This window comes from Gopherus flavomarginatus, chromosome 6 (assembly GCF_025201925.1).
Source record: "Gopherus flavomarginatus isolate rGopFla2 chromosome 6, rGopFla2.mat.asm, whole genome shotgun sequence".
NCBI lineage: Eukaryota > Metazoa > Chordata > Testudines > Testudinidae > Gopherus > Gopherus flavomarginatus.
The window spans coordinates 105,657,391-105,801,569 of NC_066622.1; the positions used below are offsets into that span (position 1 = coordinate 105,657,391).

At 42.7% G+C, this 144,179-nt stretch overlaps 3 protein-coding genes across 7 annotated transcripts; all 3 read right to left on the bottom strand.

The window, feature by feature from the left end:
* Window positions 1-1,255: 1,255 nt before the first annotated feature.
* SLC16A12 (solute carrier family 16 member 12) lies at window positions 1,256-70,518 on the bottom strand. 3 transcript variants are annotated; one of them, XM_050959502.1, is made up of 8 exons: window positions 70,489-70,518; window positions 70,090-70,178; window positions 20,987-21,207; window positions 16,245-16,348; window positions 13,691-13,834; window positions 10,770-11,361; window positions 8,124-8,383; window positions 1,256-2,789 (listed from the first exon to the last, which is right to left on the bottom strand). In XM_050959502.1, the coding sequence occupies exons 3-8, from the start codon at window positions 21,094-21,096 to the stop codon at window positions 2,527-2,529; spliced, it is 1,473 nt and encodes a 490-aa protein (XP_050815459.1). In that variant the 5' UTR covers window positions 21,097-21,207; window positions 70,090-70,178; window positions 70,489-70,518; the 3' UTR covers window positions 1,256-2,526. The 3 variants fall into 3 exon arrangements, with proteins under 3 accessions (XP_050815459.1, XP_050815460.1, XP_050815461.1); XM_050959503.1 differs by lacking the exons at window positions 70,090-70,178; window positions 70,489-70,518 and adding an exon at window positions 53,644-53,727; XM_050959504.1 differs by lacking the exons at window positions 70,090-70,178; window positions 70,489-70,518 and adding an exon at window positions 51,898-51,986.
* A 12,369-nt stretch (window positions 70,519-82,887) lies between these two features.
* Window positions 82,888-119,527, bottom strand: PANK1 (pantothenate kinase 1). Of its 2 annotated transcripts, XM_050959598.1 has the most exons (7): window positions 119,193-119,527; window positions 103,813-104,165; window positions 94,138-94,391; window positions 90,029-90,205; window positions 89,276-89,399; window positions 84,958-85,083; window positions 82,888-84,298 (listed from the first exon to the last, which is right to left on the bottom strand). In XM_050959598.1, the coding sequence occupies exons 1-7, from the start codon at window positions 119,245-119,247 to the stop codon at window positions 84,239-84,241; spliced, it is 1,149 nt and encodes a 382-aa protein (XP_050815555.1). In that variant the 5' UTR covers window positions 119,248-119,527; the 3' UTR covers window positions 82,888-84,238. The 2 variants fall into 2 exon arrangements, with proteins under 2 accessions (XP_050815555.1, XP_050815556.1); XM_050959599.1 differs by lacking the exon at window positions 119,193-119,527 and having other exon boundaries at window positions 103,770-103,826.
* Window positions 119,528-124,897: 5,370 nt separating this feature from the next.
* On the bottom strand, window positions 124,898-143,863 carry LOC127054087 (C-factor-like). 2 transcript variants are annotated; one of them, XM_050959787.1, is made up of 3 exons: window positions 143,148-143,863; window positions 139,234-139,411; window positions 124,898-129,275 (listed from the first exon to the last, which is right to left on the bottom strand). In XM_050959787.1, exons 1-3 carry the CDS (start codon window positions 143,472-143,474, stop codon window positions 128,989-128,991), a joined length of 792 nt encoding a protein of 263 aa, XP_050815744.1. In that variant the 5' UTR covers window positions 143,475-143,863; the 3' UTR covers window positions 124,898-128,988. The 2 variants fall into 2 exon arrangements, 1 of the variants encoding a protein (XP_050815744.1); XR_007775160.1 differs by lacking the exon at window positions 124,898-129,275 and having other exon boundaries at window positions 139,327-139,411; window positions 142,473-143,230.
* Window positions 143,864-144,179: the final 316 nt, after the last annotated feature.

Sequence of the window (144,179 nt, forward strand, 5' to 3'; positions counted from 1 at the left end):
TACTGTGATCACTGTCACTTTCCCTTCTCACATTTACAGAGAACTAGGAAATCATGAGCAACTACTGAATACATTGTAGAGACAAAGAAAAATACTAGTTCAGTGTTAATGAAAATTCTTTGAACTCTAATCAATTTGAGAACAAACAGAACACAACCTTATACAGTATCAAAACATAGAAACCACCTTCATTTCAGAGTTCAGATGTCACCTGTCTGTTACATTTTGGAACAGCATTTTGGAAATGTAAAAGAGTGACATTATTTAATAGGTTTCAGAGTGGTAGCCGTGTTAGTTTGTATCAGCAAAAAGAACGAGGAGTACTTGTGGCACTTTAGAGACTAACAAATTTATTTGAGCATAAGCTTTCTTGGGCTAAAACCCACTTCATGGGATGCATGCAGTGAAAAATACAGTAGGAAGATATATATATACAGAGGACATGAAAAAATGGTTGTTGCCATACTAACTATAATGAGAATAATCAGTTAAAGTGAGCCATTATCAGCAGGAGAAAAAAAAACTTTTGTAGTGATAATCAGGATGGCCCATTTCCAACAGTTGACAAGAAGGTGTGAGCAACAGTAGATGAAAAAAATTAGCATGGGAAAACAGTTTTTACTTTGTGTAACGACCCATCTACTCCCAGTCTTTATTCAAGCCTAATTTAATGGTGTCAAGTTAGCAAATTAATTCCAATTCTGCAGTTTCTCATTGGAGTCTGCTTTTAAAGTTTTTTTGTTGGAGTATTGCGACTTTGAGGTCTGTAATCGAGTGGTCAGGGAGACAGAAGTGTTCTCCGACTGGTTTGAATGTTATAATTCTTGACGTCTGACTTGTGTCTATTTATTCTTTTGTGCAGAGACTGTCTGGTTTGGCCAATGTACATGGCAGAGGGGCATATATCACATTGGTAGATGTGCAGGTGAATAAGCCTCTGATAGTGTGGCTGATGTCACATCTACCAATGTGATATATGCCATCATGTGCCAGCAATGCCCCTCTGCACTGGGAGTAGATGAGTCATTACACAAAGTAAAAACTACTTCCCCATGCTAATTTTCCCCTACTGTTACTCACACCTTCTTGTCAGCTGTTGCAAATGGGCCATCCTGATTATCACTACAAAAGTTTTTCTCCTGCTGATAATAGCTCACCTTAACTGATTACTCTCGTTATAGTTAGTATGGTAACACCCATTGTTTCATGTCCTCTGTGTATATATATCTTCCTACTGTATTTCCCACTGCATGCATTCAATGAAGTTGGTTTTAGCCCACAAAAGCTTATGCTCAAATACATTTGTTAGTCTCTAAGATGCCACAAATACTCCTCGTTCTTTTATTATTTAATAGATGAATGTATCAGTAATGTACCTCACAAGCTACATTTACTCCATAGCTTTTCTGAAGCACCCAACTGTATTGTTTTTTTCCCAACACAATAAGTCTGAATCAGCAGTAAATTTCAGCAGTTGTCTGCTGGCCCAAACAAGCCAAAAATAACTAGGGCCAGATCCTCATCTGTTGTAAATCAAGGATTCACATTCACTGAGGATCTGGCCCCTGGAGTTCTAGAGAAGAGAAGGACCTCTCTGGGTTTGGGTCTGGTTTGGATTTCAGGCAATGAGAATTTGCTTTGGCTCCTTTACATTTCAGTATGCCTGGTCCCATGCATAAAAACCCTGGAGGACAAACCAAACACACTGGGCTCTAGAGGCCAGCTGGGATGGCAGTCACAGGCTCCCTTCACATCTGTTCACAAAAGGGATCAGCAACAGGGGATAATACTTGAACTGGAACTCTACCCCCTAGAAATCCAGTTTCCAGGGACCTTTGAAGTGGGAAAGGGCAAATATCTTGTAGCAAGTTTGGGAACAGAGCTGCAAGAATCGTATTTCTCATAAAGCTGCATTCTAGTTATGTGCAAAATTTAGGTACACTGTAAAATTAAAGCTGCTTCAGAGATACTTTGAAATAATGTTCTATATGTTCTAAAACACAACTCTCCTGCAGAATTCCTTAACAATGGCATTGACATTTGTAACAATGATTTTCAAACATTTGGCAAAGACCAATGAGTTTGGAACATTTTTTTGCTGGTCAGTCCACTGATAAACAAAACGGAGTGCAACATTGAAAAGCTTATTTCATTAGCTCTGTTTTTAAAACAGTTTCAACTTAAGTTCTATTGTTCAGTTTTGCTTTGTGATGGTCATGTGAATAACCTCTGATTATGATCAATTACCTTAGTAGATTCATCCTATTATCTCTGGAGCCAGCATTACTGACTCAGAAAATATCCTGCACACGTTAACTGAAGAACTTTCCTCATTTGCATCTAACTTTGCTTTAGAGCTGTATAAATCACAGTTGATATCCTACTAAAATATGAGAGAAAAATCTAGTTGAAAGATGCCTTGTTTCTTTCATTGTATTGGGAAAATATATCTTCAAGGGTGTAGCATGTGCAGTCACATCTCTCTTAGCCATGGCTGTGCTGCATACCAAAGCTTGATGTCACTTGTCATCTGTTGCTGTAGCTATTTGCCTCAGTGGCCAATATTTTTACATCCTTTTGGTCTAAATCTCCAGACACAGAATAAGCTGCTCTTCCATTTGTCCAGTTCTGCTGTTTTGTGTCAGTATCTCTGGTAAGTGACCTTAGCTGTGTCCTTTTGATTTTCTTTGCTAGTCTAGCAAAGCACAATAATGTTGAACTGAATATCATAGAAAATCCACACAGAATGAATGATGCAGTGTAGCTGCTGGTTGTATCCACCAGCCAACCTATTGAAAAACAAATAATTTTTAAGGTATTTAGTAGTTTACAAACTCCTTGCATGGTACAGCATTCATAATGCAATTTATTACATACAACGGTGATTAAGAGACAGGCATATATAATAGCTGACACATCAGTTAAAATACATTTTGCCTCCAGGGAAAGAAAACAAATATCTTACATAATGATCTCACCATACTTAGCTCAAGTTTTTAGAAGCTTTTGTTCAGAACATAACCCCATCACAAAAGGGAACTGGAGTTTTCCCTACAATCCTATATAAACATCCTCTAAAAGCATTGATTTAGCTGACAGTCTGGAAATGTGCTCAGAGCCATCATGGAAGTAAATGCTATTCTGTGCATGAGTTCCCCACCCAGAAACTTTGTCTGGGCTTGTGTATCACTTGAAATGTTCCATTAATATTTTTGCTGTGACAAATCAAATTAAAAAGCATCAAAAGCAGAGGTGAATTTGAACCTGGAGTGAACAGCAAATACAAAATGAAAGACATATATACTGTACTATGGCTATTCAAGAAAGGCAATATGAATCGGTGATCTTCCCACATCACTCAAAATGGATATAAATCCTTTCTGTGAAATGATCAGGACATCATTGTCCTAATCCCTACTTCATTTTTCAAGCCAGAAATTTAAACTAAACTGGCAGGAGATATGGTGTTCAGATATCCCGGTGATGATGATGGCTACTGAAGAACCTGAATAGAATTGAATGGACTATTGCCAGCCCATACTAAAGAAATTCAACAGTAAACCCCACTGCCTAATCCATGCCACATTTCTGAAATGGACGGATAAAGCTCTCTGGACCCTAAAGTCTATAAAAGAACATCCTTTGATTAAAACTCAAGGGTTATTTAATTTCAAAGCAAAAGATACATTTTTGCACTTTTTATATTGCTGAACTACATGAAACAATTAAATAACAATGTGCTGCATTATTTCATTGTATGCCCCTGAATTTCCATTTGTTTTTAGTGTGCCAAATTCACTTCATCAAAATAGGGCTTAACTGGGACCCAAGTGGTGTGTAGGTCATGCATTGGCCCTGTGCTCAGGGCTCAAGTGGACTCAAATACTGTTTGTTTATTTTCCTCTCTCTTTTCCATTGTTTAGTGCTAAGGCCCACATGAATTTTACATAGAATTTAGAAAACAACTAAGCCACAGGGATCTTTTCCTCACCAACACAATGAAAACATCAGAGGGAGATTACTTTGATCAGTCACAAGGGAAGAACACATTGGGACTGTTCATAATATTTGAAAATGTTATAAAAATACACAAATTGAAAAGTAAAGCCATGCTAAGATGTTTGTTCTTAACTACCATGGGCGGTGCATATCATAGGCTAGGGAAGGTTATGCCTCCCCAGACAGCCCCGTGTGGCCCTGCCCATGCTCTGACCTGAGGCTCCCTTCTGCTTGCCGCTAGTTGGCCCTAGCCCAGGCAGGCTGATCCTCTTCCGGAAAGCCTGCTGTGGCTGTGGCTAGAGCAGCCAGCCTGTGGCCGGGACTTGGGGTGGCTGGAGCCATCCAGAGCAGGGGGACCCACAGCTCTGGGGCTGCACCACCCGGCGCTCCAGGGCAGGGGCCACACTGCTTGGCGCTTTGGGGCTGAGGCCACTTGTCGGTGCTTTGGGCAGGTGGGGAGCACACCGCCCGCCCGGCACTCCGGGGTTGGGGGCACTCAGGCTACCGGGGCAAGGAAGTGGGACCTCAGCTGGAAGGGGCGGGCTGGGCCGGGGTTAGCCTCCCTGAGCCCATGGCTCTCCCACCACCCATGTTAACTCTTCTGGCTTTGTTACCTCCTTACCAATATTGGAGAAGGACTTTTGTTTTTAATATGGGCCAGATGCTCTCCTCTGCTCCAAGTGTTTTCTTTTCTCACCAAAATTTGTCATGGGCGTCTGTGTGGCGGGAGGGTCCCAGAGCTTGGGCTGCAGCCTGAGTCTAAATATTTACATAGCAATTAAACAGTCCCTTGGTCTGCGCCCACATGCCCAAATCAGCTGGCATGGGCCAGCCCGCTGGTTTTAATTGCAGTGTAGAGGGCTATGTTGCCAGGGCTGAGGAGGGATGCACGCTGCATGGATGTCCTGACCTCCACAGGATTCATACCAGGATTGTCTGTGGCTCTTCATGCCATTTGAGTGAATGTGATCATGAAATGATAGATTACATGATTCTAAGGAAAAGAAGGAAGGAGAGCAGCAGAATAAAGACAATGGACTTCACAAAAGCAGACTTTAACAAACTCAGAGAACTGATAGGTAAGGTCCCATGGGAAAAAAATCTAAGCAGAAAAGGAGTTTAGGAAAGCTGACAGTTTCTCACAGAGTTAATATTAAAGGCACAACAGCTAACTATCTCAATGTGAAGGAAAGACAACAAGAGGCCAATATGGTTCTATCAGGAGCTCTTCAGTGACCTGAATATCAAATAGGTATCCTACTAAAAGTGGAAACAGACAACTTGCTAAGGAGGGATACGAAAGAATAGCACAAGCACGTAGGGACTAAATTAGGAAAGCTAAAGTACAAAATGAGTTACATCTAGTGAGGGACATAAGAGGCAATGGAAAGAGGCTCTATAAATATATTAGGAACAAGAAAAAGATGAATGAAAATATAGGTTCTCTACTTAATGGGGAAGGTGAGCTAATAATAGATGACTTCAAGAAGGCTGATACGTTTAATGCCTATTTTGCTTCAATCTTCACTAAAAAGGCAAACTGTGACCAGATACTTAACACAATAAATATTAACAAACAGGTGGAAGGAACACAAAGTAAAACAGGAAAATACCAGGTTAAAGAACATATAGATTTAGATTTGACTAAATGTAAATGAATACATCTAGGAACAAAGAATATAGGCCGTACTTACATGATGGGGGAGTCTATCCTGGGAAACTGTGACACTGAAAAAAAATTGGGGCTCATGGTAGATAATCAGCTGAACATGAACTCCCTGAGTGATGTTGTAACCAAAAGGACTAATGCAATCCTTGGGTGCAGAAACAAAGGAATCTCGAGGAGTAGTGAATAGGTTATTTTGCCTCTGTATTTGGCACTGGTGCAACCATAGCTTGAATATTGTGTCCAGTTCTGGTGTCCACAATTCAAGAAAGATATTGATACATTGGAGAGGGATCAGAGAAGAGCCATGAGAATGATTAACAGATTAGAACATTTGCTTTATAGAGACAGATTCAAGAAGCTCTATCTATTTAGCTTAACAAAGAGAAGGTTAAGGGTTGACTTGATTACAGTTTACAAGTACTTACACATGGAGACAAATATTTGATAATGGGTTCTTCAGTCCAAGAGAAAAAAAATATAACAGGATCAAATGGCTGGAAGTTGACATTAGACATATTCAGACAGGAAGTAATTTTTTAATGGTAAGAATAATTAATCACCGGAACAATGTATTAAGTGTTGTGGAAGTTGCTTCACCCCTGGCAATTTTTAAATCAAGATTGGATGTTTTTTCTAAAAGGTATGAAAATTCTAGGAATTATTTTTGGAAAATTCTATGGTTTGCATTATACAGGAGGTCAGTCTAGATAATTATAATGGTCTCTTCTGGCCTTGGAATCTATGAATCTAGATAAATTAGATATTTTCAAGTCAGCAGGGCCTGATGAAATTTATCCTAGAATACTTAAGGAACCATCTGAAACAATCTCAGAACCATTAGCAATTATCTTTGAGAACCCATGGAGGATGGGTGAGGTCACAAAAGATTGAAGAAGGGCAGATATAGTACCAATCTTTTAAAAAAGGAAACAAAGAGGACCTGAGGAATTATAGGTATCCAGAAAGACAACAGAACAAATTATGAAACAATTAATTTGCAAGTACCTAGATGATAACAGGATTACAAGGAATAGCCAACATGAATTTGTCAAGACTAAATCATGCCAAATCAACCTAATTTCCTTCTTTGACAAGGCTAATGGCCTAATGGATAAGGGGGCGAGCTGTAGGTGTGATATATGTTGATTTTAGCATGGCTTTTGACATAGTCCCCTATAACATTCTCATAAGCAAACTAGGGATATATGGTCTAGATTAAATTACTATAAAGTGGATGCAAAACTGGCTGAAAGACCATAATCAAAGAGTAGTTATAAATGGTTCTTGTCAAACTAGTGGGGTACTTGTCCTGTGTCCAATACTATTAAATATTTTCATAGACTAGAATTTGAAACTACTTTGACAAATTGGAGAATTGGTCTGATTTCAACAAGATTAAAGTAAAAAAAGACAAGTGCAAAATATTACACTTAAGAAGGAAAAATCAAAGGCACAGCTACAAAATAGGGAATAACTGGCTAGGCACTAATACTGCTAGAAAGGATCTGAGGGTTACAGTGGATGACAAATTGAATTAGAGTCAACAATGTTTTGCATTTGTGAAAGAGGCTAATATGATCCTGGGATGTGTTAACAGGAGTGTTGTATGTAAGACACAGGAGATAAATGTCCTGATCTATTCAGCACTGGGGTAAGCCCTCAGCTTGAATACTGTGTCCAGCCAGGTGCCACACTTTAAGAAAATGTGGAGAAATTGGAATTAGTCCAGGGGTGAGCAACAAAAATGATAAAAGTTTTTTAAAAACCAGACCAGCGAGGAAAGGTTAAAAAAGCTGGGCATGTTTAGTTTCGAGGGGGAATAAAAGACAGGGGGAGGTCCTGATACCAGTCCTCAAATATGTTAAGGGCCTTTATAAAGAGGACAGTGATCAATTGTACTCCATGTCCACTGAGCGTAGAACCAAAAGTCATGGGCTAAATCTGCAGCAAGGGAGATTTAGATTAGAGATTAGGAAAAAATTTCTAATTATATGGATAGTTAAGCATGGAAAAGGCTTCCAAGGGAGGTTGTAGAATACTCCCCATGACTGGTGGTTTTAAGAACAGGCTGGTCAAACACCTGTCAGGGATGATCTAGGTTTACATGGTTCTGCCTCAGCACAGGGGGCTGGACTAGATGACCTCAGGAGGTCCCTTCCAATCCTACAGTTCTATAATTTTAGGCTCCGTATTTTCACCCTTTAATGTGTTTTTCCACAAACGTGGATAATTTTGATGGCTGTAAGTTAGAGATGAGCAATGTTTACCAGAACTTGATTTTTCAATGACATTTTTCACCAGTGTTTGAAATTTCTATGAAACATATGGAACAAAATTTATGCACAAAATTACTTCTCACGTCTGACCAGCTCTAGATAAACAAATCATTCTACTTTCAGAAGGTAAATCCGGAGTAACAGTATAAAGAGTACAATATAGTCATCTGTGAACTGACCTGCAATGGGTGGACTCACTAGATAAGGGAGTGCATGAAGAAAATACACTATCCCTAGGGCTGATGATAAGGAAGCAGTTCCCACTACATCTGCTGTCACAACAGGGATCAGTGTAACGTAGGCTCCATCAAAATACCCAAAGGTAAGTGAGAATGGCACAAGCATAGGGAAACTTTGGAGAACAGGAAGGAAGAGACAACAGAGGCCATCCATTCCCACAGCAAAGAGGTAGCAAACATAGCGGTACTTCTTCAGACACCTGCAGATTTTAAAAAGAAGAAGGATAAGTCAATCACGTGCACTTCCTCTCTGTTTCTGTTCACTTCCAGACCTATTAGTTTACCACATGCAATTAACATAAGGTTGAGTCCTGGGATATTTTCTGTGTTAACCTGTTTCCTGTCTTTTCTATGCTGCACAGTTTTAATGTCTGGCTTACCACACAGCTTTCCAAGTGCAAAACCTAGCCAGTGAGGGCTCCAACACTGTGCTGGATTGACAAACCTGGGTCTCTATCTACCTGTAGAACACACAGTAGAGACAGCAGTGCAAGCTTCCCTACACTATGCATAAGCCTCAGTTTTCTTGGGGACCACCCTGGGTGGGGTGAGGGTAGTTCAACCTCCAGGCCCATTCAATCCTCGGTCTCTGTTTTAAAACTTTGTCTGAATAACATATACAGTAACTCCGCACTTAAAGTCATCCTGGTTAACATTGTTTCATTGTTATATTGCTGATCAGTTAGAGAACATGCTCGTTTAAAGTTGAGCAATGCTCCCTTTTAATGTTGTTTGGCAGCCGCCTGCTTTGTCCACTGGTTGCAAGAAGGGCAGCCTGTTGCAGCTAGCTGGTGGGGGCTTGGAACCAGGCTGGACTGGCAGCCCCCCTATCAGCTTCCCGCTCCCCTAAGTTCCCTGTTCAGCAGCCGCTCAGCAGGCTAGCAATTGCTGGCAGTCCACCTGTCCCTCCCCGCGCCACTGTCATGTGCAGCTCCTGCCCTCTGCCTTGGAGCTGCTCCCGGGAGCCTCCTGCTTGCTGTGCAGGGGAAGGGGGGCGTGCTAATGTCAGGGTGTCACACTTACCCCATCTCCATAGAGCAGGTGGGGACATGACAGGGCTCAGGACAGAGGGAGCTTGCTAGCAGAAGCTGCTGTCTCAGCTTGCTGATCCACTTAAAAAGGCAATGTACTTAGAGTGGGGTCAGAGTACTTAAAGGGGCAATGCACATCTCTCTCACACACCGGGTGTGTGTCTTTGTCTGCCATGCTGTCTCTCCTCTGTCCATTTGTGCTGTCTTGCAGAGTATGAGAGGCTACATTAACAACAATGTGTTAACCCTTGAGGACTCAGCCGAGTGCTAGTTCATCATTCAGCACTAAGGCATTCCCCTGGGAAATATTCCACTCTCTGACTCCACCACCTCAACCAAGCTTCACAATCAGATATGGAGACATACCTATCTCATAGAACTGGAAGGGACCCAGAAAAGTCATCAAGCCTCCTGCCTTCACAAAAGTACTGATTTTGCCCCAGATCCCTAAGTGGCCCCCTCAAGGACTGAACTCACAACCCTGGGTTTAGCAGGCCAGTGCTCAAACCACTGAGATATCCCTCCCTGTCATTGCTATGTACAGTATTAAATTGTTTGTTTAAAACTTATACTGTATACAGAATATAGTCTTTTGTCTGGTGAAAAAAATTTCCCTGGAACCTAACACCCACTTCCCCACATTTACATTAATTCTTATAGGGAAATTGGATTCGCTTTAACATCATTTTGCTTAAAGTCGCATTTTTCAGGAACATAACTACAACGTTAAGCAAGGAGTTACTGTACTCCTCTGTATTTATATCTAAGATCACTAAGACTGTTCCTAATATTTTGCAAAAATAAGACAAATGTCCTTATTCCCTCTTCTTACTTTTACTGGTGTAAATCAGGACTGATGCAATGGAGTTAAAAGTAGTGTAAGTGAGAGAAGAATCAAATCCACAATCCGCATTGACTCTAATATCCAGTGTACTGAATAAGTACGACGACTGAAAGAATAAGTATGATGACCTTTAGAATAACCTACTGCCACATTCACCTGATCTTCGCTACCAGTATTACAGACATTGCATAGAACAAAATGTCACGATGGAGTAAAGGTAGCAAAACACAGCTAAGCACTAAAACCTCAGGAAATGCAGAAGTTACGATCCACATACAACCTTAACTCTGCCCTTTTGTGTTTATGCATTACAATAGAGTGCCAGATCCTTCATCCTTTTTATGCCATGACAGCAGCACAAATGAGACAGAAAGGCAGAAGTAGTAGATCACATCCTCTACAGAGCTGGCACAGAGGGCAATGCTTAATATACACTGAACATTGAACTGCATTTACACTACAGACAACAGCAACTTTGGACAAATGTTACTCATTTCTAAAAATGAAAATTAAAAATATAAGTTAACTCAAAGATGAAAACTAAGGTAAAAAATGAGCATTTCTGAAAGTTGTATAAATACCATAAATTGAGCTGATCTACTGGAAAAATAACACAAGCCATTGTAATGTCCTCAAAATGGACGTTAGCAAGCATTCCACCTGGCTATTCCACATGCAAAGGCTTATAACTAGTTTGCGGTCTGTCGTTACCTTCTGTCTGTCAACCATCCAAAGGTGATATTACCAACGATATCGATGACACCAAGTATGGACATAAGGAAGGCAGCCTGCTGGTGACTCACACCAACACTCAAAGCATAAGGTACTAGGTAGACAAAAAGAGGGCTACAGCCGTATGCCATAAATAAAACAGACACTGCTAGCACCAGGAAGTCTGGCATCAGGAAGAAGCTGTATTCTTGCCAGGAGCAGCAGCACAGACATTCATGAGACCATGCTTTGAATAAAGGTGAACAGCTAGACAATTGCTTTAAGTCTTGCTTCTGTGCTTCTGAGACATACTCCTGCTCAAGAAACTCAGGAGGATGTTTATGGTCCTCCTTAAGAGTAATAGGCCTCATCAGGGCACCACAGACACAGAGATTTAAAACAAAACCGCCCAAGATGAGTAAGGCTCCACGCCAGGAAAATTGTTCAATCAAGAGTTGGACCACAGGGGCCAGAATGAAGGTACCAATTCCGCTTCCTGACATGGCTATTCCATAAGCCAGTGCTTTCTTTTTGTTGAAATATTTTCCCACCATTGCTATGGCTGGAGAATAACAAAGTGCAAATCCAAGTCCTAGGGAAAAAAGCAGAATGAAGGTTGTTTAATACTGAATACAAGTAACAGGAAACATTAAACTAACCAAGTCACCCACTCCCATCAGCACTAATAACGAAGAGGCCCTTTGTGGATTATCACATTTTGCAATTTAGTGAATATGGGATAAAAACATGAAGAAAAAAACAGGGATGCCAAGTCAAACAAATATAGTTGAACCTCACTAATCTGTACCAACGCAGTGGCTCAGTGAGGATTGATGAGCTTTGCATATGAACAGGTACTCAGGCTAGATAGGAAAACAGCATCACCAGCCAGTTATTAGTAGCCTGGCCCTGCACCCAGGCATCTCTGAGTGCCAGGGGATGGAGGGACCTCTCATTTAGATTGTGGTATCATTGCATCAGGTACATTGGTCCTACCATTGCTCGGTGTTACACTCAGCTACAAACCCAAATATCTATTTTCAGGGCAGATTTGTGTGTTTGCAGATCTCTGAAGGATGGCATAGGGAATTTCTCTCTACTGTAAAATGTCCTACAAGAAATTTTCTTTGACAAGATGAAGAAATTCTGCACTTCAACTGGCTGGAGTTCTGTGAAGTTTTAAATCTCCTGGGAAAGTCGTTATTCAAGGTGCTGAGACCACTTTCAGAACCGAGGTTAAAAAGACTCAGAACAAGATGCCATTCCTATTTAGTAGATTAATTAGATTCATCTGGGCAGAGAACAATTTCATGGATTTTGCTACAGAGCTTCAAGGACAGATGCACAAGAATCAGATGTTAGCATCAGTGCTGGCATTTCTGCAGGGATTTCTGAATCAGACACAGAAACTTATTCCAGGCTGGCATTTTGAAATAAATGGCACCCTCAGTTACACAGGTACCTCTCCCATTGCCTTTGGCAGAAAGCACAAGCCTGGGAGATTCTCAGGATGTAGCAGGCTATCAGTGTTGGCCTGAAACGCTTCATCCTGCTAACAGGTGCTGACTCTGCTGGGAGAGAGCTGAATGGATTAAATTGACACACTGAGACCAGCAGCTTGTTACCTCACCAAGAGAGGTCTTGGGTGCTTTGAGGCAGGACCTGTGGCTTTTGGGGGGAAGGTTTGAATGGAACTTTATGTTCCCTCATTGTTTATTTCTTTGTGAAGAAAGCCAAACCCCAGGAAGGGCAGTGAATTTTGACACAACAAAGCTAGTGTTGTTTTCAACTGCCCTCTAGATTACAGGTCAGCTCACTGCATCAGCACTACCAGCCTTTTACTATTAGTTCATTTCTTCCCTACTCACTCCCTGCAGACTAAATTCACTGCTTGTGAAATGGACTGTTTACAACTTAATGTACACTGCTTCACTTCCTCAATATTCATAACCGCTCTCATAAAGGAAGCCTCAGTGCCGTAGGAGGGTATGTGACATGGTGCTGTGGGTTACAAGGGACCTTTTTATTTGTTATGAACACATTGGACAAGGATTAACATTGTAATGCAGGAGCAACACACACTGTAACACGGAATTTTTTTTTTCTTAGCAAATAAGCTGTTGGCAGCACACAAAGTATAGTAATTCTACCAACTTGCTACTCAACGGCAGGGGACCAAGTACAAGGCTTATATCACCGTGGCTACCATGGCAGTATTAATGAGGCAGGAATTTCAGTATAACTATTGCAACCTCTCCCTTTCTTTAGTGTACAAGCAACTATACAAAAACAGGACAGACTGAGGGTATTCTTTTAACACTGGGGCTGAACTCAAAGGGAGGATGCATTAGGATAATGCATTCAACAGAAGATTTGTGCTTCTTAACTGAATGTAGAGCATGCAGAAATAAGCCATGCAATGGTGACTTAAGAAACTGATGCAATGACTCCCTCGTTAAGTTATTAATCATTTACCTTGATTTAAATAATTTTAAAAATCACCAATGCAAAGCTTTGTGTGTCCTAACCTATAATTTATATTACAACAAAACTCTGAAAGCATTACACCAAAAAGAACCCTGCCAGCCAATAACCTACCAACAAACAAACAAGCAAACTATCCTATTTCCCACCCTCTTATCATCTGAGAAGTTTACCCTCAGCAACACAACTGTTGAACAGATGACTTTTGCTGTGTGCTAGGCTGGTCACCAAAACTGGGGTTATTTCAGATCAGGAGCAAATACCAGAGGCTTGGAGCCCTCCCACATAATTCTCTGCAAGCTGGTCGTTCTTTCATAACAAGGGGGTTCCAGCTTGAAAGCCTCTGCTGACTGCAGCTGAGGCAGTGTCAGTGGGACAGTGGTGGGCCCTCTAATGTAAAGGTAATGGCTGGGGCAAACATTATGAATCCCTTCTACCTGTAAGCACGCCTAATGAAAAGTAGAGGTGTTCCAGGCTTGTGGCAAATGAACTCAGGATCAGTCCGGCAGATGCGAGCAGTCCTCCAAGCATGATGCCCACTTGACACGATAGATAGTTACTGATAAAACTTCCAAGTGGGGCTTCGAAAATAATGAATGCAGTTAGTGAATGAATGCAGTGTATACTCACCTGCACTTCACAACCAGAGTCAAGGCTTGGGAACAAAAATCAGCACCAAAGCCACACAAACAAGAGAAAAACACTGATCTGTTGCTGCAACCAATTGGAGTGACGTTTCAGATTCACATATATCATATCATGGCGTTTGTGACCTTCCCAAAAATCCTTTCAGAATGGCTGTTTTCTATTTTCCATAAAATCAGGTCAATGGCTATTTTAAAGCAGGAAATACCACCATAAGACAAAGCTGTTTTTCAGTTAATGAGGTCAAAGAAGGCAAAGCCAATGACAAGGTTTTTGTTCATTACCATATCATTACAGCAGCCATAAATCTGCTACCTCTGGAATTTGTACTGCTACTCTATGAAAAGATGGCCCTCTGCCTCATCACTGAAGAGCTTAGACCCTGTAAGTTGTAGAAATGATCTCTCTCTTCGTTAGGAATAGGCTGACCCAGCAATATTAAAAGTTAAAATCCCTGCACACACAAAGAGCAGTGTGGAGTGTCAAAGTCCAGTTTCACCCATGGGAACTACAAATCCTAGAAACCTTTGTGCTCTTTTCTCTGCCTATTTAAAATTCCCTTAGCATTTCAGGTGGAAAACTTTGTCCCCACATCTTCACCTATGAGATGTGGTGTAGCTGGTGCAGAGGTGTCTGGCTACATTTTAGACCCCAGTCCTGGAATGCAATTAATATGGGCAGACCACTCTACCTGCAATATGATGTGTGCAGGATCAGAACCTAAGTTTGCACAGTACTTTGCAGATCTTTAAATGATATCCTTGAGAAATTAAGTGTAACTCCAGAACAGAAAGAGTGTCCTAGGGCAGTGGTTTTCAAACTTGTTTTCTGGCGACCCAGTTGAAGGAAATTGTTGATGCCCGCGACCCACTGGAGCTGGAGATGAGGGGTTTGGAGTGCTGGAGGGGCTCAGAGCTAGGGCAGAGTGTTGGTGTGCAGGGGTGAGGGCTGCGGGATGGGGCTGGGAATGAGGGGTTCAGGCTGTGGGAGGGGGCTCTGGGCTGGAGTAGGGGGTTGGGGTGCGGGAGTGGGTCAGGGCTCTGGGCTGGGGGTGCAGGCTCTGGAGTGGGGCTGGGGATAAGGGGTTTGGGGTGCAGGAGAGGGCTCTGGATTTGGGTGGGCTCAGGGCTGGGGCAGGGGGTTGAGGTGCAGGAGGGGCTCTGGCCTGGGGGTGCAGCTCTGGGGTGGGGCCAGGGATGAGGGTTTTGGGGTGCAGGAGGAAGTTCCAGGTTTGGGAGGGCTCAGGGCTGGGGCGAGGGGTTGGGGTGTGGGAGGGGATCAGGGCTCTGGGCTGGGGCTGCAGGCAGGGATGAGTGGTTTGAGGTGTAGGAGGGGGCTCCAGGTTTGAGGAAGGGGCTGGGGTAGGGGATTGGAGCATGGGGTTGGGATGTAGGCTTACCTCCGGCAGCTCCCAGTCAGTGGTGCAGCCAGGGTGTAGAGGCAGACTTCCCGCCTGTCGTGGCACTGTGAACCACGCTGCGCCGCGGAAGCGGCCAGCCGCAGGTCTGGCTCCTAGTCGGAGCCATGCAAATGGCTCAGCACGGCTCTTGCCTGCAGGCACCGTCCCCTTCCCCCACAGCCCCCATTGGGAACCAGCCAATGGGAGTGTGGAGCTGGTGCTCGAGGTGGAGGCAGCACATGGAGTCCTGTGGCCCCCTCGCCTAAGAGCCAGACCTGCTGCTGGCTGCTTCTGAGGCCTAGCACGATGTCAGAACAGATAGGAACTAGCCTGCCTTAGCCAGATAGCACCACCAATGGGACTTTTAATGGCCTGGTCGGTGGTGCTGATCAGAGCTGCCGTGACCCAGTGCCTTCCATTCTACAATCACAGTTTGAAAACCATTGTCCTAGGGGATACTTCATAAAGAAAACACACAGGGCATTTGCTCTCAAAAAAATGTTCAGTGAAGGGATGTGATGGTTATGACTTGAACCAAAGGAACTAAGAAACACAAACAAGTCTGAAATGTAACTGCAATAAACTAAGTAAAACAAGTGCTAGTAGAATGCCTCTTAAACTGTGACCTTTCCCATAAGGTTTTTTTTTCACAAAAACAGTTCTTAACACACACAATCACTTGACAATAAAATGCTTTGTTTCTTTTCAGTATCAGACAACATGGTACAAAAAAGCCCCCTCCTTGCCAAACTGTGCTGTGGGATACAGCTTGGACATACTACACCCATTTGGTTACAAAGCTAGGATGTGTTGGACAAAAGTCATTAGCCAGCCTGAAACCAGAAATTTTCCACACTGGCTCTGATGACTTGTGAATATACTAATATCAGGTGTCCCACATATCTAAAGAACAAACCAATTTATTATTCAGAGAGTGCAATACCCACCACACAGCATTGTGGCACAGTCTGCAATGGAATGGATCCAAGCTGTTCGCGCATAATCCTGAGCAAAGTATGTCTGGAACTCCACAAAGAAAATTGAGATGCATCTAGGAAAGAAAACATGAATACTGATCTGTTAAATTCCAGGATAACGGGTATCTGGTTTGGGTCTGTTCCAAATCCTATGAAAGTCAATGCAAAGATTCCTATTGACTTCCAAGGGAAAGATATTGGGTCATTAAACATTTGCAAAATGGAGCCTGAAACGAGAGATTATCTGGATGCACAGGAAATAACAACAAATGAAAATGTGGCACATAGGATGGATAGTTCCTACAGTAATTCATGTGGCTGTCTTATATCTGTCTAATTGAATCAGAGAAGAACAAATGAGACAATGACAAATGAGTTACAGAATGGTTACCAAGTATGACCTTAGTAGCGGGATTAGACAGATGAGTTTAATCCAGCAAGGACAAGGAAGACATTTCTTTCCACAAGGAGAGCCAATCTTCAGAAGAGCAGACAATTATATTGCCCTCTTTTATTTTAGCCTCCCACAAACTATTATCCAACTCCTACATTGTTGTTTCTCTCTTTAAGGACTAATATATATTAGTCAGATGACTTCTGGGCCATCAGAAGTCACTTAAGGCACAAAGAAGGCCCTGCCATCCCTGTGTATCATGTTATTTTCCAGAGTGGCTGTCTTGTTGTGTTTCTATAACTTCATTTTTTCACTAGGCTAGGTTGTTGGCCTATCATTCATGTGATACTGTGATACTTCCCAGGGATACCCAGGGCCATGAGGAACTTCACTACCACCAGCCCTTAGCATGAGGAAGCCTTGTCTGTGTCTGCTCCCTGGCTGCACCAGCTACGGGCAACACAAAAACTCCCCTATGCAGGCCCTGCTCTCTCTACAAATTAGTGATAGACACATTCCAACCCCCAAGCCCTCCAAGCATCTCCCTGGAATGTTCAGCACCTGATCCACCAGATACTTGCAGTATTCACAGAATTGCTGCTTCCAAAGAAGCAAGACACCTCAGCTTACCAATTACATCTCAGATCAGTGCTCTATTTAACACACAGCACTTAGGTATGTTTATAGCGAAAACAGTAAATGTTTAATTAATAAACTATAGAGGTTCAAGTGATAACAAGGAGCAGTACTGAAAACAAATGGTTACATATAAATTAAAACCATAGCATGCATTCTAGAACTTAAGACTTATTTTCAAATCTTAGAGCAATACTTATCCAAAATCCTTCCAGTGTATTACAACCAGGCTTGGCTGTGATCGTCCATTCATCAGACAAGTCATGCTGGCAACTTGCCTCCTCAGTGAAAGATCCAGCATGTCTGTTTGCCTTCCCAGATAGATCAGAACAATTCATTGTCCATATTTATAAACAGGATACCACCTGCTGGTTGTTTCTTCCTGTATACAACTTTACTGTAGACTTTGCCATTTCTTAATCAGCATCTGGCTCAATATGCAAATTGGCCTCCGTTGAGACACACACAATACACAACGACCAGGAAGGGAGATAAGTGTCTGTTACCCCCTTCCTGAAAGGAAACCATCCAAGACATGTCACCTCCTGGTTATCTGCCTTAAGGATCTCATTTTCAGTATAGACATAACTCCTTAAATATTACCTGTGCATACATTTTGCAGTGATTATGATGGACCAGTGGGTTACTGGTTCTCAGTAAAGACTTCATATACCAACCTTTACTGAATTATTAGGCATATATTTGACCTGGCAATCCCTGTAAAACTCTTTGCACCCCTTGTGCTCTCAGTCAGTTGGCACCAAGACATTTCTCAAGGATAGGATGTTGGCCTGTCATTCTCCCCCGCAACCTGGAGGACCTAGGGACTCCTTTTTTGTCTGGCCCCTATTCTTTGACCTGTCCAGTTTGGGTGCCCCCACCAGAAGTTACAAATGCTGCCAGCATAGCTCTCAGGGTCACTGGAATGCAGAGGCCTTCCCATCGCTTCCCACCACATCGAGGATACTCTTCTCCTTCCCTGGGGACTGCATCTGAATGTGGTGGGAATGTTTGCATATGACCCTGAGAGCTCTGCCAGAGGGAGATTTAACTCCTGGCAAGGCCACCCAAGCAGGACAGGCCAATGGGTAGGGAGAGACCAGATGAAAAGTAGTCTACTGATCCTCCAGGCTGCAGGGGGTTGGGGGCGGTGGGAAGATGGGGTTGAGCAACCTATCCTTGCAAAAAAGTGAAGTTATAGAATCACAACAAGATAGCAACTCCGGCAAACAACATGATAGACAGGGATGGCAGAGCCTTCCCTATGCCCTAAGTGACTTCTGATAGCAGAATATGGATTCAAATTCATGTTTACAGAGACATATAGCTATACAGACCTACACACAAAATGCTATTCAGTTATATATAGGTTGGAACAAACTCACAGTAATGAAGGAATCCTGTGCCCATATGCCTGCAGACAGCAGCATACATGGTAACTGAACAAAGAATCCAAAATGCTGGCTGCTTTAACAGCACAGACTCTGAATGGCTCTTCATATACAGAGACTGGTTCTGAGACCAGCTCTCGCTTTTTGTGGCTGCAAATACTCATGGATGTATTGTGAACACAAAGACAGGAGGCAATCTGTTTAAAATCTGGCCAATAAGATAGAATGTTGAAGTACAAATAGTAAGCAAATCCCCCACACACACAAACCATCACCACACATACCCTGTCTATACTGATGCCAATTAATGTTAGACTTATTAGTATTATTTATTTAGGTACCTCCTACTGCAGATCAAATAACACAACCCCTTCTCTGGCAAGCTTATGAAGTATGGCATCAATAAGACTCATGTGCATAAAGTTAAGTTGTGTGCATGACGGTCTACAGGATTGGGCATAGGCTCTGACCCTGCAACGAGTTCAGTGTGGACAGAGCCAATGCCCCATAGATTCCATTAGCCCGAGTTGCAATAGAATAGATACAAAAATAACAAGGAGTCTGGTGGCACCTTAAAGACTAACAGATTTATTTGGGCAAAAGTTTTCATGAGTAAAAAACTCACTTCTTCAGGTGCATCTGAAGAAGTGAGGTTTTTACCCATGAAAGCTTATGCCCAAATAAATCTTTGTCTTTAAGGTTCCACTGGACTCCTTGTTATTTTTGCGGGTACAGAGTAACACAGCCACCCCCTGATACTTGAGAATATATACAGACATTCTTCTTCTTTCCTGAATCCACAACATCAAAGTGCAGAGTGTGTCTGCCATCTTTCCATATCACATGAATGAACAAAATTGACCTTTAGGATAAAATGCGTTCATGTACTACTAGGAGCATGTTACTAAAGCAAAACAATAAGAGTTTTGTTGGAATGAAAGCACCAGTAAGGATGAGAGGCACAGTGTAATTCTCAAATATAGTCTGGTAAAGTAGACCCTTTCATCAGGTCTTCTTGCTGTATCTATGTCTAATCTCAGATTCACCATGGAATTCCATGGCCTCCTTCACTGCTCATGTGGCATCATACCACTATTTAATGGTGTTTTTTGATACGTTAAAATAAAATATCAACACATCCAATATCTGATTGAGAAATAGGAATATTTCAAGTTTGCTAAATAAGCAAGGGATTGTTGGGTGGTCTTCCTGCTCTGTCCCCAATCAATCAACTGTCTCTCAGTTCAAAGTCAGATTTCAGACGCATCTGTTCTAGGAAATATAGCATCACTTAGATCAGTTCTATAATGCAAATCAATTTATTTCACATGAAAAAGAAAACAATATGGGGACACGCCTTTAGAAAAACTTGTAGTGTTAGTATGTAGTTCATGTAGTTGTAGTAATATGGTAGCACTAGATCAACATTTGCATGGTTATAGACAGTTGTTTATGAGACTTACCACACAATTCCTTCATCAAGTGTGGCAGCTTTATTTAAAAAGAAATACATTATGTAGGTAAGAAGAGTTGTAATTGTATCGTGTTGCCAGTTCAAATGAGACCCTTGTCTTCAATGCCCCACACATACTATGCTGCCTGTCTCTGATATCCCTCATACAGTTTACATGTTCATATCAACATAGACCATCCTCCCATGTATAGTAAAAATAAAACACAGCAACACTAGCAGAAGGAACCTTCTTGACCCCAAATGTATAGATGAGCTTTTCAGAGTACATTAGCCTATTTTCTCTCCTATTTTTGAGGAATACAGCAACAAATATTCCCTGCATAGTTAGGATACTTGAGGTATATATAGTGAAGGGTCATAGCTCTCATGCAGGATAGCACCTGAAATGCTTGTAGAGAGCAAAGAGATTACACTACAGGTCGATCGGATATACCCAAGAGTCAAACAAATCCACAGGAACTGGCCAAAACAAATCACAGGAAGGTCAAAGAGGGGGACAGGGCCTGGAAAGACCCTGACTGCCTTCTCTAGTCCACACTGAACAACTACAGCATGCAGTAACTCTGACAGTGCAGAATAGTAAGGGCGGTGATAGGACAGGGCATAACAGCTGTCATCAGGAACTAAGCAGGACTAATATTGGAAGAATCTTAATCTCTTAGCTGTCCCAGTCCCCATACAGATTTATGTTTCTTATTTTTCTCTTTAGAAAATAATAGTAAAGATTATCAAAGTATCTTTCTTATTTTTCTCTTTAGAAAATAATAGAAAAGAATAGAAAAGATTACAAAGTCAGCCTGACAAGAAGCTATTTTACCTTGTTACAGCCCTAGTGCAGATAGTAACGAGGAAACAGCCAACAACAATCATCCATCCCCAGCCTCCATCGGGAGGGGAGGCAAGCAGAACTTTCTTTGGTGCTGCCATAGCTGTGATAGTGATCCTTTTTTCTTCTTTCCAGAGTCACTGTAAGGACCGACTCCAGATGACGTGCAGAGCATGCATGGAATGTTACCTGGTGCAAGGATTATTTTCCATCTGAAACAGAAAAACAGCAAGGAGAGAATCAAACTAAATCACTCCTCACCCAATCCCTGTGAAACCACATTATCAACGGGTAAAATATAGCTGTTGTTTTATTGTATGTGATGATTTATTTCTAACTACAATGACTGTGTAACATGTGTTCTGTGCATTGTGAGAAGCAAATGACTTTGGGTCTGTCATAAACAGATAGCTAAGGGTTAATGTCTTTTTCACCTGGAAAGGAGTAACCTGAAACACCTGACCAGAGGACCAATCAGGAAACAAGACTTTTTCAAATCTGGGTGGAGGGAAGTTTTGGGTGTGAGTTCTTTGTTCTTTGTCTTGTGTCTGTCCCTCTCGGCTGTGGGAAGGATTTTTCTGTCTCCTGCTTTCTAATCTTCTGTTTCCAAGTTGTGAGTACAAAGATCATAAAACAATAGGGGTTATTGTTTTTTTTCTTTTGTATTTACATGTGTGTAGTTGCTGGAGTGTTTGGAATTGTATTCTTTTTGAATAAGGCTGTTTATTCATATTTCTTTTAAGCAATTGACCCTGCATTTGTCACCTTAATACAGAGAGACCATTTTTATGTATTTTTCTTTCTTTTTACATAAAGCTTTCTTTTTAAGACCTGTTGGAGTTTTTCTTTCGTGGGGAACTCCAGGGAATTGAGTCTGTGCTCACCAGGGAATTGGTGGGAGGAAGAAGTCAGGGGGAAATCTGTGTGTGTTAGATTTACTAGCCTGACTTTGCATTCCCTCTGGGTGAAGGAGGGGCTGGGTGGGGGGGAGCTTGGCTCTCTCTCGGTACTTCTGTTTTCCAGGACTGGAAACGGGGAGGGTGGAGTCTCTCTGTTTAGATTCACGGAGCTTGCTTCTGTATATCTCTCCAGGAAACCAGGGAGGGAACACCTGGAGGGGAGGAGGGGGAAGGGAAATGGTTTATTCCCCTTTGTTGTGAGACTCAAGGAATTTGGGTCTTGGGGTCCCCAGGGAAGGTTTTTGGGGGGACCAGAGTGCCCCAAAACACTCTAATTTTTTGGGTGGTGGCAGCTTTACCAGGTCCAAGCTGGTAACTAAGCTTGGAGGTTTTCATGCTAACCCCCATATTTTGGATGCTAAGGTCCAAATCTGGGAATATGTTATGACAGAGTCACATTCTGTTCTCATTTACTCAGCTGTAAATCAGGAGGAACTTCACTGATTTCAGTTTACATTGTATAATCAAGAATTTGGTCCTATATCTGAGAGATTTTCTATCTTTAATATTTGTTCCCGCAATTACACTCTAGAACATAATACTGCAAAATGCAGTGATCCACATGTACAGGCAAAATCCTCAACTGGTATATATCCCTGTAGCTCCTTTAACTTCAACACAGCTACACTGACTAACTCTAACTGATGCTCTGGCCTGATTTTAATTAAAGTTGTAAAATAGTTTTCCTTGTAATCAGCTGTTTTCACTCACACATACTTTACTGAAAAATTCACCTTTGGGACTGCACATTAAGGTGAATATCCCTGGAAGTCTGAAGTCTGATCTTTTTTGAACTACAGGTGAGTGAACTTCCCCCTTCCCCCTCCCTGCAAAATCTGTTGACTTCAGTTATGATTTTTCTGAGTAAGGAGAGAGGAGAAGCCTAAAGGGAGGAATTTTTACCCTTTCCCATGAAAACAGTCAACACAATGTCTGTGCACCACTTACATCCCAATTAAAACCTCAAAACAGGATGTAAATGCAATTTGAGTGGGGCTGGACCTCTGCACTAGACTGAATTCTACCCAAAGGGCTCAATCCTGTAACCAACTAAAATCATGTGAGTGGCCTTCTTAACAACTAAAGTTACTCAGGATTGGACCCATAGTGACCAGTTGCCATGGCTGTGATTCGGCTTTCATCAACCACTACAATACAAAGCAGGGCTGAGCGTTCTGAGGCTAAGCTCCACTTATGCTCAGTTTCCTGCACATGCAGCTTGGCTGTCTGGGCTGTTCCCCATTCCCAGGTTTGGGCAGGATGACTGCATGGTTTGGGTGATTACTGTTAAGGGCTAGTTGCTTTGTTGCAGGGTTGTTGGTTTTTTGTTTTGTTTTGTTTTGTTTTTTTCCTGAATGAAGTAAAGACTTCAAACAAACAAGCAAAGCGGTCTGGTATGTGTTTCAATTTTGCTTGGAGAGAAACCTAAAATAGCACAGCTATAGTGTAATATTGTAAATACTGAACATACAGCATTCATGCTGACAAGAATCACAGGCAGTCCCATGAAATGTTATCTGATAACATTTGGAGAAGGGCTTTGGGGCTCTTTAAAAGTACACAGTGATAAGCAACTCAGAGTAGCGATTAAATCTCTGACGAGATGCCTACTCAAATCACACAATTCCTCAGCCAGACACTGCACAGGGGCTTGACCCTGAAAGGCCCTGAGCACTATGGCCACAAACCCGAAAAGCACTACAGCACATGCTTAACATTAAGAACCTGAGCCATCCCACTGAAACTTGCACAATCCACCCTTATATGTCGTAGCATCTCAGTTTGTGCATTTTGAAAGAGAAAATTCTTTCCAAAGGCAGAAGCTTCAATCCACAGGGCAGAACTGGTGACCTGAGTTATATAATGAAGAGAAATATTTGGAATTGCAATAAGGAAACGTGTGCTTGTCTTCTGTTTCAGGCTGTTATTTTAACGCAAATGTGTTTTAGAAGGCATACTCCAAAAACTGTATCAAGGAATAAAACAATCCACAGAGCAGGCTAAATCTACATGTCACTGCCATGCAATGACACAAGTTAAACCAGGTCACTGACAAAATGTCTGCCCCAATTCTTGACGTAAAGGATACCAGAAAAACCAGTTATTTCTATGTTGTGATCCACTGGTTTTCTGTCACTCCCTTTACTTGAGGCTGAGGTACTGTATCATGTATGCATCTGAAAAAGTGGGTATTCACCCATGAAAGCTCATGCTCCAAAACGTCTGTTAGTCTATAAAGTGCCACAGGACTCTTTGCTGCTTTTACAGATCCAGACTAACACGGCTACCCCTCTGGTACTGTATCATGTGTGTTTTCTCTCTCTCTCTCTCTCACGTCTGATGAGGATAGCTGATATTTCTAAATGATTCAGAGCCATCAAGCTATGCACGTTGTCAGTCTATGGAAATGCATGTTTGTATACTATTACACCCTCCTCCCTCTGATTGTTTGTCACAACCACTGGTTTTTCACTTAAATCATATTGGAAATGGGCCGCGTCAACCTCCATGTTTGTATAGCACCTTGCACAATAGGCCTCTTGAGTGGCATCTTTGGGTGCTACCATAGCACAAAAAATAACAACACATATATTAAAATAAAATAGGGCTGTAAGTGGCTCCAATTCTGGTGAAAATTATATCCCCTGTAACTGGTCCGCTACCCTTCCCAATTCACAGTGGCTTTCAATCTCATTAATTTGTCAGGCCCCTTATCCCCAACATAAAAAATAACCCGTGTCAAACTGAACATCTGAAGTATCTGCAGTTTAGTTATATAGTAATGGTTATCTTTGCTCACAGAAATCTCACAAGAAGTCTCAGCCGTCATTGCAAGAGTTTTTATGAGCAGCCACAGGAATAGGTAGATCAGCCACAAAAGTTCCTATGGGAGTTTAAAATATACAAGCTAATACAAGTACAAGGTCACTCTTGCAGGAGTAGAGACCACAGGCCTTGTCATTTCGAATCTAGTTCAAGGTCTCAGCCCTTATCTTCAAAGCACTGAATGGTGTGGGCCCAGGATATCTAAAAGGTCAGCTGAAGCTCTGGGATGAAGACTATGGCCGACAGCTTTGCTTCTCTGAACTCTACAATAAGAGTAAAGCTCTTCTGTTCAGGAGACAGGTCTTTCTCCAGGACTGGTCCAAGACTGTGGGATGAACTCCCCCAGGCACTATGGACCATCACAAACCTTGCAACAGTCCAGTGCAAAGTGTGTTTCTTTGACCTACCTTCTCTAACTAAAACATATAGCAACATGTCTATACACTTTATTTTCAGAAGTTCTAAAAAAAGATGCTCCACTACATACACTTCTCCCCTGATGGGAGGATGAGAGAACAAATACGTGACAAATGTTAGTCAGGTTGTTTTATCCATTAACGGAAGGAGCTCAGACATTATGGCGATGAGCGCAGTATAGGAACCCATAAAGAATTACACACACATACAAAATATATAAAAGAAAAGAATATTAAGGTTGCCAAGTCAAGCTCTCAAAAGCAAGGAAACGCCAGAGCTAAGGTTGCCTGTGTGTCCTTAATTTGTCCCCATTGTGCATATGCATTATGATACAGTCTTTAATTACATAATCACAGGGTAAGACTCAGGAATCTTTCCTTCCATTCCAGACTCTGGAGGGGAGTGTGTTTTAGTGACTACAGACTTTTTGGTCCGTTTCCTCCAATCTTGACCCCTTCTGCCTCATCCCCTGTAACTGGTCCCTGACCCAGTCCTGTCTCTTTCACCACCCTTTGCTCCTTGTCACAGTCCCATTCTCTACTCCTCAATCTTCTCATCCCAGTGCCAGTCTCCTTGTCCAGCCAGTCTTTGTCTTCCCTTCCAGGTTCACTTCCAATCTTCCCCCTGACTCCCAGTTTCTCGACCTCCACACACCCAATCCCAGTCTCCTTGCCAAGGCAGTCCCAGTTCCTGCCTCCCAGCTCCTCATCTAATCCATCTCTGTCTTCCCCACATTGGCTTCCAGTCCCAGTCTCCCTCCCTGGGTTTATCCAACCTCAATCTCTTCCTTCCATCTCCTCACTGGCTACTTAACCTAGTAATTTTGCCTAGTCCAGGTTCTTCCCTCATACCTTGCTCCTTGTCAGATCTGTCTCCCCTCTACCACTGACCCCATTTCCCTCCAAGCATTCCTAGTCCAAGTCCCCTTGTCTGCCAGTTCCAGTCTTCCTTCTGCCACCCATCTCCTGGTACTTCATCCAATCTCAGTGTCATCCCCCCAGCCAACTGGTTTGCAATTCCCACCCCAGCCAAGGAGTCATTACAGATAAAGTCCCTCTGAGCTCCCATAACCCTGGGCTGTAGCATGTTCAGTCACTCTGTGGGGATGGCCACATGTGCAGTCTGGTCAGCACTAGCCTATGGGAGGATGGAGCATGCTCAGTGAGGATAGAATCTTTGTAGATTTTAGCTGTTAATATTGACGTTTTTATTGAGCATATGCAAACTGCAATTTTCAAAGGCTTATAACTTGACCAGATTTGGGAGGATTTTCCTGAGGTTGGCAATAGGCACATCCTTGACACACAGGCAATCCCCTGTCAAATTTCAAGTCTCTGTTCCAAAGCATGGAGGTACTAGAGCATTTCTGAAAAAGCCTCAAGAATTTTTTAGCATGGGCTAAATAATGTATATTTCCCTAGCTTCTTTCTCACAAACAGGTGGACCATTTTGGCTGAAAGTTTCAAAGAAAATTCAGTCTCAGATTGACGACTGGCATGGAAAAATTCAGCACAAATAGTTAAAGTTTTGTAAAGTTATGAGCAACTGGAAAGAGGGTCTTATAATGGGAAGTGTTGGAAAAGGCTCTATAACAGGCAGCGCTACCAGTCTTACCTATAACAAAATAGAATCACTTTCAGAAGAAAATGCTAAATTCCTCTCATTGACTTAGCTTTCCCCAGAAAATTCTTTCCATGGTATATCCAGTAAACTAATAAGTAACTTAAATTATGTCTGTGCTAGGTGTTTCTGCTCCTGTCCACTGCACATTTATTTTGGCACTATGGCAATTTGATTCTCTAGTTAGAAAATGTTATCTGTCGTTAAACAAATCCAGTTTTATTTTTCTAATGGTGCCATACAACTGAATTTCTTTGGGTTGCAGACTCTGCAAGCAAAGTCTTGAAAAGCACTAACAAGGCATGCAGTTGTGTGATCCCCTGTCCTTCCCGCCACCATTCCTACCCCTGTTTGTGCTCTGATCTATTGCATTTTAGCTTAATCTAGACACTAAGCTTTTCGGTGCAGGAAGTGTCTTCCTGGTGTTTTTACAGAATCTAGCATATGAACCTGATCCCAACTGGTCCCACTGGGGGCTGTGGTAATACAAATAATGCATACATCATGAGTCTTGCTCTCAGATTTGGATGAGAGGAGGAAGGGTTAAGGGAAGAGATCACTAGAGAGTTTGCACTTTGGAACCTTTCTTGGCTAATTTCCACTCAGGCATTAAAATGAATCTGCCTTATAATGAGTTCACATGAGGCTCCAGGAGGAAAAGGTAGCAGAAATTCTGCTGATGTATGAGAAAACTCTCAGCTTCCCTGTTTGTCCAGGAGTCACTGCTTACTGACTTGGTTCTCAAGTTAATATGTTAGCGTCTAATCTGGAAAATAAACAGCCTTTCAATTACTTTTACAGTTGTTTCAAGATCCCTGGATAGGAAACAACAGTTAGTAACAGCATCTTCCTCGCTGTATCTGCTCAGCCAACAGAAAGAAGAGGGCAAGTGTGCTCAAAGGACACTGTCTCAGTGTCTCACCTCATCATGAGATCCCTCTCCTAATGGTAGGAAGGCAACCAAATCCACTGCAACCTAGCAACTGGCCTCTGCACATCACATGAGCCACCAGCCTTTAAAAAATGGCACATAGTCAATGAGGCATTCACTGCATCTCTCCGTCCATCTGTCCTTCCACAGTAAAGATTTCATTTATTAAACAGTCCAATTCAGTGACACAGTGATATTGCAACAGCTTTTGTGTTTTAGAGGATATTAGTCTAAGTTATGGAAATTAGAGAGAGTCCCTTGTTTTTTCTTTTCTAGTCCATCTCTTCAATCTCCGGTGCAGAGTTTCTGGTTAATAATACTTCAGAAAATAGCTACTTCACCCATTGCAGATTTTGGATGATTCTCAAACTTTTAGGCTTCTCATTAGATATTTGATCCATGATGGAGAAACAGACATAGGGCTGGATTCTGCTCTCGCCCAGGGTAAAGCTGCAGGAACTCTATTAACTCTATTAAGCCCGCTTGGAAGTATAAAGGGAGCCTTAAAGTGGGACTAAATTAAGGCCCCTTTCCACTGCAAATACAGCATAAAAGGGCCTGTGTGTAATTGAGAATCAGGCCCAAGCAGTTAGTCCAGATTTACAGCAGTATAATGGCAGTTAGAATCTGGCCCAGAGTTTCTACATATGTCAAATAATACAGAAGGAAAGGTCATTTTCATGAGACACAGATGAATAACAAAGGGATTAGATAGTGTTTTGTCAGAAGAAAAATTCTGAGAAAAAGTTGTTTGTGTATATTTGTTATAGTTGTATAGTTGTGTGTGTATTTGATATTCACTTCACTATTTTAGCTGTAGTGTTTTTCTGTGATTGGTCAGATAAGGTACATATGACGACTGCAGCTGTGCCCTGAATGGCTGAGGGTACAAGTTCTGCTAGAATGAATGAATTTGCATGTGTGAATGTAAAATTTGTTTTCTGTGAATAGTAATGTACATAGATTTGAAATTCACTTCCTGGGAATGAATGTCCATGGAAAGTGTATACAAGCTGTATAAGCAAGGCTAATGAGAAATTAATTTATAAATTAGAGTGATTAATCACAGCTTTTTGTGTGTGTTCAATATTTACTCAGTTCTACTTGGTTTACTATTTTCCTAACAACTACTTTTTCCATTTTTCCACAGGATTTTCAAAGCAAGGCTCAGATTATGAGATTTAGTATAAATGGTTGGTATGCATATGTTATATTAATGCATTAACCTCTTGCTTGGATCCTTTCTGGCTTTCGTTCTCTCTCCTCTGAATATTGCATATTTTGTTAGTAATGGAAGAAGGGGAAGGGCAGAGAGGTGAAGAAGAGCAAAAGGTGGAACAAAAGGATGGAAATGGGAGAAAGAAGAAAGAAAATGGATGGTATAAAAGAAAAAATTAAAATATTTGATAACTGCTGTTGGAGCTAACTCATGTGACCTATAGGCAGGTTAAGTCTGCTTATGATTCCTGAATGTGCCTTGAAAGAGTTGTTTGCCCTAGAAAGGTTTTCACTGCTGCATACAGATGCATATAAACACATAGAGAAAGTAGCCTAAACCAAGCAGCACATCTGAAGGAAGATGAGATAGTACTCGTGATATGAAATAGCATGTTACCTTGCTGTGATCTGATTCTCTAAATTGGTAAATATTAAATATGGTATCAAGAATCTCCCTTCCCCACTCTCTGGTGTCCTTAGATGTTTACTATCCATTTTAGTTATTTGCTAAGTACACCTCTACCCCGATATAACACAACCTAATATAACACGAATTCGGATATGATGAGGTAAAGCGGTGCTTGGGGAGGATGGGGCTGCGCAGTCCGGTGGATCAAAGCAAGTTCGATATAACGCGGTTTCCCCTATAATGCAGTAAGATTTTTTGGCTCCCAGGGACAGCGTTATATCAAGATAAAGGTGTATAATTAAAGATGTTAGTGCACATAATAATCTGCAAACTTTCTTTTTAGGAGCCATTTTTAAGTAATAAGAGGGGAGAAGATGTTGAAGGGCACAGGAATGTAGTCAAATGAATTATTATGAAAGCGCACCAGTTCTGGCCTCTCTTATCATTTTACCATGACAATTACTTATCTCTAATGGCATTAAAATGAGAAGTTTGGTAGTCAGATAGATTTTAACTTGTTCTTTAATGCATGAGAAACAAATACCCTTTAATTCTGGGATTCAAAGGCATTTTTTATTCTAATATGTTTTCTCCAATTAAGAAATGAGATGTCCCATTTTTCAACCTTGATTAGCTATTTAACCAAAAAAGAACAGCTTGTTTGGATAAGTAGCCCCGAGTTCTATTATTATAACTTTGCCTTGTTTTTAATAAAACTCACCTGAAAATGTTAGTGCTGCTGCCCAAATGTCTCAGATTTCTTCTCCACTTAGAGATGTGTCTGTCTAATCTTTAGACAAAACCAGTTGTTTATGCTCTTCTGAGATAACATGTGGCGTTTACACATCCCTACACAGGTTGCCTAATTAACATTTGTCCCCTTGGATTACACTGAGTAAGGCACAGGGTTGTTCATTCAACTTTTAAGTGGGTCTTCCTAACTTCACTGCTTCCCTTATAGGTTTACAAAAGGTCATTAACAATTATCATTCCTTTAGTGAATTTTGCCTGTCAAAAAGATTTCAGCCAGATTATTAATTGTCACAACAGCGCTGAGATGGTACATATCTACTCTTGACCAGCTTACATTCCTTATCTCACTGTACCTTTGAGAAACATTTAGCCCTACATCACTCTTATCTTTATCAGACATTCATCCACAATACGATGCATTGCCTTGTTTCTAACTAGGTGGCATCCATCTGATTGGTAGAGAAGATTTAAATTGAAATGAGTGTGCTAGGCAATTTTATACTGCTATTAAGAAGTATTAAGAGTGAATCCAGGCACATGTCTATTTTTCTAAATTACAAATATGTTATATTTTGGATCATGCACAGGCCACACTGATATAGCCTGAGCTAGAGACATACCTTATTTATCTCAGTGCTCTCCAATTATGGGCCACATTCAGCTTTCAGTGCAGCCACTCAATCCTATGGATGACGACGATATGGCTCAACAATGGCCATAGCAGCTATTTGAGTAAAAAATACATTTTAAAAGATGGCAATGCCTGGTTTACGTGCATCAGGAGATTCAAAACTTTTAAAGACACCCCCAAAGGGCAAGGACTGTTATTGTACTGTGACCTGAATCCTGTTTTATTAATACAAACATAAATCTAAAGAAAAAAGTCATCTTAGGCCAAATCCTATCCTTCTCTTTTACAGTTTAATATCTAAACATGTGGTGATACTTCAGTTTTTCATTTTCTTGATTTCTCTAATTGTTCTGGGAATCATAAATTCACTCCGTTGGGTTGGGTTTTCATCAATTTCCCATTATGCCTTTAAACAGATGTGAACTTTTCAATTTAATTGCTTGCAGAAAAATAAAGAAAAAGCTTTTTGTAAAGCCTTACGCTCTTCCATCTTGCAGGAACACTACCATGAGAAAGAATTCTGCTGTACTACTGCAACAGGACACATGGGAATATGATGTTTTTCTCAAGGCATTTGATGATTAATGTGACTAAATTATTACTTTTTTTCCATTCACTCATGCAAATCAATTTCATCACTGAGATACCCTGACAATGATCCAAATGTTCTTCTTCCTTTGTTTTAGCTGGGGATGGTCTAGTAACAATGTGAACTGTAAAGGGAACATGACCTAGAAGAAGCTCATCTCGTCATTAATTCAAGGAAGATTTTTGGTGCCCAGGCAGCCCTAGCTGTGTGGGGAGTATAACATTATGTAGATTAAAAAGGAGTATGCTACATCATGTGGTCATATAGATAAGTTTATAAGAAAAGTACCCAGGCCACTAAAAAGCAGTGATACTGCCAGCTCTCTCAAGTCCCAGTCCTCAAGTGAGATCTACACAGGTGGACACTTTCTTCCACAATTGTAGGATCAGAGCCTTAGGGAAGTGCTGGCAATAGTTCTGCAGGTTTATGGGAGCTTTGTTACTCATGCCTAAAATACTCCTAAATAGTGGATACCAAGTAAGCAGTAGTCAGGGCTACAGGAAGTTGAGATGACGTGACCTAGTACTTTTAGAAAATGTATTTGTATTTTGAGTTTCTCTCATTTTTCATCTGATGCTTTTTCATCCCTTCTGTATGTGGAGTTGTTTTCATTCAAGTTATGAAAGGCTGAGTTGGGCAGTAATCTACTTGAGTTCTAGTAAAATGCAAAAATGCCCCTGTAAAGGAGTTAATTCACGGCAGGAGCACCTCCATGTGGCCAGGCGTAGCACAGCGGTTGTCCCCATATGGAGCTCCCTGATGAGGTTGCTCGCTCACTGCTGTGGTCTCTCTTCTTGCAATTTGGCCAAGTCATGCTTTAGTCCACCCCTTCTGAGGCAACAGAGTCCAACCACACTACAGTCAAATGACTTAACAGGTGTCTTCCATTGGTCTCTGGGCTCCATAATGTGGCCAATGACATTTATGAGTGAAGGCATCTCTATTATAGCAGTGCCGTTCTTGCTATTAGAGATCATATGTCTGTGTCACCTCTGCATTTAAGAGTCATTAAGGCCATAAAATATTGTTCTGAAACAATCTTTGAAATAAAAGGCATCAATGCAGGAAGAGCTGATTTTACAAAATGCTGAATGAAACTCTGTTTTCCCTAGGTAAATATGTTGTTTCACATCTCTTGTCCCTTTACAGACATTATTTTCGTTAGGAGGTCAGAATAAAGGGTGAGCATATACTTTGTTCAGAATAAAGTTTATCTATATATTAACAGGTGGAGGGTGCTGTTGTCTTTCCCTGAAGTGTCAAACAATAAGCCACAGGCCAACTTTTTTCATTTATAACCTTAAAATTCCCAGTATTTCAATAATTCTATATTTCTCAACAATACCAGTCTATACAGTATCTAATAAAAACCCTCAGCGGATGCTATCCCATCTATTCCTAACCTATCTGCCTATTGCAAATTATATTTTAAAAGTAATGCATAATTAAAGTTTGTTTTAAGAAATGTTCTCACTCTCCTGTAACTAAAATACTTTAAGAAACCAACCAACTATGCAGGTGACTAGTCAATAACAAATTATGCCATTCATATTCATTGCAAGTAAGATTTCAGGAAACACATGCTGTTAGGTACAAGAGAATACTCTGATGTGCTAGTCACTTTCAATCAATATAAAAAAAATAAAGTATTAAATACCCTATGACTAAGAAACATTGTAAGGAAGACACAGACAGGCAAACAGTGTATTCACATATATAATACATGATTGACTTTCCTTGTTCCAGAAATACGTATAAGCCTAAGTTTCCCCTTGTATTCTAAGAAATGAGTGTAGGACTAAACTGTTGCACCTCAAGTCATCATCTGATTAGAAGAACCATTCAAACAAAAGGAAAGTAAGTCACTGCCTCTGTCATCCCCACAGCTTTTTGTTTTTCCACATAAGCTCATTCTCATGGCAGGCACTCTTATAATACCAGGCACAAATGAAAACAAATCTATGATTATTGTATCAATACCAGACTGATTTCTCTGTGATATTTTTCCAAAACAACAGGATAATATACTTTTGTGTGCACGCAACTTTACCATCCACTAGGAACCAGCATAAACTTCTAGTAGGTCACATCAAAGGCTCCTCTTTTCCAACATGAATAAGACCACATTTCATGAGAAATCTTTGAAACCTGAGTGTTATTTTAATTCTGTTTGTTGAACCTCCTTCAACAACGTTTGCTTTTCTTTCCCACATATACCAGCACTAATCTGAGTTATAACCAGAGCCTAATAAAACTAGAATAACTCTATCTTTTCCTGCATTGAGTGAATGGATTTAGAGATTTTTCTGTAATATTTCCAATCTCACTCCTGCTTTGGTAGGCATTATAGCAGAGACATATTTACTAAACAGAAAGGTCTCTTCTTTTGTTCTTACTCCATGTTCATTAATACCAAACTGCATTCACATGTGACCATGACTGTAAGTGGCCAAATTCTGCCTTCAGATATGTGTTTACAACTGCCATTAAAGTCTATCAGAGTTGCATCCATGTACTTTACGATAGAATTTGGCTAATTGGTCCTAATTTTTTTCCTTTGACTGAACCATTCCTGACTACTTATTTACAACTCCAGTACAACCATAAGTACCATTACCTGCATCATTTAATAATAAGCAGCCAAAGTTCCAATACTGGTCCTTTAGGAGTTCAACAGAAACTTCATTCAAGTATTTTAAAAGTTCGAAGTCTGATTCCCCTGGCTAATAATATGTCTTTCTATATATTCCAAATATGTTCATATATAATTCAAAATGTATAACTTTATCACAGAACTCAGAAAATCTCAGACCTAGCTGAAGAGCATGCAGTATCTCTTTTGATTCCCTGAAGACTTTCCATAAAAGACACACACCTCTGCTTTCAGGACACTTCCATTTTCTTTCCTTGGTATGCTCGGCTTTTTCAAATAACTCTTACAATGTAGATTCTTCATATGTTCTCCAGAGCTCGTGTTAATTCAACAGATCTGTAAATCCTTGTCATAAATTAAGGCCCTTTGCAAATATTTTACATTGCACAAAGTAATTCCAGCAATATGAGCAATAGCAGGAAGATTTCCTAGAATGAGGTCAATTAACAATAAGTTAATTTGAATATTATTTAAAATATTAAAAGTTGTGACCATAAATGTAGCTATCAGAGAAGTACAGCAGGTACTCTGAAATGTGTTTCATTTCAATCATCCCATTTTATTAGGAAAGTGCTGGAAGCCTCATCACTGGCACACTTTATAACTAGATTGGACAAAGCCATGGAGACTATCTGGAACAACCATACACTGGGAGGGAGAATATTTTCCATCTTTGTGATAATGTTATGATTCATATAGTTTCTTCTCTACCTGCAGCACATCAGGCTGTGATCCTGTCTGATCTCGCAAACAAAGATAGGTTGAACCTAGCTAGAAAATGTATGGAAGACCACCGGAAACACATGCTACAGGAAGCAGGGTTGGAGACTCAATAGTCTGCACTCTGCCTTCTAAGGCAGTGCTGAATCAATGCCTCAGTGGCTACGTCTTCACTACCCGCCGTATCAGCGGGTAGCAATCGATTGCTCGGAGATCGATATATAGCGACTCATCTAGACGCGTTATATCGATCCCCGAACGCGCTTATATCGATTCTAGAACTCCACCAACCCGAATGTAGTTGCAGAGTCGACATGGGGAGCTGCGGACATCGATCCCGTGCCGTGAGGACGGTGAGTAATTCGATCTTAGATACTTCGACTTCAGCTACGTTATTCACGTAGCTGAAGTTGCGTATCTGAGATCGATTTTCCTCCGTAGTGTAGACCAGCCCAGTGAGATGATGAGTGCACAGTGTGACTGAATGGAGCTGTCATATTTTGGATAAGATATCAAATTTTTGACCACTTGTGTCGTTAAAGATTCTATGGCATTTTCCACAAGAGTAGAGCTATTCACCCTGGTGACTTGGCCAGTTGCAGCTGAGTAATTTATATTCTGCTTACATAAAAATCTCCCTTATTTCAGTTGGTTAAAGTATTCTTCCCTTTCAGTAGTGCCCTAGTGTCACGGTCTGCCATTGTAAAGTTACAGATTTCCACACTACAGGTAGCTGTATTTCAATGATAGGTGAAATGATTCATAAACCATGTGATTCCTTTAAATAGTTGTTCATTCTTTCAATAGAGTACTTGGAAATTCCAAGTTCTCTATCAGTCTGGAGTCTCTGGATTTAGTCAGAATCATATCTGTCCAAATAATACAATTACAATACATTCTTTTTGGCACATTGTATTTCTTTTAATAGAAATTGGGTCGGGGGGTTCTGAGTTTTCCAAACAACAGGGGAAGGAAACATCATACATTAAAGTGGAAGGAAATAGGTTGAGATCAAAAGAAAATGCTCTTTTGTTTTCCTTAGAAAACAACCTTTGAACAAGAAGAACCTATTAGTCCGTAAGCAGACTGTGAAACTAGGTAAAAACTTTGATCTGTTCACAAGTAAAAGTTTATTTTCTTGAAGAAATTATTTACCATGAATCAAAGAACAGCTGACTTGTCTGAAATAAATGGGCACATTCCCTATGCTCAGTGTCCCAGTTTGTCTTATTGAATAATTCATGTTTAAACTAGTTTCCCATTAAGTTTGTTTTTTTTTTTACTCTTAGGACATCTTTGAAGCTATAAGAAAACTGCCTCTCTAGTTTCCACTCCAGAGCAAACCCTGGAACAGCTGTGTGATTACAGAGAATCTGCAGTGACTTCCAGGCATGGTACTGCTTGAGGCCATTGCAACCCAGGAGTTCAGTTTCAATATTCATCTCCCTTAACCGTTGACTTTGTGATTGGTAGGAGAATTACATCCTTCATATGTTTCAATGTATGGATCTGTAACTAGTGGGAAACACTGAAGAAATAACTGCACATGAAAACAGAGGATTAGCCCAACACACAAAAAACACTAGACCAGGTGCTAGGTAGGTGAGATGCACAGAACTAAAGAACTACAACTGAGAACTAAAGGGTGTCCATGATGCTAAAACTAACTAGTACAAATGGAAGCCTGTGATTTTATATAAAAAGAGATTGAGTCAGTCTGAGCTCAGGAGACAGCAAACAGAGAGAAAGACGGCATCACATTTGTTCTTTGATCGTTAGTAGCTACACTGAAACAGGAAAGAGAGCCATAAAAGAAAGGCTGAGCTAGCAGAAGAGAAGCAGATAGTGAGTCAATGAACTGTGAGGCAGCAATCTTGGAGAATAGAGAATCATCTTTTAAGAAGTGAAGACTGAAGAAATTAATATAACAGAGCCTGTGAAGGATGACATTTAAAGAGCCTGAAACGACAAAGGGAGAGAGAGAGAGACAAAGACTGACTATCTATAAACCAATCTATGCATTTATCCATGAACCACTTACAGGAAAACTGCACAAAAACCTCTGTAATTCCCTCCCATCAAATAATCCCTTACTTCCACAGTCATTTTGCCTATAGATTAGAAAATTTACAAGACAAAATACTTGACCAGGCAGGCATTTTAGAAAAGATTATAAAACTAAGTATCAGATGACAGCAGATGAATGGTACTGTTCTCCCACAGAGTGTGGGACAATAATAAGGGTGTGTAGAAATGGAGCAAGTACATCATCTTCCTGACACCCCGCTAGACTTGATCAGTGAGCCATTCTAAGGAGAAGTTGTCACTGGCTTGCCAGCCTGCACAATCACATGCCTAGCTGCTGGCAAATATCTGAGCACATACCTCAGCTAAAGGAACTACCACTATGTCACCTGTAGCAAACAAAAAGTGGGAGTATATTAATAGAATTTGCAGATGACAAAGTTGGGAGGTATTGCCAATACAGAGGAGGACTGGAATATCATACAAAAGAATAATAGAAATGGGATGAAATTTAATAGTTTGAAGTGAAAGGTCATGAATTTAGAGATTAACAATAAGAATTTTTGCTATAAGCTGGAGATTTATCAGTTGGAAGCAACAGAGGAGGAGAAAGACCTGGTGTTATTAGTTGATCACAGGATGACTATGAGCTACCAACAAGAAGCAGCCAATGCAATCCTAGGATTGCATTAGGTGAGGTATTTCCAGTAGAGATAGGGAAATGTTATTACCATTGTGCAAGATGTTGGTGGGACCTGATCTGGAAAACTATGCGCAGTTCTGGTCTCCCATATTTAAAAAGGATTAATTCAAACTAATAGGGTGATCTGAGGAATGGAGAGCCTGCTTTACAAAAGGAGACCTAAGAAGCTTAGCTTGCTTAGCCTAACGAAACGAAGACTGATGAAAGATGTGAGCGCTCTCTATAAATACATCAGAGAAATAAACACCATGGAGGGAGAGGAGTTATTTAAATTAAGTGCCAATGTTGGCACAAGAACAAATGGATATAAACTGCCATCAATAAGTTTAGGCTCGAAATTAGATGAAGTTTTCTAACCATCTGTGACATTCCTCTCTGGTGTTATCTGGACTGGTAATCTGCTAGGTCACTCCAATCTTTGACTCTGGGAGCCAGCCTTAGCCTGCTCTGCTGTGAGAACCCACACTCCTGTTCACGCACAGCCTCTGGCATGTAAGCTGCTCCCAGCCACTTGCAACTGAATGACATTAGCCAATATCTCCGGTCCCAGACACAACCCTAAGAACCTCCATCTTGCAGTGTCCAGTTATGCTCTCTGACCTTGCAAGCTTATATGAATTTGTCAATTTAATAAAGAAATTGATATGTACCAGGCTTGTTATCCCAAGGGGAGCCCCTGACACACTTCAAACCAAATGCACTGCTTCAGGTAGAATAAACAAACAGATTTATTAATTATAAAGATAGATTTCAAGTGATTATAAGTCAAAACGTAAGTCATAATTTGGTCAAATAAAAATAAAAGCAAAATGCATTCTAAGCTGATCTTAACGCTTCCAGTGCCCTTACAAACCTAGATGCTTCTCACCGCAGCCTGGCTGGTTGCTCTTCAGTCAGGCTCTCCCCTTTGATCAGCGCTTCAGTTGCTTGATATAGTGGTGTCTGTAGATGTAGGTGGAAGAGAGAGGAAGAGCATGGCAAATGTCTCTCCCTTTTATCACGTCCTTTCTTCCCTCTTGGCTTTGCCCCCTCCCCACCCACAACCTCTACTTCAGAGTCAGAGGATTTTCCTCCAGGTCAGATCGGCACAGACCCTGGGGGGCTTTCACCTTCCTCTGCAATGTGAGGCATAGGTCACCTGCTGTTTTGAACTAAAGTAAATGGTGAATTCTCTGTAACTTGAATTCTTTAAATAATGATTTGAGGACTTCAGTAACTCAGCCAGAGGTCAGGGGTCTATTACAGGAGTGGATGAGAAAGGTTCTGTGGCCTGCCATGTGCAGGAGATCAGACTAGATTATCGTGATGTTCCTTCTGGCCTTAAAGTCTATGAGTCTTTGAGAATTCTACAGCTAACTTTAACCCAAGTGGTTAGTCTAGTCCAGTGGTTCTCAAACTGTGGGTCAGGACTCCAAAGTGGATCTCGAACCCTTTTTAATGGGGTTGCCGGGGCTGGTGTTAGACTTGTTGGGGTTCGGGACTGAAGCCGAAGCCTGAGCCCCACCGCCCTGGGCCAAAGCCTAAGGACTTCATCCCGGGGTGTCGAGGCTCAAGTTATAGGTGTCCTGTGTGGGCCTGAAGGCCTTAGGCTTTGGCTTTGGTCTCCCCACCCCGGGTAGTGGAGCACGGGCTTGGGCTTTGTCTCCCGTCCCACTCCACCTCAGCCAGGTGGCAGGGCTCAGGCTGGTTCTGGCTTCGGTCCCCCCTCCTGGGGTCATGTAGCAATTTTTGTTGTCAGAAGGGTGTCACCGTGCAACGAAGTTTGTGAACCCCAGTCTAGTCATTTGTCAATATACGTCAGCCTATGAACTCAGGAGCATGGAAACAATAGAGAATAAGACACATAAGTCTCCTCAGGGACGAAACAACCATCCCCTTATCCTATTATTCTACTCCGTCTGGTTAACTAGATTCCATTACCAAAACCCTTATTAACTGAATCTATTTAACCTTAACCAGCCTATTACACAAGACACCTACAGAAACAAGAATGATGCAGTATCAGAAGACAGAGATTCTAGCAGAAAAAAGTTTAGCTAGAAAAACATAAGATTACATTCCTAAAAATCAGTTTTGTCTGATTTAGTTCAATTCTTCCCCTGAAATATGCAATGCCTCAGTGTTCTCTTCAGAAAATTCTTCTATTTATAAAAGTAAATTCATCCCTTCAGAGAAACTATTACTATATGATTTACGTGAGCAATCACGTGACTAAATTCTAAATACTGAATATCTGAAAAAGGACTCACTCTGGAAAGTTTTCAGATAAGCCACGGGCACATATATTATATATTCATAACTGTTTGGCAAAAAATTATAAACAAACTAATTAGTACGAATTCCAATCTGCTTGTGGACAATGCATGAACAGAAAACAAGGACTGGTCCAATAAATACATTGTTCACAATGAATAGTTCATCCAGCTCTGCTCTTATTTCTTGTTCAGTTAAGTGCAGCTTCAGTTTCTTTCTCCGTCTCCCCCTCAATCCCCAACAATTTCTAACTCCCTTTCTTGTTCTGTATGTGGAAAAATATTGTAGACCCTTCTGGTTATGAACATTCTTTTTGAATGTTCTTATTAGCTTGAAAGCCTCACCTGATTTATTATTAAAAAGTTCAACTGCAAATCAATTATGCATCACAATTTAGGCATGTTTTAAAAGACTGTGGGCCATATTCTGCTCTCGATTATGCACGTACATTGACCGTCACCGACATTACTGAATGCTATTTGTGGAGACACGGATTATTTGTGAACAGTTTAATTACAAGTTGCAGAGTCATTCCCGAGAGGCTATGCTTCAGGGCATCCTGGACTTTTGACCCAAATATGGCAATAAATAGAATGTCATGAGGACTGCACAACTACCAATACTCCCTTGTCTTTTGTCTGTATGCTACGTACAGTATGTATTTGTGTCTTTGAATGGTCAGCTCCTTGGGGCAAGGACTGCGTGTTTTGTGAGATTTCATTTGATATACTTCACCAGTTGCAAACTGCCACATTCATCTGTAAAAGAACTGCCTCCCACTCCTTCTGAGGCAATTAACCTCATTTTTCTCTTTAAAATTGATCCTTAAAAATATACTCTATGTGTTTTACATTGTTGCACAAAGGCTTCCGATGTTATTCTCCTTGACAGCATGTCTGCACCTTTGTGTACTTCAGCTTTAACTAATGTCTTAGAGCACATTGCAGGGAACTGCTCTTTGATGTATTGGTGAAGTGCTTCATATGCTTACTGTAGTCTATAATCAAGTATCAGGGGGTAGCCGTGTTAGTCTGGATCTGTAAAAGCAGCAAAGAGTCCTGTGGCACCTTATAGACTAACAGATGTATTGGAGCATGAGCTTTCATGGGTGAATACCCACTTCGTTGGATGATGTAGTCTATAAGTAATTGCAAAAGCTCTTGCTCCTTAACCAGTCTAACCAAATGGCAGCCCTATATTCCAAGTTATCCAAAGTGCCTCCTGGGATTTACTCTCTCAACAAAGCACAGATCAGAAAGTAAAATCAAACCCCTAAGAAAGGAAATGCCTCTAGGATTCTGTCTTTGAGAATTTCCGATGTGAAAGCTCTCATTTGGGAAGCATATTACTACTACCATCTGTATCTTGGTGGCAGACAATCAGATCCTAAAAACTATACCAGAAGGCACTTGTATGAAGGCTTCATTTCAGCACCAGTTGCATGTGTTTGGGTATTTTTGCCCAAAGTGCAGCACAAACAAAAGCAGCATTATACAATGTGGCTCTATATCAACTCCCAAAAAATGACTATCCATCCGCTAACTTCTCCAACAACCAACTGGCTGTGTTGCATAACTTGGTTAGTTCATTTTAACTTTGCTACTGCAGCAGGGTAAATGAAATTAAACCTAATAGGATAAAATCCAACCACAGGTAAAAGGTAAGAGAATGACTCCAAATAGCAGAGAGTGGGCTAGTAGTGGCCCAGCAACCTACAATAACACTACATTTGAGGTTCTCTCGTTCACCTTCAACCTACAATGTCCCTGTATTGTTTCCACATCTGGATCCCTAAGCAACCTGGAATGATTATTTTTCAAACCCTGGGAGAGTTGGATTGTGCACTATTGGATTAAAGAATGTCAGCCAAGGACACAGTGCTTGTTTCGACAGGAAACAGGCTCTTGCTTGTGTGCACAGTGATGTCTCTGTTGTGAAACTTTGTTGCCCTGCCACTTTACATCTCAGCCACATGCAAAAACCAAAACCAAACTGAGGCAACAATTGTTCTCCAATAACATCCTGTTTTGAAGGCTGAGCATTTTCACATTTTTAAGGTAGAAGACAGTGTCTGAGTGGTGTAATGATATACCGTGCATATTTTTGCTCTTTGAAGGTTCTTTTTCTTCAAGCTGCAATGCTTCATACAGTACATGTTTCACTTTGGTGGATTCATTACTCTCATCGAATTGTATTCTGTAGAGTCTCCATTTCCCCTTTTGGTTGCAAATATGAATGTGACCCAAGCATAATGAACTAGAGGGAAAGTGACTGAAATGATGTAGACAGGGAAATTAGCAAATTTAAGCCCCAGTTCAACAGTAATATCTTCTTTAACATCACAAAACTGTGGCTTCCTGGGACCTCATATCAGTCCCTGATATGCAGAAGTTGCTTATTTTTGTATAAATCAGGCCTTTGCAGTGTAGAATTGCTGCTCAGACTCTTGCTCAGCTGGGTTTCATTTCATTTCATGTGTCTTCACATAGGGATTATTTTAAACCTCTATTGCCACTTAAAAACATAGATGTGTTTTTGCCAGCCAGTATACAGATGTTATTTGTTTTTATTTACATTATGCCATGGCTATACATGCAATTCTAATTAAATAAAAAAAAATAACAAAATGACAAAACACAACCTGAACTGAAATGAGGAGCACTGTAGGCTGAGGTGGGGCGGGTGGGAGGGGGAGTGTCTGGAAGATACTGCTTATAGAAGTAAAGCTTTTCCCCAAAGAGCAAACTGGATTGGTTGAGTAGATCGGGCAGCTCAGACAGGATGACCTTTCTTTGGTGGATTCATTTTTAAGGGTTTATGGAAGAAATGTACTTTAAGAAGTGGTTTCTATGAAAGCAAGGTGGCCAGCTGGTGGGAAAGTTCTCCAGGCATGTGATGCAAGATGAAAGATGGGCAGATGAGAGTGAACAGACTGGCTCTGTCATCCAAATGAAAACATGTCTTCTGGAAAATCAGAAAGTTTACAGGCAGAAAGAAGTATTAATGCAAACTGGTCTGCTCTACACAAATGATAGCAGAGGAGGAGGAACAGAGAAAACTAAAATCAGCACAGTCTCAAATTGGAATATCCTAGGGAATCAGTTCCCTGGGCTTTGAGAAAAGCCATTACACTGCAAACTGAAAAGTTATTGAAAAGATTGTGATTGAAAAGATGGTTCTTTGGTCTCATTAAACTCAGCATTGTTAATGTATAAGGCACCGATTATTTCACAGAGGTCACAGAAGTCACAGATTCTGTGACTTCCTGTAACCTCTGTGACTTCTGCAGTGACTGGTGTGGCTGACTTCAGGGCCATCTGAACAGCTGGCCCTGGGGCCCCAGGACCAGCCTCTCAGGTGCCCCAAGGCCAGCCACACTGGCCACTGCTGGAGTGACCCTGGGCCAGCTGCTCCAGCAGTCCCCAGGGCCAGCCACACTAGCCACTGCTCAGGAAGCCCCTGGCAGCTGGCTCCAGGGACTGCCTGAGCAGTGGCCGGTGCAGTTGGTCCCACGGACTGCCCAAGCAGCGGTCCCGGGGCCCACCCCAGAGCCAGCCACTATGGCCGCTGCTTGGGTGGCCCTGGGCAGCTGGTCCTGGGGACCACATGAGCAGCGGACAGTGCGACTTGCTAGTCCTGGGGGTACCCTGGGGACCATCCAAGCAGCAGCAGGATCTGGGTGGCTGGAGCAGCCCCAGGGGCACCCTGAGGCCATTTGGAGAGTGGTCCCCGGGAGCAGCAGCTGGGAGGCAGTCAACCCCCAACACTGGAGCAGGGCCATCCAGCGGGAGCAGCAGGGACCCAGAAGTAGAGAGTTAGTCCCCGGTATTTTTGGTAAAAGTCATGGACAGGTCACAGATCATGAATTTTTATTTATTGCTTGTGACCTGTCCATGACTTTTACCAAAAATATCTGTGACTAAATCTTAGCCTTATTAATTCATTTAACAAACTTGTAATTGTTTATTTATTAGCCACAATAAACTAGGCTTTTCACAGATAAGCCTGAATATAAGCTCCTGGCCTGGGGAGGTTACAGTTTAACTATATGAAGGGCTGGATCAAATAGCCAGCAAGTGACTGAGTGGTGACACTGGCACATGCCTTGACAGTTAAACCATTTTGGCATTGGGATTTTTTTCTTTTTTCTTAGTATTTACGTTTTCCTATCACCTGTTTGGTTACTGATTCCCAGAGGGGCAAGCTAAGGCTACAGGCCTTTAGGAAGAAGCATGTTTAAGGAGAGACTTCAAGCAGGCACACAAGCACAATGCCCTGGAACCTGCAGAGTTCCAATACATGCTGGGGAATAGCATTCCAGGGAATGCCAGAGAAGCACACAGGGGGGTTAAGGACAGGTGCAGGCCAAGAGAGTCATTACTGAGATCATGATTACACCAAGGGGCTCAACAGTTCCTTGGCCCCTGACTGGAGCTGGAAATTTGGCCTGGCCACCCCTCCATCAGGACAGAGGTGTGGCTGGGTTAAAATTGAGAGGTGCTGTGACCTTGTGCGCCAGGTCACAATGCCACTCATGCAGATTTGGACTGACTGCCTATCCAGAACTGTGACTTCATGCATCAGGTCACAATGCCACTCCCTCAGATCTGGTCCCGCTTCCCCTTCCTCAGGATGGCTGCAGGTTGAGTTGAAACAGGATTTAAATGACGTAAAAATACCTACTTCTGGCCCCGAGCTGCACTTTCACAGTATGCCTGCACTTTGTCAGGATGATCTTTCCATAGCACTTAATTGTACATGACATTAAAAATCCAGAGGCAATATAGCACATGCCACAGAAAACACCAGTGATAAATGGTACTGCTGAAGGGAACCAAACTTAAAATACCTCGGGGTTATTTGAGAGCTTGATTCATCTCTCAGTGACAATGAGTTTACATCATTTTACCCTCATTGACTTGAATGGACTTACTCCTGTTTACACCAATACAAGTTAAAGAAGAATTAGGCCCTAAAACTAAACTTTCCATCAACCTGAGAATCTGTTTTATCATACACATTTACATATTCTCCTCCACAAAAATATAACTTCCTTTAGTCTATTAATTCATTTAAGTGTACTAAATCTGTTTCCCCAGAGAGTGATTATTAAAAACCCAGTTCCTTATCTACATCTCTGTTTCTTTATTTTCTATAACTTATTAAGACAGAGTTCATAATAAAACCAATAAAAATCACCTCACAATAAAATAACAGAAAAAGGAGACAAGAAAAGGTAAATATTCCAACAGTAAAAGACAGGTAACATCACTGACTCAAAACGACACTAACGAACCTTCAGTTACCATCTTCTAAGTTCATTATTTCACCTTCTAACAGCATCAAGTAGTTAAATGTGAGAGTCTATAGGAGGGAGGCACAGATAAATAATTATGACACATACAAGGGGAAAAATGAAAGCCTTGTTTGGTTTGTTACAAGTGCTTAGGAGCCGGAGAGCAGAGTACACCACTTTAGAGAGAACCTTACAAACAAGACAGCTCAGTGCACAGGCTTTGCAGCCCAAATAAACTCTTAAATGGCATCATTTAGTGCATGACAGGTAACTGATCAGGTTTACCAGGGATAAACAAATTGATTCTAATAAAATCATACACACCTGGTGATCTCGATCTCCACAGCAGCTCTACAACTCTCAGCTGCAGTGCAGGTTTGGCTCAGGGGAGAAGCTTTTGAGACTCCAACAATAGGCTCATCTTTTGGCTATATTATCTTGCTGTTGAGCTAAGACTTACTGCCTCTGAAGTTTGCACAACTCCAAAGTTTGCAGGTAATGAGTGCCAGATTTGGCCTCAGCTATTGAAGGAGAGAGTGAGTATTAGAGGTCCTTCCTCGCTATATTTGAATTTTGCAGGGCACCGTAACATGCAGCCTGAACAATCTGATCTTGGGTACCAATCACTGTGTTATCTAGGGACCATATGGAAACTGAATGTGCACTGAGTTTGTTCTCCAGGACACCAACCCCTTCCCAGTGAAATAAAAATTGGAGATATGTCTTGCTACTCCAAAATGAAGAATAACCCTAAATACAAGGAAGGTTTTTAATACCCATTACTTTGATACTAGAGCACAGCTCCTAAAGGATTAATATGACTTCTAGCTGTGGTCAGATGGGTCCTACAAAGGGAAATTTTAGGCTGCTGCTTTTGTTTTATTCGTAAGAGGTCAAAGCCTGCATTCCTTACCTAATCTTCACTACAACATAACTCCCATGGAAGTCAATGGGTTACTGCCACTGTTAGCGCTATCTTTTATAAAGAGGGCAAGGAAGAGTGGGGACCGGGCAGCAGAGAGAAGTGAATGCTGCACCCCCCTCTCCCGGAGTGGTGCAGCAGCCATCTGTGCTCCTGAGAGCTCCCAGAGGTATTGTGTCTCCCTGAAGCACAATGCACCCTAGAGCTGCTGCTGGACTGGGTGCTCCTGCACTCCAACCTACAATGCAGGGCTGTGGCTATCTACTATCCAGCCCAAGGAAATTGTTACCATAGTGAAGGCTGTGTAAGAACTGCAGAATTTTACCCAAGATCCCCAGCAGGAGCCACTTGTGTTACGCTGAGGGCAGTAAAATGCACCAAACTTTAGACCATGAGACCACAGCCCCGTTTAAAATTTAAGGGGAATAAATATTGGCCAACATCAGCTGGGTCACCACATTCAGCTGCTCCCGAGTTCTTGCACGCTCAAAACCGATCACGGTAGGCAATCCAGAAAAAGAATTTAGCAGCTGCTTCCAAACCCAGTTTGAATTGATATGTGACCTTAGTGGCAATGGGACTCCCACCATAGCAAAGGAAGATCATCCTCTTGAGAAGAGCTCTACACCTTTGGGACTGGGCAATCCAAGAGAAAAAACTCTACTCCAGGGATGAAATATGAAGCCAATGAGGTTCGTGGATCTCTAACTTGTTTTTAAATATTCATTCTTGTTTAAGTTTCTTTATATAGGAAACAGGGAGATGTGAAATATGTGTACCATTTCTTTAAATGTGTATCAGGGTCTCCAAACAAGTGGGTTCCAGGAAGATTTAAGATGAAACTGCAGCAATGAAAAGCTGAGGAGACTGAGTAGCTTTAGGGAAAATACTGGTTTCTTTGTTCTAACACAATTTCTCATTTTATGTAGAAGACAGCAAATTAGTGGTTCTTTACCACTGTCTCAGGACTTTAATAGCAAGTAACTGTAATTCAGAACTTTCCCCATATGAGTATCAAATTCAGTTCCTGTTAGAAAAGTATAGTAGGGATGACAAGAGGTCTCTTGAACTTAAATGAAATAGTAAGAAGTGGCACAGTTTTTACACTCACTGTAAATTGCCCCTAGTGTACAGTATATCTCTCGATCTCTAAGAACAATGAAGTATAGCAGTGTTTTTTTATTGATACCCACACAGAACAACATAGAAATATCTCTCACTGTAAATTTTTTGTAAGATGCTACAGCAGGATCATCATTTAGAAAGAATATATGTATCTGGCCAAGGTGGGAATAGGAATTTTAAAATACTGATATAAAAGCAACATACTTTTATTCCAGTTGGGAACCAATTACAGTGGATTTTGGAAGCTGCTGTGCCCCACTGATTTTTCAATCTCCTTGACTGTGCTTCTAAATGAAAACATGGCTAGTTGCATCATACTTTTAGAGTATGTAAAACTTAAACAGCACGTCCACAGAATACTCAAAGTGCACACTGTGTAACATTCCCATATGTAAGCAGTATACATTGTGACTAAGTAACTTTGCCTACTTTTAACTACTCTGTATACTTAGAGGCATCTCAGCATGCTTTACAAAAAGAGTACTGGTTATTATGGGAGGCATAGCTCAGTGCTTTGAGCATTGGCCTGCTAAACCTGGGGTTGTAAACTCAGTCCTTGGGGGGAGCCATTTAGGGATCTGGGGCAAAAATCTGTCTGGGGATTGGTCCTGCTTTGTGCAGGGGGTTGGACTAGATGACCCCCTAAGGTCCCTTCCAACCCTGATATTCTATGATTATCTGGACACAGTACACTCCTGAAGCTTTACAGTTCCATTTAACTGGCAGAATGAATTCCAGTGAATAACATTCAGTTCCTATCAATACAAAGATCCCTTCCTATATGACAGCTGTGATTGTAAATCACCATGCTGCATGCATGCTGCTGTAAATCACCACACTGCAAAAAGAATGGTACAGTAAATGTCTCCTGAAATTCATTACAATTATCATCAAATACCAATAAAGTAAAATCAATGAGGACAAGCATCTGCCAAATATACATAAAAGTGCATGCCTTCTTTTTGTGTGCAGTCACCATGGCTGCACATACCTACTTGTTAACTGCATGCCCAAATGATCATATGAGGATGTTTGAGCATTCAATTACTTTTTGTTTCATACAAGTGCAGTAACCACACGCAAAACTAAAGAAGGAAGTTCCCAGTGCGTATCTAAAATATTTGAAAATCTCTCCCTACAGGCTTGATCTAAAGGATTTCAGCATTTGGCCCAGCCTTAGCAGTCAGTAAAACTGTATCTTTTTAAAGCCATTTGTTAGGTAAAGGTATAAGATGAACACTCATCCCCAAAAGGTGGACAAAATACTCTGTTTTCAAGCTTTTCCTCCCTGAATTTTTGTAGCTAAACCAATTTTGACAAAGCTTTGTAAGATAAAATGCACTCTTTTGTATTGAGATATTTTATTTCATGCCATTTCCCAGTCTTAATTTAAAGCAAAAGTTAATAAGTGAGTTTTAAAGTGCTAAAAATGGAAGCTTCTAAAGAAAATACTGATATATTCTCAGTTAAAATGATGTTGCCACACACTCTCATCAGTAATGACAAAGTAAAAGATAAAATCGAATAGAAAGGAAAAATAGGGTATGAAATAAAATAGTGGAGAAAAAGTAATGAATGGATAATACTACAGACTATTTTTGTGAAAGATTTCATTGTAATGATTGTTATATTAATAACAATATTATCTACTATAAAGGCATAACAGACCTCTTTTGAGCAAAATGTAATCCTGCTACACTTCATTAAGTTTCATGTTTTCCCTGTAATTTCCCAGCATTAAAGGAAACGTCATTTCACTGACTCTGCAGGAACAGACATACAACAACAAATAGAAAGTGTCTGCTCCAACTAGCTTGTTGAATTTGATAAAATCAACGCAGTCAAAAGGTTATCGTGCAAACATACTTGAATTCATCCAAAATGTTTCATTAAGAGTCTACATTCCTGGAAATTAAACAAGTTTAAAAGTAAACTAATGGCAAATGAATCAAAAAGCATTAGTTCAGCCAAGACTCATTATAAGTATTCTCATTTTGCTTTTTTGGTTTCTGGTTGAATTATCAAGCATGTACTAATTTATAGAGATACAAACAAATAATTGTTTAAAAGCTTTATAGTGTAGGTAGGTTTGAAGGTATTTGCATATTTATATTACTTCATACTTATGGGTTGGCTCAGCCCAGCAAGATGCTGAGCACACAAATACCGCCAGCACTGAGGACCTCCCAGAAGGCTTCAACACGATTGAGCCCTATCTGAGTCACCATTTTTATTTTTATGGTTTTGATATGCCCGTAAAAGAATATGGGCCACATTTAGCAATCCTTCATCACAAAATGACTTCCACTGATTTCATTGGGACTAATTTTAAAAGTAAAGACCATGTGCGTGATCAAGACTTAGGTAATGAACTGACAGAAAGACAATTAATCCTCTCTACACGTATTACATACTACAAAGGCATAGCTAGTGCTGCAAATGCTCCAATGTTCATTCTTATATTTGAAATAATTATTTCCAAAAGAATTTGGAACAGGTCTAGTTGTACAGGTATCCCAAAGAATAAGATAATTACATTCTGTGATACTATGTGGGAATTTGGACAGTTGAAGCATTTTTTTTATTGCATCACTCATAGTTAATCATACTGATGCATTATAAACTGAAAAATTGAAAACAAATATGTTTTTAAAAATCAATCAATCACAGTTCTGTGGTTGGAAATCACAAAAGTAGAAGGAATCTGAAGACCATTCACTTAAAATATTGGTTAAGAAACTCATGTGATTCAAACTATTGGACTACATGACAGAGCTTTTATGTAAGTTTGCCTTATTATACAATCAGCAACAAAAATGTAAATATTGTAGAGCTGCTCAAAAAAATGGGACTCAAATGATTTGGTGTGGGGGAGTGAAAGTTCCATCCCACTTTTCCTGTTGAATTTGGAAATGTTTTTACTAGCTCCATAGCTAACTAGAAAATGGAATGAATTTTTCACACAATTGTTTATGAAATATATGCCCGTTTTAGTATACAATTTTCAAAGTTTTTAACCAGCTCTAGAATAGTCACATTTATGATTTTATACTACACTGCAAACTATTTCCATATATGCAGGGCTAAATATAGGTCTACCACAACACACTGTCTCTTTAAAATCTCATCTCCAATACACTTACAGGAAGAGTGTTTGACAGACAAGCCCAGAATGCCAGCTTGCGGTACCTCTGACTCTCACACATTGAATTAGTACCACTGAAGTTGATAGGGGTACCTATGGAGGACAATGCTACTCGATGTGAGTAACATAGCATGGCCTGGCCCCAAAGCAGCAATCCTCTTCCTACTGAATTCACTGGGCATTTTGCCTTTGAACTCAAGGGGGGAAAGCCGGACTCTGCCCTGTAACAGCTTTGCAAAGTGCGTTTTTGAAATTATTTCCCAGTTGAAACTCTTCCTAGCCTAGCAGGTAAGTCTAACTTCTTAGATTTAAATCCAGACATCCCTTTGTCTCAAAATAATGCTCTTTGGGTTGCTTTGGTTCCTGCACATAGCAAGCAGGCAGAGAATAAGGCTGCACTTTGCTCTGGGAGATCCCTGCCCATGTCCCCTCTAGTCGCATCTCTACCTCACCTTGTCCAGGTAACAGCACCATATCCTTGTTCCAAGACTGTTAAAACAACCAAGGAAAAGCCACTTTCCCCAGGAAGTTTCCTAGCTGATCTAACTAGAGGAGCATTTGGAAATCTTCTTGCCATTGGCCAGGGACAGTGAGTTATATAGGCCCTTGGTGCCTGTGTCCCAGCAAATTCAGGCCACGGGGGCCAGGCTCCATCAATGTTCAGGCCCAGGTCTCTCCCCCTGCCCCCGCCTGCTGCCCCGTGTGCCTTCCCCAGCCCCAGCTGCCACACATGTGTGCCTCCCCCAGAGTGTCCCTGCCTGCACCCTGGACAGTGGGCCGCCCTGCTGCTCCTCACTGCACTCCCTTGCTGGCAGCTGCCAGCTACAAAAGGGAGCGGTGCTGGCAGCAGGCAGAGGCAGTGGCACAGCCACCACCTGCGGAGGGGAGGAGGTGCACATGTGATGGCAGCCCTCCCCCCCGCCAGCACCCATCACAGGTGAGCCAAGGGGGCTTCCTGGACCTGGGAGGGGCCCAGCCCCTAGGAACAATGCAGTGATGGTGCTGGATGAGTGTGCTGCTGAGGGCAGACGGGGGTCCTCCCCTGGAGCTTGCTGCTGCTGGTGGGGAGAGGGCTGGGGTGACTGTGGAGTCCTCCTCTCTAGTTCCAGCCCAAGGCAGCCTGCCTGCACCCCAAACTGCTCATCCCCAGCCCTGCCCCAGAGCCCACACCCCCAGCCCTGAGCCTCCTCCTGCACTGTGAATCCCTTATCCGTGGCCCCACCCACAGCCCTCACCCCTGCACCTCAACCCTCTGCCCCAGCCCTGAGCCCCCCCACACTCAAACCCTCATCCCCCCACACCTCAATGTTCTGCCCCATCCCTAGCCCTGAGCCCCCCATCCCAAACCCTCATCCCGCCACACCGCAAGTCTGCCCCAAATCCTCATCCCCCCGCACTGCAACCCTCTGCCCCAGACCTGAGCCCCTCCACATCCAAACCCTCATACCCCCACACTGCAACCCTCTGCCCCAGCCCTGAGCCCCCTCCTGCACCATGAACCCCTCATCTCCAGCCCCACCCCAGAGCCTGCACCCCCAGCCAGATTCATCGTCTCCCCAACCCCGCACTGGGCAATATAGGGAAACTGTTAATCCACTCCATGTTCGCATTAGTTTAAAAAATATATATCGATTTACAAGGCAGGCGCGTGTGTTGAGGCGGGGGAAACTTGGACCCATTCTGGGCACCCGCAAAAATGATACAAACCTGCCGCCCCTGCCATTGGCTGCCGTTGCACCTTGGAAATCTGCTCCTGCTAAGGGACTGGTTGCCTGACAGCATGAACAGGGTGGTGGGGCAAGAGAGACAAACTCTCCTGTCATTATACAAGCAACAATTCAGAGGAGTTCCTCCCCCTGCTCCCCCCATCATACCGATCCTTCCCCCCCAACCTTCAGCACGCACCCCGTTACCTCACATAATCCTCCCCCCGTCATACTGCCCCCTCAACCCTCAGCAAACACCCCGCTACCCCACATAATCCTCCCCCCGTCATACCGCCCCCCAACCCTCAGCACACACCCCGCTACCCCACATAATCCTCCCCCCGTCATACCGCCCCCCCAACCCTCAGCACACACCCCGCTACCCCACATAATCCTCCCCCGTCATACCGCCCCCCAACCCTCAGCACACACCCCGTTACCCCACATAATCCTCCCCCGTCATACCGAACCCCCCCAACCCTCAGCACACACCCCGTTACCCCACATAATCCTCCCCCCGTCATACCGCCCCCCCCAACCCTCAGCACACACCTCGTTACCCCACATAATCCTCCCCCCGTCATACCGCCCCCCCAACCCTCAGCACACACCCCGCTACCCCACATAATCCTTCCCCCGTCATACCGCCCCCCAACCCTCAGCACACACCCTGTTACCCCACATAATCCTGCCCCCGTCATACCGCCCCCCCACAATCCTCAGCACACACCCCGCTACCCCACATAATCCTTCCCCCCCCTAATCCTACCGGCTCTTCCCCCCAACCCTCAGCACACACCCCGTTACCCCACATAATCCTCCCCCCGTCATACCGCCCCCCCACAATCCTCAGCACACACCCCGTTACCCCACATAATCCTCCCCCGTCATACCGCCCCCCCACAATCCTCAGCACACACCCCGTTACCCCACATAATCCTCCCCCCGTCATACCGCCCCCCCCACAACCCTCAGCACACACCCCGCTACCCCACATAATCCTCCCCCCGTCATACCGCCCCCCCACAATCCTCAGCACACACCCCGTTACCCCACATAATCCTCCCCCCGTCATACCGCCCCCCCCACAATCCTCAGCACACACCCCGTTACCCCACATAATCCTCCCCCCGTCATACCGCCCCCCCACAATCCTCAGCACACACCCCGTTACCCCACATAATCCTCCCCCCGTCATACCGCCCCCCCACAATCCTCAGCACACACCCCGTTACCCCACATAATCCTCCCCCCGTCATACCGCCCCCCCCAACCCTCAGCACACACCCCGCTACCCCACATAATCCTCCCCCGTCATACCGCCCCCCAACCCTCAGCACACACCCCGTTACCCCACATAATCCTCCCCCCGTCATACCGCCCCCCCCAACCCTCAGCACACACCCCTTAGCCCCCATAATCCCCAACACTCTCACGCACGTTAACTTTCCCCCTCGCCCATGACTGGGGCCGGTAGGTGCTATTGCAATCCCAATAATGATGCATCCCTTCCTGCCCCCACCTCAACCCCACACGTCTTTCCTCCTCTGCAGTCTCCACCCTCACCCCTTAACACCCCGGCTCCCTTTCCATCTCCTATCGCACCCCGCTGCTCCCCTCTCCTCCTCCGCTGGCCCCCTCGCACGCCAACTCCCCGAGCCCTGAGCGCTATCACCGCCCCCGCCTAGCCAGCCCTGACCAGCCGCTGCTATAAAACCCTACCCCAGGGTCAGCAGGAGGCGCTTACCGCGCGTGGACCTGGGCTGCAGCGGCGCTGATCTCCCCGCGAGACCCGTGTGGAAGAGGCGGTCAGTCAGGGGCACATCCAGACTCCTCCTAGGGCTGCCCGGGGCGTTCAACTGCAGCTCGTGCCGATCCGCCGTGAGCTAGGGAAGCCGCAGCCAAGTTACAGTGAAATCCTGGCCCCTAGCTCTCTGGAATCGGATTACACCAACTCCCCTGGCCTCTGCTTACTTTACGTGGGGCACCTGAAACCACAAGAATCTAATACAAATTGGGCTGAAAAGAGCTGCATCTGATCTGGATTGCCTCCAAGGGGGCTGGAGGAGAGAGCTTTTCGGAACAAGAGGCCAGTGGGTTCGTTTTTGCTTCCGGCATGATGTGTTCTCTTTGATTCAATTAAATACTCGGATCTTAACAAAATAACCACCAAGGCCCGCAAATGTTGGCAAATGCATATCTTTCAAAAGTACTTCAGGCACCACTTTAAACAGCTTGTAAAGTATCCGAGAAATTGCTGTGGATTTTAAGATCACAGGCCAGATGAGCTGGCTGGACATAGCTTTATTCACAATAACGTTCCTCACTTTTCAACAGCTGTCAACTGCATTAATGCAGGGAAAGGCAGTGGCTGTCTGAAATGCAAGGTGCTCCTTATTTCAACTCAGTATTTGACAAAGAATTCTAGGAATTATTTAGTTAATTCTATGTCACAGTATAAATAGTAGGATAAACCCAGCGCCTTTCCCAACACTGAACTTCACTCAGAATGATCCCAAATTGATGCTAATATTTGGTTAAGACAGGCTCACCATAGTACCTGTTGTCCAGTCAAGGGGAGCTGCTAGAGGCAGATGAGAGCGAAAGCAAATGGAAAGTTGAGATTAATTTGGGGAAATGAATTATGCCTGGGCTGTCCAGGACTTGTCTAGGCTAACATTTATGGAGTGATGTTACTCCTTTTATCTCAGCCATTTAGCACGGGTTAAGTTAAAGCAATGTTCCTAGTTGATACTAGACTTCAAGAACGTATTATATGTGCCAACATCACATCCTGAATCTAGTCTAAACAAGGCCTGGATTCAGCACAATAAAGTCCTGTCTTCTGGGGCAAAAAAGTGTTTTTCAATCCAATTTCCTCAGGGCTTGTCTACATCAGAAAGTTGCAGCGCTGGTGAGGGAGTTACAGCGCTGCAACTTAGGAGGTGTACACATCTGCAGGGCACCACCAGCGCTGCAACTCCCTGTTTGCAGCGCTGGCCGTACTCCCGTTTTGTCTCGGGTGTAGAGGATCCAGCGCTGGTGATCCAGCGCTGGTAATCAAGTATAGACACTTACCAGCGCTTTTCTTGACCTCCGTGGAATAAGCAGGTATCCCAGCATACCTGAGGAAGCCTCTGGTAATCAAGCTGGTCTCCTTCCCCGGCTTGCTCTCGCGTTCCCCGAACCCCGAGCAAGCAGGTCTCCTTCCCTGCGGTTTGCAGGGTGGTTCCGGGAACGCGAGAGCAAACCGCGGCGAAGCTGGTCTCCTTCCCCGGTTTGCTCTCGCGTTCCCCGAACCCCCGAGCAAGCAGGTCTCCTTCCCTGCGGTTTGCAGGGTGGTTCGGGGAACGCGAGAGCAAACCGGGAAAGGAGACCAGCTTCGCCGCGGTTTGCTCTCTCATTCCCCGAACAAGCAGGTCTCCTTCCCTGCGGTTTGCAGGGTGGTTCGGGGAACGCGAGAGCAAACCGCGGCGAAGCTGGTCTCCTTTCCCGGTTTGCTCTCGCGTTCCCCGAACCCCCCTTGAAGCCGCCCAACAGCGCTGCAGTGTGGCCACATCTAACACCACTTGCAGCGCTGGTTGCTGTAAGTGTGGCCACTCTGCAGCGCTGGCCCTATACAGCTGTACTAATACAGCTGTAACAACCAGCGCTGCAAAATTTTAGATGTAGACATGGCCTCAGATGAGTTAGCTTAACTCAATTAAGATATCCTTTAACTCTTCCTAGCAGGTAAAGTCTAACTTATTAGATCTAAATCCTGACATCTCTTTGTCTCAAAATAATGCTCTTTGGGTTGGTTTGGTTCCTGCAGTATGCAAGCAGGCAGAGAACAAGGCTGCACTTTGCTGCACTGAAGCCTAACAACCAGCTCTAAATACTCTGAAGGTGCATCCACACTAACAAAACAAAAAAAAGTGGGGGGATCAGGTTACTGTGTACTAGATAACATATGATAAAATCCTAGTGTGAGCAAGACAAGTGTAATTTACACATAGGTCAGAGATAAATACAAGTGGGGAGCTGAGGGTTTACCTCAGTGCCTGCTAAGGTATGAAAACCTACAAACGGAGGTGTCCACCTTAGGAAATTACCACATTAGCAACTGTGGTAAAAAAGAGACACTAGGTGCTAAAACTACCTGAGAGGAGAACGTCTCCTTATTTGTCCATCTAGACACAGCCTCGGAGGCCATTGTGCCTTTCTCATAATTTTTTAAACCCTCTGACTCTTGACAGATGAATTAGGTGTGTTTTTTTAAATTACTTTGGCTCAGTCAAATTAGTTTAACAGGATTAACAAGCCTCTTTGGTCTTCATGAGCATTAAGGGCATGTCTACACTGCAGGTGAGAACAAGCCTTCACATGCAAGTGCTCCAGAAATAGCTGCATAGATGTTGTGGCCAGGGCGGACTCTGAAGCCTGGAGCAGGAGGGGAAAGGACTTAAGAGCCCAAGTTACAAGATTAAAGCAACATTTACACTGCTATTTTTAGGGTGCTAGTGCAAGTCTGTGGCCCTGGACTGGGAGAATCATTCCCACATGCAGTGTAGACATACCCTAAGAGGGCTTCTTAGTTAATTCAATTGAGCTAATACAATTAGAAACATACCCTTTTTGCCCATCAAGACAGAGCCTATAGACAACCTTTGAACTTATCTCTTACTAACATTAACTTCAGACTTTCCTTTAACTCACTTAAGGAAAAAAAAAAAGACAGTTACCTTTTCCGTAACTGGTGTTCTTCGAGATGTGTTGCTCATGTCTATTCCACAATAGGTGTGCGTGCTCATCATGTGCACCGGTGTCGGAAGTTTTTCCCCTAGCAGTACCCATAGAGAGCACTCCTAACAACCCCTGGAGTGACGCCTCCATGGCGCAGTATAAGAGGTACTGCGCGCTCCCTCCACCCTCAGTTCCTTCTTGCCAGACAACTCCGACAGAGGGGAAGGAGGGCGGGATGTGGAATAGACATGAGCAACACATCTCAAAGAACACCAGTTATGGAAATGGTAACTGACTTTTCTTCTTCGAGTGATTGTTTGTGTATTCAACAGTAGGTAATTCCAAGCTGTATCTGTTGGACATGGGTAGAAGGGACAAATTCTAGGGACAGAGCACAGCCCTGCTGAACCCAGTGTCCTCCCTGGTTTGGGAGATGATCGCGTAATTCGAGGTGAAAGTGTGAACTGAAGACCACGTAGCAGCCCTAAAAATGTCCTGGATGGGGACATGGGCCCAAAAGGCGGCCGACGAGGCCTGCACCCTAGTCGAGTGTGCCCTCATAATTGACACCAGGGAAATTCCCACCAGGTCATTACACGTACGGATACATGATGTTATCCAGTTGGAGAGCCGCTGAGTGAAGATTGGCCAACCCTTCATGCGTTCGGCTGAGGTGATGAACAGTTGCGAGGACTTTCTGAACAGTTTTGTCTGCTCCAGGTAGAAAGCCAGAGCCCATCTCACATCCAGCATGTGGAGGTGGTGCTCCTTACTGGACGCATGGGGCTTGGGGCAGAGGACTGGCAGGAAAATGTCCTGACCCATGTGTTAGGCGGAGACCACCTTCGGGAGGAACGAAGGATGTAGGTGGAGCTGAACCTTATCCTTATGGAACACCGTGTATGGGGGATCAGAGGTCAGGGCCCTGAGTTCTGAGACCCATCTAACTGACGTGATTGTCACTAGGAAGGCTACCTTCCACGAGAGGTGCGACCAGGAGCATGTAGCCAGCAGCTCAAATCAGGGGCCTGTGAGGTGGGCCAGCATCAGGTTCAGGTCCCACTGGGGGTCTGACATATGAGAAGAGAAGATCCAATCTCTTAAGGAATCAGCCAGTCATATCATGAGAGAATACCATGTGGCCCTGCACCGGTGGGTAGAAGGCCAATATGGCCGCCAAGTGCACCTTGATGGATGAGGGTGCCAGGCCCTAGGCCCTAAGGTGAAGGAAGTAGTCCAGAATGAGCTGGATCAGGGCAGCCATGGGGGGAATGCCCTGCTCATCTTCCCATTGGGAGAACTGAGATCACTTTGCCAAGTAGGCTCGGTGCATGGAGGGTCACCTGCTTTCCAAGAGGAAGCGCTGGACGTCTTCTCCGAGCACGTCCTCTCCTCCTGACCTAACCATCGAGCAGACACGCTGTGAGATGGAGTGCTGCTAGGTTGGGGTGGAGGAGGTAGCCCTGGTCCGGGGAGAACAGGTCCAGGCAGGATAGTAACGGCCACAGCAAGGCAACCACCAGGCCCGTGAGGGTCCTGTACCAATGCTGCCTGGGCCATGCTGGAGCAATCAGTAGGACCCAGTCCCTGTCTGCCTTTATCTTTTCCAGGACCTTGCCTATCAGTGGGAATGGGAGGGAAGGCATAGAGAAACCAGCCTGACCAGGACAGGAGGAAGGCATCAGAGATAGTGCCCCATTCCAGTCCCCCCTTGCAGCAGAACAGGGGACAGTGATGGTTCTGCCGAGTTGCAAACTGGTCCACCTGGGGAGTTCCCCACTCTTGGAAAAGTCTGTACACCACCTCTGGGTGAAGAGACCACTTGTGCTAAGAGAAGAAGTCCCTTCTCAAGCGATCCGCCCGCGAGTTCCAGGCACCCGGTAGGTGGTAGGCAAATGTCATGGGCCATACAGAAGTCCCACAGCCTGAGGGTTTCCTGACTCAGGGCAGAGGATTGGGCCCCACCTTGCCGGTTGATGTAAAACATCAAGGCCATGTTGTCCGTGAGAATCCTGACCTCCCAGCCCTTCAGGTGAGAGCAGAAGGCTCTGCATGCCCGCCGCACTGCCCTGAGCTCCTTGATGTGGAGGGCCAGGTCCTGCACAGACCACAGACCTTGGGTCTGAACATTCCCCACATGGGCTCCCCACCCCAAATCCGATGCATTGGACACCAGTTTCATCGACAGGGACCTGCCTCTGAACAGAACCCTGTGGAGCATGTTCCCAGGGGAGGACCACCATCTTAGGGAGGCGATCACCGGTTTGGACACAGTGAGGACTTTGTCCATCATGTCTCTGGCCGAGAGAACGCTGAGACCAACCAGAGCTGGAGGGGCCTCATCCTGAGTCTGGCGTGGCAGACCACATACGTGCACACTGACATGTGACCCAGGAGCTGGAGGCACACTCTGGCTGTTGTCACTGGAAACCTCGTGACCGTGCTGATGAGCCCTTTCAGGGTCTCGAACCTGTTCTGAGGGAGGGAGGGAGGCTCTGGTTGACGTGGCATCCAGGACCGCCCCGATAAACTCTATGTGTTGTATCGGGACTAACATGGACTTGGTGTCAAGTATCAGAGGGGTAGCCGTGTTAGTCTGGATCTGTAAAAGCAGCAAAGAGTCCTGTGGCACCATATACACTAACAGATGTATTGGAGCATGAGCTTTCATGGGTTAATACCTAGTTCATCGGATGCATGTCTTGATGTCATTTACCAACAGGCTCAAAGTGGTGCATATGGACAGAAGGAGCATCACGTGATTCCACACCTGCGACTGGGAGCTACCCTTGACCAGCCAGTCATCGAGATGAGGGGTCCAGATCTTCCCCTCTTACTCCTGAGGTAGGCCGCTACCACCGACATACACTTTGTAAATACCCTGGGGGCAGTGGGCAGGCCAAATGGGAGGACTATAAATTGGTAGTGCTCCTGCCCAACCGTGAAACGGAGCAAGCGTCTGTTTCCCTTGAATATATGGATGTGGAAGTATGCGTCCTGCAGATCGAGGGCGGTGTACTAGTCCCCAGGATCCAAGGAGGGGATGATGGAGGCCAGGGAGACCATGAGGAACTTGAGCTTCACCATTTACTGGTTCAGGCCTCGCAGGTCCAGGATGGGCCTGAGTCCCACTTTGGGCTTCAGGATAAGGAAAAAGCGGGAGTAGTACCCCTTGCATTTGAACTCCACTGGCACCACTTCTACTGCTCCTAGGCCAAGGAGCCACCCTACCTCCTGCTCGAGCAAGATCCTAGAGAGATGGTGTTGAGGACCCATTGGTCTGAGGTCAGCCACAACCACTCCAGAAGGAAAGCACACAACCGATTGGAGAAGGGAAGCTCTATTGTGCGTGGATCCCTGATGAGAACTGGCAGGGCACCTCCAGACATCCCATCAAAACCACCGTTTCTCTGCCTTTTTGCCCTTGGAGGACCCAGGCAGGCTGAGACTGTCTCTGTAGGCGTTTCCTATAGTCCCATAACCTTTTATAAGTGGGCTCGTATTTAGAGTGTGAGGCCTGGGCAGGAGCTGCTATGGTTTAAACTTAAGTTTAGTCAGATCCAGAACACAGAGACCCAGAGTCTGAAGCATCATATGGGAGTCTTTCAGGCCATGGAGTTTTATATCTATTTGTTCCGCAAACAGTGCTTTGCCATCAAACGGGAGGTCCTGCAAGGAGATCTGCGCCTCACTGGACAACCCAGAGAGCAGGAGCCACAATGCCCTTCTCATGGACATTGTGGAGGCCATTTACTACGCGGCCTTGTCTGCTGCATCCGTCGCTGCCTGCAGGGTTGCCCTGGCAGCCCCTGTACCTTCCTCCACCAGAGCTTTGAACTCCTTCATGTCACGCTCCTGGAAGAAGTCCTTGAACTTGGGCAGAGAGTCCCACAGATTGAACTCATACCAGCCCAGAAAAGCCTGATGGTTTGTTATCTGTAACTGGAAGCTCAAGGATGAATAAATTTTTCTTCCAAATGAGTCCAGCCTCCTTGAATCTTTATTTTTCGGAATAGGGGCTGGTTGAACATGCCACTCCCTGTGGTTGACCAACACGACCACGAGGGAGTTAAGAACAGGGTGGGTTTATAGGTATTCATGCCCCTTGGTGGGCACAAAATACTTGCCTTCTGCTCTCTTAGAGACAAGGGGCCAATGAGGCTGGGGTTTGCCACAGGGCATTTGAAATTTTCCCCACCTCTTTGTGGAGAGACAAGGCCACTCTGCCCGGTACTGAGGCAGACAGTATGTTAAACAGGGAGTCTGAGGGCTCCTCCACCTCCTCTGCCTGGAGGTTGAGGCTTGATGCCACCCTTTTTAACAGTTCTTGGTGGGCCTTAAAGTCCTTCTCCGGGACGGAGGGAGGAGGGGCTGTAATCGCCTGATCAGGGGAGGGCGAGGAAGCCAGCGCCGTAGTTTGTGTGTCCACTAGCACCAGAGGGTCCACCATCTGGTCAGTGTCTGGGCACGGTGCCAAAGTTGTACGTCCCACCAACTCCTTCCTCAGAAGCCGGGAGAGGGAAGCCGATGGCCCTTCTGAGGCTCCAGCCACTGAGCAAACCCCCACCAGGGGCTGCGTCAGGGGCCACGGTGCCCACTGGTACCATTGCACTGGCCATGAGGCCCAGTGCCATTGCACCTGCTGTGGCACTGGGGGAGTGGACTGCTCGGCCTGACCTATCAATGAACGGTTACAAAGAGAGGCCAGGCTGACATATGACCTGCCACTGTCCCTGGACTGGAAGGAACAGTGGTGCTGGGAGCAGAGCAGACCCTGAGACCTTGATCTCGACCTGGAGGTCTGGTACCATCGGTAACAGCTTCTTGGCTATCGGCTCCGACAGGCGGATCCGCGATGGGGACTCGCAAGTGATCAACACCCAGGGCTGTGGGAACAGTGCTATGCGATGAGTTTCACCCAACCAGCATGAACAGTCTGCATGCAGATCACTCACTGGCACTGGGCACCGACAAGTGTCACACGACTGAAAACCCGGGGCGCGGGGCATGGCCCAGCCCGGGCACGCTAGCTAATCTAAACTAAAACTAATTGACTACTAACTACAGGTCACATACACTGAACGAACAAGAGTTCTGGAGACAAGCTACAGCAAAGCCGGAGCAGAGCAGTTCTGAAGCACCTTTACTGATGGCAAGAAGGAACTGAGGGTGGGTGGAGCGCACAGCTCCCCTTATACCGCACCATGGAGGTGCCACTCCAGAGGTTGCGGGGAGCGCTTCCCTGCGGGTACTGCTAGGGGAAAAACTTCTGACACCGGTTCACGTGGCAAGCACACACATCTACTGTGGAATACACATGAGCAAACACTCAAAGAAGAACATCAGCTACTTCACTCAATAGGATTCAGATAGGGTTAAGAACCTAGACTGATTAAGTACTAGTAATTTCCCCATGTATGACTATCAGAGTCACCTTTTTCTGTGTCTGCTTGCAATTAAATTTAATTAAATGTTAATTTTGATGTATTCTGTTCAAAGATCCAGTGTAGAATATGGAGGCATTTTTCTTTAGGACGTATTTTTAAGCTGTGCCAAGTGCACTTAGTTCATATGGGTAGGTCCACTTTTTAGTACTTCCATTACTTGTAATACATAAATAATAGAATATTGCCCATGTGAGGATGCCTCCTTATTTCCGTGTGCATGGATAATGTGCTGTACTACATAAATCTCTAAACATCATGGTAAGTGTACATGTATGAGTGGGACTGCTAGCACTGATTCTGAATGCTTACAGCCTGACTCAGAAACCACTGAACCCAATGGAAAGACTCCCATAGACTTCAGTGGGCTTTGGACCCTAGATTCAAACTCTTGGAACAACATGCTCAAATGTGAGCAGCTTTTCATTTATATTAAGAAAATAAACTGAGCTGCATGCTGAATACTGCATTTGGATTTTTCAGATGAGGTCTGGGCCCACTCAGCTCTACATGGATATTAAAAATCCCATGGCACTTATTATATAGGAATATAGTAATATGAGCAAAGTAGGGCCAAGGTTTTCCCTCCTCTGATGCTATTCAGTGTGCTGAGTGTTGTTCGGTAGCTGTCTTCCATCCCAGACCTGGCTCCCTGTCCGTGGTGCTGTATGTAATTTACAAAAAGCAAGCGCAACACTCCCATTGACTTCAGTGGTGCAGAAGCAGGACCTAGGAAAAGAGCTATGTTGTGATTTATTACACAGCTTCCACAGAACTTCTTCAGGGCCAAATCTTGGGCCCCTTACCCAGCATAAGTAACTGCAGTATGTGCGCAGCAGGAGAAATTCTTCTCCCCAGGTCATGGAGCTACTCTGCAGGGATACTGCAATCCAAAGGTGAGGGTAGCCCATTTGTCTTCCAGCCCTGACAACACATGCCTTACCTTCATCTGAACCCCATGTCCAGGCATCCAGGGTGCTCTTGTGGAGTGGGCTCTGCATTGCACAGGGGTGCTGCCTGCATACCTCTTCTCTTGTACTATGGAGTCACCCCAGTTCTGCTGCCAGAGGGTTCTCTGCCCAGGGCTGGATTTGTCCCAAGCACAGAACTGATAGGGGGTGATTTAAAAATATATAAATACAACAGTTATATTTTTGGTGAGATTCAGATTATTCTGGTTTCTGTTCTTAAACTAAAACCCTATCATGTTGTCTTAGTATTAAAAGCCTTTCCACATAGGGAACTCATGATTTAGTAGTAGAGTTAATACAATGTGTGAGAGCACCTCTGTTGGGCATCCAGCTTTTTAATACTGTATTGTGATGAACACTTGATTACAGTTAGAGATGCTCTTCTCAGATTGGTCTGCCGCTCAAGAGATATGAGTTCTATTCCTGCCTCTACCACACACTTCCTGTGTATCTTTCAGAAAATGATTTAGGCAGTGCCTGCACTCAGAGGAGCTGATTTTGTGGTTTCTCCTGGGGGTGCTGGACTCCCACTCCACCCCAAGCTCCACCCTTACTCCTTTTCCCAAACCCCCACCCCACCTCTTCCCACTCCATTCCACCCCTTTCCCTTGCCTCTTCCTGCTCCCACTCCTCCCCTTCCCCCACCCATGCCTTCTGCATGCCACTGAACAGCTGATCGCTGGGGGGGGGCACTGAGAGGGAAGGGGAGAAACTGATCAGTAGGGCCCACCAGTGGGTGGGAGGCACTGTGGAGAGGGCTGCTGGTGGATGTTGAGTATGCACTATTTTATTTCTGTGAATGCTCAAACTCTGGAGCACACAGAGTCAGCACCTATGCCTGCACTGGCCTTTATCCTCAGTGGCAACAATAATGGTGGTGATCTAGCCAACTACTATTTCATTTGTGTTGACAAGACACAGTTCTTTACTTCATACAATAGGGGTAATAATACTTTCCTACCTCTCCGAGGTGTTGTACAGATACATTCAGATATGAAGGTGGTAAGCACCATAGAAAAACACATACATAAATAAATACCTAACCAAATAAATAAAGCAATAACGGTGCAGGGATTGGGAATACATGGACATTTTGTAATGCAACTACAGTCTGCTGCACAGGAAAATGACATTTTAACAAATCATGTAACTTGTTTACATCATGTATATATAGTGGTCAGTAATAGTAGGGGCTGAGATCGGACTGGCTAGAGTAATATACATGACTTCATTGAATCATTAAAGAACTGGAAGAAATTCTCCGTTCCAGTAAGAATGTTGCAGGATCTTGTCCTACATTCATGTCTTTCTGACAGGTTTTCCCATGTTACTCGGGGACATTTCTTTTTGCCCATGTACATTTCACTTGCTGCTGCATGAGAAGTAGTACTTTGAGATATTACATGAAGTAGTTTATCAAACAATAATGGACATGAATTTCACTTTGATCCCTTCACTGCTCTCTCTTAAAATTTTCTGTTTATATCAAAATATCAAAGGAACACATTCATTTACTTGGAATACTGGGCAGTGAAGAAGTGCATTTCCTGGAATATAATTTTTTAGCTCTTGTTTAGTTTTCTGTCCATGTGGGACAGAAAATGAAACTTTCAAATTTTTCAAACCTCTTCCGAAAACAGTGTGATGCAACATCTAACAAATAGAAACCATGATGCTAGAAATTGCCAGATGTATGAGAGAATGCTTTTGGAAAGTTTGGGAGGGCAATAAATGCTCGCAGTATATAGTATCATTAGCTGTCTCACACAAACAACTGTACACAAATGTTAATATTTCACCTACAGCAATTATTTGTGATAAACTCAAAGCAGCACAGCACCACCTCCCTCTCCCTGCCCCATTAAACCTCCCCAGACCAAGATTAAGGGATATATTTTAATGGTGTGTTTAGGCCAACATTTTAAAAAATGGCCACTGATTTCAGGTGCCTCCAATTTTGGATGCCCAGCCTGTGACATCTTGAGACTACAGGCAGTCCTTGGACTTATGACACAATTGGTTCCTGAAAATTGCGTCTTAAGTCAAAATTTTCTATCTCTGAACTGATTTTTCCATAGGAACAATGTTATAAATGTGGGACTGGTTCCTGAACCAAGGCCAGATACACTATTTGCACCCAAATAACTCAGATTTTTGTACTCAATCAATTATAGATGAGTAATTTAGCTACATTAATGTCAGGAGGCATGTCATCAAGGATGGTTGGATGACCAGAAGCATTGTCAAGGATTAACAATGCTTTAAATGCAAGACTGTTTTTGCTGCAATAATCCCTGATGCTTGGCACAAAACGATGATCAAACCAATCCTCAAAAATGTTCTTATTGACCCAAGCCTTAGGATTAGATTTCCATATCACTGGAAGAAATGTCTTGGAATATCCCTTGAAAGCCCTGCAGTTTTCCAAATGGTACACAAGCTGCAAAAGTTTAAAGTCACCTGCAGCATTTGCACCAAGAAAAAGAGCAAGCCTATCTTTAGCAGCATTGTGCCCTGGCATGGATTTCTCTTCTTTGGCAATGTAAGTTCTCGGTGGCATTTTTTTTTCCAAAAGAGACCAGTTTTGTCAACATTAAAAACTTGCCGAGCACAATACTCATCCTCTTCAATGATCTCAGCCAATGTCTCAGGAAAAGCACAATCTGCCTTCTCATCAGCACTGGCAGCTTCACCTGAGACCCTGATGTTATGCGAATTGTCCCCGGCTTTAAAACACATAAACTACCCCCTACTTGCATTACATGGATTTTGATCCTCCAGCCAAACGATTAACAATTTCTCAACTTGAGCAATAAGTCCAACACGCTGTTTCATTATCACAGCTGATTTAATAGGAACTGAGCCCTTAACATGTTCTTGAACTCTTTCCTTGTCTTTAAGGATGGTCACGATAGTCATTCAGGAGCTATCCAAAGCTCTACCGATTTCAGCTGGTGTCTCACCTTTCCAAACCTCTTAATTATTTCCATTTTTGTTTCCATAGTAATTGTTCTACATTTCTGAGAAGAAGAAACATCAGGTTTATTCTTTTCTGCCATTATTATGGGAAAATAAACACAAAATGTTAAGAAGAAGTTTGGAAACACAAAGATTCACCATATAAAAATGGCATCGGAAGAGCAACTGAACATCTTGAGTCAGGGAGGTGGGTGGCGCAGAATGTCAGTGTGCACGTATGACCATATTAACTTGTTCGCTAGCATAGCATTGCATCGGATTGAGCATTGTAAATTTGAAACTGACGTTAGAAAGTCAAAACAGAGTGTCAATTTATAAACTTCATCAGTGTTGTTTACCATAACTCAAACATTGTAAAGTTGAGGACTGCCTGTAGTTTTCAGAGGTGCTGAGCACCACAGCTCCATTTGATATCAGTGAGTGTTTGGGTCCTCAGCATCTCTGAAAGTCAGGCTCAAACTCTCAGGCTTGGCATCCATAAACAGAATTCCCTATCTGCATCTATAACCCAAACCTGGACACCTTTGGAACATGCAATTCTTAACTCCTTACATTCAAGACCAATAAGGAAAGGCTCTTGAGACCAAATTATGTAGTTTTTCTTAGCTATTTATTGGACGTCAATGGGAGATCAGAAGATAGTCTAAATTCAACACCAGAATATACTGCAGCCTCAAAAATACATAAATGCATCAATCACAACTCCAGTTCCAATAGATATATTTAGATAAAATGTACAGGGGTTGACCTGTAAACAAAACTTAGAAAATAAAGCTTAGGGAAGAAATGTCCACAGTATAGAATTAATTAAGAAGACAATTATTTGTGCTAGCTGAAATCTTGGTTAGAGGGAAAAAAAAGAAATATGAGAAATTAACAAGAGCTTAATATTTACCCTCCCATAGCTGTTGAGGGATTAGAAATCACTGCATGTCTCTTCACATACCATTTTACATACATCTCAGCACCACTTTCCTGCATCTCTGAAAGAGTTACTGGTTAGAGCCTTTTAGATCGGGTAGGCTAAATATAGGCAGAACAATTTTTAATATTAGTTGAACAAAAATATCCATTTCCATTCAGTAATTACCAGCTTGCATACTTTAAAACTGGATATGAGAAAGTACAGAAGTGATCTCTTATTCTTTTCACTAGGTACTAGCCTGAATACCAAAAAGCCTGAAAGGTAAAATCCTCCAGGCATTGTCAACACTGGGAAAATGCATCTTGTTAGAAACTGTGTTAACTAACGTGATGTTAGATCCTTGGATACTTAGAACCTGATCATGTCAGGTGCTGACCACCTCCTGTGAAGTAAGCCCAAGAGCTGCTCATCACATTTCAAGACTGGCCCCTTAAAGAACAATTCTAGTTCATGGATTTCCAACCAGTTAACCCCAGATTAAAGGCTAGATAGAGCCCATTTCCATGATCAGGTTGAGGTGTTGCTTTGTACTATTGAAGGCTGGCAGCCTCAGGGGCACTGCCGCTGCTTTTTGCTCTTCCTTGGGGCAGTCTGTAACATGGCTTGGAATGTTCTTCCACACACATGGAATTAGTAGTTCATACTGTATAAAAAATAACACAACACTACAGATACAAGACAAGATTCTGCCTGGCTCTTACAGAGCGTGGGTTGGGAGGAGAGGTCAAGGACCTCTCTCCCTTCACCTGGACTTTACAAACTGCTGCAAAATTGCAGTTCCACTGCTCCTTCCCTACTCCCTAGTGGGTGTGCAATACCCAACTGGGAGAGGGGGGAGATGGAGGTGAAGCCACAGCCCTCTCCCCACTCCACACCAGCTCACAAAGCTGGCGGTGTTGTGAAGGACATTGATTTCATTTCACAGATGGGGAAACTGAGGCTCTTGAACTCCCTCCGTCTCTGGTTTTCCAACTGTAAAATGCTGATAATACTAATGACCAACCATCCTCTGAAAAGTATCCACCAACTGGCCAGCTTGCACGGAGCAAAGCTGCCACTCTCAGTGTGGGAGGTGGTGTGCACGAAAGACAATCTCACAATGAACATTCAGGGACTAGCTACCAGACTGCCACCCATTAATAAGAGATCTACATTTCAAGTGAAGGGGGATCATACAAAATGAACTGGCAAAAGAAATGGCATACTTTTTCACTCAGCTTTGGTAAAGCAGATGGATGGGGGATCGTCTCTTTTCTCAACATTTTACCGGCATAAATAACTGAAATCCGGGGTAATGATGCCATCTAGTGGTAAAAGTGGCACACAGCCGGAGCGCTGAACATCAGACATACCACCGTGGTTTTATGAGAGGAGGAGGAGAAAGAGGAGGGTTTAGGTGTCATAGTTCCGTCCATGGAAAAAATCTTATAAAAACCGAGAGCTAGTAGGTCAGCATGAATCAATGTTTCCATTTGTATCAACAATTTTTCATACAGTTTTTCCACTGCACAAGCATGTAAGAGAATGATTCCACACAAACCCACCTATGTAATTTTGGAGACAGCCTTGAAAAACATGAGATGTTAATCTTATGCTGGAGATGGTCCCCCTTTCTTTCAGCTTTTGTTGAAAGACGACTTGCAATTGCTCCCAGTGGGTCTATGTAAGGCATCCTGCACAATTCTTGGATGACATGTACCAGTCACCATCTACACACCTGAAGCCTAAAGCCTACCCTTGGTGAAGAATGTTCAGTGTTGTCTTGTCTCTGCTGGCATATGAACTATATCTTCTAACATCTGTAAGAACATGCACTGCATGCAGGGAATGGATGGATCTGGAAACTGGTAACTGAGACAACTCCTTTCATTGATAGGTTACTGGTTCAAGCCAAGCCCAAATAAGTTGTTATGGAATGAAGAGCATTTCTCTGTGGTATTTTTTTATTGTGCTTTATAAAAAAAAAAGTGGGTAGATTTCAGTTCATTTCCTAATGGGCAAGTGTCCACATCACTAACATGACCACCACACCTGGCAATCTTGTTTGCAGGCTAAGCAGAAAAGTCAAGGCCTGAAAAGGAACAAACAAAACTAGGCTCTTTCCTCCAAAGAGCAGGCTGAGGCAAATGAGCAGGCTGGTGAGGGGGAGCTTGCTCTTCTCTACTTGTTTTGTGAATAAAGGGGTTTCAGCCTCCAGATCTGTCTCCAACACTAACATAAGAATGGCCATTCTGGGTTAGACCATCTAACCCAGTATTCTGTCTTCCAACAGTGGCCACTGCCAGATGCTTCAGAGAGAATAAATAGAACAGGCTCTTGTGAAGTGATCCATCCACTGTCTTCCACTCCTAGCTTCTGCAAACAGAGGCTAAGAACACTCCGAGCATAGTGTTGCATACCTGTCCATCTTAGCTAATAGCTACTGATAGACGTATCCTCCATGAACTTATCTAGTTCTTTTTTGAACTCTGTTATAGTTTTGGCCTTCATAACATCCCCTGGCATCCAGTTCCACAAGTTGACTGTGCGTTTGGATGAAGTAGTACTTCCTTATGCTTGTTTTAAACATGCTGTCTATTATTTTCATTGGGTGACCCCTGGTTCTTGTGTTATATGAAGAGGTAAAAAACACTTCCTTGTTCACTTTCTTCACACCAGTCACAATTTTATAGATCTCTATCATATCCTGTTAGTCATCTCTTTTCAAAGCTGAAAAGTCACAGTGTTACCAACGTCTGAAGCCACTTATTATATAATGTCCTCACACAACTACTCCCACTCCACACACACACACACACACACACGGTGATATCAGGAGGGATCCTTCTTGCCCCCGCCTAGTAAAGGATCTAATAACTCAAGATGTGAGGTTGATAGACTACAGCGAAAAGGCACATGAGATGTAAATAGAATAAACATTTTTAAAATGTCACCACCACTGTACTATAAAAGAGAGAAAGCTGTTTAGATTTGTCCAGGAAACTACAATCTCTTTGCATATCTGCTTTGTAACAAACTTTTGTTTGGAAGATTACTTCTCAATGACCTAGTAAAAGAGCAGAGATGTTAAATAAATAATGTAAGAGATTCAAAAACTCTGCCTGGGAAAAGGTGAATAATACTCATTGAAAGAAAGAAAAACAACTTACATTTATGCTTCTTCACCCGGATCAAAGTCCAAGTCATCCAAAAGGATCATCTTTAGAGAAAAGGCAACTTCTAAAACATGGTTCCAGCTCTGAAAATGGAGAAAAATCATGGTAAAACACCACAGGAGACTATGGATGGCCATTAGCTCCTCCCTATCTGAAAATGAGGAAAGCAATCTGTCAAGTGAGATGATGCCAATGCCTGGGTCCTGGGGCTCTCACAAACAACAAAACACCTTAGCCTCCAGCATAGTCCCTCCCTACTCAAACCTTAAAGAGGCTGATCATGCGTTGCAGAATTGTCCATGCTGTGCAAGCCTAGACAGCAACAGCAGTGCTTGCTGGAGAAATGATACCAGTTATCTCCACTACTTGAAGGAACAGGGGGATCTTTTATACCTGTAGCCAGTGGCTGAGATAGAAAAGGAAATGATGAGAAACACAGAGATCAAGGCTGGAATCCTCATCTCTGTTTTCTGTGTCTGATGAATATTTCAGGATTATTCGTCACTGTGATTTTTTTTGGTGAAAGCTGTACACTAACTCAGGAGACTTCAGCTAAACTTTAACCTATCTGAATTCTGAGCTGTCTGCTGTAGCCAAGAGCAAATATGCTGAACTCTAGTTGAGTAACAGCATGATCCTTTTCAAAATGCCTTATCTTCTTAGAATAACACAGATTTGTTTACTTAGTCAAACACACTTGAGTTGAGGCTGCTCTAAAAGCTAACAGGATTCCAGTAACTGATACTGGCATTTCTATTAAATATATTCTTTATCAAAACTCCTTTTTCCATCTAGTTAGACTGATGGTGAGGGTCCCATCACCAATCTGAAGTCAGTTCTTCTAGACTATTTTAGAGTTGGCTGAAAATTTTCAGCCACAAATAAAAAGGCGTGGGAGGAGGGGAGGAAGACTTTCTAGTGAAAAATGTCTCCTGTTTTCATTCAGCTCCAGTAATTTTATTTCCATTTTATTTGAGACTTTAATTTCCAAACTGAGCCCAAAGAGAAAGCAAGAAATAGCCTTTTCCTTTGAAGAAATTATTCTATTTTTCCCCCAGCATTTCTGTTGCTATAACAGTACTAGGCCAGCTGTGCCCCATTATGAATACACTCATACATTTCATAAAATGAGTTACAGGGGAAACAGTGAGATGCCAGCTTGAGGATATGTCTACATCTGGAATGCTAGCAAAGAGCACAATCAGCAGGGGAGACCGAGGAGTAGTTAAGTCTGCTTTATAGACTGGCCACCAGTTGGCAGGCATGACATCGTAACTCAGGTCAAAGTCCTGAGCTATTTCCTCTAACTGTTTGAAGAAGGCAGGAATGAGAGAGAGGACAGAGTTTAGTTCGGAGAGTTCTCCGCTGGCTTGATGAACTAAACCTTCTCATCCTCACTGTATCTTATATCCTCACTTTCTACCAAGTCCAGCATCTGCACTCTGAGGTTTTAGGGGCTGGGACCAGTCTATTTGTCCTCTGTGCAGTCTAGCACATTCATGGGATGCTAAAAAAACAACAAATAGTGATGCATCAATAGCCAATTAAAACACACCATGTTTTGGCTTGTGCTTAAATGATGTAGAGCAGGGGTAGGCAACCTATGGCATGCGAGCCAAAGGCCGCATGCAAGCTGATTTTCAGTGGCACTCACACTGCCCAGGGTCCTGGCCACTGGTCTGGGGGGCTCTGCATTTTAATTTCATTTTAAATGAAGCTTCTTAAACATTTTAAAAATCTCATTTACTTTACATACAATAGTTTACTTATATATTATAGACTTATAGAAAGAGACTTTCTGGCACACAAAACCTTAAATTAGAGTGAATAAATGAAGAATCGGCACACCACTTCTGAAATGTTGCCAATCCTGATGTAGTGTACTGTTGACACCACTATTGCAACCACTAAGTAATTACTCCCATGCTAACCAATCTGCATGTTGAATTTCCCAGCATGCTGGATCCCTTTTCTTTTGCTCAAAGCATCCCCCTTGCTGCTGTGAGAACAGGAATGAATAGGATACACGTAGTATTTCCACCTGGGGAGAAGTTCCACTCAGCCAAAGGTGTAAAACGATATTGTGTGTGTGTCACTGAAAAAGTTATCCTGAAGACTCACTCTACAAATGGAAATTATCTAATGAACTAAGGCTTTAGCTAGCACCCACTGAAATCTCCCATTGACTTCAATGGGCATTAGATCTAACTCTAATACATATTTGTAGAACTCTCCCATTATGCAGTATGGATGCCACAACTACTCCATTTAGTGCCATGTAAACATTCCAGCAGGACACACTATTAAAATCAGATTTGCTTCCAAGTTTGAAAACTGTGACGTGATGAACTTGGAAAGACACAAGAGTCAGGAAGCATCTGTATCTCAGACCATTGTGGAAACAAAACAAGCAAAAAGGCAAAAGAGTTCAGGCTAGGGAGCGACATGTTGCTTTGGTATGATGGCTGTCAAATTTGGCTTTTTCTTTTCTCTCCTTCATTGCTTTAAATCACAACTTTAACTTGATTTATTGTTTTTTAAATGGAATTTAGAAAGAAAACACCATGTGAAAACAAAAGCCACCTCCTTTAGACTAACTGCTGCATGCTGGTGCCCATTAAAGATGTGCCATATGCCCAGTCCCTCTGGAGTTTGGCTCAGTGGAAGCAATGGTGTAGGAGCAGGATTTTATAATCATACTATGAGAATTAATATATGATTTGATTTCATCCTGCCAGCCACCCTTTTTGAATAGCAGAAAGGAATGACAGACCAGAACAATCCTTATGACTGATTATGGTCACCCTTTTGTTTTAGGATAAGTTATAATATCTAGTATGGTTTCCTATATGTATTACAAATTAGGCACTCTAGCTAAATATACATTTCTTTGTTTTAAGGTTTTAGTAAGTAAGAGACAGGATCTTGTATTGTATCTATGTTAAGGAGATTAGAGGAACGTTGGGGTCCTGAATCCCCAATGTGAATTGTTTTAGTTATAAGATTTAGTAAGGCTTGATTTACAATGTATTCTGCTGAATATACTATACTACTGTCTGTATACCTTCGAAGGTTTCTATAGGAGATTGTTTGTGTGAATGAGAAATGCATGCATCAGGAAAAGATAAGGTGTGAAAGCCATCACAAATGTCCAGATGGCCAAGAAAAAGTAAGAGACTTGGAAAAACCAGGAAACAACTGGAACACATTCATTGTATCTGATGTTAAACATGTTAGCAGCATTGACGACCTCAGAGGTGATGCAGGCACACCCGAAGGCAAGACAACAAATAGGAGATAATGATGGGAAGCCCGACAATAACCATCAAATGATAACACCACTTAATGACCAATGATTACAGGATGATATTGCAAAATGCATGAACTCAAATTTACAACTATAAAGCTGGGGTGTTTTGCCATGGAACTCTGGGTTCAGTCCTGCAAAGCCTCAGAACATCAGATCGCCACCGACAGAACCCAGCTCCACACTCCTGCACAATCTAACTGGCCATTAGATTGACTCGAGCTACAACAGATTGGTAACTATAAACATCAACTGGCAGGACTCTGTGTGTGTGTGCGTATGTGTGTGACTGAAAAGCATACGCTAACGGTTGTATTTTCAATAAATACAGCGTATTTGCCTTCTCCTGAAAAGATCCCGTGTGCTTTGTATGAGCATAACAATGGGCAGCTGACCCAGCCATGCAAGCAGCTTCCAAGGACAGTTGTATGTAACAGAACGAAGTACTAGTGGCCATCAAAAAAGAACTGAGAGTCTTGGTCAATATGCTGTAACTGCTCCTGATGTCAAAAACGATTTAGGGGTTCTACACCTCTTGCTGCTTCTCTTGTGTACTGTGAATAAGCAATGTTAGGGAGGTAACTACTAATGATATAGAGGACACACCCACATGTGGAAAAAACAAACTTTTAAATATATATTACTAAAAAAGTAATATTAAAAAGAAAAATGATTTTACTGTAAATGGAAATTAGCTTAATTTTCTATTGACACACATAGGGCCTGATTTCAAACCCACTGAAATCTACAAGAGTCTTCTGTGACACTCTGTACCTCAAAGTAGCACCCTAGACTCCCATATTCACGACTGTGATATGATTTTGATGTGTTTTGTACAAAGTATGCCTTGTGAGATATCACTTAAGAAGTCTTGATTTGTTGCACATTACTGCCCTGTTGAATTGTGTGTTACCACTGTATCTGAAGTTATGAAGTATTTCTGTGTGTGAGACTGAAATATGTTGTGAGGTTGGGAGATGCCCACAGCCAGCCTTTCAGTGGCAACAAAGGAGCATCACAGATTTACACTGGGACCACCTAGATAGGTCTTGATGGCCCATTAAGAAGAATCCACTACCCCAGAAATTCCTCAGAGAGGGCACATACCCAGTGAGGGCTGCCTAACCCCCACATCACAGCAAGGATCTTTCTAGCAGCTGGACGAAAATATAAAAGATACAGTGACATCATCACTGGGCCTCTCACCTCCCTCATCTCAACACCTGGAAGATCATCTGGAAGACAAAGATTTTGAACTGAGGAGATTGGTCCCAGGCTGAGAAGGGAATCCAGCCTGTGTATTAAGAGCTGTAAACTGCCTGGAACATCTAGTGGGGTGAGAAACTGCTTGATTCAAATCCTGCTTAGTTTGTAGAATTTAGACTAGAAAATTATTTTTATTTGTTATGTAACCAACTGTGATCTCTCTGACTGCTATTTATAATCTCTTAAAATCTATCTTTCTGTAGTTAATAAATCTATTTTCTATTTTACCTAAAACAGTGTGGGTTTGGAAGTGCTTGGGGAATCTCAGCTTGGGTTAACAAAGACTTGCACGTCCACTACACTTTGTCAGAGTGGTGAACTAATTGATTAGCTTGCATAGTCCAAGGCAGTCTTGAGCAGCCTAAGATGGTATATTTCTGGAGTGCAAGGCTGGGAGCTGGGTGATTGGCTGGTGTCCATTTCTGTTTTATTCGTGAGTGGCTTAGGTTGTGAGTCCCAAGATGCTGATGGCTGAGTGATCACAGTGCCTGGAGGCTGCTTGTCACTGGCATAGCTTTGTGAAACACCACCCAGACTGGAGACTTAAGGGGGCACAGCAGTCCCACAGTTCCAGTCTGTATCCCGGGGTCAGATCCCATCACATCTTCCCATTGACCTCAGTGGGAATTGGATTAAGACTGTACTCAGCAGGGAGAGAAGATTTCTTCTTTCCCCTGCCCTATCAACAGAGTTTTCATATATGTAGGTGTTGCTCAAATTCTGCATTATGGAGTGGGATATAACCCATATAAGAACTGTCTTCTTTGGAACCAAGTGCTTTATGGCCTGCTGTTTGTCTGCAGAAATACTGTGTGAACACTAAATCAATCAGTTATAGGCTAGTAAATCAAATCCATTCCTAGTGTAATTCCATCAGCTTTGGAGATGTGGTTGGTCCATTGTGTGCATTGCTTGATTTATAGAGGAAAAAATCCTAGTCTAGTCCCATCCCATACGTGATCATTCCCCTCCTTTCGACATTGGTGAGGCCTCATCTGGAGTACTATATCCAGTTTTGGGCCCCACATAACAAGTAGTATGTTGAAAAATTGGAAAGCGTCCAGGAGAGGGCAACAAAAATGATTAAGAGGCTGGAGCACATGACTTATGAGGAGAGGCTGAGGGAACTGGGATTGGTTAGTCTGCAGAAGAGAAGAGTGAGGGGGATTTGATAGCTGCTTTCAACTACCTGAAAGGGGGTTCCAAAGAGGATGGATCTAGACTGTTCTCAGTGGTACCTGATGACAGAACAAGGAGTAATGGTCTCAAGTTGCAGTGGGGGAGGTTTAGATTAGATATTAGGGAAAAGCTTTTTCACTAGGAGAGTGGTGAAGCACTGGAATGGGTTACCTAGGAAGGTGGTGGAATCTCCTTCCTTAGAGGTTTTTAATATCAGGCTTGACAAAGCCCTGGCGGGGATGATTTAGTTGGGAATTGGTCCTGCTTTGAGCACGGGGTTGGACTATATGACCTACTGAGGTCCCTTCCAACCCTAATATTCTATGATTCATACAAAACATGGCTCACCTCCGGTTCAGCGTTTCTCAGTACTCCTACTCGCCTCACTTAGGTCCGGAGCCATGGTGAGCTCAGATACCCTCTTCACAGACACCAAACATCCCACCTCCCCTTAGCTTTTTCCCCTATAGGAAAGTATAAAAAAATTTTTTTTTAAATTCAGAGAACAGAATCAATGAATAAAACTATTCTACCCCTACAGCTGGGCCTCATATCTGGTTCTCTCCTTTCCCTTCTATTCCTCTAGATTTTTCTTTTTCTCTCCTCCTGTTGCCTATTGTCCTCCTTACACCATATCTCATTCCTGTGTATTTCTCTTCCTTTTATTTCATTATTCCTTCCTTTCCCCAGTGCTCTCTCACTTTTCCTACCCAATTCCTAGCTTCCTCCATTTTTTGCCTCAGTATCCTCTTCTATTTCCCCGACACCCATCTCTCCCTTTTTCCTCCTTGGCTCATGTTGTTCCCAACTCTCCCTCCCCTATATTGACTATCTTGTTCTTTTCCCCATGGTCCTCACATTTCTTTTTCCAGACCCCTCTCCCTTTAGGATGGACTGGCCTCTATTCTAGTATCATCTGGGACATGGGTGTGGATTCTACAGACCACCTCTTGATGTGTCTTCTCACACTGAGCTCATAAGCATGGATTTTTCTAAAGGGCATCAGGCCACTCCTGTTACACCCACAGCCAGGGCACGCCTCTCATGCTCCCCTTGCTAGTTCCAACCACCAAATTACATTTTACATCTTTAAATATATTATATACAGCTCCTCTAGCTCTCATGTACTGCTGTGGAGGTAGGGGTAAATGGCTGGCATAGTTTCTACAGTTTGTATTATCTTGTTTTTCCTCTGGATACAAAGGCTCTTTGCATGTTTACATGACAGCCCCTAAATGAGGGACCAACCAATATGAAATAGGAACAATCACGGATGTTTATTCTGTCACCAGTTCAACCCCACATGGTTTTCCTCTCTGCAATTTTGTCCTGCCAAAAATCACTTGTGACTATCCTCATGATGGTCTCAAAGGAACATGAGTGCTGAGAAGATAACAACTGAAATAGCTTTGCCAAAGTTGGAGCATCAAATATGTACTGTATTACTATCATACAAGAAATCATATGTACTTCCATCTAAATTGAAACTTGCGTATTCTTCTCATAAGGAGCAGATCTGAGTTAAAAAAACGAACAAACTTTACTCAAGGTACCTTCCCCCTCCCCACCACCCTCCACAGCCAACAATAACTTCTACCTAATATTGTACTCAGATGTCTTTATTATTGAAATTACACTTCAGATTAGTTATCTCCCTATGAACTGATGAGACTTGACCTTCCATAAAAAGGCTATTAATCAGATGAGGAAAAAAACCACACCACCTATTGTTATTTTTTAAAATGGCCATTATAAAGTGGGGCCCACATCGATTGGTGTTCCTCTAGAGCACGGAGAGTGGGGATGGGATTAGAAGAAACAGAATGTGCCCCAAAGTGAAACTCGAGAATCTCACCCATGTTGCTCATTTTACAGAGGAATTATTGCCTTAGGGCAATGAGAGACTCTTTAGCAGATTTCAGAGAGGACGGCTAAGGTGATCAACACGGCCTGGTTTTGTATGGATGTCCCAGGAATTAATACTGAAATGGTACTTTGAACATGTTTTAACAATCTGCAAACTAGCTGATCTCCTCACCTGGCAGTCTACTTCCTCACCCCTTCCTCAAGCTGTAATGAGGAGTTGGGAACCCTGTATTCAGACCCCTGTAACAACTCCTTCCCACTGTTGCAATGGAGTCTAGAATGCTCAGGATCCCAGTTTCTACTGGACGTAGCCGAGCCCACAGGTAGGGCAGGGAACGTTTTGACACATTTGTGCTAGATGCTATACAATAGGGCCCTGATCCTGTAATATCAACCTCAATAATTAAATTATATATATAGGTTTGTTCTAGGAGATTCAGATCTGTTGGTGATGCTCTCACACTGGTGAACACTGCACAGATATTTTGCAGAGAGACAAGGTGGGTGAGGTAATATCTTTTATTGGACCAACTTCTTTTGTCTTACCTCATCCACCCCAGTCTAATATCCTGGGACCAACAGGGCTACAATAACATTGTATCCAAATATTTTACCATAAAAATAATGCAATCTATGCTTCAGAGGATTAATTATAATATTCATATAGTGTCTTATTTGTATATACATGACAGCAAAAAATAATGTTAAGGCATTAAAAATCAGGCCAATCCTAGAATAAGACAGTGACTCACATTGTTATCATATGCAAGATTGGCAACATATATATTTTTACTTACTTATCTTCTTATTCAAACCTCCTTTTATTACTTCTTGATCTTCATTTTTCTTCCTTTTTCTATTTGTTGTTCAACCCTAATATTTTTGCTAAAAATATTAAACCTCTTTTGTATTGTGATGCAGCTTTGACTGTCGTGATTTGTTACACATTTCCTTTAAAAAAAATCTCAGAGATAAAAATGAACATGAAAAGGGGGCACATCCATGCAAACAAACAGCTATGCAAAGAGTATTAAAAACATTTAAACATTGTAGCAGGGAACCTATTATGCCCTTTAAGTTTCAGGTTCAGAATACATGCAGCATTTTAAAGTAGAGCCTTATTTTTTGCTTTTCCCTATCAGTTGAGACCAGCAGAGACATCTGATCTTACAGCCCCCAGAATATATTATATAATATATTCTGGGGGCTGTTGTATATAATGGCTGGGGTTGGGTTATTTTCAGAGAGGATCTCCAACTCGAGTTCACTTCTCTTCTTGCACAGAAAGCCTGAATTTGTTGACCTTCCTGGAACGTTGCAAGGTCTATTGAGGTAAGTGCTTTCTCCTCAAGAGCACTATTTTATTTGTGGACCAGGCAGTTTTTTTCACCTTTTTTTACATTAATTTACATTATGTTTCTATATTTGTATTCTTCTTGCACCAGTCACGAGAAAAATGAAATACAATACAGTAAGTAAAGCACATATTAAGCAAGGTGATGGATTTTCTCATATCAATCAATCACCTGTTAGGAAGAGGCAAGAGGAGTAAAGAGGACAGAACAGACTTTTGTCTGTAATAATGTAAACAAAACGTGTAATGTCTTTGCTATGCAGAGCACAGCCAGTGACTGCGATCAGAATTTTCATTGCTGATATTATGGGTCCCCCTACTGTTACTATAGCAATTGCAACCACCTAACATATATGAGCTCATTTGTGGTTAATAACAGCATCAAAAGATAGTTTGTAATGGTTCTGCATATGACAATTTTGAGAAGAAAAACAACTAAAATACACTAGGATGCTGTATGCAGTTTATAAATACTGATAAATTACTGAGTTTCTTCATAAAGAGAATAGAAATAATGTTAAACAGAACTCTAATTAAAAGTAGACTATTTTCTCATGATTTCTGTCACATTAAAGCCAAGGTCAATATTAGCTCTAAAGGGTTATATTATTTGTCTTGTAACAGCAAGTCTAGAAAAACCTCTATATGGTCCTTATCCCCACAGTATCTAAGCAGTAGCCAAGAAACCTCTCTGATACTAACCTGTTTCTTCTACTCGCCAGCTTGAGGCATGCAGGAACCGGGAAAACTGACAGATTCTGAGCAAGAAGAGGGCACAGGACAGAGTATGGCCAGAGACAGTTTGAAGTAGAAGAACAAGAGCTGGTAAATAGCACTAAAATCCTCTGGCAGAACAACTCATAGAGCAATAACCCATGGCTTTACCAGAGCTGTAGTGAATGTTCCAGATGGGAGAGGTGATCCTACTTTCCCAGCCAGAAGAGTCCATTTCACAGGCTGCTGCCAAACTGAACCAACACAGGTTGGAGGACATGGTGGGGGATTTGTTGCTCACCTGAACTCTAATGAGCTCTCTCATCTCTTCTTCTTCTTGTCTTTTTCTCTGCAGGAGAAACATTAGAAGAGCCAAACAGGTGTGTGGACTCTATGGCTCAAGGCAGAAGTGGGTCAGAAACAAGTAATTGTACTGATGGGATGACTGACATTGGTTTGCCTCTGGCTTTCCTATAGTAGCACACAAGAATAGGGGAGAAAAGAAGAATGGACAAATGGCAAGGGGATTTACACTTCATACACGTGAAGCATGATGTTTGAAAATAAGTAAGGCTAAGATTTAGTCATGGGTATTTTTAATAAAAGTCACAGACAGGTCACAGGCAATAAATAAAAATTAATAGCCTGTGACTAAATCTTAGCTGCGCTAGGGGACCTGGGGGGGAGGGAAATGGGGCACTGATCTGGGAGGCCCTGGTGGACCTACACCTGGCCTCTGCTCTGGCAGCGGGGGCTGACTGCCTCTGGGACTGTTGCTGCACCGGGGCCGCCCCTGGAGCCAGCTGCACCAGCTGCTGATTGAGTGGCCCCAGGGCCACCCCAGCAGAGGCCAGCGTGGCTGGCCATAGGGTCAGCTGCTCAGGTGGCTCTGGGGTCAGCCGCACCGGCCGCTCCGGAAGTCACAGAGTCCAAGAAGCCAAGGAATCAGCGACTTCCATGACCCATAGGACAGACTCATGGCCTTAAAAGTAAGTCATTAAGGAAAGAAACTGCTGCAAGTCTCAAATACAGTTGTGCTCTACACTGTAACACACAGAACTGAGTCTTGTCCTGTCACCTGTAATGCATACAGGGCTTACTATTATAACTTCAAATCAAAAGCACACAAAGACTTTTCTCCTGGGAGTAACAAATATCTCTAAGTGCTTGCTATGTTCAGTAAGTCTTTTGCCTGAAAGTTAGGTACAATACACTAGTATTTTTTAAATCTACTCCAGATAAAGGACAGCCCTTTAGTATTTGACTTCTTTGGGCTGCTTAGAGAGGTCCAAAAAAATTGTCTGTCATACAAACTATAATTCTCCTGAATCAGTGTGACTGTGAAAGATCTTCCCTCCTGAGCACAACTTACATGCCCAAGCTCACAGCTCCAGCCATTTTCTGGTATTTGCGGAAATACTTGCATGTGTGATTCTGCATGTGCAAATTTACCTTCTTGGCACTGAAGCTTGAAAAGTAAACCTGATATGTCCATTATAATTGCTGCCTTTTTAAAAATTCAGGAGGCCTGCAATGTTTGAAATAGCCAAAACTAAGACTTGGTCAACGTGTTATACCAATTATATTAGACCAGTAAAAACCAGCAGGATCTTATTAAAGGGGACAAGCCAAAGATGCCACATTTATTATGATAATTTGATTTATGACTAATAACTAATATCTTAATTCTTATACACACACATTATACCTAATACCTATACACACACACACACACACACTCACACATTCACACACACACACACACACACACACACACACCCCCATCAGATGTTCTGCAGCTGCTGCATAATTACCAGTCCTGAAGATAGCTTAAGTTCATAGCTTGATTTTGTAGCTTGGGTTCGTAGCTTGTGGCGGCTAACTGGCCAGGAAAGCCAGGCACAAGGACAAGCTGGATCTCTGTTGGGCAGGCACTGATGTCCTTCCATGTTGGCAGCAGAATGTTACTCAGAGTCTCTCATCTCACCCTTCTTTTTTATAGGCTTTTAGTTTGGATTCAAAGTCTATAGGTCTTGCTGTGTCACGCTGCCTCTGGGTTTAGATTGATCACCCATCAATTGCAGGCGTGACTTTCAGCCTTGAACCTGGCTTTGATCTTCCTTCTGTTGTTCTGTTGTCCTTTTCTTTTTAGGGTGGATGCTTCTTACTTTGTTTAGGGCTGTTGTCTAGGTCTTCAGCCATTGGTATTTGAACTTTATCTCTTCAGGACAGGCTGGGGCTGGAGGTTGATTCCATCATTCATACATACCTCATTCACATATCTAAACTAAACTAATAAGATTACAGCAGGGTTTGCAAAAATGAAGGTTGGAGGAAGCTTTTACAAAATGGAGTGAGTGTTTTAAAATGGGGTTTGAATTACAATATGAAACAGAAGTTACAGTATAGGCAAGTGTAGTGAATGGTGAACAGAAGTTACATTAATAAAGTGAACAACTGAAAACAATTTCATTTATCAGTTCTACAAACGAAGCTACATTGCTCAGGGCTATGAAAAATTCAAAGCACTGTGCGATGTAGTTACGTCAACCTACTCACACTATAGAGACAGCTCAGTCGTTGGAAGAATTCTTGTATCGACCAAGCTGTGTCTACAGTCTATCGTCTCTTGAGGGGGTGGAATTACTACAGTGATAGGAAATCACCTTCCATTGACGTGTAAGTGTCTACACTACAGTGCTACAGCGGCAGAGCTGCAGCTGTGTTGTAGTAGCCCTTGAAGTCTAGGCATACGCACAATGTCCAAGATTATGCAACTGTCCTCTTTAGCAACTTAAACGCTTAATGTAACTTATATTGTTCATATTGCACTAGAAGCATTCAGTCAAATGTATTCCAGCTGTAACTCTTTCAGTAATGTTACAGTTAATTATGTTAAAAGTTTTTCACGTTGTATGACTTCTATGAACCACGATGAAAAAAGTCAAATGTAAAATGGCAGAACTTTAAACCTGTCACATAATTAGCAATTCCACAAAGGCTCAGATGAGTGGATGACTCAAAATAGGAAATGTCAAAGTGATGTAACATAAGAAAAACAAGTACCAGGAACAGATTGTAAAAACAACAGGAAAATGTAACCAAATTAAACACTACTATGTACTTTATATAGTTCGGTTTAAAGAAATGAATTCTACAGATACATTAAAAACCATCACACAGTAAAGGGCTTTATTTATAGCAGACAAGTCAACACTTCTGTTAGTATCAATTTAGCCAAGGTTTGAGAGAGATGGAAATTAACGACTGTGTTCAGAAACAAAAAAACAAAATCAAAATACATCAGAGAACACATGCTCCCTAAAATTATACTGTCCCTCCGATGGACCCTGTACATCATGTGACACATGAAAAAGGATGTATTTCAAATACAGATTTCTAAGACAGAATGATTTAGGAAAAAATACTCAGACTTTACCAAGTCCTGGAGGCAAAATTAAACTTTAGTTCCTAATTCAATATATGATACAATAAGTATTGGTTTTAATTTTAGAAAGTGTGATTTGAACAACAACAACAAATCTGATGAAGACAAAATTTAAAAAGCTACGTAATTACTACAGTAACGTCCTCAGACATATTGAAATTACGCTCCCTTGTTATTTTCTAATGCTAAGTATATACTGTATAAATAATATCTGTACCGTAGAACTCTTTTTACAGATGAGTTTTACCATAACAAGATTTTGTTTTAGTTTTGACCCAGTAATCAAAAATTTCAGAAAGGAATAGGCCAAAATGCAAGGGGCTTTGGTGCCACAATGAGCAGTTAACTCACGTTCATGACTTCAAAAGGTGCCAGTGACTACACAAATCTTATCCTCATCTCAGTGTGTCTGCTAGTGTCTCTTCATTAACAAACACACGTAGTCAAAGAAAGGGCATCTTTTTGCAGGAGAGATGAGAGGGAAGAGTATCTTTTTAAATAAAAAAAGTGAAGGCAACAAAATCAATTAGTTTAGTGTTCACAGTAAAATGTGCCAGCTTTGTAGTTTCATTTGAAACCAAGAGTAAATCATGAAACATCATGAAAAATATAAGATAAAAATCTCCTAGAGTGATTACTAGATGAAGTTAAAATTACCACACTAATCAGTAAACCCCAGAAGAAATGTAGGTCTCTCATAGTATAGGTCCTTTTTTAAACAGTATGCACTTTTTAAAATCAATCCATAAAATCTGCATGTTTGGCCACATTGCACAGTCCCCCCCCATCCCCCCCAAAATACAGTATACAGAAAAAAACCTTGTTATTCCCAGTATGAATTTTGAAGTATAAGGTCAAAACCCAAAAGTTAGAGATCAGCTAAAAGGATTTTAAATTATTTACAAATCCAGCAGGTAGAACTGCCATAATGGCTTCATTTCCATCTTTATAGTGACTTTCATTCTATCCAGCAGCATCTTTGACAGGTATCTACTTCCAGTTGGCTTTGTCACTGATTTTCTGGCATTTTAAGCAATTCCAGAAGGGCCCCAACAGCTCCAAAATAACCCTTAAAAACAGAAAAAAGAACTATCAGAAATTCTGAAGTACAACCAAGTAGCACAATACTCATAATTGTTCTCAGCATTGATAAGGCAGCTAAAAAGATATACATCTTGTCAGAGCAGTCATCCTATACCAGTGTTCAACACGCGAATTGTAATTAAATGATTTCTGTGGGAGAAGAAAAGGGCCCAGTTGTATCATTATAAGCCTTATACAGCTTGTTGTGACTAACCAAAGGTCAAAACAGCACTTGTTATGGAACCACTATATTGGCTCCACACTTATGGTAAGGCAGTTTCTATTCTAACCCTATTAATCTAATTTCGACACCATTTGACATTTTGTAATAACAAAATCCCAACCAACCAAAACAAGTATCGGGCCTGAAATTTTGCATGCATAGTCTTATGCCAGAGAAAGTTTTGGGCAGATGTCTGAGGGTTATTAAATGAAAGTGAATCCAGCAAGATGAGCACTCAAACTAATTACAATTCAGGGATTTACATCTTCAACCACCTCCTGAGGCCATTTTTACAGAACCTAGTCTATCACCCCCCTTTGGCTTTTTAAGAGAAATATTCTCTGGGGCAACTCTGTACACTCAAACATCACAGAAATAGTTTCCTATAACTAATAAGGAATTTAATGGATACATTTCCCTACCTCATGTTCCAAAAATAGAGCCTTCAGCTGTCCCTTGGACCAATAATCCATAGCGTACGCTAGCACCTTCATAGAGATCATATTGATTCTGAGAAAGTTTCCTACAAACACCACTCTGTCAATGTTCTGTAAAATAACAATAGAAAGATTAAAAATAAAACTAAATTCAGCATGTGTGCTGCTTTAGACATGCAATTTTATTTCTATTGAGGGAAAAAAGGCAGGAATTTTCAACTTTATACATCATAGCAATGCATCCCTAATTCCCCCCAACTGAAACTCCCAAAGCAGTAACTAGCTGTGTTTACTAAGGAGACAAGTGGCAGCAGGCAGGCAGATTCACTTGCAGGACATAAAATATGTCACAAATGTGTTACATACATATAATCACATGGAACTTACAGGATGTATAATACTAGGAGATATTTCTCTGATGTGGTAAAACTGAAGTGTTAGTTAGCAATGCTATTTCCATGTAATTTATTACATATGAATTTTATTTCATTTATTAAGTGACGCAGCCTTTGAAGAGTAAAGATAATCAACAAATCCACCTGACTCCAGGGGAACCTTTGAAGGGTATTTGGTAAGGATTACTCTAGAGCAGTGTTTCCCAAACTTGGGACGCTGCTTGTTTAGGGAAAGCCCCTGGCAGGCCAGGCCAAGCCAGTTTGTTTACCAGCTGCATCTGCAGGTCCGGCTGATCGCGGCTCCCACTGGTCGTGGTTCGCTGCTCCAGGCCAATCGGAGCTGCTGGAAGCAGCGGCCAGTACATCCCTCGGCCCTGCTTCCAGTGGCTCCCAGTGGCCTGGAGCAGCGAACTGCAGCCAGCGGGAGCCTCGATCAGCCAGACCTTTGGACGCGGCAGGTAAACAAAATGTCCCGTCCCGTCCGGGGCTTTCCCTGAACAAGCGGCGTCCCAAGTTTGGGAAACATTGCTCTAGAGATACACGTGAAGGCATCTATAAACATCATTCCCAAACTGTGGTTCCACTCTGAAAAGTGACTTGTAAAATGGCAGGGTGAGGTTCCACACTTATTGTCTCTCACTGGTTTCAATGTTAACTGTGCTCTGTTTATGTGGGAAAGCACTGAAAAACAGGAACAAACAAAAAAAAACCCTCTCCAATTTCAATCTAAGAGCCAACCAAAGGTCAAGCCAACCCTTTTCACACATAACCACCTGTAATTAAAGTTCCTGTAGCCCATGATGCCTTCAGTTACACCTATGTTACCCCACTGAATCCAGTTCTGGAGATGATGTACAAAGAGAAACGGAATCTAGCATTCGTCATTTTAAAACAGTTCACATCCAGCAAGTCAACAATTCAGCAGCAAGTGAGTACCTAAATGTGCAAAAGCTCATAAGACTCATGTTGGGAGCTTGGATGATAATGTATTTCATTAACAGTCTCTGCTGAATATCCACAGAATTCTCTCTAAAAGATAATGATAACGTGTGCTTGTGTTTGCCACAGACTCCAGAGGGTCAGTTAAAAGATTTCTATCCTCCATGACTGTAAAACTTCATTATCTAAATAAAGCTTTTGTTGCTAAATATAGTCTCATCTGCAGACCTGACTGTTCTTTTCCGAGTAGTTTAGCCATGCTGATATAAATAACTAGACATGGTGTCCTTTAGCACTGTCCAGGGTGTAGTCTGAAGAGGATGTCACACTCAAAATGTGTAAGATATTGGATAATGCTGAAGTACATCATGGTCTAGTTATTTATATTAACATGGCTAAAAGAACAGTCAAATGCGCAGAGACTATATTTAGCAACAACAGCTTTATTTAGATAATGCAGTTTTACAGTGATAGAGGATAGAAAACTTCTAATTAACCCTCTGGAATCTGTGGCCACATAAGCATACCTTCACATATCCTCCTGTGAACTTATTTGGCTGGAGATGTGGAAGAAGTCAGTATTTTACAGGTTAAGGTTAAAAATAGGCAGTAGCATTCTGCATTCCCCAAGCAGACAGTGCTTTCTACTCCGTAAAACACATTTCTTGCAAACGGACGGCAAAGATATATGCAATACATTTCTGCTAACGCAACACTACCAAACTCTTTAGGAACCAAATTTAATTTCATTCTTAATAAACTTTCCTTTTTTCCCCCAAATATGACCATGAAGTTATCAGAAAATCAAAACAAATGGTATCTGACATAGACATACACATTTTTTTACCGAAGATCCTAAACCTAAAAGAAAACTATTCATACATATCATTCACTGTCCTATCGCAAGTATGCAAGATTTATGGCAAATTCTTTTAAAGAAATCCTATTAATTGGTTGGACAACTGATTAAAAATCCTATTAAAGATTCCATAGGGACTAACAGAAGGAAATATGGCTACAATAATGAAATTGGCATGACCATTTCAATTTTAACCTTCTATTTTCAGTGACTTGTAACTTTCTGGCATGATCACCTTTTGGTATAAAACTTTCTAGGCCTGGCTTCTGCCCAGGGATACATTTTGTGTGGAAGTTTAAGTAAAGAGAGTTCAGCCACTTTTGAGTACAAGGAGAATAAGAACACACTATTCTTATCGTATAAAATTCTACCTACCCTTTTAACAGTTCTACAGACAAAATGAAAGTTGAAACATAACAGCCTTCAACCAGTGAGGCATTCTGATGGAATTCAGATCTGATCTGATCAAGTTATGACATCCTGAAAATGACATATGATGTACACTGTGTAGTGTTTTTCATTATACTATTAACAACTGTAGCCCAACTGTGGAAGGCTACATAGCATACATATGTGTGGCCAATTTAGCTGTACAGTGAAATCTGTATTGATGGTGCAGCATGGAGGGCTACTGTATACTTTATATGGTTTGTTAGGTGTTCTGCAGCTAAGGAAGATGTAGAGCACTTCCCCCAGCTGTGAACAGTAGAGGGGGTCCTTTGTGCCAATCTATGGGACAGCGTTTCATTGACATGTACCCAAAAATGTCTAGGTGATGGAATTTACACACTATTGCCAGCTTTATGTAAGCCATCCCAGCTTTGAAGTCCAGGAGGAAGAATCTTTTATTTATTAATTCTTCATCTTCATATTTAATAATTTTCATTACTATGTTTAAGCTACAATCATAAGACTTATCAAATCTCATGCTTCAGGGCCTAAACTGGTTTCGTCAGCGAGTCACAAAGGAAACATCATCATGGCCCTGACCTAACACACAATGCTTCACAACATGCTATGTGCATTGTTGCTGGTAGGGGTATAGCTTTGCCTTTCTCTGAGAAGATCAAGAACTGGTTATTGGATTAATCCCAACCAGTGACTCACATAAAGCAAACAGTTTGCTCCTAAAACAAAAATATTTATTTTATTAATTATTCAGCCTAGGATTTTTCTCTGTACTCCTAGCCCATCACACATTGTGAACAATTATTCTTCCTTTGTGTCATACAACTGAAATAAGCATAACAAAACATGATCAAAGTGCTGGTGGGGAAAAATCTATTTAGATGTCCTCTATGAAATGCAAGTTATTTATCACATCTGTCCATTCTCCCTAGTAGTTCTACAGATCATCCAGTTAAAAGAAATTGTTCATTAAACAAAGAAGAATAAAAAATGTCTTTGTAGAGGCGCAACACATTGCAGAGGGTCATTAGTTATCTTTTTCTCCTCTTAATGCAACACACGTGGATCTCGGTTGTAACTCTTGATGCTTTGATAGCCCTGTACAATGCTGCTTGAACTCCATGCCACAAGGCAACACTGTAAAGAAGCTGAAAGCAAAAAGAATGTAGAAAACCCTCATGACTGAAGATGACTTTCCAGAAAATGGAGAGTACTTAGAGCTAAAAACTAACTCCATGAATAGTTCTTGACCACCAAGTCATGAAACAAACACAAAAACCAAAGCAATGAGAATGTTGCAGTCATACTTTACTTCTTGTGGGATAATAACAAGAGCTACTAAACCAAGAGATAATTAGAAGAACTGATTCGCTATATGCACTGATATTAATGTCCCTGTGATCTAAAGAGTCAAAACAGCTGAATGGCTCTGGGGATCATTAATTATAGGAGTGTTCATTTATTATAAAACCTTGGGGCTTTTTTAAATCCAGATGTCCTGTGCCTCATAGCAAAGAGTACCTTATAATGGAGTTAACAGTAGACTTCAAAGAAGTTAGGAGCCAAAATTAAATGTGTGCATCTATCTAGCGGGGAAGTCACAGAATAGGTGTATAAGCATTATGCACTTGCTGTTTTTGTTATCTGTACTGCACTAATGCTAGAAGCCTCAATGAAACTTACAGTGAATTTGCAGACTTACCTCATTCAATGCACACATGCGAGCAATGGAGCCAATGTTGTTGGTGATAGTGACCAAGGTAGCTCTGGCCAGGTCCTCTTTACTTATGGAATCTCTTTTTTCTTTACTCATCATGTGGCCAAAGCTGTGTTGGAAATGTCACAATCCTTTTTATTCTAAGTTATTCAGAAAGGTTAAATTTCCACAAATCCACTTTAGTAAGTTTACAATATAAACAGTTTTGCTTGGATTTCATGCTGATGACTCTGGGCATAACATTAAGGTTGCCAACCCTCCAGGATTGGCCTGGAGTCTCCCGCAATCAGCATCCATCTTCCAGTGAGTATTGAAAGCAATCCAGCAGATTTTTTATAGCTATTTTAAGAAAATGACATTATGTCATGTGGGGGGGGGGGGGAAATCTCCTGGAATAGCTTCAGTCAGAGTTGGCAACCCTACATAACATGGACATGTGAGAAAGGACCTTTTAATAAAGAAAACACAATGGGTGAATACAGTTACAATGGGTAAACGTATTTCTTTCAAAATTACTGTATTTTACATTAAAATAAATTGTATTTGCTAAACTTTGAATATTTTTATACTTTATTAGAAAACAAAAACAGGAGAGCGATCCTAAGTAAAAAACACCATAATACAGCTAGGTGACTGTTATATACAGACAGAGGACATAAGGTAGGCACTGGGTACTCAGTTTAGTGTGCACAGCAAATTTCTACTAAGCTCTTTGAAAACAGCCAGTTAAATATGTACCTTGATGCTACAGCAGATCCTTGAAGGCCAAATCGTTCATAGTCTCCCCCATAAATATCTTTTACCAGTTTATCGACATTGGTGCTGTCTCCTTTAGCTGCCATTTCTAGTGCTTCTTCAAAAGTCTCACAGCCAGTCAGCAAACAGCACAGGCCCAGGAACGTTCCACCTCCGAGACTAAAATGAGAAGAGTTCATAAGCATCAGGAAGCTCTAAGAAGAGTCATCCACACATTCTCTGTCTCCTGCTTTTACTTGCTCTTTGCATAGCTCCTGTCTAGATGTTCACATCTCCTGATTTGGAAAGATGAGGAGACACACTCTAGGCTGCATCTATAGTTACAAGCCATGCCCAGTAGAATCTCCATGATTAGAAGCCCGAGGATTCTAATTATGAAGATCCAGCTGGGAGGACTCAAATCATAGGGATGCAGCCTACAGCATATTGTGCCTCCCGCAAACCCACGCATAGCCATAGACTTGGAACTACAGCTCAAGCACCTGTGAGCAGCACTCTAGCCATCTCTCCCCTGGTCATAAGGGTCAGAATGGAAATCATTGGTAATCAACAACCAAAGCACCCCAAGCCAGGGAGAAATAGGCAACGAGCAGCCAGAGCTGGCACCTAGCAAGGGATCAGCAGCCCAGCCAAAGCATCCCTCAGCTGATAACAGAAAACAGCCAGATACTCTCCCAGCCCGGGGCAAGCTATAATTCTAGAAACCAACTGCAGCTCTCCAGTCCTGGGCAAGATGTAGCTGGGGAAAGCGACAAGCAGCAGCCAGGGTTACTTACAGGTGCCAAAGTCAGCAAGGGTCATGGCAATTCTTACATTTCTTAAGCTTGTTCCGTGCTGCAGCCTTGTCAGGCTTCAGCTCAGATAATCAGGACATTTGTTAGTTATGTAAATAAAATAATGCATATTGATCACACACATTTTAGGATGTTGAATATTTGCAAAACAACTCGAGATCTATGAACCTCAGCCTTAACAGAGCTGAGCACCAACATTTTTTAAAGTTGAATTTATATGTGAGCTCAGTGCAGGGCCACCCAGAGGTGGGGGCAAGTGGGGTAATTTGCCCTGGGCCCCCATGAGAGTTTTTCAGGGCCCCTGGAGCAGGGTCCTTCACTCACTCCGGGGGCCCTGGAAAACTCTTGCGGGGCCCGGGCCCCCAGAGCATCTTCTGCAGCAATTCGGCAGCGGAGGGGTCCTTCCCCTCTGGGACCCGCCACCGAAGTGCCCCGAAGACCCACGGCGGTGAGTCTCGGGGCAGAAGGACCCCTCCACCGCATTGCCGGGTCTTCGGAGGCAATTTGGCAGCGAGAGGGAGGAGGAGGTGTTCTTCAGCCCCAGGACCTGCTGCTGAAGGGCTGGGTCTTCGGCGGCAATTCAGCCACAGGGGGCCCCCGCCACCGAAGACCCAGGCCCCCTGAATCCTCTGGGGCACCTGACTCAGTGCAGCATGAGAGCCCTGGAGATGACAATCCTCATATATTACATCAGCTGAGCTGAATGCACACACTTCTCCAAACTTTCCTGTCAACATGCCTAAGTCAAGGCAATGACGGAATAGCTTGACCTATTCACTCCTTGACCTTTTTGCTTAAACAAGAGTGACAATGAGTCCAAAGTGGGACAGTATTTCTATGGAATGGACAGCTGTCCATCTAGAAAATGAACTATTAATTCATTCCACAAAAGGTTACTTGCTGCTGATCTAGGTCAATTTAGAACCATTTAGATAATCTCAGATCTGAATATTCACAACAAAGTACCACTACAGCATGTTTGATGTTTAAGCAATAAGAAATATTCATGTTGTTATCATTCAGATTTTTGAATTAGTTAAAAATTATTCACATAACATTCAGGATCGTGGGCATGATTCTCCTCTTACAACTCTGCTGAAGTCAATGGAGCTATGGTGTCTAACAAGACATCCAAGCCCGACAGCTTTAAAGGGTGTTTACTATCAGTTCGTTGTTTGTACTGTATACTGAGAAACAGACAAATAGTTCAAAACTATAGAATGCTAAAGTCAAAGGAGTTTTCAAGGTCTCCTGTACAACCAGACTGAAAATATATTATTCATGGGGGGAAAAAAACAGAACACACACATCTATATATATAGGCTGAAGTCAAAAACATATTCTATATATTATGTGTAATGAAAAAACAGTGAAAGGTTCAGTGTGCCTTTAGTGTTTAAGTAATCTATCCATAGGTCTGAATATACAGTCAAGTTTTACAAAGAACAGAACATTAGTGAGTTAAATATCCCCTACATCAATCAAAAAGAGGAGTGGGGAAGGCAACAAAGCATTGCCACAGATTACTCATTAAAAGAGTGGGAGAAAAGATGCAATATTGGGAGGTTTTCATATGAATGAGGAACTGACAATGAAGGGGGTGTCATGGAAAACAACAAATACAATTAGAAATATTGCCAAATGCCCCTGTAACGAGGCGGTCTGCTTCCCTGCCGCCCTGGAGAGGGACGAGCCCCTCTGGACGCCAAAGTGGGCGGAGCCAGTGGAGCTTGTGCTCGCTCCCCAGAGGTCAGGGTGCAGGGCAGGAAGTACAAAAGCCCAACCACAGAGCTCACTAGAGGCCTGGCTACTGGAGAAGCCAGACGCTTGTGGCCTAGCTCCCGGTGAGGAGACTCCTGCAGTTGGCGACTGACTCGAGGATTGGCCAGAGCAGCCGAGGCCTGAAGCCGACCAGACCCCGGAGAATCTGTTAAGCCGGCCAGTGGCAAGTTACCCAGAGGAGCTGCCAAGCCTGCCGCTCTTCGGGTACCCAGAGGAGCCTATGGTGCTTGATTCCGTGGAGGACACCGTCACAACGGAGGTACCTCTAGAGGGGGAGTTAGAGCTGATGTCAGTGTGTTGCAGTCAGGATCCCCACTGACACAGCAGTGGACCGTCTGCTGCTGCTAGGGCCCCGGGCTGGGACGAAGTGGAGAGGGCCTGTGCCCCGACTGCCACCCAACTGCCCTGCCCTGATCTAGGACCTGTTCTCAGACTGTTTGCTCTGCCCCTGCCTGAGGGCCTGAGCCACAGACTCTCTACTGCCCCGCCCTGAACCAAGGCCTGGGCCTGTTATTTACCTGTTTGCTCAGCCCTTGCCTTTCTACCTTCCCGCCCTGACCCAGGGCCTGTTATTTAACGGTTTGCTCAGCCCTTGCCTGAGGACCTGAGCCACTTTCTACTGCCCCGTCCTGACCCAGGGCCTGTTCTCAAACTGTTTCCTCTGTCCCTCCCTGAGGGCCTGAGCCACAAACTCTCTACTGCCCCTCCCTGACCCAAGGCCTGGGCCTGTTGTTTAACTGTTTGTTCAGCCCCTGCCTGAGGGCCTGAGCTGCTGACTATTTGCTGTACAGCCAGGCTAGTTCCCCGACATACCTGACTGAAGTAGTGACGCGTCTGGTTCCCCGCTGCCCCGGAGCGGGACAAGCCCTGGCCGAACCCCCTACGCCCCCAAAATTGAAGAAGGAGATATCTAATGATCATTGCTAGAGAATTAAACAACTTGCAAACTACTGTACCAAACTTCATATTTCCTTCATACTATTAATAGAAAAAAATCAAAAGGATGTTAGCAAATGCTTCAATAATTTAAAACCACCCCCATCACCAAATTTTTAGTTTAATTAATCTTACTTCCAATATTCATCACATATAGGAATATTTTCATTCCCTAATGTATGAATTGCTATAATATTTTATGCTTAGATATGTTCTATAAATCTGTTAGTCTTTAAGGTGCCACCTGACTCCTCGTTGTTTTTGTGGATACAGACAAACATGGCTACCACTCTGATACTTTGTATAATTCTTGTAATTTTTCTATATAATTAAAAAAATTAATTCCACACTGCTGTACTTAAATAGTCAACAGCAAGTGAAATAATGTAGTATTTTGGTTTTGACAATGCAAGCATCTCTATGAGGAGAGGGCAACTTAAAAATTCAGTTGTGGTCCCTAGGTCCCTGGCAAAGGCTCTCCAGCAGCTGCAATGGATTGATGTATCTCCAAGCTGTCTTCTATGGAGGGACAGTGAGGGAAGTGACAATAATCTGACCCCATATATATAGCATCCTTACCTGGTCCCTGTAACTCTTTTATAGTTGTCCTTGGAATACACTGCTAGGATGCTGACCCCTGAGCCTATGTTAACCAACAACATTGGATATGGATTATCAAGGCAGTAAGGCTTTTTCTGACATTGTTCAGGATCCGTGGGATTTTCAAAATAATAGCACTCTGGCTGGCCATTATACCCAACAGAATCAACATACAGCAGGCCCTGGATCAAGCAGTCCAGCTCATCCAGTTTATGGAGCTGCAGGTCAGCAATCTGGAAGAGACCAAGAAGTTAATAAATGAACATTTGTTAGTTCAACACATGAACACAGAGAAGGGCAAAAGGCTCTGATGAAGCACTTTGTACTGTTTGGGTTGCATAATGTGTCACTATTGAAGTAGCCAAAGTTCTATTTAAGCCAGAAGTCAAGTAAAAGTGGATTGTTGTCTGCCCAACAACAGGCATATTACAAAATAATCAGTACTATACAGTACAGTAGCAGTTTTCAACCTTTTTTCATCTGTGGACCCCTTCAAATTTTTGAATGGAGGTGCGGATCTCCTTGGAAATCTTAGACAGTCTGCAGCCCCAGAGGTCCACGGACCACAAGCTGAAAATCACTGCAGTACAGGCTTCAGGTTCCCTTTGCCTTAAAGAGATTTTCTGGACTACTTGCACGGCAAACTGCTGCCACCAAGTCAGAGTTCAGATTAAACAAGGAAACCTACTCTGCAGCTGTTTAACGGTATCTGACATGCATAGACAGCAGCATTTCCCAGGACGCAGTTATCTATTTATTCAAACATTCAAATCAAACACTTCATTGAAATCTAAACTTAAGTAACTTCATAGCTAAAATACCACCATCCCCTGGTCCAGGCTTTATGAAACAGAAAGTAGGGAAAAAAATTAAATGTGTAAGATGTGCTATTGGCACATCACAAAATACAGAATTATTAGTACGGATTTACACTTCTACAGCACCTTTTTATTCACCGATTTTAAAAAGCTGTTTCTTCCTTAGGTTATACAGGTGGATCAGTTTAGGATGTCTCATGAAAACACATATTGGAAGTCATTATCTCCATGATTTAAATGCAAGAAACTAATCCCACGTGCACAGAAATAATCCTCGATAATGAAAGAATATGGCAAGAAGAGATATAAAATAATTTTTTTCTAGAAAAGAATGTTTTCCTATGAAACATCAGAAGCTACCCATAACTCAAGTTTGTCATAACATATTACTTAATAGGCTCAGACTGACTGTTGCTTCCTGCTTGTATAATAGGACAGTTCTGTGGAAAGTCTCTCTTTCAAGATGACACAGGGGTTGAGTCCATATCAGGAGAATAAACAACATGGGGGAAGGATGCAGAGATAAAAAAAATATAACTATCCCTTGCTCAGGTGCACTAGGTTGTACTGTTTACATGATGAATGAGGAGAATTAAAAGGAGCTGGAAAAACTAAAATTTTAAAGAAGTTTTATAAAACTAGCCTTAAAGCTGCTTTATAAACACGCTGATTTGGAACAATCCTCAGTTATTAGATTGCCACTTCTCTAGTTGAATGAACAGCAACCAGAAAAGATGTGCTCCATCCTGAGACAGTTTAAGATGAACCCCACCATTCCTCATTAATAATGGAAGAAATAATTTTCTTGTTTTGCTAAATGCAATCCCGAGGTTAACTTAATTGCTCCAAATTCAGAGTAAAGTTTCCTACTGGAACCATAACCCTCTTCCAATATGTGCATATATTATAAGGATCTTTCCTCACATAGTCATACACCACAGATGCAGGAAGGCAAAATACTACATACTGTAGATGCATCTGTAGACAGATGCAATATGCACAAATAGCAAAGGAAAATTCACTTTTCTCTATTACTGAAGGAGTAGAATGAAATATAGTTACTTTCCAATACATTTTATTTGTAACTCACATCACACACAGTTCAGTGCTGTGTGAACACGCTGCATAATAAACATCTGATATAATATGTATTAACAAGGGGCCATAATTAGTAGTTATATGACCCTTTATTCTGACTTTCAAAAACTTGTGGACTTAAAATCTCATTCAACATTGCACCATAATCATCATCTGTAAATGTTTGTCTCTCTCCAATAAGTCAACTTCATATAATGAAATGTATAACACAGCCCTAAGAATGAAACAACAACCTGAAGTATCAATATCAAGAAGAATGTTGGGAACAAAATTATGATTCTGACAGCAAAAATTCTAATTTCTGTGACTCTTGGGATCCATCAAGAGCCCCATTAGAGAGAAATGGAATGTAGGGGAAATAGAGGAGGATCTAGCAGATCTGCTCACTGCACCCCGGGGATGAAAAAGTTTCAATCCATGTTAACAGGGAAATGGGAATTTGCCCTGCTTTCAGGTGTCTGTGCTGGGTCAATTGCTGCACAATCATCTGAAAAAAGTCCTTCCTCTGCTCTGTTTCTCACAAAATATTCCCAGCAAAAAAATTACTAGAGAACAATTATTTTACCTCATTACAAAACATATTTTGTCACAAGTTTTGCCCCTCAATTTAGCAGGCTGAAAGTTCTTTATAATCATTAATTATTTTAGCTTCAGAACACCTTTATGAGGTAAGTATTACTTACTCACATTCTACAGGTGAGGGAACTGAATTACAGAAAGCTTTATTTGCCCAATATCATACTATAAGTCAGTGGTAGCGTGAGAAAGAGAACCAGGCCTGTTCATTAACCAAAATCTATCCTTCTTCATAGAAGTGACTCAAGTAGCTTGTCCACATCAGAAAATAGATGATGCCTTAGACCTCAACCATGGTATTGAGTAGGTCTGTTTCTTTTCTGGTGACATCATTCTACCCTGCCACATTCTGATCCATCCTGGCTTCAACCTTCCAAGACCCAGTTTTGCTGAAAAAGAACCAAAGTTTCGTACACAATGCATAATAAAGGTCAAAGATTTATGTGAAAGCTTTTACATTAAATAAGGATGGTCTCCTGTAACTTCAGTGCATTCGCTGATATTTTCCAGCCTTCTATCATCTCTTTCACATGAGAAAGTGAATGTACAAAGCCAGCTCCCCTCTGGCTGAAGCTGCCTTCCCCAGGAAGTTATTGATAACAAGGATCCCGCTGTCCATTGTAGTGTCTCCCCAGCTCACAACACACACAAATTTAATTTTAGGTTGGGAGAATGAAACAGCTGAACAAACAAGCAGGACTCTTGAGGGGAAAGATTGGAGCTTGTGAAATTTACAGTGAGTTTTACTTAAAGTGGGAGTCATTTCTTGGTTTTTGTTACTGCATTGCACAAATGGCTTTGTTTGGGACCTCCTATTACATTTTTATTGGAGTGTTCTGGAAACAGTTATGATGGCCACAAAACAGAGAGGTTCTTAAGAAGGCCTGAATAACCATCAGGAGTAGGAAGTTATGGATAAGTTTATCTCAAGCTTGGAAACTAGTGTGATTATAGAGGGAGCAATGCCGTATTCTATGCTTTCCCTAAAATAGGTAATTTCCAAAGATAGGCAGGTTCCAGGGTTAGACAGTGGGGTACAGTGGTGTCCTGGAAAAGTCAACAGATTCTACAAAAGCCACTGTTTGCAGAACAGAGACTACTCCATCTCCATGCCCACCTCCAAATATAGTACACCTGCTCAAAGACTATATTTTTCAAATGCTTTCATCAAGGCCTTTCTGGCAGGTGTAATAATGAACAAAGGGAGACCAAGAGGGGTATAAGTTGACTTGACTCCAGGGAGAAAGAGATGACACCAGACAGTTGTCACTAGGGAAGTGACAGCTGACACTGTGAATGGGGCCTTTACTGATTGATTTCCCCCCCAGTATAGGGGAACATTTCTTGCATCTTTGGGAAGGTTTAAGTCCTTGACATTAGTAAAGTAATTATCCACAGGAAAGTCTGACCATGCTGGATCAGAGTAGAAAATTCTTTGCAAGTAAATGATGTGTTTGAGGACAGGTCTACGCTACAGAGCTATATTGGTATAACTACATCACACCGGGTGTGAAGAATCCATACCCCATAGCAACATAGTTATACCAACCTAGCCCTCCTCCCACCCCACTACATGCTAAATCAATGGGAGAAGCTCTCCTGTCAGTGTAGGATTGTCTTCACTTAAGCACTACAGAGGTGCAGCTGCATTGTTTTAAATGTAGACCTGCCCTCACACTCCAATAACAAAGAGTAAGATGACTCAGCCCAGTTCAGGAACATCAATGGCTAAATCTGAAATATTTGCAAGGAAATATATGGTCTCAGTAGGACCTGCCAGGGCAGAGATGAGTATACTTTTCTTTTCTAAATGAAGTCAAAAAGACACATACAAATTCAGTTGTATTTGTGTTTTCAAAATCAATTCAAACCGTTACAAATTTTTTGGGTGTTCTATACAAAATCTGAATTTTAGAATCCTATCTAAATATAGCTTAAAGTTACAGTTGTTCCTTTCTGGGCTTTTCTTGGAAATATGTAAACTTATTTATAATATTTAATATTTTGCAAGTGCATTTTTAAACCAATTGTATCAATTGCGATAGCCCCACTTGCTACAGTTCTGGTTTTTGTTATGCCTTCTCTCTCTTCCAGACCTCACTCTAATTTTTCCATTTTCTCTTGTATAACAGATCTCCCTCTCCCCCACACCCTGCTAGAATGGTTTTCTCCACTTCCTCCCTTAATATTCTGCCTCCTCCCCACAAAAATCTCTTTGAGCCTACTTCTCTTCTAGTTTACCTCATTCCTACTCACCCCCATTCAGAGTTTGGAAATCTACCCATACACTTACAAGTCAAAGAACAAGCCATACTAGCAACAGACTGACACGAATGATGGGTGGAGTTCCACTATTTAAGGGCAGTCCCAATCCAAGCTGGAGAGAAAGGGGAGGTGGCAAGGATACCTACCAAGGTGCTATTCCTGGACCTCCATCCTCACTTGAGAGGATCCATTTTTTATATCAGCCTGCAGATAGCAGGTCTCTCTCCCTCAACCTCCTTTGGAAGCTAGAGCGAAGAAAGGAGCATTCTCTGTTCTCACCAGAGCTTCCTGGCTGCTAAGGGTGATGGTGACAGTAAGAGTTTATATTTAGATTTAGATTTATATTGCAGGTGAGCAAGCAAAGAATCCCATATCCTCTTTACAGACATAACCTGAAATAGGGAACCTGATGCCTAAGCACCCCTTCACAGCGAAGGGTCACTCTGCAGCACCCTGCCTCTGACTTCCTCTTCTTCACTGGGCACCAAAGTTCCACCTAATTTTTCCCTTTTACCAGGGCCAAAGTACCTCAGCTTTCCACCACAGGTGACATGGCAGGGCTCCTCCACAGCTTAACGAGGACTCTCTGATACACCCAGTCTCTTTTAAGTAAATTTATTTATCCAAAACATAAGCATGTAACAGACCACCCCCCCCACACACACACACAAAAATTTCCCAAACCCCCAGTTCCTCAGCTCTCCCTTTGTCGTAGGATTTCATGGCCTATCCTGCCACCTGCAGCACCCCAGTCCTTGCCAGCTCCCTTCTCATATCCAGCTCTGCTCTCAGCCAATTCTGTTTCCCTTCTGGAACACCAGCCCGCAGGGCGACCTCCATAGGCACCTGACCCCTTGTTCCAGGAAGCTACCACAGGACTCAGGCCTACTCCTCTGTGGTTCCTCTCCCCAGGCTCAGTCTGCTACAATCACTCCTCCTCATCCCACCCTCTTACAGGCCTTTTTCACTCCAGGTACAGCCCTCTCCACCTTTAATTGCTTCAGCTGGGCCTAATAAATACTGACAACAGGGAGCTGGGCCTGGTCTACTCACATGATCCAGCTACCCTGTGACCTATTACTCATGAAGAAGTTGACTTAATACAGACCAATGAAAAATAGTCAGAACTGAGCGACAAACTGTGTAAAGAAAAACTGCCAGCACAGCTAGCTCCCAGGAACAGCAGTGCTGCCTGCTAGTAAATGCAACCAGTAAAATCATTCAAGAAGGAAGGGAAAAGGCCAAGCTCAAAATTCTACCATATTACTAACTCATTCTTGTTCATGTTCCTCTCAAAGGATTATATATTGCCCTCTGGCTGATAAGTGAAATCACAGAAATAGGCTTAAGAGATGAATGAATCCAGCTGGATCCTAGAACTCCAAGGAAGAATGCTCAAATGCCAGAAACACGGCAGCAATCGCCTGGGGAATTATCAATCATTTTTGCCCAGGACACAGGATGATCCCCAGGCACTCCTTTCTCCTGCACTGTCCTAAATCACCAGGGTTTACAAACGGCCTACGTCAGATAGGGAGACTAAACAGTAAATCTAGCTGACTGTGGCATAGGAGATTTTTACCTGCCTCCCTGTTTTTGCAACTAAAGGTTTCATTTTCAGAGGTGATGAGAACTCAGTTCCCTCTGAATTTTCTTTGAAATTGCAGGTGCTTAGCACCTCTAAGTTTCTGCCTCTGCAACTCAGAATTGGAACAGCTCCAAATGGTGAGCTATTTGGTGATGGTACTGGACTGCTTTCAGTCAGGCAACCTTCTTCAGTGTAGCTCTAGTTTTTCTGGTCTACTGAATCTAGTATCTAGGAAGAAGGTACAAGTGTATAATTTCTGCAGTTGAGTGCCACCCAGTTTTGCAGACAGAGATTCTGGATGAGGTTTGCTGATCACATGCAACAGTCCTTTGTCCCTTTTGATTTGTGGAAACCAGTGGGGAGTGCTTAGACACTATGGCAAGGATCAATAATGCAGGAAAAGTGTTTCTAGGCCCTAGAAGCAATACTATACCACTTCTCCGGTGGTCCCATAAACTTGGGCAAAAATAAAGTTTGATTTTAAAATGATGTTTTAGCTCCTAACATTTTGAAGATGTTGAGGTAAGGGAATCGTTTTATTTTCAGTGTAATATTTAGTCACTTATTGTTTTAATTACACATCTACATCTGGATTGGATGGGGTAGTAACATTGTATCTGTATAATAGTAATATGTATCCAGTCATCACTTCACCTATACCTGAAATTAAGAACATATCATCCCTTTCTAAGAAATCTTCACCAGCTTCCTGTTTTGTTTTATGACTGTAGCAACCATTATTCCAACTGATGGAGGAGTAGGCTGAACAGCAGGACCAATCACTGTGGAGAGATATAAAATGGGGAACTGAAAAGTTAATATTTGAGAAATGGAGATAATAGGAAGGAATAAGAGTATTCGAGATCAAATCTGTGGAAAATATTTAAAGCTAGAAGGGAGATTTGGAACCCGATTCTCGAATAGGCAAGTATTGGTGATTCTTTGGGGAATAAAAGAAAGCAGCAGCAATACTAAAAGTTACATTTCTGCTTGGATATGAAAGTGTTATTTTGCAATAATAGGGCAGACGCTTTCCTGCTACAGCTATGCAATCCTGAAGGAAACTAGACAGTATAATTCATGGATATTTAGAAATACTGTTATGAAATACAAAAATGAATGTTATAAGGGGAAAAAATACAAAAGTAGGCTACAGAAGTTAAATAAAGCATTTTACCAATATACATAGCTCCATGGATTTACATGCATGCAATCAGATTAAACACTGTTTCTATGAAAGGATGCATCTAAATTTTTGCTGTATACATCCCCATAGTTAGGTTATACATTACAATTCATTACAGTGTGAGTGTAAAAGTATCAGGTGTGCAAGAAACTCAGAGAATGACATTTCAGTGCTTCAGGACACAGATTCTTAAACTGTGGTCCATGACAAAATAAGCCACTGTGCAATCTTTTCTCTCTGATGTAGACCTTGCCACTATTATCAGGCTCAAAATACATTGCCACAATGTACTGTACAGATGGATACAATTCAGGATGATTCAGAAGCTGAATAAGCAGACTGCAGAGTTCTGCACTAAGTGATGTTACACATTGGCAGTACTTCAGACCTGTGTCCTGGGGGATGCCATGGCTTCTAACAAGCTTCTGCGTGGAATTCAAAGTGTTGATTTTAACTTATCAAGCTCTCATTGGTTTAGGACCTAATTGCTCTCTCCCTGTGACAGGAGGTTGCAGCTGAGATTAGCAGGGGCACTGGAGCACCTTCAATACAAATGACAGAAAGCTGCTGGCAGGGCCTTCTCTAGGGGATGGGTCTTCTGTTTTGAAACTCACTTCCCCCATCCACTCAAGCTGTCAGAGCCAAGATTTTTTTAGCCTTCCCGGCAGGCTGCAAATGGCATCTTTTTTTCTCTCCTTCTTCTCCTCCTCTTGTGAAAGGCTGATGAGAAGAGAGTGGGCCAAGATTAACATATTTATGGGAAGTCCTTTGCTTATTAATTTTAGTGTATGGGATAGGTGCCCAGAACACAAGATGAGCACCTGTAAGTTTTAGAAATTTGAGACATATATTAATCTCCTGAGCTGCATGTGACGACCATGACCGGACTCACAGTACAGTTCACTGGAGATCAAAACAAATGGATCCATCATCGAGAGATTGCAAAAGGGTAGAGTAGGACAGAAATAGCTCCTCCCCCTTTTCTCATCAGGTTGGACAAAAAAAATCAATGATTTAAAAAAAAAAATCAGATTTTTTAAATATAAACATTTTTCTTTTAAAAAATAAATTCATTTAAAATTTAATTTGAAATTATGATATTTGTTAAAGGCCTAAATTTACTATAATCTATTAAAATCATTTAAATAATTTTTTTTTTAATTAAGCAGTATTTGTTTGCACTGACTAATGACCTGAAACTAGCGTCTGTTGCAGTTCTAACAGCTTTTGGCAGCCTTTTTCAGATAGAGAGAGAATATTTTATTCATTTAAGTTTATTCAACTACTTCAAAAGCAATGACTATAGTTTATTCAAAGTTAAGAAGCTGACTGGGATTTGAAAAAAGGAGGAAAGCTTGTTTTCCTCTGCCAATCTAAGAATGAAAACTAGGTGTGATGATGAGATCTAATTCTAAACTCCTGAAGGACATGGTGACCAGAAACAATTAGTTCAATTCATTAACAACGGATATTTCCTTTGTGTAATAAATTACTTGGTTTTAAATGCAAAACATATTTTGATAAATTTTCTAATGTATCTAGCAGATCTATAGTAGCCTTATTTAACTCATTAAATCATAATTTTAAAATGCTTTCAGGTGCATTTTTAATTGAATTAATTTCTATCCAAACTGACCTTGAAACAAGTCACAAGTAAAAAAATTAATCAATCATCTAGTAAATAAGAAAATGTATTTGCTTAAATAAATCCCCCTAGTTAGCAAAAAAAATACCAAATTCAGTGTTAAAGGCTATATACATAGTTGCAAACTGATGACATGTTTTAATGGATTACCAAACAAAGAGAATCAAGCTCTCTTTAATAACTAAAAAAAAACTAAAAAGCACAAATGAAAAACAGGATTATCATCGATTATTTAAATCCTAAGACTGCTTGCTTATTTAAAATCAATCCACCAAGTCTCTCACCCTAAGGAAGTATTGTTCTAAATAGTTCTTCCCAATCAGCAATTCTTTAAGTTAAAAAAATGACCATCTAGGAGTGACAAAGAGGTAATTTTATTGAAAACTTTAGTTAATAGAAAGATTCTCCTATATTTGGTTTTGGAGAAGGACTCACAGATAGATGCTCCTTAGTGAGATTATGTGCATTTCCCACATACCGTTCTGAAGTCCTCTTCAAACTTGTAAGCCCCGCCTCCCGTGGCACAAAGAGTAGTGTGCAGGCTAGAGAAGTTCTTTTCACTACCCATCTGTATGAACCTATGCATGGCACAAGTTGGAAAGCGGATGAAGTGCAAATTCCCTTTGCGTCCACACATGGTCAAGTTTTTCAGTTCAAGATGGACATCGCGAATGCCAGTTTTACCATAGGCTGTATTGGAAGTCAAGTATTTCCTAATGCTTTTCAGGTTTTCTACTTCCTCCTGTTCCTCTTCAGCCGTAATGTCTTTTGGTTCAAAGTAGACCAGTTTAACCAATGTTCCACCAATATCCATTCCGAACCATGGAAATGCTAGGAAAGGGGGGGGAAAAAAAGAAAGAGGTGCTATAAATATCTTAGTTTATCATATTACTTAGAGTATCTACAGAACTGAAATTCAAGTTAGCAAAGTTTACAAGATCAGAGCCTGATTCTAAAGGACTGCTGGACACTTGCACCTATTGGACATGATCAGAGCTCATTCATGAAACTTCAGAGTTAAAACAAAATTTCAGAGAAACTGAAAAACGAATCTCTAGGCACTTCCCAAAACATATTTTTCTTCAGAGAAATATAATCAGATGTTATGAATATATTACTGAAATCATCTATCTTACTTGGCATTAGAGATCACCACATCTTCAAATAGGATGCTTACTGAATTTCCTCTACTTTGAATCCTAGCATTGTGAATTAAAATGGATTGGGGGAGAAATTAAAAAGGAACAGGAGAGTGAAGTTGAGAGTCACTCCAGCAGTGCATAACAGCTATATTCCCTTTCCTCTCCCCTTTGTCCTACTCTGCTCTTCATTTGGGAAACAAGCTCTCCAGAAATAGTGTCTGCCTTCCCATCTTTGACATCGACAAAAGTGCAGAAGCTAAGATTCCTAGACAGGCCAGCTGCTCTAAATTTTCTAAGTAGCCATATTGGCATGGCACATTTTCTTCTTGACAAAAGAAAGGAAGAAAACACCAGCACTGTAGTTTTAACTCCAAGATCTCGAGACATCATTAGAAGAATTAGTGAAACTTTATTTTAGTGCTTAAAAACTCATGAGCCCATCCCTCAAACCAAACCCGTTTCTGGACATAGATTCTGTGTACTATTTGTTCCTCATGATCTGTATGCACTGAAAATACTACTATTCAGACTGCAGCACACCTTTCCGTCACCTCCACCATGGGCCAAGTGTAACAAAGGTTTCGCTTTATCAACAGTAGAAAAACATTAAGCGTTAGAACAGCAGGCAGCCAATTTGGTAGAGCAGCCTATTTGTGGATGAGAAAGTACTCCCACCTGTAAGTAGGGCCCTACCAAATCCATGGCCATGAAAAACACGTCACGGACCGCGAAATTGGGTCTCCCCCTGTGAAATCTGGTCTTGTGTGTGCTTTTACCCTATACTATAGGGCAGTGGTTCCTGAACTGCGATTCATGAAATGTTACAGGGAGTTCTCAGGAAAACGTTCCCTAATGGTGGATAAAGGCATCCCTAGGGATCCCAGGCAGCACGGGGCCAGCAGCCTGGAGCCCCTTGACTTCCAAGAGCTAAGCAGATCAAAGTAAGCATATCTACTACACTGAGGAGATTTAAACTTCAACACTCTTATAAGAAATGGAAAGGGAGGTGGATATTTTCTGCAGCTTTAAAATTAAATAGGCAGCTAGTATTGTTTTTAAAATGATAATGAAGAACAAGTTTAAGCTTTGTTGTAATGTGTGTGGTTTTCCTGGACTAATCAAGACCTGAATGCTTGTGTAGGAGGAACTCTGAATTGCCTTCTTAAATACTTTCATGCTGTTTCACATCTGATACTCCCTGATGAAAAACAGGAGCCTTGTTTTATAACAGGCTTATTCGAAGTGATCCAAGGTACGAAAGTGAGATCCTGGAAGAGTGTTGCTGTTTTCATAATGTAATAATAATACAGCAATGATAAATAATAATAAATAGTGTGTAATAAGCATGTCATAAAAACAACTTTTATATTTCCAAGATCACTGCTTTTATAATTTATACTCCAGGTAAAGGAGAAAATCCCTGGAAATAGTCATTTTTAGGAGGGAGTTCGCGAGACTTGACATTTTAGTGAAAGAGGTTCACAGGTTGTTGAAGTTTGGGAACCACTGCTATAGGGATTTCATGGCGGGTGACCAGCATTTCTCAAATTGGGGATTCTATTCCCAAAGGGAGTTGCGGGGGGGGGGGGGGTCACAAGGTTATTTTAGGGAGGTTGCAGTATTGCCACTCTTACTCCTGTGCTGCCTTCAGAGCTGGGTGTCCGGAGAATGGTGGCTGTTGGCCAGGCGCCCAGCTCTGAAGGCAGCAGCGCAGAAGTACGGGTGGCAATACCATACCATGCCAGCCTTCTGCCCCGCTGCTGATGGCACCTCTGTCTTCAGAACTGGGATCCCGGCCAGCAGCTGCCACTCTCCAGCTGCCCAACTCTGAAGGCAGTGCCGCTGCCAGCAGCAGTTCAGAAGTAAGGGTAGCAGTACCACAACATCCCCTACAATAAGCTTGCGACGTTCCCTCCCCCACCACCAACTCCTTTTTGGGTCAGGATCCCCACAGTTACAAAACTGTGAAATTTCAGATTTAAATAGCTGCAATCATGAAATTTACGATTTTTAAAATCTTATGACCGTGAAATTGATCAAAATGGACTGTGAATTTGGTAGGACCCTAACTGTGAGGTAAGAAAATAACTTGATTAAGGTGAAACAGACACCACTTGGAACTAAAATTTTGGATGTGATCTTAAAGCCACCTTTTTCTTGAAGAACTGAGCATATGGAGGATCTGCCATTAAGGCTTATATCTCACTGACTCTTCTTGCAGATGTTATAGCCACAAGAATGGCGCTTCTCTCCCAGCAGACAGCCTATGAGCATGTTGCTATTGGGTCAAAAAGCAGACGCCAGCACCATACTAAGGCCTCACAAGAGGACCATTTCCTTCACTGGAGGAGAAAGGTGAATAATACCTTTGAAAATCATTATAGGGAGTTTTAGAATACAGACTTTCTTTGGACAGGATGATGTAAAGTTGAGATCGCAGCCAAATGAACCTTCAGGGACCTAAGAGCAAAGACCAAAGATTTCAAATGCAACAAATAGTTCAAAACATCCTGAATCCAAGTTGACGTGGGCTGAATTTGCTCAAATGTTGCCCAAATCAAAAATCATTTTCATGTAGACAGATAGATGGGTCTTGTAGCTGGTTTTCTACAACTAAGCAGAATTTCCTGAAGCACTTCCAAGCATTCCTGCTCCTCCTTGAATATAGGGAAAGATATGAGGGAAGGCAAACATCACGCTCTCTTCCCAATTCAGATGGAACACGTCGGAAAGGGACTCCAGGCTGATTTCTACTCAGTAACAGAACTGATAACACTTTCTGTTGACTTTTGTCACAAATAAGTCAATCAAAGAAGGGATGCCACCCCATTCTCAGAAAATGGACCTCAACACACTATGTTAAAGTGCCAAATTTTCATTGCTTTATGACCAAGCTGGCTGTACTGGGCTCCTCCCTGTTGTTCACATAACACATTGCTGTAGTGCTATCCTGGAGTACATGCACTGCTGCTCCTTATATATGGTCCCGGAAGGTGTTGTATATTGCCTGAAGTTCCAGCACACTGACATGACCAGTTGCTTCCTGTTCCACCCACAAGCCCTGAATCAATAATTAACATTGATGCTTCCCCCCCAACGTATTGAGTAGGTATCAGTAACTAATGTTCTTATTGGTGGAGGACAGACAAAGGGACCCACCCCCCAACATTCCTTACAATGCTCCATCCACCATTGCACAGAGTCCAGTATTTCTGAGGGCACTCACATAAGACTGTCCAATGATTGGCAACTTGGATGACAGACTATCCTCAGCCATTGCTGATGGGCATGAAGATGCAACCTCGCACGCTATACTATGTAAATGCATACAGCCATATGGCCTAGTAACCATATGCCTTCACAGGCTGTTGTGGAAGGATGTGATCGGAGGTCCAGACATAGGTACTGGACTGCCTGGAATAGTTCACATGGGAGAAAGGCCCTTGAATTTGTAGAGCCCCAATGAACTTGAATTTTTGGGTTGGGTTTAGAGTAGGGCTGTTGATTAATCACAGTTAACTCACATGATTAACCTGAAAAAATTAATCACAATTAATTGCACTGTTAACCAAAAGAATACCAATTGAAATTAAATATATTTGTATGTTTTCTACATTTTCAAATATATTGATGTAAATTACAACACAGAATACAAAGTGTACAGTGCTCACTTTATATTATTTTATTACAAATATTTGCACTATAAAAATGATAAATAGTATTTTTCAGTTCACCTGGTAGAAGTATTGAAGTGCATTCTCTATCATAAAAGTGAAACTTACAAACGTAGATTTTTTTTGTTACATAAAACTGTACTCAAAAACAAAACAATTTTTGTAATTGCACGATTAATTTAAAAAAAAAAAAAAAAACACACACCACGCAACAGCCCTAAGTTAGAGTCGATTTTTCTTTGTGCAGGATCATCCCTAGTCCACTGTGAATTGGACATGACTAAGGATTCACTTCCTGGATCTGCTTCTTACTAACTGTGATAAAGTTCCTCCTCTACCTTGGTGGGTCCTGCACTTATTAGTGGATTCTGCTAGCCTCAGAGATCTTCCTGTGTTGGATCAGGAGTTGGGAGGTTTTGGGGGGAATCCGATCCCGCCGTCTACCTCAGGTTCCAGCCCAGGGACCTGTGGACTGTAGCTGTCTAGAGTGCCTTCTGGAACAGCTACAATTCCCTGGGCTTCTTCCCCAGGGCCTCCTCCCAACACTTTCTTTGTCCTCACTACAGGACCTTCCTCCTGATGTCTGTTAATGCTTGTACTCCTCAGTCCTCCAGCAGCACATCCTCTCACTCCCAGCTCCTTACGCACACACTACTAACTGGAGTGAGAGCCTTTTTATACCAGATGTCCTGATTAGCCTTAATTAATTCTAGTAACTTCCCAATTGGCTACAGGTGCCCTAATTAGCCTGTCTGTCTTAATTAGTTCTAGAAAGTTCCTGAGTGTTCAGGAATAGTCCCCATTACCTTACCCAGGGAAAAGGGACCTGCTTAACCTGGAGCTATGTATCTACCTTCCACCACTCTCTTGTAGCCATCTGGCCTGACCCTGTCACATAACCAATCATTAAGAATGCGAAGACATGAAGGCATGAATCTGCTGAAGAAGCTGTGACTCATAAGAAGGGTCCCTGAAAAAGGTAGGGGATGGAGGGGAAGACAAAAATTGAATGGAGTACCCCAATCCCAGACTGCTTAGAACCCATCCGTCAGTCATTATCGCTTCCCAAGCACTGCAGAAGTGAAAAAACCTGTCCCTAAACTGAGATGATGAAGTTAAGATGTTCACAACTGGTCTGCTGCTCTCAATATGCAAGGCAAATAGACTGCCTGACTGACGGTGGAGTGGGACAGAGTGGCTGGCTTAAACTAGACCCTAAAGATCTCCTCCTCTGAAACTTATTCCTCTTTCTGGAGTAGTCTTGTCTCAGTTGGTAAGATGTCTGCCTAAAATATGTTTGAGGGCAGTACTGCTGCTAACTGCCAAAATTATGCATCCTTGTTGCTGGAGTATAAATCCCCAAAGAGCACAGATTTGCTTGGGAGTCCTTAAAAGAATGTAAAGTCTCATCCATTTTGCCTGAGAATAGAAGTTGACCATTGAAATGTAGGTCTTCCCCACACTGTTGGCTAGCTGCTGCTACTCCTGAATTTTACAATGCTTATAGTGACCACCAAAGCCATAACTCTGGCAGCCATATCAGCTACGTGCAGGGCCGATTACAAATAAATCTTTGCAACCAAACTCCACAACAAATGCCTTGAACTCCTCTGTAGAGGATTTGGGTAACTTGTCCATAAACTTGGCTACAGAGTCCCAGGTCACATTATTTTATTTGGATAGCAATGCCTGCTGGTTTGCAATTTGCATTTGTAAGGCGGCAGTCCAATATGTTTTCCTGCCCATGAGATCCAACATCTTTGCCCTCAAGCATGGACTCATACCTCCCTTGATATGACCTCTCATTGGCTCCCTGAGATCAGAAACTGAAGAATGTCCACTAGCTTATGTGTTTTCTCCTGCACAAATTCAGCCTATACACCTAAGGCTGAAGCCAATTGTCTAAGGAGGCCCTGATGTGCCACATGTCCTCAGTTATTGGTGAGGAAGCTCACAGCATCAGCACTGGGGCCAATGAAGAAGTCAGCACTTTGAAGATTGGCAGGGGCAACACACTCACTTGATACCACTCATCACGCGCATGAGAGCTTTGAATCAAATAGTAAACAGAGAAACCAGTGACTAGGTTTTCATGCATGACTAGTGTTGTGCATGTGATGAGGTGTCCCAACAAGTCAGTTTCTGGAAATTCCACGGAATCATTAACAGGTAGAATGAAAAAAACTGTATTATTTGAGGTGAACAAATATTGTCATCAACAGGATCATCAACATCTGACAGGATTTATATAATACAGGAGGCAATAATTATGTAGCCTACCCACTTTTAAAAAAAGCCTAAATGGGACTATGTCTCTCTTTTATTAGGTCATTGGTTTTATTTCTCTCCATGTACCTCACTCCTCTTTTCCCTCTGCTATGGGCCAGGCTAACACCTGTAGACAAAAACAAACAAATGTTTGTTCTTGAACATGAGCAGTTTCCCTGCAACTCTGGGGCAGAGTAAAAACTTAAGTGTGATTTTAAAAAAAACAACCCATAGCCACTAATATTTCAATAGTGCAGAAGCACAGCTTTACTGTTTCCTTTGCAGAGTCTAGCACTGGTTGTCTGGTGGAGAAATAGAAGCACAGTGACTGTATAACAGACTACAATAGGGAACACACCAAATTCCAGAGTCTGAAAACTCCCACAAAAATCCATCAGCTGTGATACTAATGAGTAACAACATGCAGTGTAAAAAGGCAGCAAAGAATCATTATCAGCATCTCTGCATTCTGAATAAAGGATTTAGCAATTAACAAATTAACTTTTTTGGCAAAACTGTGCTCTTTTACTGGTATTGTTAATAACAAACAAAAAAATCTGATGTTTCTTCAAATTCTTACAGTAGCACTACATCCAGTGGTATCAATAGTAGGAGCACTAAGGCAGACAGACAGCTGGCCTTTTATCTACTGTGTCTTCTGTACATGCAGGTTTACACAACTTAATAGTTACAATGACTGCAGCTAATTTATAGTAATGTCCCCACTGATGCAACCACTAAGTTGAAGTATGAAGAAAAATACAAGTGTAGACACAACTTTTAATTTCAATATTTTGACACTTGTCCCTAAACTAAACACGAATAGATTAATTACTTAAAACTGTGTGTCACAGGCACTCCAGAATTTAAAAATTGAGTGACTGAGTTATCAAAAATTATTTACAAATAATGCTGACAAATCTATTTGCTGATAATAAGTACTGCTACAATATTTTGGATAGGTGTGATTTATTATACAAGAAATAAGGAAATCACTGAATTCTCTGTAAGAGCATTATACTCTTTAAACTATCAAAAATGGGATTATCCTCAGCTAAACAAAACTGCATGATGAGAATAGTTAAACTGCTAATTGAGTCTGCTGAGCAAAGGGAAATCCATTCCTAAAGAATCTCATCACCAAATATACATTCCTTGGGAAAAGAGCAAGAGGAGACAACTCTGCTACAGGTCTGCATTGTAGTAGGTTACAAAGGATACATTAATAAAGTGAAATGCAGTCCTAAAAAGCATAGAATTGACATAGAAAGCCCTACTATGAGTCATAAACACCTAAGAGAATGGAGTAAAAATATTAGAACAGAACAGCAATCTGGTGCAGAACTGGTGTGCCCACTTAGATAAATTGTTTTCCCCCCTGTGAACATTAACACAGTTTTTAAATGTATAACGGTAATGCTAGATACTGAGTCAAGAACTTATTTGATTGTTACCTGTATATAAAAATCCATCTAGTATTCTTTGACATTTCAAAGCAAAAGCATGCGACTAAGCAAACAGAAGGTATCTGATACACACCAGCAGCTGGGCTATCTGGGGGAAAGGTTCACTCATGGGTAATATAACCAGGAGTCCTTGTGGTACCTTAGAGACTAACAAATGTATTTGGGCAAGCTTATGCCCAAATAAATTTGTTGGTCTCTAAGGTGCCACAAGGACTCCTCGTTATATTTGCTGATACAGACTAACATGGCTACCAAGCTGAAATCTGTCAAGGTGGGTAATATAGTAACTCTTATTCAGTATCCATACATACTTGAGCCTATACAAACATTACTATGCAGAATTATGAAATCATAAAACCATGCAGTTAAATATAGAAATACATTCTTGCATTTTATTTAGCAGTTGTCAAGAGTACAAAATAGAACCTCAAAATATAACGTGTTCCTTAGGAATAGAAACTCAATCAGACTCACTAGATAGAGTACCTAGAACACAAAGGTACTTTTCACATTTTTCAAATTATTTCCAGCTAGAAGTGTTGCACTTTACTAAAAACTGAATAAAACAATGTTACATTTTTGATAAGCAAGTAGGAAGTGTGGGTTTTTTAAGTCTCAGTTTCAAGCTGTTCATTTCAGGAATCTGGACATACAACATTAATGAACATGCAACTTCATCACGAAGTTTAAAAATCCAAAACAAAATCCAGAGGCCAGATCATGGCTTATGAGGAAAAATCCATAGAAGGCCACAATTTAAGAAGAAAACTCCACAAGACTTGAAGCCCTTAGTGTCTGTCTCAACATGTTGTCTCATGGGAGGGACCTGAAAGCCCAAAAAAGAAGTGGGTGGTGCAGGCCTCCATCATCATGAATGTCCCAAGATTTGTAGGGAAACTCATGGACCTCTGTGTAATCAGTCATAGGTCATACCCTCTCCACAGAGTCTGACACAGTAGTATGCAGGGCCTCCTCCATGCACAAGCGGAGCAAGCACCTGCCTGCGGCAGCACATGCTAAGGGGCAGCATTCCGTCCATTCCTGGGGCAGCACAGTCCGGGGGCCACTTTTTTCTTTGCGCGTACTTTGGCAGTTCAGGCAGCGGCAGTACAAGAGGTGGATTTTTGGGGGGTTTTTTGCACACACTTCGGCAGTTCGGGCAGCAGTCCGAGCGGGTTTTTTGTTTTTTTTTTGCTTGGGGCGGCAACAACAGTAGAGCTGGCCCTGGTAGTATGGCTTCCTTAAGTGGCTCCTTTTACACTTGCATCCAGTTGGTATCTGGTTAAAAAACCCTCAAATATAGAAGGATGGCTCTGGAGTAGCATGTACTCAGAATTTTGGGCAGGGGACCACAAGGTTCCTACTGACTTTATAGAGTAGACAAACAGCTAAAACCTGGCACTTGGGAGAATTTATTCCACGTTGGTTCTGTCATAGCTCTCAGAGCCACTGTAACCTCTTAAATGGTCTCACAGCAACAATAGGACACAAAAGGGATTGTCTTTAAAACTGTGATTATCCAGTGAATGTTACATAATCTGGTTCCCAGTTGGCTTTTTGCATTGAGGATGCTTAGGCTGACTGACAGGCTGGAAAGCTACTGCTTTAATTGTGGGCTTGTACACACTACCAACTCATGTTAGTATAACTTCTGTCTCTCAGGGATGAAAATAACCCTGTAAATAACCTGGCAACGTAAGTTACACTGACTTAAGCACTGGTATGGACAGCGCTATGTCCCACCAACAGTTTCCACCTCTTGCGGAGATGGTTTCATTATGCCAATAGGAGAGAGCTCTCTCCCATTGGCAAAGAGCACTTCTAGTGTAGCTGTGTGAGATTTAACTACTGCTTACTACTAACTACTATTTCCTCGTCAGTTGGAGAAAATAAAGGTGGATGGCATCTTCCTCATTTCTGCCAGATGCTTCCTGTAAAATACCTGCCTTGGGTCTTACGAAGAATCTAGATGCAATAATAATTCTTATTTTACTGATTATTTCTTGAGCACTGCATAAATGCTTAAATTTAAAACAATTACTGAATCAAAGTGAAAGATTTGTTTTGCTTTGTGTCAAGTAAAGCCTACCTGCTTCTCTGTCACCAGGACTCCAACCTTACATCCTGTTTCTGCTGAGTGTGGATAGTGAGCATTTCAAATGCTGCTTAGTTCAGAGTGTCCCGGGCGCATTGAAGAACTACAATGAGTCCATCCTGCTACATAATCTTAGAATAAACAAAATGACATTAACATGTTAAGTGCTTATTGAGTGCCTGCTGCCTATTGGGGGGAAAACACATACAGATGTTTAGTATGATCGCCTATTCCCAAATAAACATACCTGTCCTCACATTTATGTATGTGTTACTCCAAACATACTGTAGACTGATTGCTTATCTTTTAAAATTACATTTTAGGTAGAGTCAGACTGGGTCATTTCTTGAGCAAGATACCTCCATGGAAAACATAGATGTTGCAAGAAGTGATGATGATTTAATAGGAGGTCCAGTCTTAGGATTTGTGATTGAGCAAGCTTCTGGAAGTGAGGAAGATCAAGCCAGGTCACGATTTCTCTAACTTTCCAGTCTTGTCACAGAGTATGTGCGATTCTACTTCTGCAGAAGGAGATATGGCATCTTTTCATCTCACAGGATGCAGAGCCCGAAAGCACCACCTGCTTTGTATTTGCTTACAGCCACACTTATTTGCTTGACACCACTCTTTCCTCTGAATATTGAAACAATACTTCAGCATGCTGTTAGGGGACACTGCTGCCAGAGGTGTTTTCTTCCAATGAGATGTAGAAAAGAGGTCCTGATCATTAGAAGATTCAATAGCATTTTGATGTAAGGGATGGAGCGCTAATGTCCTGAGTAACATCTAGTGAGTAATTCTGTCCTGCTTACTTTAAGTTCTCCCTGCAGTTTCAGTTGGAGACAAACAAACTTATATAGTATTGCTGGCAAAGAATATAGTTGCAACTTTCCACCCTACAGATGCCTGCATGTCACTGTGGGTGAATAAGCCCTGTGTTTTTCAGGCAGCAAAGCATTTGGGAGTAAAAGCACTTTAAAAATCTATGCTGTGCGCACGTGTACCTTGTATGTGAATGATTGAAACAATCTAACTACAAGTTGGCTCGAAAACAATATATGCTATATAATGCTACAGCTTGAAGCATTTAGAAATTACAGCTAGTGCATATTGCAGGTGCTCTCCTATTAAGTAATGCTGCTTGCCAGGAGCACACAGTCTCTGTGACAGGAGAGGAGATTCCAATTGATTTTCAGGTATTGTTTCTGATCAGTACCCTTAAAAGGTCTGTCTTGACTAGAAGTGGTTAAGTTTAGCAAATGCTGGTTAACCTTGACCTAATTTGACCTTTTTCCTAGTGTATGCAGGGTAATATCTTGAAGCATGATTTAGCTAGCTGAGGTGTACAAGAGGTGACCTATGTGGCTACACCACTATTTGATGGGAATTGACACACAAAGTTAGCTATGAAGACTATCCCTGATGATCATCATCTTGTCTCTCTGGGTGTCATAATTCCTTGCACTTCAAAGCACATCTGAACAGGCTCATCAAGTGGATGCTTTAACATAGTTGCAAAAACTTAACATGGTTATTCCATGTAAATGAAACCTTTCTGTAAAGAGCTGTGAGGCTGGGGCCTAAGCTAGCTAGGGGCTTGTCTACATCCGAAAGTTGCAGCGCTGGTGAGGGAGTTACAGCGCTGCAACTTAGGAGGTATACACATCTGCAGGGCACCACCAGCGCTGCAACTCCCTGTTTGCAGCGCTGGCCGTACTCCCGTTTTGTCTCGGGTGTAGAGGATCCAGCGCTGGTGATCCAGCGCTGGTAATCAAATATAGACACTTACCAGCGCTTTTCTTGACCTCCGTGGAATAAGCAGGTATCCCAGCATACCTGAGGAAGCCTCTGGTAATCAAGCTGGTCTCCTTCCCCGGTTTGCTCTCGCGTTCCCCGAACCCCGAGCAAGCAGGTCTCCTTCCCTGAGGTTTGCTGGGTGGTTCCGGGAACGCGAGAGCAAACCGGGAAAGGAGACCAGCTTCGCCGCGGTTTGCTCTCTCGTTCCCCGAACCCCGAGCAAGCAGGTCTCCTTCCCTGCGGTTTGCTGGGTGGTTCGGGGAACGCGAGAGCAAACCCGGGAAAGGAGACCAGCTTCGCCGCGGTTTGCTCTCGCGTTCCCGGAACCACCCTGCAAACCGCAGGGAAGGAGACCTGCTTGTTCGGGGAACGCGAGAGCAAACCGCGGCGAAGCTGGTCTCCTTTCCCGGGTTTGCTCTCGCGTTCCCGGAACCACCCAGCAAACCTCAGGGAAGGAGACCTGCTTGCTCGGGGTTCGGGGAACGAGAGAGCAAACCGCGGCGAAGCTGGTCTCCTTTCCCGGTTTGCTCTCGCGTTCCCGGAACCACCCAGCAAACCGCAGGGAAGGAGACCTGCTTGCTCGGGGTTCGGGGAACGCGAGAGCAAACCGGGAAAGGAGACCAGCTTCGCCGCGGTTTGCTCTCGCGTTCCCCGAACCTCCCTTGAAGCCACCCAACAGCGCTGCAGTGTGGCCACATCTAACACCACTTGCAGCGCTGGTTGCTGTAAGTGTGGCCACTCTGCAGCGCTGGCCCTATACAGCTGTACTAATACAGCTGTAACAACCAGCGCTGCAAAATTTTAGATGTAGACATGGCCTAGATATATGCACAAGTGATCCAAAAAAAAAAAAAAAAAAAAAAAGAGAAATTCATACAATAGGTCACCAACAGATCATTCAGTGAAAGTTAAAATAAAACTATCCTTTTGGAGTGGCTGGGAGGGGATCCCCAAACAATGAAAGAATCAATTCAAGAGCTTCAGAAAAGTAGATACCATATCTTCACTAGCAAACAGTTCTGGTTTCAAGTGAGAATGTTCCCCTCCCAAAATCCTGTATTTCCAGTCTTTATTCCTGTCTGTCATGTTCTGGCAGACATCATACCAACCAATACATAATAAATGTTTCACTTATGTGGATTTAGAATGCAATTATACCTTCAGTTTGACAATTTTTTCTTGTTGGTATACTAGGAAATACTTTGTACATTGTGAAAGAAAATTGGCAATAGTGATCAATACTAGAAGACTTAGTGCAGTTACCACATGCATTTTGCAATGTGCCCTTTAACACACATACATCTCCAAGCACCAACGTTAAACATCACACAAAACCAGAAAAACAAGATTGTTCATTGTTGTGCTCTACTCAGATCCTGTCAATCCTACACTATTTTCTATACCTTTGCTCTCTGGTGAACAATATGAAACATGTTAAAATAACAGCCAGAATATACTATTCTCCTGGAAGTGTAATACATAGCTGTAAATATACTTATGTACAAGACAGCTAAAAAAACCCCAAATTTATTAAAGATGTTATTAAAGAAACTCATCTACTCCCTTGAGCCTGAACTGAGTCTACTGGGTGTTTGTTTCACCATCAAATGGTATCTTCAGTAGGACACCGCAGAGCAATAATTTTATAATCTTTACTACTAGATTGTTTACCATGCTTCTAGTGTTTTCAGAAAAAGGTCTGAAGGAATGAAATGCCTTATTCCCTCTTATTTGAGAGATTATGTGACTCCATAGAAATCTTATCCTTTTGGTTTCTTCATAACACTCAGAATTATATTTTTAAAAACTTTGACACAATAGTGCAGACCGAGCTTAATAATATATAATCAAAACTACCAAGCAAGTATGCTAGTCAGTGGTTTTGTTTTATTGCACCTCAAATATGCATTCTAGGCTTAATTATTATTCTTGTAGTTTTTAAAGTAGATATCACAATCATTTTACAAACAAGAATTAGTCTGTCATCATTCAGCTCTTCCTTCTACCTAATGCAGAGTAGAATGTATACAGGTATTGCAGAGATTAAATGACTATTCAATGCAAACATACTGTTTATACTTAAACAAAAAACAAAACAAAACAAACAAAAAGATATTAAGTGGTGACACTTAGATATTAAAGTTAAAATAAACCATATATGTGAAAAAAGGTTCTTAATAAGTAGCCGTATGAAAGTTACAGCTCAACGCACAGGTTATTTTTAAAAATAAAACAGTTCTGTTCCTACAGTTAGTTTGAGAGGAAAGGGTTTTCTTGTTTTTAAACCTTTTCACTATAAGTTATCATCATTTGGCAAGTCAAGGAGGTGAACCACCACCACCAAGGATATAAACAAGAAGTTTTTGTTGCACCTTATTAACTACCAGTTTTTTTAACCTACCCCGCCAAAAAAAAACAAAACCAAAAAAAAACACCACTCCAGTCCAGTAAGTCTGTATTAAAATGAACAAGGTTATCTTTGAAAGTGTTGGTTTAGCTTTATCTCTAACAAGTCTTTTTACACATTTGGTGAGAAAGAAACTTTACTTTAACACCAAAAAATTCCACTGAAGAAGTCATCTACTGTCAAAACAATCTCATGGAATCCTGAAGAAATCCAAGATATCTATCTACACACAAACTATTTTGTACTTAGTTTAAACTACATTATGTTTTGGCACAGGGTACTTATGGTTCTAACTATTTCTGAATACTTGCTCAGAATATGCTGAACTTAAAAACCCTATACAAAGGAGAAAGTCAATTAGGTCAATAAATCTCAGTTCCAACCACTACAGCAAGCATGCAGCAAAGAGTAGAGCTATTTGTTTCCTAATGTCAATTCACAATTGGATTTACATATAAAGTTTTGGAATTAAATAGCTTTCTTTCATAACTGAACCTAGTTATTAAAATCATCCATTACGCAAATAGAGTATAGAGTACTTGTACTCCTGTTCTTTTTGCTGATACAGGCTAACGCTGTTTCTCCTCTGAAACCTGTCAAATAGCTTATGTTATCAGTAATGAAGAAACACATAAATAGAACAAATATTTTGAATACATTTGGACTTGAAGCTTTAAAAGAAATATGTTAAGTGGGTAGTCAATTTACCAGTCCTTAAAAAGCCAAACAACAACAAAAAATAGGCAATAATCTCAAAGAATACACTTTACATACAAATTTCAGATTGTATCAGCAGTATAAATAAAAATGCTTCCAATAAAGCAGATGAATCAAACATTTAATTTCTGGATGAACTATTCTTCATTTTATAGGTGAACATATACAAAATTATTCCTATGCAAAAGTGGTTTGCATTTCCTTTTTTAGTAATGAAATATGAAAAAACAGCAATAAAACATTAACAAGTCTACTAATGACCTTAATTCAGATATCCGTCTCATTTACTTACAATGGTTCTTAGCAATTATGAGCTTCATTGGAATGTCTAAGCCACAGAGGACCATGCCAAAGACAGCTAAATTAATAACTGATTCAAGGTGTGTCTACTGAAAATCCAAGGCTATATCATTTACAGATTTACATCCCAAGGCATCGGAACTGTAAGCCTTTTTTAACAAGGTCACATTTATGCCAGCTGTAAATTAGGAAATTTCTCATTTTAGCTTTCAGACAACAGCAATTTAGAAACCAATCCACAAACCCACCACCTTCCAGCCTCCTCATTGGTCAATCGCTGACCCAGCCCACATGGTATCAGTAGGTGTGTCCCCAAAACACAGTTTTATTGGCTGAAATAAGATGGGATTCAATAAACTGATTTTGGAGTATTGGGGGGCTGTCAGTCACACTGCAGAACTCCTCAGCACGCTCACCAAGCTGGCGAAAGGGGGAAGAATGGGCATCCCTCCCCGCCGTAGCTGGCCTTAGAAAATCCCTGACCTCAAACAGTGTAACAGATACAGAGGACTTGGACTCGTTTATAGGCAAAGTCCTTGTTCTCCAGGAGGAGGTCACAAGGGATCCCTTTTCCCCTAAAAGACTAACAGGAGCCTGGGGACCTCCGAGGGGCCAGACAATAAAGGAACTGAAGTCGGCGAAGCTAGGGCTTGTAGGCGCCCGCCCAGGAGTCGGGCTGGCACCGCTGTGTAACAAGCCTTTCTCCCCGCGCCGGTGGAGCATGGAGCTGGCGAGGCAGCACTGCAGGGTGTGCGGAGGGCAGCGGGCGGCGCAAGCCTGAGCCCAGCGCGTGCATCACTTACGCGGCCTGTTCCGTCTGCCCGAGTCCAGCCGTCTCCGCAGCCTGCATTTCTTGGCCGGGGAGCCGTGGCCGGGCACCGGCGGCTCCTGGCGCAGCAGCGGCGGCGTGTGGAAGCCGTTGTGCAGCAGCCCGTTGAGCAGCGACCCGGAGGGGGCGGCTGCAGCCGGCTGGGCGCCAGGCTGGGCTCGGGGCCGCTCCTCCATGGCGGTGGCGGCCTCGCTCCTTTGTCTCCGCGCAGCGGGCGGGTTGGGCGGCGGAGCCTCAGCGCCCGCAGCTCATGCTGGTCCCGTCCCCGCTGCAACCTGCTCTAGATGCGGCGCCGCTGCCGGAGCCCCCGCCCCCGGCCTCCTGCAGGCAGCGCACGGCGCAGGCGTCCTGCCCGCTGCTAGGAGGGCGGTGGGAGCGGCAGCAGCATGGAGGTGTCCTGCGGCCGCCTCTCGCCCGCTGCGGGAACAGAGCGTCCCGGGCTCGGAGCCGCCGCTGCCGTGCGCGTTCCCGGGGTGGAGGGGGCCGGCGCCGGGGCCCCGTGTGCGCCCAGCCCAGCGCCGCTTTCGCGTGGGGTGTCGGGGGCCTCCCTGGCTGGGGATGTGCCGGGGCGGGCTGAGCGCCCGGCCCTGCCTGCTGCGGCACCTCGGGACTGTGCGGCGTGTCCGGCGTTGCCTGTCTGGACGCTGGGTGTCTCAGCCCTCAGCTGTCCGGGCGTGTTTGCCGTGCGCTGCTTGTCGGGCCTTGCTTATGGGCACGTGTTGTAGGCTCTGTTCTCCATGCTGTTTCTATGGCTGCGTACTGTCTATGTTGTGTTTAGCACATGGGTGCCAAGTTGTATAGCTTTTGGTGGTGCCCAGACCAGGTCCAAGCAGAGCCATCTGGTTTGGGGTAACCACCCCGGGCCCTGTGCTTTGGGGGACCCTGCAGATCAGGGAGATGTGAGGTCCAAGCAGAGCCATCCAATCCATAGGACGGGCCAGGGCCAGGGCCAGCGCTTCCATTTAGGCGACCTAGGCGGTCGCCTAGGGCACCAGGATTTGTGGGGGCAGCATTTTGCTGCCCTTGGTGGCAGTTCTGCAGTGGGGGGTCATTCTGCACTCCGGGTCTTCGGCGGCAATTCGTCAGCAGGTCCTTCACTCGCTCCAGGACCCACCACTGAAGTGCCCCGAAGACGGGAGCGTGGAAGGACCCCCCCGCTGCCGAATTGCCGCCGACCAGGAGCACGGAAGGACCCCCGCCTAGGGCTCCAAAAACCCTGGTGCCGCTCCTGACCAGGGCAACTGCCCAGGCCCCATACTTCAGGGGGATGGGGGGTCCAGGATGGCCTGGAGGGTTAGCAGGGGGCCTCACGCTGAGCGATCTGGCTCTAGCCTGCCCTGGCCCCAGCCTGCCCCACTCCACCTTGTCACCTCCCAGCGTTGCTCGGGGGAGGAGGCAGAAACCAGGAAGGCTTGAGGGAAAGGGTGGAATAGGAGTAGGCTGGGGCCAGGTCACTCACTGCTGTTTGTGCTGCTACACCGGCACCAGGTGCCCCCTCCCCCCTCCCCCAACCAGCAAGCTGCCCTGGACCCACAGCCCCGCACTTTGGGGGCCTGTGATTCAGGGGGTTGCAGGGTTCAGGGTGGCCTGGAGGGTTAGCGGGGGGGCCTGGTGCTGGCAGCAACAAGCCACCTGGCCCTCTCTCCGCCCCCATTCCACTCCCCACCCATCTCTTTCCGGATTCTGCCCCCTCCCCTGAGCGATGCTAGTGGCGCACAGCGGGATTGACTGGGACCAGGTCGCTCGCTGCTGGTGCCAGGCCTCCCATTAACCCCCCAGGCCACTCTGGACCCTGCATCCCCCTGAAGTGTACCCCCCAAATCGTGGTAAGTCCAAACATTGGTGTAGCCGGGACCAGGTTCCTAAATATTGGTGAAGCATGGGCCCATATAACTTGCCGCCTATGGTGTAGCGTATATATGTACAAACCTATGTGAGTGGCTTGGATAGGGGGTTCTGTGAAAGTGCATCCACTGCCTCTGCATGTCTGTAAACTCAGGATTTCTGTGCATGCTTTGTGCTTCATGGAGAGTTATGTATCTGCATGCATGACCTGTTTCGTTATTTTTATCTATGCTGTTACATGATTGTCAACAGTGACTACTCAGGCCTTCAGTGCATGTGACCTCATGCCTTTTTGGTTTGTTGGCTTTCACTACAAGTCTTTGACAATCCTTTTGTGAATCAGATATTTTATCTGACCTCTATACAGTCCAAGTGCAAAAAACCCATTTACTGAATAAAATGTTATTAAATGACAAAGTGCATTAACGTAACGAAATGCATATAAAATTAAGTGAACTGCATGGTACCTACTATTGGGTATTTGAAAATCATAACTAAACACTTTACAACAAGCATGTTCTGGGTACTGGTTCATTCCTTCCTAAATGTGATTTTCAAACTGCAGATATATTACTGATTGTCTCATAGGGTGCTGGTGGGTCACTTGGTGGTGGCTCCCTATATCCAGCTGCTATTACAAGTTTCCAGGTTCTTGTCAAGCAGTGGGAAAGAAAGGAGAGAGAGACTAGTTGCCTCCAGTAGGGGTTCAGATTCAGCTCCTTTCTCACACCATTGGAAGCCAGAATGAATGGCCAGGGAATTAAGTTCAGGGGAATAGAGGACTAGGCTACAGCAAACCTTGTGCAACAGGGCAGAGTAGGGGAGAAAGGAACAATATAATTGAGAATGCGAGATTAAGTTCAAAAGATGACAGTACTTTGGGGGGGAAATACACTGAGCACATACCATTTTAAAGAAGATTAAAGTACCTACATACGTTTGTGATATTTTACCACATAAGCAATTGCAGTACTTGCAATAGGGATGTTGTGCAGTCATAAACAGGACTACTATTAACGAATTGGGAAGGGATGGTGTCTGTAAAACAATTCCTGGATTAAGATCTGGTCAGCACTATGATAATTTGAGAATCTCTGCCTTACTATGTTGTAGCTAAACTAAAAGCCAGACCACTGCATCTTGAATTGTGATTTGGTGACTATCAGACCACATGTGATCCGTGGAGAGTTGGCTCTTTAGTGTGCTGGCTTTTCTTCTTGATTCCATCTGCTAATCCATGTTATAGAAAGCTAAGGTACATTAAATACTTTCCTAATATTATTTTCCCCATGTAAATTGCTGCAGGTGCTACAGAAGTGCTACACAATTGCACATGAAGAGCAGTAGACTCTGTAGTTTTGAATATCAGAAATGGGTCCATGAAAAACTGTCTGTAAGATGTGGTCCTTGCTATTAAAGTATAGATGAGTCTAGATAACAAAAACTACAACTGTAAACAAAACAAAAACTACTATTCCAAAATGCAGAAAGTGCCCTGAGACAAAGAGAAGGGTAGGATGTCAGATTATCTGGCTGACTCATTAATATGATTAACAGATGTGATTTAAGTGCCTAATAGTGTGGAGGAATAGACTCACTTTTTCATGTGTGAAAGTTTTGAGTTAGGCTTTATACTAGGGCTGTCAATTAATTGCAAAACAAATTAACTAGATTAAAGAAATTAGTCACAATTAATCAGTTTTAATCACGCTGATAAGCAATAATATAATAAATGCAAATAGGTAGTCTAAATGTTTTTGGATGTTTTTCCACATTTTCAAATATATTGATTTCAATTACAACACAGAATACAAAGTGTAGAGTGCTCACTTTATATTATTATTTTTATTACACATTTGCACTTCAAAAAAGATAAAAAATAGTATTTTTCAATTTACCTCATACAAACACTATAGGGCAATCTCTTTATCATGAAAGCACAACTTACAAATGTAGAATTTTGTTTTATGTAACTGCACTCAAAAACAAAACTGTGTAAAACTTTAGAGCATACAAGTTTATGCACTTATCCACTCAGTCCTACTATTTGTTCAGCCAATCGCTAAGATAAACAAGTTTTACATTTACAGGAGATAATGCTGCCCGCTTATTTACAATGTCACCTGAAAGTGAGAACAGGCATTCACATGGCACTGTTGTAGCCCGCGTTGCAAGGTTTTTATGTGCCTGATATGCTAAGCATTTGTATGTCCCTTCATGCTTTGACCACCATTCCAAAGACTTACATATTTGGGTAGTCCCATTGAAGCTAACAGGACTAGTCAAGTTAAGAAGGTATGAAAGTCTTTGCGAGATGAGTGCCTAGAATAAGACATATCAATTCTTTATCTCTCCTTCAAAGGCATATTTGAATCTCAGAAGTCAAAGTAATCCCCCAAATCTGCCCCCTCATGGTGCTTAATGTTGGCTCCTCATTAGCTTCCTCTCATCTGCTATTGAAATAAAATGTGCAAATTTATTAAATAAGCAGAGCTGGACAGGAAATGGTTTACTTGACTCGAGCAGGACCATGTCCTGACAGCCAGCGACGACCTTGAGCGTGAACGGCTCTGAGGATCGGGGCTGCAAGACCAGCGCCGCGAGTCTGATGGATGTCGTGAGTCAGACTGGTGCGGTGCCAGGACTCTGAACGATGCCGTGACTGAGAGTGGTGTTGAGATGCTGGTCTGGGAGCAGACAGTCTGAACATTGCCAGTTTACCCTTTGACGGTACCAGGGCTCGGGTCGGTGGTCCTGGGATCGGGGACACCAGTGCCATCATTTTGATGGGCCCTCTAGCAGCCTTGATGGTGTCTGCAGTGGAGGGCAATGTATCCTCTTCCACTTGCAGGGGTCCTTATGGCACGGGGCTGGTTTGAGCAGACAGAGGCCCAGTGGTTGTGTCAGACATAGAGGCCTGGTCTGAGTTTTGCTCAGTCGGGCCTGCAGTGTCTGCTTTGGACCCATTGGAAGGTCCTCCCAAGGTTTGCTTTTTATGAGTGACCGGAGAACGGGAGTGGTGCCGAGGAGGGCAAGCCAGGTCCTTCCGCGGCACTGTGGACGGTACTGCTGGGGGAGCATTGTGCACTGAGGCACTTGGGCCTGCATCCTGAGAGGGATGCAGTGCAGACTCCATGAGGAGTTGCTTGAGGCAGATTTCTCTCTCCTTTCTTGTACGAGGCTTAAAGGCTTTACAGATTTTACACCTGTCTGCCTGATGGACCTCGCCCAGACACCTAAGGCAGGAGTCATGGGGATCACCTGTGGGCATGGGCTTGCCACAAGAAGCCCTGGGACGGCATGCCCTGGAGCCCTGCAGGGTGCTCCTTGGAGGGAAGGAACCCCACAACTGCTATGCTACACTTAACACTAAGATAACTACTAATGATTAACTAACAAAGGTAACTATGTACAAAGATAAGAGAAAGCTAGAGAGTAGTGGAGCACTTGATAACGAGACTACTTTTCCAATAATAGTCAAGGGCAGTAAGAAGGAACTGAGGGGGGCCGGCAGGGTCCTATATAGAGCACCATATTGGTGCCACTCCAGGGGGCTCCTCAGCCAGCCTGAGAGGTAGCAGCTAGGGAAAAGTTTTCGACATCCGTGCATGTGGCACATGCACATACCTAACTGGAATTGATATGAGCAAGCACGTGAAGAAGAATAGAATTTATTGTTTTAAAGTTCTCTCTGTGCACACTGAAAATAGATTTTATTGTCCTATCCCATCACAAGCGCTAATTAATCACAATAATACATTCTTCTGGCTGGTTGTTCTGTCTAGGGATATTGGGCATCAATTTATTTTTATTTTTCTGGCCCATTTATAAAATATTCCCAGTACCAAGGTTTCAAGGAACACAGTTGTTTTTTTAAATACATCATCTCATTTTAATGAGGAAATAAAAGAGAGAGAGAAAAAATAAATACCAGTCCCTTCATATAAAGGTTTGGGAAAATGATTGGAGGTTACTGACCACTATATTAATGATTAAGAGTAACAGATGATGACGTCTTACTAGGCATTATGAATAAACCATCAGATGCACAACATTTTCCCTTAGAGAAATAAGAAACTTAGCTGCATCATTCATTCTCTGTTGATGACCTTTTCCCTGAAGGAAGAAATGGCAAGTTCTGATCTCTATTTGAGAAAGCTCTGACCATAACAAAGTGTGGTCTTCACCTCTTCAATCATGAAATCCAGCCTAAACACAAGATCCAGAATGTGCCCACCTACATGTATAAAGGCAGCAGAAGGAAATAGGACCACAATTGATATGGTGGCTATGAAATCCTAAGCCAATCAAGAAGAGCTATTGTTGGTTTTATGGCCTCTACATTTTAACTATGCCAGTCTTCATTCCTCATGTCTGTACCATTGTTGCTGGAACAATTTGTATAGTGGGGGTGCTGAGAGACATTGAATCAAACTGTAAACCCTGTATATGATGGACACCACTTCAAGCCAGGGTATCCGGAAACATCCCCACACCTGTAGTCCCAGCACCTATGGTCCCTACCCTCTGGTCACTTAAACAAAATGAACACATACCAACAAATCAATTTTCGGAGTGGACTACCTCCTGCATATCAGAACAAATGAAAATAACTCTGGTTTTAAAACAACACTGTTGCTAGTAGGGGTTAGATTCCTAGATCAAGGAGAGAAAACACTGTTTTCTGACAATCATGTAGGCTAAACAATACTGGAGATTAGGTTCCTAGGTAATCTAGTGTAGTTTTATAAAACATTTTTCAGAAAAAGCTTTTCCCTTATCAGAGAAACCAAGCTAGAATCCTTGTTTCGGCTGCTCAGAGAATCCATGCTGTAATCCTCCTACCAACCAAGTGTAAACCTGGTTATACCTAGCTTGGTTTCAATCATAGCATACACGTGGCCTTCATGGGCAATATGAGGAGTGTATAATATCCTACTGACTTTTTAATAAATAATGCTTAATACTGATATAGCACTTTGTGTCCATAGATCTCAAAACGTTTTATAAAAATGAAAAATCATCATTATTTTCATGTTACAGATGGGGAAACTGAAGCAATGGTGAAATGAACAAAACAAGTCAATAGCAGAGCTGGGCCTAAAGCTCAGGACTGCCTATCAACCAAATGCTTTCATTTCTTCAGACTATGCTACCTTCCATGTCACATACAGTATGTTCATGACATGGGCCCTTGTAAACTTCTCCCACTTTGCATTCTATAACAGAAACAAGGATTTATGTGTGTCTCTCATTTCTGCCGGCTGTCTCTCATTTGTGTTACTTACTTTTGTTCTGACTCCCTGAGCCTACCACACTGAAACCCCTCAACAATTTTTCATCAATGTTTTGTTGTCCTGTTTTTAATACCCCATGAAGATCTTCATAACTTTATTTTGCATATACACAAGTGTGATGTGATTTAGCTGTCACCAGCATGATCAAAGTTCTGAGTAGTCAGGTTGTGAACAACAAAACACAAGGACTGTAAACAGTATGCTTGGCGTAGTTTATGTGATCTTCCCCGCGTCACCAGTTGTTTGATTTTCTGCTTTCTAGTACCTCTCCTGGAGTTGGACAAAGTTCACAGGGCAAAGGGTACTGCTGAGTGATCTGTATAACAGATTTGTCAGTCATTCTCAGGTCTCATTAAGTCAATCTCATGTGTACTGTGCAGCAACAATTTCACGTAAGTCTGTAAGTGGCCTGATTTTTAGAATAAGTACGTATCTGTGCCTCCAATGAATATGAACCTGTGATGACATTGTCCAGTCCAAGTACACCACTACCTCGATATAACACCACTCTATATAACACGAATTTGCATATAACATGGTAAAGCAGTGCTCCGGGGGAGGGGGGGCGCTGCGCACTCTGCTGGATCAAAGCGAGTTCATTATAACACGGTTTCACCTATAACATGGTAAGATTTTTTGGCTCCCAAGGACGGTGTTGTATCGAGGCAGAGGTGTACTGAGAGTTACATTTGAACAACATGAACATCTCACTGAAACTTGCCAATCTTTCTTCTTTGGTATAACACGTGAAAACAAGCCAGAGCAACTATGACAAAATTGTAATCAGAATTTTATTCATGCTCTCATTGTATGGTAAATACTTCAAATGCAGTTAGCACCTGAGTTTTTAAGGGAGGTGTGTCTGTTTGTATGCAGAGGGTGGGGGTTCCCTGCAGCCAGTATCCTTTAAATGTGGCATTTGTCAATAGAGGAGAAAAGAAAGGTGGGGAGAAAGAAAAGGTCTGCAGTAGACTTGCCCAAAACGGAGCCAATGTTCACAGCTTTGCACACTGAGTTCTGTTTCCATCACTATCAGACGTCACCATTAGATTTGATTTGATCAGAACAGTCCTGCACTGTTGTATCACCTTTCAAACTGATAGCATAAAAAACAAAGAGAGAAGGTTACAGGCAACCACCTTTTGAAATGACTTGTCACTCACTGCTATGTAATCCCTTTTCTCTCTAACCTCACCCAATTTACAGAAACCAAGGCATGGTATCTGAATAAACAAACACAAATCCTTGCAGCAAATAATTAGTAGTATGCTTTTATTATCATTAATAAAATCATAACTATACCCTATACTTTATTGCACCTTTCATAGGGACTCTCAAAACCCTTTACAAACATCAACAAATTTAGCTTCAAGTATCAGAGGGGTAGCCGTGTTAGTCTGGATCTGTAAAAGCAGCAAAGAATCCTGTGGCACCTTATAGACTAACAGAGGTTTTGGAGCATGAGCTTTCATAGGTGAATACCTACTTCGTCAGATGCAACTGACGAAGTAGGTATTCACCTACGAAAGCTCCAAAACCTCTGTTAGTCTATAAGGTGCCACAAATTTAGCTTCAAGAGCCCTGAGGTTGGTAAGTATTATCCCCATTTACCACATAATGAATTAGAGGCACAGAGAAATTTAAGATTTGCTCAAAGTCATACAGCAAGTCAGTGACAGAACTGGGATTAAAATCTAATATCTTTTGGATGCTCTCATCATACGCCACAACAAAAGGTTTACTAAAGATTAAACTAGCTAGGTATTTATGTTGCTCTCATCTCCACGGTACCGGGGTGCCTCCATTAAAACAAGTCTTTACCAAGGTAGTGCAGATCCATCCCAAGCAAAGAACTTTCCTGTTTTCCCCATATCAAGGTTCTCAATAATATTCATTAGACAATTAACTGAATATTCTGGGGTGAACAGTTTGTCCTTGGGAACATTCCTGTGATAAGGCTTTGATAAGTCAGTATTCACAGTTCCTAGATGCAAAGAAACACACACCACCTTAGTTTTCCCTCTTTCAAGTTCAATGCTGAGATTCTTGGTAGCCATGTTCAAAGCTGCTTTAGACATTCTGGAGCTATACCATCCACCTAAGGCTAAAAGAAATATGTCAGGTAAGCAAGTTCTGCAAAGCCACAAGCAGCATTGTGTCACAGTTGTAGCATGTTAATATATTTGGCAGATTTCAGAATAATATGTTAGTGAATATCCCTTTGGTCATTTGCTGGTACATATAGCATTATCCCATAGTTTTTAGCCATGTGGAAGGCTGTATTTCTTTCATGAAAAAGATCTAGCAAAACCAACGGAATCATCATTATCTTGCTTGTCTTTCTAAAAGGTAAGTTCCTTGCTCAACCAGATGTTATGAATTTGATGCAAGAACCACTGCATAACATTCTGTGTCTGTGTTATGCAAAAAGTGAAAATAGATTATCCTAATGGTCCTTCTGGCCTTAAAATCTGAAAAACACAACAAAATAAGTAATTATAGAGAAAAGAACAGTAGACTCTTACTATTTACCCCTTAGTTTCCTTCTAAATTCAGTTACGTAGTATTTTTACATTTACCTCTCCATGTTTATTTGCCCACAGACAGATAGGAAGTCAATGGCAGAACTGAGGCAAGTTTTCAGGACGTTCATTCTCCCAGTTCTGTACTCAATCTACTAGTTACACTGAATTCAAAGTTCACGTTTACCTATTCAATGCTAGCAGTAGCCATCTGATTAAAAAAAAAATTTATAGTGTCTATTTTAGAATTACTTGTGTTGGATAATTAATTCCCTGAGAGTATGAGTCACCTAGCCAGAAATGAGTTACACTCTCTAATTTTATACTAATATTATACATAAAAGAAAAGGTTTTTTTCCTTCTTCACTTTTCCTTCTTACTTTAGCACAGGGGAAGGCAAACTTTTTGGCCTGAGGGCCACATCAGGTTTCATAAATTGTATGGAGGGCCGGTTAGGGGAGGGGCTCCTGGACTGGACCCCACCTCCTATCTGCCCCCCTGGACTCCTGCCCCATCCAACTCCACCCCATTCCCTGATGGCCCACCAAGGACTTCCACCCCATTCAACTACCCCTTCCCCCTGTTCCCTGACTGCTCTCTGAGACCCCATCCAACCGCCTCCCCCCCCACCAGCTGCCCCCTGGGACCCCTGCCCCCATGGTAGCCCTTGGTCCCTCCCCTGCTGTTCCCTCTCCCCCGCAGCCTAAGCTCGCTCGCTCCGCTGCTGGCGCAATGCTCTGGGCGGTGGGCCTGTGAGCTCCTGGGGCAGCACATCTGCGGAGCCCTGCCTGACCCAGTGCTCTGAGTTGTCTAGTGATGGTGGCAGCACAGCTGGGCAGCGCGGCTGCAGCGCTGCCAGCCATCGGTGCTCCAGGCAGCACAGTAAGGGGACGGGGAGGTTGGATAGAGGGCAGAGGAGTTTGGGGTGCCCCCATTCAACTTCCCATTTCCTCCTCCGACCGCCCCAACCCCTATCCACACCCTGCCCCCTGATCATCACCCCAAACTCCTCTGCCCTCTATCCAACCTCCCCGTCCCCTTACTGTGCTGCCTGGAGCACCGATGGCTGGCAGCGCTGCAGCCGCACTGCCCAGCTGTGCTGCCACCATCACTAGACAACTCAGAGCACTGGGTCAGGCAGGGCTCTGCAGATGTGCTGCCCCAGGAGCTCACAGGCCCACCGCCCAGAGCATTGCGCCGGCAGCGGAGCGAGCGAGCTTAGGCTGCGGGGGAGAGGGAACAGCAGGGGAGGGACCAAGGGCTACCCTCCCGGGCCATCAGGATGGTCCCGCGGGGCAGATGTGGCTTGCAGGCTGTAGTTTGACCACCCCTGCTTTAGCACGTAATTAATCCTTTTTATAAAATCTCAGAAATGCAGCTTTATGTAAAGGATTTTTTAAATTTACTGTTAGAATAATTCTCAACTTTTTATAAAGCTGTTTATTCAGAAAAATCCACAGTGTTTTACAAATGATATATAAAAGGTGTATAAAGAAATGACTTCCGCACTCCCTAAATTCACACACATATGAGGTGAAACATGCAATGTATAAGTTAGTGCATAGCAGTACTATACAACAAAATACAACTGGAAGTGAAAGATATATCTAATTTAAACAGCAGGAGGAAGTTTAGAGAAACAAAAAGGAATAACTCAAAATGGAATTTTGCCAAGACACCAGCATTAACATCCTATTCTTGAAAAAAGGGCCTTAGAATCTTCAGTTACCATAAGTGGTCAGGTTCTTTGGTGCTTTATAACACACTATCATTTTGTATCATGCCTTTCATAATTTCATTCTATAATAGCTGCAAGCAAAGTCTGAACAAAGACTCCTGATATGTTTCAGAACCGCTGTTTCATTGGGAAAACTGACTGCAACTTGTAACAGAGTGGGCTATGACAGGATCAAATTATGAACTCTATGTTCTACTGTGTGGAAACGGTACCTATGTGACAGCATAAATCTGAACTTGCCCAGGGGACAGCCTCTTATTAGGCTGCAATCCAGACAGTTGCCCTGCCTGGGCAAGGTGTTTTGCACCTCACTGCAGGGCTATCACCAAGAAGCCATCAAGACTGCAATCTGGGGCCACTGACTTTGATTGTCTCTCAACTTCTGGCCCTACCTCCACAGAACAATGTTTTTTCTACACAGGGGTTCACAATGTGGGAGGATGAACAACTATGGCTGGTGGATCTGGTGTTTCTCAGTCACATCACAAAGACAGAGACCCTATTTAAAAGGGAGGTTCTGTTCTGTGCAGGGGGCTGACCATTGTCAACCGTAAGAAAGACGTGCAGGAGAGATACTGACCAGCTTGAAATGCTGATGAACCACTGACTCTCAGAAGGGGTGAGCTAAAACTAGGGGCATCTGAGGACTTTTGTTATTTTCAAAAGATCTGTAACTGTGACCCAAGAACCTTTTAATGCCAACTGGCCAGGGCATGTACAGGGTTTATAGAAATCTCATGAGTCTTGTGTATACGTTCTAGTTCACTAAAGAATGCCACGTGATCTCGAATAAAAGCCATTGTCACAGTGGTCATTAGTATAATTGTAAAATGTATGTACAGATACTATGTAAGGAGTTTTTTATATATATATATATAAATATACACACACACACACAGAAACACAATGTTTTTAAAGTCTGTATCAAGGTAGTGTCACCAGCAAAGGTGAAAAACAGGTTTGCCTCCAGACAAGATGTAAATTAAGCATTGTAAGCTAATACAATGGATGCCTATTTACATAGGAAGTCAAATGTTAACAAGGAGATGTGAAGTCAACACAGAAAGAGCATACTGGGAAAAAAAAACAAGTCACGGGTTCTTTCCAGTCTAAGAGTACAGACAATGAACTTTGGGGGGAATTTCTGGAAGAGAAAGAAGACACGTTGGGATTCTGCGCCTAGGAAGTAAACAGACAGCACATTTATATTCACGAAAATGGTGTCTGAGCCAACCTTGGTTGAAAATGCTGAAGAGAAACTTTCCATAAAACTTCATTAGATAGGAATTAACCTGTTACATTTAGTCTCTAGAAAGCAAGTTATGATTTTGTTTTATATGTAACCATTTCTTTCCAATATCCTTGCTCATTATTGCCTGAATCTTGGATTCCTGATAGTAAACTTATTCTTGTTTTCACTACAGAATCATAGAACTGTAAGGGACCTCAAGAGGTCTTCTAGTCCAGTCTCTTGCACTCAAGGCAGACTAAGTATTATCTAGACCATCCCTGAAGGGTGTTCCTCCAAACTGCTCTTAAAAATCCCCAATGATGGAGATTCCATTTATTTATTCCCATGCTTAACCACTCTGACAGTTAGAAATTTTTTCCTAATGTCCAATCTAAACCTCCCTTGCTGCAATTTAAACCCATTGCTTCTTGTCCTATCCTTCAAGGTTAAGAAGAACAATTTTTCTCCCTCCTCCTTGTAACCAACTTTTATGTACTTAAAAACTATTATCCAGTCCCCTCTCAGTCTTCTCTTCTCCAGACTATAAATATATCTAAGTGCTGTGGCGTTAAGCAAAGTGCTGATCCTGAGCTGACTCTTACAAGCTAGTGTGTCTACCATTGTTCCCTTGGGAACAGCCTGCTTGATAGTTCTAGGGGTGTTCAGTGGATAAGGAGCTGACAATATAGGGAATGTTCTGAGAGGGTTCAGGAGTTGGTGTGGGCCATTCACTAACCTGCACAGAGGGAGTGAGAGCCTGAACAGGCCCTGAAGGAAGTGCTTGGTGTGTTGCCAGAGGCTGGTAGATTCAGGGAACTGATTCACAGCAGGCACCAAGAAGGTTGCCTCATGCATAAGGGCAAGTGGTGGTGAGGTGTCTCACAACCCTGGGTACCCCAGGGGAGTGTCATAGTAACTCTTGAGTCTATTAAGAGTAAAATTACTATGATTAAGAAATTCCATTGCTAAGCCAGTGTTTTCCTGCCACATTGTCACTGAAGGGTTTAAACTCAAAGCCCAGATAGCCCAGAGCCTAAGTGAAAGCATGTGTAAGTGAGCGGAAGGTCCAGGAGACCTGAGACACTGGTTTCAACATTTGGGGAAACTGGACTGCAGCACCTACACATCCCAAACAAGGGCATCAGAGAAGAGTTGCAGGCCTGGGAATGTGACCTAGTCTCAGAACTAGAAACATTAACTAGACTCTGCCCAGACCCTATTGACTCAGAAGCACATGGGACCCAGTGATTGGATCCACTCACAACAGACTGACCATAAAGTGGGGCAGAGGGCCAGTTTGTAACAATCCTGTTCCTATAATTCTGCCTTCTTATTCATAACTTGAAGTGTATTAGGCTTACCAGCCCCAAACCTTACCCTTTTCAAGGCACGGAAGCATCCGATGTTATGGTTACTGCTTACTAGACCAACAGTAAAGCCATCCAAATTGACAATAGTCAAAATATTCATTGAGTTCATTTTCCAATTTATTTTGAGATTTGTTCCTGTTAAGCTTCTACTGATATGATAAGAATCACGAGTTGGATTAAAGTGTGAATGTAATAAACTGATGCAATTGAGCCCCTTTCTTTCCAGCTCACTTTTTATTGGCTCAGGCTCTCTCTTTCACATTTTGAAAAAAAATTGCTGGGGCTGTTCTGAAGACTCCTATTCCGGATAGTTGAGAACACACAAAGGCATTTACATTGTATATTTTATGCAAACCTGCAAAAGAAGAAACAGTCAGTACTCTCCCATGTGGAAAGAAACCATCCCAAAGAATCAAATCCTCCATTACCTGCACAGTCAAATCCCTTATTTAAAGTATTGTGTTGCAGAGAAAGCAGGATCATCAATGACTATCTGGAGAAATTATAAACATGCCTGTTTAATAGAGTTTTACGTCTCTTGTCCAGGTAAATTGTAAATATACTCACCAATCATTTATGATTAAAACAAAGCGCTTCATCAAAGTCACACGAGCCTCTCTAAAAGGTATTTGTAAATGTAGAAGTCAGAACTCAGAGTTTAAATAAAACTTCTTAAGCTGTTCTACATGTTAGGACTATCAGTCTTGACATTTTCCTTTCAAATTCAATTATTTCTGTTAATATTCATACAACCATATAAATGTTTACGGCACTTTACTGAACACATGAGACGCAGGGTGAAATACATGTTTTGCCATTGGCTTTGACGGTGCCAGTATTTCACCCACAGTCCATACCCTGGAACTTACAGACTAAGGGTATATTTATACAGCAGCAGCCAGGTATGATTCCCAGCTTGAACAGACGTACACATGCTGGCTCTGCTGGAGCTAGCTAGTAGCACTAAAAATAGCAGTGTGTCTGCAGCAGCACAAGCAGCAGCTTGGGCTAGCTGCCCAAATACATACTCAGGGAGCTGGTCAGGATTGTACTCAGGCAGCTAGCCTGAACCCCTTTGGCCACACTGCTATTTTTGGTGCTCTAGCTCAAGCAGAGTTACCAGCCAGGAGCAGAATCCAGCCAACCAGCTCTCCAGGGGAGCAGGAGTTTTCTTGTCAATTTAACAGTTCCTGCCATGAAATTGACAAGACAGCCGATGTAGTGTAGACACTGCCTCCCCCTAACTATGCTGAAATAGGCCCTACGCCTCTCATGGAGGTGGAGTTATGATGTCAGGGAACCCCTACACTAGCGGAGTTACAGCACCAGCAGTTACAGTGCTGCTTAGAGGGCATTGAAGGGAATCCACTGTTGTGTGTTCATACTGTCAGCTGCCTGCACAATAGCATGTTCACACTTGCAGCAGTATTCAAAGCGGTGCACTCTGGGCAGCTATCCCACAGAGCAGCTCTTCCTCTTCTGCCATTGAGTTGTGGGACGGTGGAGGGGGTCACAGGGCATCGTGGGTCCCGTCCCAATGCCCCATGATGCATTGCTTCACATCCCAGCAATCCTTGTGCTTCCGTCTGCATTTGGTGTCATCTTTCAACGGTTTATGTACTGCACACTGTGCCTCTTCAGTCTGCAGGAATGGATCCCTACTGTTGACCAATATGTTGCTTATCACGAATGGCAGTGGAGTTATTCCTTAAACTACAATGGCAAGAGGAGTGCGACATTGATATCGCCATGCATAGTAGCTTCAACATGAGATTGCTTGTGGCATTCACGAAGGTGCTGACCACAGTGGAATGCTGCTTTTGGGTTCAGGAAACAAGCACTGAGTGGTGGGATCACGTCGTGATGGGATCCCATCGTGATGCAAGCCTGGGATGACAAGCAGTGGCTGCAGAACTTTTGGATGAGGAAAGCCACATTCATGGGCTCTGCAGCACAAAGACACAAGAATGAGAGCTGCCCTGTTGTTTGAAAACTGTGTGGCAATTGCACTGTGGATGCTGGCTACTCCAGACTGCTACCGATTGATCGCTAACCAGTTCAGAGTGGGAAATTCAACCGTTGGACTTGTGTTGATTGAAGTGTGCAGGGCCATTAATCGCATCCTGTGCAGAAAGACCATGACTCTGGGCAACGTGAGTGACATTGTGGATGGCTTTGCACAAATGGACTTCCCTAACTGTGGAGGGGTGATAGATGGCACACATATTCCAATTCTGGCACCAGACCATCTAGCCTCCGAGTACATTAATTGGAAAGGGTATTTCTCAATGGTTCTCCAGGCACTTGTGGATCACTGTGGACGTTTCATGGATATTAACACAGGCTGGTCCAGAAAGGTGCATGACACATGCATCTTTTGGAACACTGGCCTGTTCAGGAAGCTGCAAGCAGGGACTTTCTTCCCAGACCAGAAGATCACTGTAGGAGAAGTCGAAATGCCCATTATGATCCTGGGAGACCCAGCCTACCCCTTAATGCTATGGCTTATGAAGCCATACATGTGGAACCTTGAAAGTAGCAAGGAGAGGTTCAACAACAGGCACAGATTTAAAACTCAGCCACTATTCACACACCTGTCACTAACTGGCTGACCCCAGGCCATAAGACCCCAAAATGGTGAGTAATTGCAGGGACAGGGGAGATCAGTGTTCCAGGACTGTACTGTACAATGGCCACATGGCTCTCAGGGGAGAGCCAGCGTTGTAGCAGGGGCCTGACAATCATTCCTGTCCCCACATTTTCCACAGGCTCTGTTCGTTATGGAAGATATCTCGCCATTGAGGGTAAGCAGGGAATCAAGGGAGGGTCTTCTCCAAGACTGCGACTTCACCCTGGCCCTTATGTGGCTCACCTATGTGCAGCAATGCCACCCAGTGATGGCAGAGTGGCACAGGAAAGTTACCCTTAATGGGGCAAGAAACAAAGCAGCTCTGCCAAAGAACCTGCGGCAGTGGATTGCCGAGTATCTCCATGAGAGTTTCCTGGAGACCTCTGAGGCAGATTCCCATGAAGTGAGGGAGTCAATCAATGCCCTGTTCCGCCACTCAGACATTCGGTGGTACGCATATCATATGGTACGCATATCATATAGACCCATGCCTGCTTTCTACAAGCCTCTTGCCTCCAAAAACTTGCTTTATCAATTCCCAAAATCAATCCACTTACCAGGAGCCTCCTCTCCTGTTTGCACTTCACCAAGCTCCAACAGCTGTGACTGGCTAGCCTACTCCGGGGTAGATAAGAGCTCCAAGCTGCATGCATTTCTAACCTCCAAGTCATCCTCTGCCTCTGGGGGTCCCCCTCCCCCTCCTCATCCAAGATTTCCTCCTCCTGGCTCGGTCCATTCTCGACTGGCACGTGAGCCACCGAAGTATCCACAGCAACCTTTGCAGTGGAGGTGGGGTTGCCACCGAGTATCGCGTCCAGCTTTTTGTAGAACCGGCAGCTCATGGGCGCAGCACCGGAGTGGCAGTTAGCCTCCCACGCCTTGTGGTAGGTGTTCCACAGCTCCGTTACTGTGACCCTGCACTGCAATGTGTCCTGGTCATGGCCCCTTTCTGTCATGCATCGTGAAATCTGTCCATAGGTATCATAATTCCTACGACTGGAGCACAGCTGGGACTGGACGGACTCCTCTCCCCAAAAACTGATGAGGTCCAGTAGCTCTGCATTGTTTTAAGTGGGGGATCTCCTGGTGCATGGAGCAGGCATGGTCATCTGGAAAGATGCGCTGAGACCACTGCACGCATCACCACGCCAACAGGAAAGGGACTTTCAAAATTCCCAAGGAATTTACAGGTGGGAATGACGGTTGGTCACATGAGGGCAAGGCAGTAGAGTTCAAACCAATGACTAGTGAGGCAAGAAAAGGCATTGTGGGACACACTCCCGAGGCCAATCACAGCGCTGTAATCAACCTGGGTATCTACACTGGCACTGTAGCGCTGTAACCCCAGCGCAGAAAACTGTACACCTCTCGTAGGGGTAGTTTTTTTACAGCGCTGCAACTGCACAGTTTCTGCGCACCAAGAGGCTTGGCAGTATGTACACCTCAGGAGTTACAGCACAGAAAGCTGCTTTACTGCACAGAAACTTGCCAGTGTAGACAAGGCCTCAGCGTAGTAGGGCACTTACATCCGTGGGAGGAAGGCTGAAGTGTAGACATTGACATAATTAGGTCAACATAAGCTGCTTTATGTTGACCTACCTGTGTAGTGTATACCAGCCCTGAGGCCTTTTACTCTTGTAACAAGTGTTATTTGATCTTTTATGGCTGAAGCCTGAGTTTCACATCTCACACAAAAAGCATCGTGTGAAATCCTGGCTCTGTTGAAATCACTGGCAAAATTCTCATTGACTTTAATTGAGCCATGATTTCACTCCTCATCTTCAGCATCAGAATAACCCCTTGCATCATGCTTGGGACATCAGCTCAATATTGAGTCAAAGGGGAAAATGCCACACAATGAACCCATACCAATATCAATTCCTGAAGTTTGTGAGTTCTCACTCTAGGTATCCAATTCAATGACTGGCCCAGCCCAACACTGCTTAATTTATGAGATTTGACAAAATCACATCCCCAAACGGTATAGCTAAAAGTCACAACAGACCCAGAAATTGCATTTAATATCTCTAAAGTTTATATTAAAGAGACTTACCTATCCAAACACTGATCTTACAAATTATGAGGGATAAAATGAAACCCTCTACTTAAATTATAAGAAATGTTTACAAAAACTTTTTGGAATGGATTTTTAAAATACTCCTTCAATATTCATAGTGCACATATTGTCTTGAATGTTTGATAAATAAATATGTCATTCACCACATGCACCTGAAAAAACAGGAATATACAAAATTTAAAATTAAAAAAATTGCTGCAGCATACACCATCATCATTACTTTTAGCAGCGAGATAATTCAATATATATTCGTTAGCCAACATATCAGTACAATTTAAGCAGAGTTATTCTTTTTACTGCACAAACCATTTTTGCAGGAAAAATTAAATTAAGATGCAGTAATGCTTAGAAAATTATAATGATCTTCTACATTGTTATTAGCTACACGGGCCCACACCAGCTGGATGTTATAAAACATTACTATATCAATCATTTATCTTCTTATATGAAAAATAATTAAGTTACTGCATAACATTCATGTCAAACAGTACTTACAATTGTCTCCTATGGAGCCTACTTTAGCTGTCAGGTTCACCAGTATGGTCCTATGCCGTTTGGCCTGGTCAGCAAACTGATGTCCAAACGCTCCAGATCCTTTCCGCAACAGAGGGGCAAAATATTTAGCCATCACTAGGAGCCCTATGGTATTTGTTGCCAATGTTATGGGAAGACCCTAGAACATAGAAAAAAAAAAGAAGAAGAAGAAGAAGTAGAGACTGCAAAGGTAAATAGCCTACAGCCAGCAAATGCCAGTCTTAAAGTTTCGTTTTGTGCTAAAAAAAATAAAAAATCATCTCATCATCTCTCATCATCTCAGTGTGATATCATTATCCCTAACAAACTGGGTCCTGACTTGGCCCATCTGAAACGCTGGCCATGGTATACTGTAATGTAAGGGGTGACCCTTCCAGAAGTGTTGACAAATCCATATTAGTATGGTTTATATAGCGGTGATGCTCAAAAATCCAGTGAGGATCAGAGTCCCATTATGCATCAGAAGGTATTATCTGTCCTGAGGAGCATTCTTTTTTAAAAAGACAAAAGATAAAAGGTGGGAGAAACCATGCAAGCAAAGTCATGTGCACATGCCTTATTAATTCCATTTCTTCTTCTTTGTCAAATAAATTATTACTGGTAATTCATTATTGTTTAGTTAGAGTCAATATGGAGCTTTGCTGCTTTGTAGCATTTTTTAACATGCCCTTATTGAAGAGTCTGTTGGGCTAGTTAAATTAAAATGATTTAACCTAAAACATGATGTAGCATATATTTTTTTTCTTTTTATTGTCCACTGACACTGAAAACAAAGAATTAAACTACTTAAGCTCTTTCTGATTTTGCTGATATTGTTTGAACTTTGAAACATTGGTCACTGGGTATCTGCAAATAAACAACTGGTACTAAAACATGTTGTTTAGTCACAGGAACATACAGGTTTAAACGAGATCGTAGCTCAAATTATCTATTCAGGTCATCAGAATTTCAAACTATAATTACAGTCAATTTATGTATACTTTGGAGTTAAATGATTAACTAGGAATACTAGAGTGAAGGTCACGAAGGCCATTCCATTCTAAGGCTCCAATACTGCAAAGATTTATGCATGTGCTTAACTTTAAGCATGTGAGGACTCCATTGAGTTCTTTACAGCATCAAGGCTAATACATTTCTTTTTCTTTTCTAAGAATTTTCTAAAAAATCTCAAACTTAAGTCTCAGCCCAGGAAACCAACAAGACGAATTAAATTAAGAAAAGAAACAAGAGTTACTTAACACACAACACAAGATGAAGGGATGGAACAGGCAACTTCTGTAACTAAGGTTATGTCTACACTAAAGCTTTTGTCCGTAAAACTTTCTGTTGATCAGGTGTGTGAAAAAACATACTCCTGACTGACATAGTTTCACCGACAAAAGCACAAATGTGGACAGAGCTATGTTGGTGGGAGACTCTCTCCCGCCAATTTAGTTACCAACACTCGTTGGGGGTGGTTTCGTTATGCCAACAGGAGAACTCTCTCCCGCTGGCATAGAGTGGCTACACGGGAGAGTTTACAGCAGCACAGCAACTGCCGTACAACTGTGCCACTCTAAGGTCTGTAGTGTAGTCTCAGCCTACAGAAAAACAGGGAAAAAGGAATAGCCCACTTAGCAGACAGTTATGCTTAGTGAACTCATTTCATGTTCAGAAAGAGAAAAAACGAACACATAAACCTCCAAACCATTATATTGTTATTACACAAGGTTAGGGAGCCAAGGAAGACACGGTGGGATTCTCAAAAGCACCCATTGAAAACCCGTCCTTAATTAGAAATGCTGACTAGCTGCAGGGATGCATAGCCAAACCTGAGTTGCACTGCACTGTGACCCCTGAGGCCAGGTTGCAACATACTGAAAGGGACCCAGGCCCAGACCTACGTGACTGGAGCTGAGCCCCATTGCAGGGTCAGGTGAGTGCAGTGTGGGCTTCCCCTCCAATTCTTCTCCCTGCAGCCCCCCTTCAGTGGTAATTTCTTTGGAAGAGTGGAGGCCCTCAATGTCAGGTTTTGCCCCAGGCTCCCTAAGTGCAGTGGAGCCCTGGCTAGTTGGTCTACTGTGAAACCAGTGGAAAATAATTTTACTTCCACTGCCATTTTTGTGGAACATGATGTAAGGATGTATGTTTGGGGAGATGAGAGAAGGGATTGCTTTTTGTTATTTCATAGCTCTCTGAAAAGTGTTCTATTGCCATTTTTCCTTTTTTTACCTTCACTAAAGTCTGTTAAGTTATTTTTGAGCTGTGCTAACTGGCCAAAATACATTTTATTCAACATATTTTTCAAACATTCTTTGCAGTTGCATAATGCAAACATAATTACTCCTCAATGTGCTATATGTTTAGACCATGCTAGTTTTGAAAGAAAGTTCCGAAGGCCCGAAAATTACATCTTGAACATACATGGTACATTTTCATAACTGACATATACCTGCACAGTTCCAGATGGGCACACTCCATCTATCTGGAAGCATGCATGCTGAAGAACAGGTGTCCAAACAGGTCCTCTAAATTTGGGCACCTTGCATGTCCCTTTTTTCTTTTCTCATTGGTTGTTATTTTTAATTACATAAACACCATTCAGTTCAAATTTCATGCATCCTGGAGCTTTGCACTCTAGAGTGCACTGTGCATTGATGAGCATGCAACAACGGGAATGGCCGGCTGGAGAAAAAGCCCACTAGACCTGCTTCTGTTGCCATTAAAACTCCTTTCTCCTGGCATTAGATGAGGCCCAGCAGGTGGCATATCTTTTCTTCTCAGGCCGCTAGTCACCTATTTAAAAAACGGACATGCTTTTAAAGCCATTGTGCACTTTCAGGTGTCTAGTGATATATTTACTGAAATACATCAGCTGCAACCAGATGTCCTCAAGCAATGGCTTCACAGTTGCCAAGCCACCTTCAATAAAAAAAATCACCCTCTCCTTCAGATCTCTTTCCATTAACAAGGACACACACACACCCTACTCTCCACAATATGTCAATGTAGCCTGCTGAGATTAATTGGCAAAGACTTAAACCGACACACAATTTGGACAAGAACCCTGAGCAGCTGAGCACGGAGGGAATGCCCTTGCTCAGAGAGTATCAGAGGGATAGCCGTGTTAGTCTGGATCTGTAAAAGCAGCAAAGAATCCTGTAGCACCTTATAGACTAACAGCCGTTTTGGAGCATGAGCTTTCGTGAGTGAATACCCACCTCATCAGATGCATGTAGTGGAAATTTCCAGGGGCAGGTATATATATGCAAGCAAGCTAGAGATAATGAGGTTAGTTCAATCAGGGAGGATGAGGCCCTGTTCTAGCAGTTGAGGTGCGAAAGCCAAGGGAGGAGAAACTGGTTTTGTAGCTGGCAAGCCATTCACAGTCTTTGTTTAATCCTGAGCTGATGGTGTCAAATTTGCAGGTGAACTGAAGCTCAGCAGTTTCTCTTTGAAGTCTGGTCCTGAAGTTTTTTTGCTGCAGGATGGCCACCTTAAGATCTGCTATAGTGTGGCCAGGGAGGTTGAAGTGCTCTCCTACAGGTTTTTGTATATTGCCATTCCTAATATCTGATTTGTGTCCATTTATCCTTTTCTATAGAGACTGTCCAGTTTGTCCGATGTACATAGCAGAAGGGCATTGCTGACATATGATGGCGTATATTAAATTGGTGGACGTGCAGGTGAATGAACCGGTGATGGTGTGGCTGATCTGGTTAGGTCCTGTGATGGTGCTGCTGGTGTAGATATGTGGGCAGAGTTGGCATCAGAGAGCTATTGGAAGAATGAGGGGTCTTCCAGTTAATCCCATAGAAGTGAAATACAGCAAGTCTGCACTAACTACGCTTTTTTTGACCTCATTGATGTTTCCACTGCGGGAAACTCTGGCCCACCTCTGCTGAGATCTCCTGCAGGCTCGTCTCTCCTCTGGCGCTGGGGTGCAACATTGCCCCAGAGTTGATGAGTAGGTCCAGCCGGCCATGCTCCTTCACCACGGCTTCCGCTGCCTCTCGGATCTCTGCCTCCCAAGAGGCATCCAGCCGCAGCACAGTGAGCTTCTGGGGATACAGCCTTTGCAGTGCTTGTAAGGCGCTGGCTGCTTCGGGGATCCTGCAGGTAGCAATCACTCTTGCCTCTTTGCATGCAGATAAAATGTGTTTGCAGAAGTGCACGCTGAGTCCCCTGTTGGCTCTCTGCACCAGGACCACCCCTCCTGCCATCGCCCCTCCAGCTACACCTAATCCTCCCCGCAAGGCAGCCCCCAGCCTGATACCGTATGCTGCCCACTAAACCTGCAGGGTTATGCCCTCCGCCCAGGCAGCCCCAAAAAACCAGGAGCCCCCTACTGCTCCCTAACTGATAAGTGCTAGTGACATGCTGCATTCACCACAGAGGTGCATGGCTGGAGAGGGATCCTTCCTGGCAGAACAGACCCAGTTCGCTTGCACCTTTGCATGGGCCAGGGACGCTGCTGCAGCTCTCAATAGGCACAGGAAATGCATGTTCGCAACACTGCCGGATTTCTGTCGCACTGTATAGCATCACATGCCTTCAGCCTCTGCTCTTAGCTGCAGGGGAGGTGTGTGAAGACAACTGGGATTCGTAGTGCCCTGTCTCGTTTCCGTGTTGGCAGCTCATAGGGTTCGGACTCCATTTCCCGGGACTGCCTGGGCTAGGAAAGAGGTTATGAATACAGCAGCATAGGAAAAAACTTGCTTTCCTGCCCAAAGGACCCTGGGAAATGAAGTCCCAGTCCAATTAGCTCCCACAATAAAGTCGGCACCGGGAACTAACTACATCTTCAGTATTCTATTTAGTAAGGCTGGCTGTGTTAGCCCTCCACGCTTATCAGTGCTGTCAAAGTGTAAAAAATTGAGGACAGACCTATCATGTGATTGTAGATCATGCAGCTATTGTTCCCTCTC

Excerpts from the sequence above, each read along its gene's own strand:
- SLC16A12 (XM_050959502.1), bottom strand. The coding sequence starts at position 21,096 with ATGGCAGCACCAAAGAAAGTTCTGCTTGCCTCCCCTCCCGATGGAGGC. Across the intron at positions 8,384-10,769 it reads GGATGGTTGACAGACAGAAG|GTGTCTGAAGAAGTACCGCT; the intron begins GTAACGACAGAC and ends TAAAATCTGCAG. Across the intron at positions 2,790-8,123 it reads AGTGAGTCCACCCATTGCAG|GTTGGCTGGTGGATACAACC; the intron begins GTCAGTTCACAG and ends GTTTTTCAATAG.
- PANK1 (XM_050959598.1), bottom strand. The coding sequence starts at position 119,247 with ATGGTCCTCTGTGGCTTAGACATTCCAATGAAGCTCATAATTGCTAAG. Across the intron at positions 90,206-94,137 it reads AAAAGAGTTACAGGGACCAG|TCTCGGAGGTGGAACGTTCC; the intron begins GTAAGGATGCTA and ends TTCTCATTTTAG. Across the intron at positions 85,084-89,275 it reads GCATGTGTGCATTGAATGAG|AACATTGACAGAGTGGTGTT; the intron begins GTAAGTCTGCAA and ends GTTATTTTACAG.
- LOC127054087 (XM_050959787.1), bottom strand. The coding sequence starts at position 143,474 with ATGGCAGGAGGGGTGGTCCTGGTGCAGAGAGCCAACAGGGGACTCAGC. Across the intron at positions 139,412-143,147 it reads TGCAGGAGATCTCAGCAGAG|GGTCTTCCCATAACATTGGC; the intron begins GTGGGCCAGAGT and ends TCTATGTTCTAG. Across the intron at positions 129,276-139,233 it reads AGGCTCCATAGGAGACAATT|CCTTAGGTGGATGGTATAGC; the intron begins GTAAGTACTGTT and ends TATTTCTTTTAG.